At 39.7% G+C, this 143,520-nt stretch overlaps 7 protein-coding genes and 1 pseudogene across 9 annotated transcripts; 2 read left to right on the forward strand and 6 right to left on the reverse strand.

Moving 5' to 3' along the window:
• The first annotated feature begins 14,620 nt into the window (after positions 1-14,620).
• LOC149811470 (exocyst complex component EXO70A1-like) lies at positions 14,621-34,324 on the forward strand. 2 transcript variants are annotated; one of them, XM_089993706.1, is made up of 2 exons: positions 14,621-16,772; positions 33,848-34,324. In XM_089993706.1, the coding sequence occupies exon 1, from the start codon at positions 14,771-14,773 to the stop codon at positions 16,739-16,741; it is 1,971 nt and encodes a 656-aa protein (XP_089849832.1). In that variant the 5' UTR covers positions 14,621-14,770; the 3' UTR covers positions 16,742-16,772; positions 33,848-34,324. The 2 variants fall into 2 exon arrangements, with proteins under 2 accessions (XP_089849832.1, XP_089849833.1); XM_089993707.1 differs by lacking the exon at positions 33,848-34,324 and adding an exon at positions 20,664-21,033.
• Positions 34,325-37,211: 2,887 nt separating this feature from the next.
• Positions 37,212-38,468, reverse strand: LOC149811471 (F-box/kelch-repeat protein At5g15710-like). The gene is made up of 2 exons (XM_089993888.1): positions 38,435-38,468; positions 37,212-38,335 (listed from the first exon to the last, which is right to left on the reverse strand). Exons 1-2 carry the CDS (start codon positions 38,466-38,468, stop codon positions 37,212-37,214), a joined length of 1,158 nt encoding a protein of 385 aa, XP_089850014.1.
• A 434-nt stretch (positions 38,469-38,902) lies between these two features.
• LOC149811472 (uncharacterized) lies at positions 38,903-39,432 on the forward strand. Its single transcript, XM_089993889.1, has 2 exons — positions 38,903-39,091; positions 39,193-39,432. The coding sequence occupies exons 1-2, from the start codon at positions 38,903-38,905 to the stop codon at positions 39,430-39,432; spliced, it is 429 nt and encodes a 142-aa protein (XP_089850015.1).
• A 3,306-nt stretch (positions 39,433-42,738) lies between these two features.
• LOC149811473 (SNF1-related protein kinase regulatory subunit gamma-1-like) lies at positions 42,739-53,876 on the reverse strand. Its single transcript, XM_089993708.1, has 6 exons — positions 53,609-53,876; positions 53,147-53,319; positions 48,720-48,929; positions 48,360-48,635; positions 48,021-48,184; positions 42,739-43,266 (listed from the first exon to the last, which is right to left on the reverse strand). Exons 1-6 carry the CDS (start codon positions 53,832-53,834, stop codon positions 42,969-42,971), a joined length of 1,347 nt encoding a protein of 448 aa, XP_089849834.1. The 5' UTR covers positions 53,835-53,876; the 3' UTR covers positions 42,739-42,968.
• A 6,273-nt stretch (positions 53,877-60,149) lies between these two features.
• LOC149811474 (norbelladine 4'-O-methyltransferase-like) lies at positions 60,150-63,454 on the reverse strand. The gene is made up of 4 exons (XM_089993709.1): positions 63,264-63,454; positions 63,027-63,106; positions 61,717-61,861; positions 60,150-60,376 (listed from the first exon to the last, which is right to left on the reverse strand). The coding sequence occupies exons 1-4, from the start codon at positions 63,318-63,320 to the stop codon at positions 60,221-60,223; spliced, it is 438 nt and encodes a 145-aa protein (XP_089849835.1). The 5' UTR covers positions 63,321-63,454; the 3' UTR covers positions 60,150-60,220.
• Positions 63,455-75,918: 12,464 nt separating this feature from the next.
• LOC149811475 (putative caffeoyl-CoA O-methyltransferase At1g67980) lies at positions 75,919-101,355 on the reverse strand. Of its 2 annotated transcripts, none has more exons than XM_089993711.1 (6): positions 101,168-101,355; positions 79,388-79,455; positions 77,492-77,571; positions 76,947-77,091; positions 76,669-76,800; positions 75,919-76,497 (listed from the first exon to the last, which is right to left on the reverse strand). In XM_089993711.1, exons 1-6 carry the CDS (start codon positions 101,319-101,321, stop codon positions 76,198-76,200), a joined length of 879 nt encoding a protein of 292 aa, XP_089849837.1. In that variant the 5' UTR covers positions 101,322-101,355; the 3' UTR covers positions 75,919-76,197. The 2 variants fall into 2 exon arrangements, with proteins under 2 accessions (XP_089849837.1, XP_089849836.1); XM_089993710.1 differs by having other exon boundaries at positions 75,919-76,596.
• A 4,809-nt stretch (positions 101,356-106,164) lies between these two features.
• On the reverse strand, positions 106,165-107,759 carry LOC149811476 (cytochrome P450 94B1 pseudogene; annotated as a pseudogene).
• Positions 107,760-121,072: 13,313 nt separating this feature from the next.
• LOC149811477 (putative arabinosyltransferase ARAD1) lies at positions 121,073-127,155 on the reverse strand. Its single transcript, XM_089993600.1, has 4 exons — positions 126,620-127,155; positions 122,899-123,195; positions 122,718-122,813; positions 121,073-121,917 (listed from the first exon to the last, which is right to left on the reverse strand). Exons 1-4 carry the CDS (start codon positions 127,103-127,105, stop codon positions 121,498-121,500), a joined length of 1,299 nt encoding a protein of 432 aa, XP_089849726.1. The 5' UTR covers positions 127,106-127,155; the 3' UTR covers positions 121,073-121,497.
• Between the last annotated feature and the right edge of the window lie 16,365 nt (positions 127,156-143,520).

Raw genomic sequence — 143,520 nt, forward strand, 5'->3', positions numbered from 1 at the left:
AAATATCATGATATTTCCGAAATATCACCAGAACATATGGAGTGACATTTTTGCAAGAAGTTCGATTTTTTTCCTTATTTTACATATTTAACCATACATTTTCTGTTTTTGTTTCTTCTGTACCTTTAACAACTTTTCTAGCTAATTTTTTTATTTTGTCATATATAAGAAGAATGCTACAAAAACCTATTTTCTTTTATTAGTCTTTCTATTTTTAAAATTTTTAAAATCTTTGAGATTTTCCCAAGAAAAAACATACTTTTTGAAAAGAACTCCTGAGAAAAACCTCACAAAGAAACTGTCGACAGGCCAAAGGATGCTCTATCAATAAAACCAGCCTTCTTGTTAAATTCACATAATGTGATCCAAAAAAAAATGATGCATCAAAAGTAATAAGCAAAATGAACATACATAACAAGGGTTTTAGTGTCGTTCATTTGCAAAAGCCACTAATCACTCCAATATGGACAAAAAAAAATGAAGCAATATGAAAAAAAAAATAAAGAATAAATAATACCTCCTTCAACCTCCCTCTTTTGTGCTCATGATCATGAATGGTCAGATTCTGGAGCTCTTGAATTGGCACTGGTCTGTAATTCCACGTAGCAAGCTAGACAGGAGTAGTACCGTGTGACTTGGCTCTAAACTCAATTTCAAGAAGGTCATGAAAGTCCATATCGAGAAAACCAGCAAAAATTTTGTTTTCGGTACTGCATGTGCTTACAGATCCAGAACACTTCTCATTTTTCATATTTCCAGTCTTCTCTTCACTTTTCTTTCCTTCTGATACATTTGTTGACAAATCTATTCTCTCTCTCTCTCTCTATATATATATATATAAAATGTTTTCACAAAAGATAAATGGGTTTTTAGAGTTTTATGGTGTTTTTTTCTTTTGCATTTCTGATTATGCTTTTTTGATGAAAAAAGATATTTGCAGCCTCAAAAAATTACATTGTAAAAACGTAAGCATGTGTCAGAATTGAATGCTCCAAGCGCTCCCACTAAAAAATCAGGGATGTACAACGTATCTGTAGGGTCAAAGTTTAATTAAAAAAGCTCTAAAACCCCATGTAGCATGTTTTCATTACTCTCATGAAGCACCTACTCTTTCATCTATATCGTTGGATTATTTTCAATTGATGAGACTGAAATTTGTATAGCTTTCCATCTCCTCTAAAAGGTAAATGAGGGGGCGTTGGATGCATTAATTTCAATGATTTTCCTTTATTAATACCTTATGAAAACTAAACGAATGAGGGTTAGTAGTGGTGTGGGCAGATTCAAAAGTTATAAATTAAATAAGCTGTTGACTTATTGATTCTCTCCCTCTCATAATTATTAACTTGTCATCATGCATCAATGTCCATTATTGAGTGAGAGCGTTCATGCCAGCTTCCATCCTTGTGTACAATAGGCACGTGCATTCATGCCCAGGCATCCATTTATAAAACATGAGAGAGGGAGAGACAGAGAAAGAACATATTTTCTAGAAATTTAAGAAAAAGTGATCTGATCGACATGGATGCATGCCTATAAATGTAGATAAAATATGGGCTTAGCAAAGTGGACTGGTGCATGATAGTTTGGTAAATAATGAAGAATTCAAGGGATGAAAACTCGATGATGGTTGGATGCAATGAGGTCGCTATCACAGTCAACTATGTACAAGGATGGCAACGAGGGCATCTCTATGGCCATCTGCCTCCAGGGACCAGTCATGATCCAGGGTGATGCTTGTCGCCAAACTGTTTTTGTTTCTTGTTTCTTTCTTCCTTTTCATCCTTGCATCTCTACTTTTCTTTTTTCCTTTTTTGGGGCTCCTTGGCATGTCTTGGGCCCGTGCTTGGTTACCCGGTAGGTTCAATGTTGGTTGAACCTGTTTTCGTTTCGTAATGTTGATGGTTATAGTTCGTCTCTATGGCAAGTTTCATAAAAAAACTCACCATGTCTTAAATGGACTAGCGATGCAGGAGCTGAGCCGAGCGACATGGGATCCATCAGATCATTTTGGATCTATTTAGTTTAGTTTGGATTTTTGCATTTTTGGGTTTTGGATCATTATATTCGATCAACATTTTTAGGACAAATTTTTTTATTAAGTTAACAAAATAGGAATATTGTTTCTTTGGGATTAAAAAACTTAATCTACAAGTAATGGGGAGGTCTAGGGGTTTATGGAGACTTGTGTTGGATTTCACAAATTGTTATTTCCATTTTATTCAATTTCTTGTTTCTATTTAATGTCTATTTTTTTTTTCAAAATTTCTCTTTATTTCTTATTTCTAGTTAACATCCAAAAAGTTTTTAAAATTTTCTCTTTATTTCTTGATATTTCCATATTTATTTTCTGTCTCCCCTAGACAATTCATACTTGGTTAGATTTTCCTTATAAATCAAGCTTTCAATTTACATCAATTTGTATCAGAGCTAGAATCTTAATTATGTTTATGATGCCAAAAAGTGTACATGGAGAAAACACAGAAGAAATCAATCATGAACACAAAGATGCATTGGTGGAGTTGCCAATAGACATGACACCGTTGGCAGAGATTTTCCTTTGCATGAGCGATGATATAACATCTATGAAAATAACGATGAATGAGGCAAACAATAAACTTTGAACATGGATGGCGGTAGTGGAACACAACATCTCGATGGTTTCTCATGGTGCCTGGAGAAGCAACCAATTGAAGAAAATCCTATTTCAGACTCTCACAATGAAAAGCCTTTTCAAGAAAGTGACGATGCAACATCGGTGAACGTATGACAATCTGTCTTGCCACAACCATCGCCGGCATGCCTTGCACTATAGCCACCAGCCTACCTAGCATGACCCCTGACCGTGCCCCCCCTTCTCTCTCATTGAACAAGGGCAAGGACAGAGAGAAGGCCTAGATCGTCCCACCTCCTTCTTCGTCTCTTCTTTTCCCAGCATAACAAAATCCAACCATTGGTGTCGGTCTGTGGTTATAGATACGTCTCTTCTTTTATCAGGTTGCTTGGCTTCACTCCTACGTCAACTAGAGTCTCTATCTCTTTAATTTGTGTTGGTTGTGGGCACCATGTTATGTAGTTGTAGATATGTGAATCGACGTTCACCTTGTTGAATTGCTCCTTGTAATCGCTCCGAGAAGGTGAGATTCCTGTGTGCATCAACATAGATGAGATCAACTTGAATGCCAAGGTTGTCGATGTTAGAGAGAGTGTGAGTAAGAGAGAGATTGGTGATGAAGACAAGAAGGAAGATGAAGAATGATCAATTGTAGAATGTTTTGTCGATAGTCATGTTGAAAGATTACGTGTATCCCTTAATTTAAAAAGAGGATTACTTTTTTTTGTGATTGCTATCTTTCTAAAGGAATTAGAATAAGAGGTGCTCAGATTGTTAAATTAAGAGAGAAAGAGAGAGATACAAGGGTTCTATAACCCAATATTTTTAACAAAATCTCTCTTTTTATATGACGGTGAAGATGAGAGAGAGAGACAATTGAATATCTCTTTCTAACCGAATATCTCTTTGAGTGAGAGAGAAAGAGGGTACATTTTAAAAACAAGAAATTAGAAATTGAAGAGGACTTTAACTTCTATTCTAATGTGGGTTGTTTAATTCACTCTACATCCCTAAATGATAGAAAGAGAGCCTAACTAATTTTACATATATAATCTAATCATTTTTTTACTCTCTTGTGATTTGAACGATTGAACCCCATAACCCTTAGTTATGATAGTGTCACCTAATCATCCAACCGTCTCATTCGATCACTACTTAAGCTTAGCTTATGTATCTTTTTCTAATAGCATACTTCATAATAAACATACATTAAATTAGATATCTTTTTTTATGGATAAAAGTTCAACAATAAATGATGTATATATATATATATATTTCTTAGTTTGATTTATGAAAAGGACTCCTTAGGGTGAAAGAAAAATGTAGTATGTGACCGCCACTATGCTACTCTTTGGTCTAATATTGATGATTATAATAATTTAGCATGTAACAAAAAAAGAAAAAATTACATTTACAGGATTAAAGCTAGTGACAAGGTTTACACATTATTGGATATTAAAGGTACACTTCAGCCACTGACTATTTTTTTAACCTTAGCATTTCTTGTAACCTTTAATGTTTTCTTATAGTTTTAGTTACATGCATTGGTGTTTTAATTTTCTTTTATATAAAATATTGGATTATCATCATGCATTGATATTTTAGTTTTCTTTTGAATAAAATATTGGATTATCAAATATTGATAATTTTATACAGTGTACAATTTTGTGAATTTTAAGTGTTCAATGATATTTATGTGTGCATAAATTCTTTTTAAATATTTATATTTTCATTCTAAAAGATGATATTTTATTTAAAATAAATAATTAAAGCATAAATTTTGCTTTCTAATAATTGCCGCAACTATAACAAAATATGTCATATATTGCATAAATTCTCTCTCACAAAGTAACACTATTGGTAAACATTACAATTTTGGTGGAATACTAAAGATATTTTTTTTATTTGGTCATTTTTCTATTGATACGTTATCCTTTCTTACCTCTTTTCTTTTTGTTTTAGGAATGTAGTGAGGGGTCAACATGAATTCTTGGACAAACTATACAAGGAACTCCTATGTGCCTCAAACGGAAGAGTTACTAATATGGATGAAGATGCATTGAAAGCCCAAATCTCTCTCTCTCTCTCTCTCTCTCTCTCTCTATATATATATATATATATATATATATATATATATATATAAAAGGAAAATGATAGCTGTCTACCACATTTATAACTTACCACCAGCTTACCATGGTTAAAAATGTGTTTTCATGTTGTTTTTCAGATTTTGTTGGATTTGCCAGGAAATGTTATTTGAATACTATTTTTTTAATAAAAAAACATGCTTTTTAAGCTTTGATTTTTTAATATTATAAAAACCTACTTGTGTGTAGAATCTGACTATCCAAGAATCGATTATTACAAAATCAAGCATGTAGAACACATCATTATGGTTAGATTTAGGGGTAACATGAAAAACTCATCAAAATCTTAGTAGGTTAGAAACATGGTAGGCAACTGCCACCTTCTCTCTCTCTATATATATTTTCTGCTCTAAATATATATACCTTTTATTATTGTTTAGGTGAAAATTGGGCTGTCAAGCACACTAGTTGAGCAGACCTTGATATGACCACAACTATTTATATAGAAGATAATGTAATTGAAGGTAAAGAAAATATGTTTGCTTTGGCCAACACTGTTGAGAGTATTTACATGGCTAGGTTAGTTTTCATTTAAATCTTGTATATGATAGCTATTCTAATTTACCATAACTTTGACAAATAATTAATTGTGCTTTAGACGACATATAGAAGAGGTTCACTAAATTCTCTAATATAAAAAACATGGTCAAATAATTATTGCAGAAAGACAATATAAAAAAACTAGAAGCTATTCAAGTAATTTTTTTCCAATCATTCATATATATATATATATATATATAATACACAAAATATTATTAACTAATTGCTTATAAATGAGTTAATAACAATGTTTTCCACTTCCAGCACAAGTTACTATGCAAATAATTTTACCACAGACATCTCTACCAATAACAATTGAATGAAACTCTGTCTCTTTCTCTATCTCACACAAAATAAAAATTTAAAATTATTTTAATAAAAAATTTGTCTAATGTCAGTCATTATATGTGAAAGTTGCCTAACTTTTACTTACACATTTTTTTGCTTTATGGATATATTTTAATTATTTTTAGTTGAATTTTTTAAGTAAAATGCATTCCTATAATTACTCAAAGTTTATAGAAATTATTCATGCTATTATTAATCTTGTATACTTGTATATGTAATGATATTTTTTTATTTTGTTTGTATCATGTTCCTCATTGACTAAGTCAGCAGACAAGTGACTATAGTAATTCATTATTTTAGTATTTAATTGATCTATGCTTTAATGAACTACTCAAAGTTATATTTAATGCTTCAACTAGAATAATTTTAATCAAAGCAATTATTTGATTTGAAAATGGGAGGTTAATGAAAATACATTTTACAAATCTTCACTACAAAATAAAAAATCAAATACTCACCAAACTTTGAGTCTAATTCATATGCATGCCAAACTTTTGGTCATTTTCAGTTCCCCCGACAAAGGTTTGTCACCAGTTAAACAAATGTCCCTGTTCCACCATCAATTTAACGTTAAATTAATGCTAACTCATGATTTAATTTTACTATTTTATCCCTATAACAAACATAATTTTTCTGCATGGTTGGACAAACTCTTTTTGCCCTATAAAGTTTTAAACATGAAATTCTTGTGATATGTATCTTTTTGGAAATTAACCTTCACATTTGCTTCGACGAGGGGTTGGAGATTGGGTTTCTCTCTGATTAGTTCAACTTGGGATTTTTTTTCTTTTGTTAAAAAATCACAAAAATGGCTTGAAGTCATCAGAAAAAGGTGGGTTGTGGATGGAATGAGGTTTTCTGTTGAGTAGAAGGAAAAAAAAGAAATTAAGATTGTTCCTTTGGAAACGATTGAGTTTGGGAGGAGACAAGGAAAAGGAGTAAGCTGGTTTCAAATGCACCTCTAACAGTTTTTTATTTCTTTCATGAATTGCCATCCGGAATTACCTTGAATGCAACAGGAAATGCTGCAATGGCTTCTGAAGCAGTGAGGAACTCATTTCACTTTCATATAGTCAACTCATTTTTATTTTTAATAAGCAAGTTGGGGTTAGGGAGACCTCTACCCATTCAATAATTTAAATTGTTAATGTGATTTGTATACAAGATTCACCCTTCTGTTAGTGGGTGCCAATTCTTTCCATTATTTTGTCAACCCCGCTCTTGTTAATACAGCTAGAGTTTTCACAAAAAAATGAGATTTACAATAGTTATTACAGATGTCAATCCTATCAAAACTGTACAATCTGTCTAATAATTTCATAGGCATCTCCCTTCTTGATCTCCTTTCTTCCCTTACTTTGTAGTAGTCTATGAAAGATCCATTCAATCTGTTTCTATGATTACTTTCTCTATTACACCCATATTATTTTAGGATGTTCCAAGCAGTCCACTCCCTGACTTCCAACTTTCCATCATGAGAAAAAACAACCTGCCTACGCTATATGGCTTTCGTTGTTGCACACCGAGTACCCCATGTGTCACCTCTCTTGAAAGTTGCTTTGTATATTAACCTTTATCCATCCCATGGGAAGAGGGTCCCAGCCTCCATCTTACCACCATTGTTGTTTGATGCATTAGCAGTTTTCTAAAAAAATTACTTCCTTTCTCTTCTTCCATATCATCCATATCACTACATGAAAGACTATGTCCCAACTTGCTTAGATAGGTTTTTCCTTGAATTTCCTTCATGTCCACCTGACCAAGTCATTTTTTACATTAGTATATGATTTCTAATATCTGCCAAACAAGTTGAAAACCAATTTTCATATGTGGATTTCCCAAGGACATCTTAGGAAGAGGTGGTTGTCAGATTTTTCTTCCCTTTTACATAATTCACACCTATTTGGCATTTGAAATCCTAGGTTTTGTAGGCATTTTTGGGTGAGCAGCTTACCTCTCACTATAAATCTTAAAGTGATGGAGGCTTTTGGAGGGGCATTGTTGTTCCACACCTTTTTGAAGATTTTATCTTGCTGGCCTTTTTCTCTTATGGTTTTCCAAACACTTCTCATTCAACACTCGGTCCCTAGCAACCATTGAAGCTTATCTTCTCTCCCACGTTGTCATACTTGCCTCTCAACCTCCCTTATGGTTTTCGAGGAGAGATGCACCCTCACATCAATCAATTTAATATTTGACTAAGTACCTTTGTGTATGACTTCAGAGAGTTGAATATTGTAAAGGGTATGGTGCAATACCTGCTGAGAATTAAACGACAATTGTTGTATAAGCGAACCCCAAGGCAACCAAGGATCAAACCAAGCTTCAATAGGTTTTTATTCCTCAATTGCCCATCTCACTCTGTCTCTGTCAAAGCACCAGTGAAAACTCCCTTCCACCCATAGGACATAATCTAACATTTTTTTGGCACCCACATGTAGTCTTTCTTCATGAATTTGGCTTTGACTAATAAGGTCCATGGAGTGACTTGCTGTTGAGTTAGCATCCATGCTAATTTCAAGAGAGAAGCTATGTTAGATCCATCAACACTTTTGATATCCAAACCCCCTTCTAACCTTGGCTTGCAAACTTGATTCTAGTTTAGGAGGTGTGAATGCTTGCGAGACTCGTCTTTATGTCATAGAAACTTTCAAATGATTTTCTCAATTTTTTGGATGGTGGCATTAGGAAGTCAAAAACAAATCATCAAGTATAATCGGAAGAAGAGTAAGGCTGACTTGCAGGAAAATTATGGCTGACATCGATATGAGCTTCTTTTTCCATATTTTCAACTTTGCCAAAAATTTTGTCAATAAAATCTGACATCACCTTCTTTAAAGCTCCTTTTAAGAGAGGGAGACCCAAATACGACACTGAGAGAAATTTAGCTTGCCAACCACTCCACTGATGGATTTGATTAGCTCTTGTTTGAGAGAGGTTAAAAGTTATAAAGATGAATTAATTTCTCTTTACTAATCTCGAGTCCCGAAACTCTCAAAAATTTTCATCATAGTGAGAAAATTATTAATGGTGTTCCTATGATCTTATAGGAAGAAGAGTGTATCATTTGCATAGAAACTATGGTGCCACCTAAAACCTTTCACCTTGATTGGGGTAATCCTACCTTTTTTTTATTTATGATTCATTAACCATGATAATCCTTCTATTACCATTAGGATTAGATAAGGTGACATTGGATCCTCTTGTCTTATTCTCCTGCTGCTTGAAAATAGCTTGTTTGCTTTCCCATTAATGATAGTTGCAAATAGTGAAGTTTTAACACACTGCATGATGATTGCTATCCAGCTTTATGCAAAACCAAATAATCTTAGGGTGTTTTCCAAAAATTGCCACCCTACTCTATCATAAGATTTGGCTAGGTCTGTTTTGAACATTACACTCTTATGTCACCCGATTGCCATCGAGTCAATCATCTCATGAGCTAGAAGTATATCTTGGATAGACTGCCTTTTAGGAACACCCTTTGATTGCAACTTATTATTCTTTCTAATATGTCACACATTATATTCACCATAATTTTTGTTATTACTTTATACATGAAGTTGCACAAGCTGATTAGTCTGAATTGGTTGAACTTGTTGGCTCCCTTCACCTTTTGGATCTGAACTATATTTGTATGATTTATTATTTTGAGCAACTTTTTAGTTCTAAAAAAGTTCTTCACCACTTTGCATACAGCATCTCCTACTATGATACAAATTTTTTTGGAAGAAAATACCTAAGAATCCATTTAGGCTTGATGCACTCTCGGGATCAAGCTAAAAAATTGCTTGTTTTATTTCATCTTCTTTCACTTCTGTCATCATCAAGGTATTTTCCCTTTATGATACCTTTGGTTCAGTATGGCCCTCTAGCTCTTCTATGATAGGAGGCTCTACTTTAAAGAGATATATAAAGAATGCTATTTCTTATCTTTTAATGTCCCCATTCCCTTTTACTTCTTGCCCGTCTTCCCTGATAATGAGTGAGATGTTCTTCCCTATGTTCTTATTGACTAAGGCATGGAGGAAACATGTGTTATGATCTCCCTCCTTGAGCCATCTATATCTTGACTTCTACCTCCACATATCCTCGTCCATTTGATGGAGCAATTAGATTTCATATCTTAGATGTAGTTATTTCTTGACTTTTTTTGTATCCCCTGCTTCAACTTATGACAATTTTCTAGCTCTTCCCCGATTGCCTTGATCTTGGATGGAATGCGAGCAATATTTTCTTAGCCCATTTTCTAAGTCTTTTTTAACTGCCTTCGACTTAGCAATCAATTTGTACATTGGGCATCACATCACTCTCCTCTCCCAACATGCTTTCACAACTTCTTCACATCCAACCTTGAGGGTCCAAAACCTAATTTTTTTATAAGATAATTCCACTTGGTGTCTAGACAAGTTGCTTAGCAAGAGGCCATTATGATCTGATATCGTCTAGGGTATGATTCTCATCATTGTGTTTAGAAACCTATTGACCCAACAATCATTCACCAGGGCTCGATCCAAGAGTTTTGATACTTGGTCTCCTTCATGGTTTGGTTGGAGACCACAATTATCATGTAAGGAAACTAAATGGGGGCCAATACTAACCTAGTTGCCTTGGAAAATTTCCATGGTGACGTCAACAGTTGCCCTCCTTGTTGTATCTCTTGAAAAAATGCCTTTTCCATTGCCACATAGAGAGTCTGCTTTAAAAGCAACGACCCTCCTGCCATTTGATTGTACTATGTGCTACCACCCCTTTTGTCGGCTGCCAAGTGTCTGACCCATCTCATCAACTCACTGGTCATTCCCACCAATAGTTTGGATTCGTCCTCCTTATCTTTGGATCACTGTGTCCTCCACATCTAAGACACGACTGTTGTGCTTGTCTCTCATGGCCCTGTCACAACCAGTTTTTTACCAAGGATTATTTTTTTAAACCTTTCTGAAATACTTTCAGCTTTATTGAAAAATATAAAAGCCATATAAAGGTTCTTTCTAAACAATTTCAATCAAACAAAAAATTATCATATTTCATGCATTCACAAAATATATGAGTTTTTATATCACAACTCTAAAATCTCAAAATGTTTCCTAGAAGCTAAATCAAAAGTCCATTTGTTAAAGATCCTTAATTCTTAAAATATGAAGATTCGACCCCTCCCACAGGTGTTGACCTTCAGGTTTACTCAACACAAGCGAACAGCTCAAACGAGTTGACTCACAAACTAAAGAGCACACACTCAAATGAAGTCGACCTTGCAATCCCAAGAGTCGACCCAAAAAAGCAAGCCTAACATCAATAGACCCAAAAAGGAGTCGACCCTTCACACACATGGGTCGATCCTTGAAACACAAAACTATAACTATACAAGAGGAGTTGACCCTCCAAATAGAGGAGTCGACTCTCAGAATAGAAAGTCATAACTATAGTCAAAAGGAGTCAACTCTCCAAACATAGGAGTCGACCCTTAACTGTAACAGAACCTCAATCCAAAACAAATAGGGGTCAACCCTCCTAACTCGGGAGTTGACCCTCAGTGCCCAAGGTACCAACTCATGGACACATTCCATGTCTACTTTTATATGCATGAATACTTTATTAAATCTTTTATTTTTTTTTTGTTTTATATGCGATGCTTAACATACACATTTTTGTTACGATCCTACTTTCAATCTAATGAGCACCATTGTCGTGACCTCTGTGGGCGTCTTTTGGCCAGTACAAGGGTATTTATTCAACCAATGCTTTATATTCTTTAATTCTTGAAAAATACTGAGATACTTGTACCAGAGTTTAGGACCCTTCGTCAAGGCGTTCCTCTTCTCAAAACTTAGAATACAAGACCTTATCACTTTCTAAAGTCAACATAGTGCACTAGTAGGCATACTGCAACAATTTTACTTCTGCCTCGAGTATCAGAGTTCAATATCCCTTAATCCATGTGGCTAGGAATGGTCCACAGTTGACCAACACTGTGTTACACACTTTGCCACATGGTTGGTGTTAATGCTTATTTACATTTTACAAGCTCGCTTTAACCATATACTTTGGCAAGCACAAATCAATCCTTTAGTGTAACTTTTTTCTAATTAATTAATTATTTATGCATAATACTGTACCCCTCTTGGTACCTCAAGCCAATGCCCATAACATCATTCTTATGTTATGCATTCAGTTATGTATTGCACATTCTTGCAATACAAAAACTGAAATCCCGTACTCACATAAGTAGTATAACACATATTGCAACACTTGCAAATATGAACACAAGCAAAGTCATGCATGTGCAAATCACATAGTGCCACACACTATTGATGAAACAACACTCCTTACTAAAAAGGAAAGCATACACAAACATATGCATCTTATCATGCATGCATGCTCATGTACCTATGCATTTTAACATAACCCTAGTCATTTATTAGAGTACTAAACATTTTATGTAATAAACCCAAAAATATCATAAACATAAGCCTCTTAATCTGTTCTCAGAGTGATCCAACCCAAACTCAAAATACCAAGACAATAAATTTGGGAAACTTAGGAGTCGACTCTCTTTCAAAAATGGTTGACTCTTTCAGAAAGAGTCGACTCTCAGCATTCAGGGGTCGATTTTTTTTTTCAGAAAGGGTCAACTCTCTGAACACAAGGGTAGACCCTCATCTAGCTTTAGATAAAGAATAGCAAAGGGGTCGACTCTCTGAACATGAGGGTCAACTCCCGTGCTACAAAATAGACCAATCAAAGGTGAGAAATAACAAGAGTTGACTCTTGCCTTGTAAGGGTCAACTCTTAGGTTTGAATAGAGTTGAAAATAATAAAAAAAAATCTAAAAAAAAAATGAATGGTTCAAGCATGGGTTCATGCTTAGATTCCATTCTTTTGCATAGAGAATCAAAACTACACAATGTAAAGCTTAAGAAACATATGCTAAACATATTTCAAGTCATATATTATGCAAAAACATGAAGTTTCTCAAAAATCTCTCTTTTCAAACGTGATTCGTCAAAAACACATGCATACAAAACATACATGTTGCATACTTCCTAGAAATCACATGATGTACCTTCTTGAAATGTGCAAGAACACAAAAAATTGCTTAAAATCAGCCCAAATTTACACAAACTCCTCAAGGTATAAAAACTCCTCCAAATCGTGGGTTCAACTAATTCATTCCCTCCTCCTTGCAACAACTTTAGCAAGGGCTTGAGAGGAGATGAAGAATGAAGGTGAGGGTGAGGGATTAAAGGCTAATGTGTTTGCAATTTGATAATAAAGAAAAATTATTTTAGAAAGAGAGATGACGAGTTATGCATAAAGAGTTTCAGTTGACTCTAAAAATTCCTTCTTTATCTCTATAACGAAAATACCCTAAACCTTAGTCAGGAATTTCAAGCATGTTCCTTTTCCCAAAAAGCCCATTTTTTTTAAAAAAATGATGATTATGCCCTTGATTCTAAACAGGGTCAATCCAAACCCGAATTCGACCGATTTGAGATCTAAAACCATATAAACACATATCTAAAATGCACAGTTTAACTGAATTTCATTATTTAAAAAGTCAAGATCGATGTTTCAGGCCCTCCCATTGTTTGGCCATCTTCATGCTAAGGAGTCAGACCACCTCCCTTACCTGAACGACGTTGGAAAAAAAACTTTGGTGGCAGTTGTAAATTCCCAAAATGTTTGTATGAAGATTAATTTGAATCCAAAGTTTTGGTGGTATTTGAAAATTTTCCCATTTTTTTTTAAGGGATGCACACATTTTGTGAACTTTTTAAAACAGAACACAAAATATTATTGTTTTTTAATATCATTTAATTAAAATTATTGATGGGTAAACACTTACCCCTCTCCCTTTTTTTTAATTTTTTGCATGTCATATTTTTAATTTGTAACAATGAAAGATAAATATGTTTATTATAACAAAACAAATTTGCACGTCAGCTTGCTTTCAAACCTGCTCAGACTAAAATGTTAAAAAAGAAATAATTCAAAAAGCAATGTTCACACACTGGGTGGGCATCGGGCCAGGCTGCCCGGCCGGTTAATGAGCTTAATCGAGCTGAGCCCGACTTATATATATATATATACATATATACATATATACACACGGGTGGACATCAGGCCAGTCCGACCCACTAATGGATTAGGCCATTGACAGGGCTGGCCTGAACTGTTCCTAGTCAACGGATTCGGATTTGAAGAGAAGCCCATTGGCCCAATGGACCAATGTGAAGCGGGCCAGGTTCGGCTCAGCCTGGCCCATACCTATTTAGTTTTCTTTATTTCAATGATACAACATGAAAACCTAACTCTTATTTAATATAATTAATTAGGTAAATAGTAATAATTAACAAATGGTAAGTTTTCATGCAACTAATTAGGTAAATAGTAATAGTTATCCAAGTTATGATGTAATAATTAATTTTTAAAAAATTTATATTATTACAAAATTAATAAATAATTTAGGTCCATCGGATGGGATCGGTAGCTCACACGCTGGGCTTAGACCCAACTCACATATGTAACAGGCCGGGTTTCAACCCGGGCCCAGGTACACGAGTCGAGTCAGGCCATGGGATGACCCGTGGCTGGGTTTGAGCCTAGCTTTAGCCTAACGGGTTTTTTTCTGGTAATCCAAAATCAATGGCTACGAAGGCATCAAATATTTTTCTGGTACATACAAATACAATTTTTCATTTAGAAAACATGATCCGAAAGTGGATTCCTACTAAATAGAGTGTGCAAAACACATTCAACAGTTCAGCCTAACCAGATCTAACGAAAAAAGGTGGCCCAAATATGTTGAGTTCTCATAAATTTTTTTTTTTACTATGGCTTCAGTTATAATTTTTTAGGTTGTAACAAACAGATATTTTCTCTGGAAAAAAGGATAGGTGGGAAAAGGGGACTAGTGGGACCCACACGACTCATAGAAAATCAGACGTTTGGGTCCAGGCGATGCGGCGAAGGCGGAGATTGCAAAACCCCAGCAAGACGAAGAATAAGAAGCCGCAGCAGAAGAGGAGGAAGACGATTCGCTTCTTCCTGCACGAAGAATTAGGGTTAGGGTTTTGGTTTGTGATTTGGGGGTTTTAGGGTTTGCTGAGGAGGAGGAGGGATGGCGGCCGTGGAAGGGGACGAGAGGGTGATGGCCACGGCGCAGCAGATCGTGAAGAGCCTCGGGACGACGAAGAACGTGACGAAGGACATGATCATGATCCTCTCGAGCTTCGACAACCGCCTCTCCACCATGACGGAACTCCTCGTCGGAGGCGGCAGCGGTGGCGGAGAGATGGAGGAGCGCCTCGACGGGGCGGAGGCGAGGGTCGTGCGGTGGGACCTGAGCTCAGAGTTCGGCCGCCGCTCCTCCCTCTGGGGCGATTTCCCCGACGAGGCCTGGGACTTCCTCGACGCCGTCGACGAGGTCTCCGGGCTGACTGAGGGATTGGGGAAGCTCTCCCTCGCGAACGACGACGAGCGCGAGCTCCTCGAGCGGGCGCAATCCGTGCTTCAGATCGCCATGGACCGCCTTGAGGACGAGTTCCGGCACGTCCTAATCCGGAACACGGTGCCGCTCGAAGCCGATCGGCTCAACGGAAACCGTCGAGAGGATGAGGCCGGGTCGGAGTGCTCTGGGGGAGGCGGCGAGCAGGAGTTTGGCGGGAGCGAGGAGGGAGATGCAACTGATCGGGGTCAATGTGTCCCCGACGAGGGGCTGGTCGCTCTGGAACTGATCCGGCCGGAGGCGATTCCCGATCTCCGGGATATCACCCATCGGATGATCCGATCGGGCTATGGAGGAGAGTGCTGTCAGGTCTACAGCAGCATCCGGCGTGACGTCCTCGAGGAGTGCCTCTCCATCCTGGGCGTCGACAAGCTTAGCATCGACGACGTGCAGAGAATGGAGTGGAACGCCTTAGACGGGAAGATTCGGCGGTGGATCCAGGCGGTAAAGGTCGTCATCGGCGGCATCATCTCCGGCGAGCACCACCTCTGCGATCAGATCTTTGGGGAGCTCGGCGGGGATGTCCGAGATCTCTGCTTCGTGGAGACGGCGAAAGGAGCGGTGCTGCAGCTCCTAAACTTTGGTGAGGCCGTCGCGATCGTGCGCAGGTCGCCGGAGAAGCTCTTCCGGATCCTGGACATGTACGACGCGCTTTCGGAAGCCTTGCCTGATCTAGGGATTCTGTTCTCCGGAAAGGACGGGGAGTCTGTGGTCGAAGAGGCGAGGAGCTTGCTGGTGTGCCTTGGAGAGGCGGTAAAGGGGACGTTCGATGAGTTCGATAACGCAATCCAGAGGGAGACGTCGAGGACACCGATCCAGGGAGGGGCAATCCACCCACTGGTGAGGTACGTCTTGAATTATCTGAAGTTGCTGGTCGATTACAGTGACACTCTGAATGCACTCATGGAGGATGAGAGCGTCGATGCTTTGGAGGAGGACGAGGAGATCAAGTATTTGGGGAGCAAATCGCCGATGGGCAGGAGGCTGCTCTCCTTGATCTCCTTGCTCGAGGAGAATGTTAACGAAAAATCGAAGCTTTACAAAGACAAGGCAATGCAGTACATATTCTTGATGAACAACATTCTCTACATTGTGCAGAGGGTTAAGGATTCGGAGCTCAGTGCCCTCCTCGGCGACCACTGGATGAAGAAACGGAAGGGGCAGGTCAGGCAGTACGCAACTGGCTACCTGCGGGCAGCCTGGCATAAGGTTCTGTCTTGCCTAAAGGACGAAGGGATTGGGAGTGGTTCCGGGAGTTCGTTTTTGGGAGGCTCGGTCTCTAAGGTGGCTTTGAAGGAAAGATTCAAGAGTTTCAATATGGGGTTTGAAGAAATCTACAGGAACCAGACGGCTTGGAATGTGCCAGACCTGCAGCTTAGGGAGGAGCTCCGCTTATCGATCTCGGAGAAGGTTATTCCGGCATACAGATCGTTCATGGGGAGGTTCAGGAGTCATTTGGAGAGCGTGAGGCATGCAGATAAGTATATAAAGTATACACCAGAGGATTTGGAGATCTATGTGCTGGATTTATTTGAAGGGGTGCCTGGAACATTGAGTCACCCACGGAGGAAGCTGAGCTCGTGATGAATAAGAAGCCAGTTGTTGGATTTAACTGGTAACTCTTTCTCTTTGAGCTGCTCTGTTCGTTTTGAGAGTTTTACTCGGAGAATATGCTCAAGGTTCTCTGTTGTATGATGATACAATTGCACACCAGCGATTGTAGCTTTTATCAGTTTTTTAGTTTTTCATATGTGGTTGTAGTCTCATGCTATCTTGGTGCCTGTTGTTGTACCGTTTTAGGAGTGTACATATGTTCGTGATTTCTTTCTCTGTATATTGGATTGTTGGGTTCAATAATCTTGTGCTCTCACATGGAGCCTGATATGAACTTAATAACCCATGTTTATGCTGTTATGTCTGCTTAGTTATTCAATGAAGATGTCTCAAAATTTTCCTATGAAAGGAACACACATCCTTGATAAGATTCTTGTTTGTTTCTTAACCTCTTCCAGTTCTTGAGAAAGTAACTTTTACTTGGAAATTTCATGTGATTGTAGACAGCTGATAGTGTAGCCCATTGTGGAAGAGCTGGCCTATTCTATTGTACTACTTAAGTTGGGATAGTTACATGCATGATACCATCATCCCTTTTTTGTCAATACTGTTCTAATGCTATCCTTTGCATAGGGTGCAACTTAGAAGCTTTGAGTAATGGAATAAGTTGTAAAAGTATCATTGATGAAGTTTTTTGAGGGAGATCTCAGAAGGAAATAGAAGTTTGTATGGATCCTTACGGAAAACCTTGGACACCCAACACCAGAAATTATATGGCATCAAAACTCTTCCGAATGCTATTATTGCAGGTAGTCATATATTTCAATTCCTAAGGGTGATAAAAATGCTTTGCATACCTTCAACAATATACAAGGGTTGCGTATCTGTTGTGGATTAACATGTGCCTAGTATCTTCCTCTTTTTCATAGTATTAGATCGTCTATGGCCCATTCAATTTTGCTTCTTGATTATTCTTTGCATAAACCTCTTGCATGTCAGCCCTATTAACTTTTCCTATCAAAACTACCTACTTCCTCGTGACTCAGCAACACTTTTCCCTTCTCGTCCTTTTCTTGTTTACTTTCAAGTCTCCAATGCAGCCCATCCATTTTTTACACCCTTCACTCTAGAGATGCTGTGAAGTCCCTGGATTTTCGTTGGAGCCACATTGTTGCAAGATGTTTAATGTATCCTAATGTGCTAGGAAGAAGGTCAATTATGCTGCCTGCTGACATCACATGCTGGGAAAAAGAAATGAGAAAAACCACAAATAGATGTTTATCACATTATTTTTTAGAGCAATGCCGATTTACGCCAAGGATTGGCACTATCAGCTTGACAGTTTGCTTTTTAGCGCAAAAAACAATAAAACCCCTTTGCACAGTGAGAAACAAGAAGGATGCATTACTTTTGTCTGTATAATCGAGAAATATAAAAGATAATGTTAGCATTGTGCGCTTCTAATTCATAGAGAAAGTATATCTTGCTGGAAAAGTTTATTGGTAACTGAATGGGTAACCAGAAAAATGAAAAGGATCCCACAAAACTGATACAAGAACTGAAAAATTCTTCAAACGTTCATCTAGGAATTTTCATAGCTATATGCTAATAAATGTTAGTAGGAAATCTTAAAATCTGAATTATATAGAGAACCAAGAATCTGGTGCGTGTCAGACCGCTTTAACATTTTGAGCAAGAAAGATGGTCTTAAAGCTTGTTACCACTAAAACTTAGAATTTAAGGCAGCTTGCCAGTTTGGTGCAACTTGTTGGGGGACCCAGGTCACATGGATCAAGTGATTCCTAGGGGTTCTTGGATGCCTTGAAAACAGTCATAAATCAGATGACTGGGTCGTATTGGTACGAGTGTCGTCCCAGATTGTTGCAGGCATCCCTGGAGCCAGGTTCTTCTTCTTCAGGATAAAAGAAAAGGCATGTTGTTGGGTTGTGTTGGTATGATGTCAAAAACTTGGTTGGTTCGTGTTAAGGATTGGATAGGACATCATAAGAAATCCTACTTGATGGAGATTTCAATGTTTTATACGTAAAATCTAAGCATCCCAAAAGATCTGTGATACCGAGCTGCCTACCCTCATTTGTTGCTTATTCCTTGACATAACCAGGAATTCCTTTTACTCAAACATCTAGGCTATTTATAAAGTATTTTGTTTGGGAAAGATTTTTATCAAGGAGTAGCAGGAGATCCTGTGTGGATGGGCATGGTTGGAGAGGCTTTGCAGTTCTGGTGACAGAAAATTTGGAGTTGCAACAGCTTACATGCGGACATGTTAGGATGCAAATGGATTTGAGACTGCTTGCTTGCAAAGTATCTTGGTCTCTTGTGTGTGCGTGCTTACTTCGAAGAAACAAAGAGATGTTGCTCCCAGAACAACATGCACATGGACAGTCTGTACAGTGTTGCACCTATAAGCCATCATCTAATTACCTGCCAATGCAATAGGACATAACACAACTTTTGGTATGTTTCCCCCAATTTCTGATTGACAGAATGATTCTGCTCACAATTCATCACTTCTGCTTGTACTGCACATGCAAAGTACTAAACCATTGCTTGCAGCTGGCCTCATTGCCAACCATGCCGATATATTTCAAATGGTTTGAAGTCATTAAATCTAGCCGCTAGGCATGGTGATGGTTTACCAATTGAGGGCTTGGCCCATGATAATCAAAACTGGACATCAAGCACCTGTGTTCCCAATGCAAATATCATTACTTTGGAGGAAATTCTCGAAACAGATGTTTGGGCTGTTGGGCACTGAAATACCAGAAAGTTGGTTATCTAGTGGTGATGAACTGTATTCTAGAAGACAGATTTGGATGCTGCTTGGCTGTGCTTACATTCTTTGTCCCCCCCTCACCCCTCACCCCCAACCCAGGTGTTATTTTTATTAGAGCAGGGTTTCCTGTTTCGGATTATTGGGAACTAAAACTGTCTTTTCATATCTGGTAATGCTTTCAGTAGTTGCTATCAGGATTGATTTACGGAGAGGGGGGGGGGACCCATATATCATGTTTGGTTTAGCCACTTTTTCCAACCATGACGGCCTACTAATTGGTTCTTTTAGATACTACAGAATTAAGGCAAACCATCTTGGTCATTTACAAATCTTCAGGTATCCCTGCCTAAATCTGTAATTGCAACTAAGAGAGAGAGAGAGAGAGAGAGAGAGAGAGAGAGATGTGGAGAGAGAGAGAGAGAGAGAGAGAGAGAGAGAGAGAGAGAGAGAGAGAGAGAGAGAGAGAGATGTGGTACACACTTTTGTTTGCATATCCACCAAATATTGGACCTAACCATATAGATATGTTTGACATGATTTATTTACCACGTTAGTGGTTTTAATCATCTTCAATGCACCAAGAAGTTTTAATTTTCAAGATAGTGAAAAATCAATAGCTCACGATCCATGTAGTTGAGTGTAGAGTAACACATGAAAATGATTAACATGGCCAAAGTTTAGTTTTTCACTTTTGGAGACTGGATTTATGTAAATCAAGACTACCACCAAAAGTTATGTTTGTTGAGTACACCACAGTAGATGCTGGAGGTCTTGATTGTTTCTGTGTTGAACTTGATGTTGCTTTTGTCAGTACTCAGTAGCGTGGGTTGGAAGAAAAGGACAGTCTTGGACAAGGCAAAGATCTCGAACATTTCCCCGTGTGTCACGAAACAATAAAGTAATGAAATAATCAGAATGTTCTGGAGTGATAAATGGAAAAATCACAACAGTCACACAAAGTCGATACAGATCCTACTTTTGATTGCATTTGGTCACAGAAATGAACAATTTTCTGCATTTGTGTGATGGAAGCCAGTCTGTCTACTATTGCTACTATCTAACAAATTACAATTGATCAAGATGCTACTGTGGTGTCCCGCTGCACTAAAAGAACTCTGATATTTTTTGTCCTCTCTCACTTTTTTTTGGCGTCAGCATTCACAGCCTGTAAGGCTCCACCCTAGCTCTGTACCTTGTTTGCATGTAGCGACTCACTCATCGTGTGGTGAAATGAAAGGGACAAAAGAGATGCATGAAGGTCCCCATGTGAATGTTTGAGTGTCGTCCTTCAGCCTTGGAGAACAAGGAAAGGAATTGAACACAAAAGGAAGTACAGAAAGTCCGTGATACTGGCATTTCAATATAGTCCTATGGGGACTCGAAGTAACAGCATAAACGTCAATTCTTTTTCAATTGGGATGCTGCCAAGTGCCAGTTGTACTAGATCGATTGCAGTATTCCAACAACAGTAAAGCTGCGATGAACTTTCTGTCTTTCTTGCATGTTGCTTTTCTTTTGGCGTTTTTTTTTTGGCTTATGTGAGGATTTTTTTAAAGTAGCCCACAGTTTTTTTTTTTTTCCACATTGATCAATCAATCAGGATTTGAGGTTGAGTTGGTCTCTCTTGCCAATTCAAATGTCTCGTTGCCTTTATCAGGCTTGATTTTACATGCTTATTTGGTTTCTGTTGTCAAGCAAAATTAGGCTTCCTTTCTTGGATCTTGACCTCAGATTCTCAAATCAGAGTTGAAACGACACAACTGGATTTGGTGATCAGCCAGTGAGACCAGATCATGTCACGGGTATCACTAGGGATCCAGTTAGGGGTGGCCATCGGGCTGGCTTGAGTCCGGATCTGGTACAATCACATGCAACAAAATTTGTACATTAAGCACTTGATCGCCCTCCATCAGGCCTTGGCCCCACAACCCCAAGATGGAGGGTGATCAGGTGCTTAATGCACAAATATTTATATAATCATATTGCACCTGATATTTTCACCGTCAGCTCAGCCCGATAGGTCTGACTCAATTATACACGGGCTTATGTGGGCTCAGGCTGGGCCCTTTAGGCCTGATCCAATTAATGGGTTGGGCTTGTTGAGCCTCATCCTTAGGGGTGTCAATGGGTCAGGTTTGGTTCGGACTCACGTGAAACCAAACTCAGACCAGATTTGAGATGATGTTTCCGGGTCTTATCTTGGGTTCGATCTAACCCACCATATTAAAACCATACCCAGATCCTATAAGGATTACATGAAATAGACCTGGACCCTACCAGGTAAAATAATATTTTTATCTTTTTTACATTGAAAATTGTGGATCTTAGTCGGAACTCAGGTCGAGCCTGTGTTTGGTATGAAATTTTATAAACCTTATCTGGCTCTATATTAATTGAGCCCTTTAGGCCCGACTCAGATTTTAATCGGACCTTATTTATCACTAAACCCTGACCCTATAGGGTTTGGTATAGGTTGGGTCTGGGCCTGGGCCAAACCTGACCCATTGACCGATGGCCACCCCTAGATCCAGCATCCAACCACATAATTCTCTATACCGAAACATCTTCCACCAAAATAGCCCGAAACAGCTAGGAGGTGTTCGAAACATAGACAAAACCCGCTTTGGGACAAAGCAGTTCCCATCAACAGGAAGTCTCACGTTTGCAAAACATGTGTCCCAGCACAAAAAGTCCCCGCGTCCAAGGTTGCAAACTCCCCCTTGGATTCAGGATGTGCAACATCTCTGGCTACCACGTCACCATGTGTTAGACGTTGCAAGTTCAAATCCCAATGGTATCGTTGTTTAACCCCAGCTTGCCTTTCAAAAAAATGCCAGAAATAGAAAATATCCTTCACGGCAATCAATCAAGCACCTCAGGTGAAGCTTCTAGGAAGGTTTCATTCCTTTTGGCCCATGGAATTATGCAGCCTGGATTGACCTACTTATGCCACCAAAAAATTTAGTCAAGTCCAGCACAAAAGAAGAAAGGATAGCAAGTCACTAGCTGAGGGTAAAATTGGTGAGGTCACAAGTATTTTTTTTAATGACGGAGAAACCACCCCCAGAATTAGAGACCTGACTGCATTGGACTAAGCCTGCCAACCTATGGTTGCTTCTTTGATGGTATAAAACTGTGGCTTACCCCTCACCCCAGAAAGTCGACTTGAGTCATGGGAAAAGAAAGAACTCCTGCAAGGGAAAGGACATGTGGCTTCAGAAAGGGAGGGTGTTGTGTCTTCTCCTCCGAAGACGCAGGGTTTGCTACAATGCGTGTTCGGGGGTCCGAATGAGGGCCACATATATAAGCACGTGGGGTTCATATCCTCATGTGCATCGACATCACTTAGTGTCGGAGTCCGGTGCGGTTGCAAAGACTTAAGTACCCTTTCTCGCCATTCTCATCATGAAACAATGATTTGAGAAAAAGACAAAAATGTCCTCTATCTAGAAAATGGAGGATGATCTTAACTCTTCAAAAAGTCCAAATGTTTTATTTTTGCCCTAAGCAGTAAACTCCTATGCTGCCAACAGATCACCCTTTGACAATACACCATCTGCTGTAACATGAGCTACCTCTGACGCTACACCCTTTGCCGTCGTCTGCTGTCATTGAAGCACCCTTTGTCATCGTTTGCTATCGCCAGAGCACCATTTGCCATCGCCTGCTGCTGTTGGAGCATATTTTGTCATCGTCTATTGCCGACAGAGCATCCTTTGTCATCGTCTGCTCGTGAGAAATATTTGAACTACCAGAGAAATCAATATTTTGTCTATTATTCATCATGATATCAGGGTACAAGCATCGAACTTAATAGATAGAGAATAACGATTTACAACAGAGATAATGGTGGTGGCATCAACTGAGTAGACAAAGAACATCAATTTATAGCAGAGATCAGATCAAAGAGTAACGATTTACAATAGAAATCATATCAGAGAGTAGCGATTTACAGCAGAAATCACATCAGAGAGTAGCAATTTACAGTAGAAATCAGAGCACAGAGTAATGATTTACAGTAGAGATTAGATCAGAGAGTAACGATTTACAGTAGAAATCAGATCAGAGAGTAGCGATTTACAGTAAAAATCAGATTCGATCTTTGCTGTAAATCGCTACTCTCTGATAGGATTTCTACTGTAAATTGCTACTCTCTGATCTGATCTCTGTTGTAAATTGTTGCTCTCTGATATGATTTCTACTATAAATCGCTACTCTCTGATGTTATTTCTACTGTAAATCACTACTCTCTGATCTGATCTCTATTGTAAATCGTTACTCTCTGATGTGATTTCTACTGTAAATCGCTACTCTCTGATATGTTTTTTACTATAAATCGCTATTCTCTGATCTGATTTCTACTATAAATCACTACTTTCTGATATAATTTTTATTGTAAATCGTTGTTCTTAGTTCTCATCTCTACTATAAATCACTACTCTCTGATATGATTTTTACTATAAATTATTATTCTCTGATCTGATTTCTACTGTAAATCGCTACTCTCTGATTTAATCACTATTGTAAATTGTTACTCTCTGTCTACTCAGTTCGACGCTGCCACCATTATCTTTGTTGTAAATCACTATTCTCTGTTTACTCAGTTCGACGCTTGCACCCTGGTATCATACTCGTGTGGTCTTTACTGCCTTGAAAAGTAGGGTTGATAAATCAGCTGAATGAACCAAACACCGTATGCTCAGACTCAATTCATTTACCATAGGACCTAGCTCAGGCTCGGTTCATGTCTAGCTGAGCTTAAACTCGATCTGGCTTGCTAATAATTATGTAATTTTTACAAGAATATTACTAAGGTCATGGTGAACCGGATGTGGGGCATCATTCCGAGGATAATTTCTGAAAATCAATGAGCTTTTCTTAAAGCACGATCGATTCAAGAGAGTATTTTGATTGCACATGAGATGGTGCACTCTTTGGAGGCCAGTCATAAGAGGACGATTTTATTCAAGACAGACCTTGCCAAAGCTTATGACAAGATTGACTGGAGATTTCTTAGAAGCTCTTTGGACTTCTTCGGGTTTAGCCAGAAGTGGATTGATCATATTATGGCTTATGTTTCCACTGCATCATTTGTCGTGATGGTTAATGGTGAACCTAGTGAGGTGTTTTGGAGCATTAGAGGGTATTATGAGATATTTTAGGAAGTCATTTGAGAGGATAACAACCAAAATTGATTTAGGTGTCCACATTGGTGTTTTCCATTTTTTTTAACTGTTTCTCTCATCCTTTAGAAACTCCAAAGGAGAAACTCCAAAGGATGAGGTTGTTTTACTTCCTGATTTCCTCCCTTCATATCCTTTTGGATATCGTAGATTTGTATCTCTCCATGTATATTTGAATGAGTCATGGTGCAGTAATAAACATGACCCTACAGTCTAAGAGGATTTACCGTGGATGTAGGCTTAATGCCGAACCACGTAATCTTATGTTCTGTTGTATATTTGCTTTAACATGGTATCAGAGCTCGTGTGACTGCCTTCATCTTCGTCATGACCAACGTTTCAGAGGAGAGCTCTCAAGGATCCCAACTCAACAACTCATCTCGGGCTACTACGGATTTTGCAAGATTCGAGTCTGTTGCCAAGATGTTTGTTGCATAGCAAAACCCAATGCTTAAGGTAACCGTTGTTTTGCTGAATGTGTCGAACTACGTTGCATGGTCTAAGGCTGCAACATTGTTCCTTAGCGGCAAGTCTAAGTTGGGATATGTTAATGGCAAAATACAAACCCCTGATTCAGACGACCCTAAGTATGAGGAGTGGGAGTCCAAAAATCACCTTGTGATGTCCTGGTTACTCAACTCAATGGATCCACATATTGCTGAAAGTTTTCTTTTCCTTGAAACTGCTTGACAAATTTGGGAAACCCTTCAAGAAGTATATGGTGAGAAAAATCACTTGGCACAGATCTATCAGATCCAGAGAGATATTTCTTTTCTTCGTTGGAAGGATAAACTGTTTCATGAGTACTTAGGTACTCTCAGAGGATTATGGGATGAATTGTCACAACTGAGGCCGTTCACCCATGATCCCAGTGTATCGAGACAACGAGTGGACGAAGACAAGGTGTTTGGCCTACTTGCGGGTCTCAAAGAGGATTATGATGCCATTCAGAGTCAAATTCTTATGACAAATCCTCTTCCATCATTTAACACCGCCTGCTCCATTATCCAACGAGAAGAGGCTCGGAGGAAGGTCATGCTAACCAAAGCTAAGATCAACAATAATGATCAAGAGAAAATGGCATTCCAAGCCAATGTGGTCCCTGAACAAAAGCAATTTGTTGAGATTCATGAGAAGAAAGAGAAAAACAGTGATAAGCCAAAGAAAAATTGGCTAAGATGCATATACTGTAAGGAATTAGGTCACACACGTGACCGTTGCTGGGAGCTTACAGGGAAGCCGAGTACAGGGAGACCTAATAGGCATGCCAGTTCAAAAAAAGAGGCAGCTCAAACCATGGGTATGGCTAAACTTGCGAAGTTTTTTCAACACATGAGCAAGGCCAATCTTGCAAGTACTCAAGAATCAGAAACTCAGGAATCCAACAATCTCACAGGTAATCATATTGCCTACTTCTCTAGTAAATTGAATCAAGGATGGATTGTGGACATTGGGGCCATAAATCACATGACTGGAAAAAGTGATTATATCACTGACATTCAGACTCATACTGGCAAATCCGTATATATCACCGATGGAAGATCAATTTAGGTTCAAGGAGTCGAAACCTCCCTTTTTTTTAATAAGCAACCATCCGAAGTTTTATTTGTTCCTGATCTTTCCTCAAGTCTATTGTCTATCAACAAGATCACTGAAGAATTAAATTGCATTGCCATATTTTCTGCTAAAGAAGTTATTTTTCAGGATGTGATGAAGAAGGAGATTGGTAGAGGACATATCCATGATGGCCTCTACATTCTTGACACCCCGATGAAAGGAATGGTTGCTCAACAGCCTAAGGATACCATCACCGACCTTTGGCACTCTAGACTAGGACATCCTTCTAGTCGTATCATGCATAATATTTTTCCATCTTTACCTGTTATGCTACATGCCTGTGATGCATGTGAATTTGCTAAATCTACTAGACTTCCTTTTCAGAATTCTGAAACTGTAAGTGATAAGTGCTTTGATCTTGTTCATATTTATGTTTGGGGGCCGACTCCTATAGACTCGTACGTGGGATACAAATACTATATCACATTTATTGATGACAAATCTCGGGCTACTTGGATTTATTTTCTCAAAAGAAAAAAAGAAGTTTTTAAAGTTTTTCAAACCTTTTATAAGATGGTAGAAGTTCAATATGGGGTCAAAAATAAGAAACTTCATTCGGATAATGGCAGAGAGTATATCAACACTATAATGACAGAATTTATGGAAAGCCATGGCATTTTCTCTCAAAAATCATGTGTTGATACTCCACAACAGAATGAGATTGCTGAACAAAAAAACATGCATCTCTTGAATGTTGCTCGTGCTCTCATGTTTCACATGTAGGTACTGACCAACTATTGGAATGAGGCCATTGCTACTGCCTGTTATATTATAAACTGCCTCCAGAGTAGCATCATTAAGAATCAGATTTCAGTCGAAGTGCTCTTGAGTAAGCAATCATCCATGTCTGATATGTGTGTTTTTGGTTGCAAGTGTTATGTTCATGTTCAAAATAGACTTCGAAACAAGTTTGAAAAATGAGCCATGAAATGCATCTTTTTAGGATATTCCAACATAAAGAAAGGCTACAAACGCTTTGACCCTAAAGCCTCAAAAGTCTATGTCTCTCGTGATGTGCACTTTTTTTGAGAAAGAAGCTTACTTTGATGCGGGTTTTGGTGAGGGGGAATATAGACACCCATACCCTCAGGCCACCTTACCAAACGTCCAACCCCTTGATGACGTTCCCATCAAGCCAGCCAGCATACCAATCCAAGGAAACATACCGACCGAGCCTCCAGTTCAAGATAATGTGTCGACTAGTGACAACCTCAACACTGCTAATGAGGAGACTAACCAATCATCCCAGTTGTCCAATAAACTCAGGCGCTCCAGCCGAGTCTGCATACCGTCTACACGACTTAGAGATTTGTACACCTATCATGTGTTTGATTTAAGCCCATACCCCATAGAAAATTACTTGTCTTTCAATCATCTACCATAAAAATATATTGCTATGCTTAGTCGTATCTACTCCCTCCATGAACCAAATTTGTATCAAGAGGCAAAAGATGACCCCCATTGGAAAAAGGCCATGGCTGAAGAACTTGAGGCTCTAGAAAAGAACCAAACTTGGGAAGTTGTTTGCCTTCCTGAAGGAAAAAACTTGTCGGGTGTCGATGGGTTTATAAAATCAAGTATCACAGTGACAAAACTGTTGTGCGATATAAAGCCAGATTCGTGGCTAAAGGGTACACACAGGTCGAAGGCATAAACTATAATGAAACATTTGCCCCGATTGTTAAGATGAATTCTATAAGAGTTTTCTTGTCTGTTGCTACTAACAAAAATTGGCCAACATACCAACTTGATGTCAAGAATACGTTTTTGCATGGAAAATTAGAGGAAGAAGTATATATGGAACTCCCACCAGGGAATGAGGAAGAAAAAGGTATGGTGTGTAGATTAAAAAAGTCCCTATGCATGGTTTTCTAAACTTAGTAAAGCTCTTCAAGAAATTGGTTTTGAGAGAAGCACTGCAGATTACTCCATTTTCATAGCACACAAAAAAATAGGGATTACCATTTTGCTTGTGTATGTTGATGATATCATTCTTACAGGAGATGATGAATGCTTAATGAAACATGTCAAGGCTTGGGCAAGCTCTGTTACTTTCTCGAGATTGAGGCAACTCACTCCAAAGAAGGGATATTCATATGTCAAAGAAAGTATGCTCTCGACCTTCTAAAGGAGACCAACATGATGGGAAGTAAGCCAGTTGATGTGCCAATGGATCAAAATCACAAGATCCGAAAAGATGAAGGACAACCTATACAAGACAAAGCCAACTTCCAAAGGCTAGTAGGATGTCTCATCTACTTGACTGTTACTAGGCCTGATATCACCTATGCAATCAATGTTATCAGCCAATTTATGCACGAACCATATACTTCACATCTTGAAGTTGCTCAAAGAATTTTGAAATATATCAAGGGAACCCCTGATAGTGGCATACTGCTAAAAAGGAATCAGTCCCTTGAAATCGTTGGTTATGCCGATTTGGACTGGACATGTGATCCCAATGATCGAAGATCCACCTTAGGTCTATGTGTCACGATAGGAGGAAATTTTGTCAGATGGAGAAGCAAAAAATAACATGTTGTTGCGCAATCAAGCGCAGAAGCAGAGTATAGGGCTATGGCCCTATGTGCGTGTGAGCTAATATGGATCAGATCTCTCTTGGAAAACATGGGAATCAAAGTCAAACCGCCAATGGAGCTATCCTGCGATAATCAAGCCACCATATATATCGGAGCTAATCCAGTCTTTCATGAGTGTACAAAGCATATAGAAATTGATTGTCATTTTTTTCGGGAAAAGATTCAAAACCATGAAATTCAAACCCCCTATGTTCAAAGTGAAAATCAAGTGGTAGACGTGTTTACCAAGGTATTGGCTCGTGAAAAGCACCAGAAAAATATTGACAAATTGGGGCAAACCGACATTTGCCGCCCAATTTGAGGGGGAGTATTATGAGATATTTTAGGAAGTCGTTTGAGAGGATAACAACCAAAATCGACTTAGGTGTCGACAGTGGTGTCTTCCGTTTTTTCCTTTAACCGTTTCTCTCATCCTTTGGAAACTCCAAAGGATGAGGTTGTTTTACTTCCTGATTTTCCTCCCTTCATAACCTTTTTGGATATAGCAGATCTGTATCTCTCCATGTATATTTAAATGATTCATGGTACAGTAATAAACGTGACCCTACAGTCTGAGAGAATTTACGGTGGATGTAGGCTTAATGCCGAACTACGTAGTCTTGTGTTTTGTTGTATCTTTGCTTTGACAGAGGGTGACCCTCTTTCACCATATCTCTTTCTAATTGGCATGAAAAGACTTACTCGTCGATTAATCCACCCACATCAATTCGTTAGGCTTGGTGGTTGGAAACTATTGTCTATGTTCCTTTCCAATTTATTGGATGATGAGCTTCAAAATCCCGAAGAAGGTTCAATGTAAAATAGAACGCCTCAAGTAATTTTCTCCGGGCCGGAACTGATTCGAAACTGCATTCTCTTTTTATTATCTTGGAAGGATGCATGCTTACCTGTGAAGGATCTCAATATGGCTAAATCTGCCACCCCCATGAGCGGGCCTTAATCCTGTTACAGGAGATGAGGGTAGATTTAGTGGCGCTTCTTGGGGGTGGAAAGGGATTGCTGTGAGCATGAGGATTATTAAGAAAAATGTGAGATGGTGCAACGGTTGACTTCTGGTTTGATCATTAGGTGGGTCCATTTGACTTAATCGACGTATTGGATTGATCCTTGTCTAAGGAGGAGGTCCTGTCTCTTCGGGGTATCAAAGTACAGGACATGGTGGAGTTACAGGATGTGGTCGTGTGCAATCTCTTTCTGGCAGCTACACAATTTCCTTTGCTGCTGGAGTTCCCATAGATAGGTGATCCGGTTACAAACCAACGGGCTCCGCTTGTCTGGTAGGAGCAGCTAGTGCACGCCACTTTGTGTTGGGACGTTGCAAGTTCAAATCTCAATGGTATAGTTTTATAACTGGTAGTGGTAGGGGCCTGCCTAACCCTAAAAAAAAAGTGATTTGATTACAAACGTCCCTCAAAGACTTGGTGGTGGAGACAATTTGTTGCGGCTTGATGACTGAATTCTCGTCTAGAGCTGTGTGGGAGTTCATCCCAGCTAGGGGGTACTGCCCTTCCCATCGACAACCTTGTTTGGTGCCCACATGTTCCTCGTGCTGTGATCACGTTGCGATTTGGTTGGAGTGACAGACTCTTGAACCAAAACAGTCTTCAACCTCTGGGCTGAACGTTAGCAAGTAACCGGGCAAAAGAATCACTTATTTAGTTTTTGCAGCTTGGAGCAGTCAATTTGGAAAACTGTTGTGTTTTTTTTTTTCGACAAAGAAAGCTGGAGGACCCCTATCAGTTATACAACCATACCATTGGGATTCAAACATGCAACGTCCCAGCACAAGGTGAGGTGCCAAATAAGAGGAGCCCCCGTTGGTAAAACTGTTGTGTTCTACTTTGACAGACATACAATCCTTGGCTTGTGCTTGAGTTCGGCACTGGGCTGTGCAAGGGATGTGGCATGTGCAGGGACATGGTATAGCACAGAAGCAACAACGGATGCTTGGACGCATGCAATGGAATTGTCCTATGAGCGATGAATTGGCTGTCCATGGCGTGCATGGGACGGGCCAGCCCCGTAGCAAGCAGACCCGAATTGGGCCTGCCCGTATGTGCACAGGCCAGCAGCAGGTGTGCACAACTTGATGAGTGCACAAAGCAGTGGTGTCACGCATGGCGTGGGCCTTTGGTAGAACTGAAAAAAAGATGTTCAATGCACTTAGGCAAGCTTGGTTAGTTGCTTTCCAAGAATGATTAAAAAGATCTAGTGTTGTCGTTGGGTTACAAGTTCAAGGAACACCCGGCATTCGATGTGATGGTGGGAGACGGCTCTCACCTCAAATGCGAAAAGTTCTGCGCCGATGTGCCACTAAGACTGCAAGATAGTGGGTTAGTAGTGAACCTCTATGTGATCCCTATAAGAAGAGCGGACGTAGTTTTAGAGATGCAGTGGTTAAAAGGACTCGGGCAAGTTGTTTGGGATTTCTCCTCCATGAAGATGACATTAAAAAATAAAGGAAAGAAAATTAATTTGACGGGGGGCAAGGCCCCGACAGCTACTGCCATTAAGTCCACAATAGCACTGCAATTATTATGCGGCAGCCACTCAACGTACCTTCTCACTGCCCGATCCCTGAGCACGACCAAGGAAAAGAGTTCCACCAGACTTAGCAAGGTCATTGGAAAGCTTGGCAGATGTTTCAACAGAGATCGAAGAGCCCCGCGAATTACCCTCCTCCCGGTCCCAAGATCACTGGATTCCTCCAAACATGGGGAGCGGCCCCGTTCCGAAGGGATCTTAAAGTACAACCCCTCATTAGAAGTAGGCCGAGAGCCCCAGACACGTGATGAAATACGAGTCATCCTCAGGGCCAATGTCACAGAAGCACAACACCGGATGAGGCAGGTCTACGATAAAGGGCAGCTGAACCAGAACTTCAACGAAGGATAGTGGGCCTGCAAAAATGAGCTTCGACGAGACTACCCAGGATTCTTGTCTTGAGGGCAAGCCACGACGGAAGCATGGTGGGTTGTTACGAGCCCACACAATGCAGAACTGGTTCCCGGCGTGGCAGGAGGCCACACCCATCCTTTTGATACTCTGAAAGCTTCTAGGCGTGGCGGGAGGCTATGCCCAGCCGTTGGTACAACCACCACCCTGCGACAGGCGCATCGTAGAGGTCGTGGCCAACCTAGCGCACAATCTGGCACGGGCTTGTCAGGAAGCCATTTTTCTTTTTGTCCTTTTTGTAGAGTGTGCCCCGCCTGTTGGGATCACTCCATTGTAGGGCCTATAAAGCCCCCTTAGTGTAGCGCTTTTCTGGATTATGAATGAAATGAATTGAGTTCACTTTCTATCATTGGCTCTCCTTCTCTTTCTCTCTCGCCCCTCTCTGCTCCCCCTTGCCGGACCTACCGGTCTCGTCTTCTTCTCCGGCCTCCTCCCTTGGGTCGGCATCCCCTTCACAGCAAGACCGGCTGAAAGTCCCTTGGCTTGGGCGTGGTTCTCCCAGCCTCCTGTGGACGCAAGCCATCCCTGCATCATCACTTAGTTCCTGCTTCACGCAGGTCCTCCCTTAACCCGCACCTCTCCACGCGCCCCAGCGCACCTCCCCTGCACTCCCTGTGCAAAGCCCCTTGGTGCCCCGTAGACATCGCGGTTTGCTTCCTGCATCTGCTCACGGCCGTGAGCCTTCCCCTTGCCACCCGCGTGTCTTGCGCGTTCTGCTAAGCACCCTAGCCTTGCCTCCGCACCAGCATCCCATCACCCCAACGTCATGCTTCTCAACGCGTGACCTCCCTCTCTTGCTGCAGTCGACGCTCGCGCGCACCGCAACTCCACCCGCATGCCTCAAGGTTGTGCGCTTCACGCACGGCCACCCCAGCCGCACAACACGCACCCCGCGCACCTCAATGTCGCGCGCTTCACGCACGGCCATCCTGCTGCCGCGCACTCCACGTGCAGGCCGACTGTGCAAGACCCCTTGCGTCGCGCACCCCACTCGCCCCTGTGCCTCAACGCTGCGTGCCTATGCACACTGCAAGTTTAACACCAGCAAGAGCATTGTGCCTTGTACCACGCGCCTTCACGCCTCGCGCCACATCGCACAGATCAGCCGTGCTCCGCAAGACCGGCTGAAAGTCCCTTGGCTTGGGCGTGGTTCTCCCAGCCTCCCGTGGATGCAAGCCATCCCTGCATCATCACTTAGTTCCTGCTTCACGCAGGTCCTCCCTTAACCTGCACCTCTCCACGTGCCCCAATGCACTTCCCCTGCACTCCCTGTGCATATAGCCCCTTGGTGCCCCCACAGACATCGCGGTTTGCTTCCCGCATCTGCTCACGACAGTGAGCCTTCCCCTTGCCACCCGTGCACCTTGCACGTTCTGCTAAGCACCCCCACCTTGCCTCCGCACCAGCATCCCATCGCCCCAGCGCTGCGCTTCTCAATGCGTGGCCTCCCTCTCTTGCGGCAATCGACGTCCTTGCGCACCGCAGCTCCACCCCGCACCTTCATGCACGGCCACCCCAACCGCACAACGTGCACCCCACGCGCCTCAACGCCGTGCACTTGACGCATGGCCATCCTGCTGCTGAGCACTTCATGCGCAGGCCGACTGTGCAAGACCCCTTGCGTCGTGCACCCCACTCGCCCCTGTGCCGTGTGCCTACACACGTCGCCAGTTCAGCATCAACAAGAGCATCATGCCTTGTACCACACGCCTTCACGCCTCGCGCCGCATCGCACAAATCAGCCATGCTCTGGTAACTTCTCCTTTTAAATCCTGTTTGCGAACATTGCTCCCAAGGGAGGTTTTCTCCAGCGAGGCCGGGGCTCCCCTTTTGTACCAAGAGGGCACTGATCCGAAGCGTGCCCTGTTGAGGACCTACGACGGTTCGGTCTTGAACTGGTGCATCCCAGCTTGGCCCTTGCACCATTTAGCACATGAGATAATGAATGTTATTTAACTTGTAATTATTTCTTTCTATTTTGCAGGATGAGGCTAATGGAAATTGGTGGTTGCTATATGAAGACGAATTGGTGAGGTATTGGCCAAAGACGATTTTTACCGATCTTGCAGTTAATGCAAATACTGTACATTGGGGAGGAGAGAGAGATCACAAAACAAGAAAATGGAAGGCACACATCCACTGGTATGAGTTGTGGCCAATTTCCATTTTCATACGAAGGATTTGGAAGATCAAGCCATTTTAATAACATATGAAGGATTTGGAAGATCAAGCTATTTTAATAACATTAAGGTTGTTGTGGATGAGCACAACTCTTCAAGATCCGCAGAATCTTTAAGCTGCAATCAACCCCAGCTGCTATGATGGGAAAGACCTTGATGGTACCCTAAACTATGCATTTTTGTACGGTGGACCAGGTTTCAGTGAAAACTGCAAGTAAAACACTAAAATTTTCACTCTCCTGTGACTGGTGAGATCAATAAAGTTCCACGAGAGCAGATCAGGTGAACTGTCAAGCGATTTGACATCTTGACCGTCCATAGATTCATCCACAAGGACTCCTTGTGTACATTGTGGACGGTGAGGATGCATCATGCGGAGCCGCTGCATATAATGTGAATACATATTGCATAGATGGCATTTTTATGCAGTGACGCTACATGATGCAGGGCCGCTGACAGCCACCCATCTCAACATTGCTCGAGATGGATACCACACCCATCTCGAGAAAATGACAAGATGGGTGGCTGGCGGCGGCACTGCATATAATGTGAACACTATTGCATATGACCAAAAAAGTATGGGAATATTCCATTTCCAAAGAATTACCACCAAACACAGCAATTTTCTTGTGTTTTTCAATCATTTAAAGCCTTGGGTTTTAAAACCAAAATGTTCAGAATTTTAATTTCATATTTCTAAAATCATAATTGATTTTTTCAATCAAAACATACAAAAATTCTATCAATTTCTTTAAAAAACCCAGATTTTCTTATCAAAATGTCAAAGTATAAAGCTAAAAGAACCCAAGGATTTGCCCTCCTCAAATATGTCATGATTTTCTATGATCTTGATGATCTTTTGTAATTGTGTTCATATGAATCATCAAAGATCGATGAAGAAGTTACACAAATAAAAGAGTATTTGTCTATTGTACATTTCATATTTCACTAGTTCTCAACTATATATCAGTAACAATATGGTGAACCAGGTGCACATACACCCACCTAGCTGGAAATCATGGATGTAAGTTGCATCTGGACCCAAACATGTGTTTAGCATAGTCTATTTGTTAGAGATCATAACCTGGATCATGTTTTTTGGATGCCAAAATATGATTATTCAAGTCATGAAAGTTCGGTACACCATATATTCAAGTCATGAACCAGGCCATTGAGTTTTTGAAGCTCTTAAAAACCTATATATATGTCACAATCATATGATCTAAAACTCATTTCTACTAAGCAATGAATGCAGATAATTTTTCTAAGGTTTAATCATCAAAACAACTGGAACAGAAAGAGAAGTTATGGTCTCTACTAGATGAGTATACGTGCACCCTAACCCTATCATTAACCACCACACACACACAAACACACACGGCATCCACATATCTAAACTTTTAAGGCTCGTCATGTCCGACACCAATGGTGGTGTCAGTGTCCACGCAACATAGGTTATACACACGTTATCTCTCACTTAATGATATCCTTGATTTATTGAAAAACAGACTAACATTCACAAACAAGAGTAACCGCTTTAAGGGGTCCCTCAAAGACCATCATTCTCATCTACTCTAGTGGAGATTGTATCATTACTATCCCAAGATATGTTGAAGACTTGAACTCAAGTCCCCTTTGAACCTAAAGGGCAGTTATGGCCTACGGCCGCACAGTCTTTACCCCTTTTTCTCTTTTTATCTTTGAAAAACATAGTTAAATAGACTTAGGGTAAGTTTGGTTTGCTGGGCCACACGTGATTCCAAAATTTTGATTTGAAGTCATATGAATCAGAATCACATGAGGCTTGTTGCGGTTCTGATTCTCATTTAAATGAGAAAGCAACTCTCATTTGTAAAGGCAAATGAGATTCCATTTCTCACAACTCATTTTCTGATCTTCATTTAACCAATGCAAATGTGATTGATTCTCATTTGCATGAGAGTCCAAATCTCATGAGACTCAACCAAACATGCCCTTAGTCAAAAGATAATTAATCTCATGAACTCTCTTATTATGTGTCACGCGTGAGAATAGAAGAAAAAACAAAGAAACATCAATTGCTACATAACAATCTAACAGGGAATCTGATTCTTCACTGGGCGAAGCCCAACCAGTTGCCGCACAATCAAATTGAGTGAAAAAGATGGCATCATCCTCTGACAACAAAACCTATGGGATCTCATAAGAAGATAAACTGCTCATCATTGCACCCTCATTAATTCTTCATCCAGAGGGCCAGACAACTTGGCTACATAGCAAAGCTCTCAATAAGATGAATATGGTGATACTGAGAGAAAATGGTTTTAGATAACGTGCTGGAGAGGATTGATGGGGTTTCATGTTCAAGCATTGCTCTATACATGAAAAAAAATATCACAAGCGTTACACACACGCTTGATCAACCAATACGAGTTTCAAATTATTTTTCTAGAAAAAAAAACTCTCATTGAACTATCCCAAAATAAAAAGAGAAAACTATAAAAAAAGTACCCATTGAACAGCTAAAGAAGATTCTATATGTTTTAGTTTTTTATTTCCTCTTATTTGATGAATAGATCACAGTCTCTCCATTGTTGACACAATCACATAAAGATAACCATGCCCACATTTGCTGGACATATTTAGCAAACATTCTTTTTGAAAACAGAAGCATTGGAAATAAAAAGCAATTTCTCTCTTTTTTAAGCAACTTCATGAATTCAAATGGCTCTACCTATTTGATACTTTGTTTGCTTCTGATGCATTAGCATTTTCTGTGCACATTTTGGAAATCTTAATCAATTCTGAATTACAGGGAAAAAAAGACATTCTAAAGTAAACTGAAAAAGCAAGTGTCATTTTCATCATGCTCGCAGAAGCCACTCAAAGAAAAGAGCACAATGGTGTATGAAACATCTTCAGCTCATCATATCAACAAAGTATACAAAAAAAGGTACCATTTTGCATAATACAAAACAGAGATTAGAAATTCTCCCTGGGAAAAGAAAAAAGATGAAAAAAGAGAACAATCTGATTCCAGACTAGTGTTGTCTAAATCTGTGTACAACAAACAATTACATAATTCAGAAAAACAAGAAGAGGGAAAAAATGCAGTAAATTTTCACCTGGCGGGTGCAAACTGCAGGAGGAAAAAACGAGTGGAAGAATGAAGGAACCAACAAAACTGATTCAATCGATGATGGTTTGCAAGCTCGGACTAAATGGACAGCCGAAGAATTCAACGCCCGCCGAAGAAGAACTCGGCCCGATACCAGATGAGGGATGTCCCGGCAAGCAAACCCACTTCCTGGTCTTGACATCCATGGCCAGAATCTCAACCCTCTCATAGATGATCAAGCAAATCATCTTTCCGTGCCCCACTGCCCTGAAATTCAGCTCCACAATGCTGTCTTTCCCGCCAAAAAACCGCTCGAAAACCGCCTTCTTCATCTTTGCGAACCTCCTCCACAACCTATCCCCGCCGCAGAGCGCCCAAACCCTGACACCCACAATCCGGCCATCATCGTTCCCGACCCCTCCCACCATGAACATCCTCCCTGCGCTCTCGGCAAACCTGGGGCACACGACACCCGGCGGCATCTCCGCCCTTACCCTGCTCCAGACCCCCTCCCGGAGATTGAAGCAGAGCACGCCCTCTGGCGGACGGCACGTCGGAACGTAGAGATCCGAATCGAGGACGACGGTGCCGAATTCGAGCTCGGCGCCCCGGGGGATCGGCCCGGAGAGGGACCATCTATCGGAGGCGGAGTCGTAGACCTCGGAGGTGAGGTCGTCGACGGAGGGGCCGATGGGGGAGTAGTCGTCGCCGGCGACCACCACGGAGAAGAAGGGGGAGGGGTTGGGGACGAGGGCGACAACGGGGACGAGGCGGCGGCGGATGAGAGGGGGGAGGACGCGCAGGGAGCGGGTGACGGGGTTGCAGATGAGGAGGCGGAGGGAGGAGTCGATGGTGGCGCGGAGGCAAAGGAGGCCGGAGGGGGAGGAGGAGAGCACGTGGAGGGCGGGGAAGGGGAGGAAGGAGGAGAGGTGGATGGTGGACCAGAGGGCGGAGGAGGGGCTGAGAAAGGAGAAGGAAGGGGAGGGGCGTGAGGGGGAGAAGAGGGCGAGGCAAAGGTCGTCGGGAGGAGGGGAGGGGAGGAGGGAGCGGGAGAGGAGGAAGGGATGGGAGGAGAGGAGGTGGTTCCACTCGCGGCAGACTGAGCGGGAGCGGAGGAGGGAGAGGAGAGGAAGGTGGCGGAGCAGCCGGTGGAGGACGTCACGGGGGAGGCCCCGCCACACCTCCGGGATGATCTCTGGCGAATCTCCAGAAGATACGCCGGATCCTCCTGTTCCTCCGCCTTCTTCTGCTTCTTTTTTCTCTTCCTCTTCCTCTTCCTCTTCTTCTTCTTCGCCGGAGGAGAAGAAGTCCAGGGTTTCCATTTCCATTGCTCTAACACACACACAGACAGACAGAGAGAGAGAGAGAGAGATTGGACGCTAAAACGGGTCAGGTGGATTTGGGGTCACGTCGTGGCTTTGATCCATAAAAAAGTGGAGGAGCAGTGGAAATGGATACAGTTCCGCTACACTGGATCAGGCGATACAAGTGTATTTTGGGGGTCAGTCCGTATCCACGTTGTGGATTTGGTCCATATGATAACTGTGGATTGAAGCTAGGGGTGGCAATCGGGTTGGGTCGGCGGATTGGCGGGTTGGGTTCGCGGGTCAGCATACCTCAACACGAACATGACCCGTTTATTAAATGGGTCGGATGTGGCAAACACGAACACGACTCATTTATTAAATGAGTAACCCGACCCGACACGGTTAACCCGTTTAATAAACAGGTCTCGGCCGAAGATTCCGTCGTCGAGCTCTGCATGAGCCTCGCAACCGCCTTCGACTCCGATCCCTCCGTTTGCCTCTCGTACCGCCCCAACGACCCCTCCAACGCCTTCCGCCTCATCGTCAAGACCGGCATCACCCCCTTCGGCTCCCCCGTTGCCTCCCTGCTCTCCATGAGTGCCGAGTTCGACCTCCTCCGTGACGGCCGCGACCCCAAGTTCTTTGTCTGGTTCAGCCCCAGGCCGGCGATTTCTCCATCAAGAAGACGGCCAGATCGTCGTCGATTGGATTCTCTGATGATCCTGGTGCCTTCTTTGACCGGAAGACGGGCAAGGGTTTGGAGGTAAATGGCCTCTTGGAGGAGAACGACGGCGGAGGATCGGCTGATCGTCTCCAGCTAGGGTTATGCGAGAACGGAGGGGTGGTCGTGGCCGAGCAGCGTGATGGATCGACGGTGGCATCGGGATCGTTTGCCGGCGTGATCAACGACCTATTCTCTGGTGTCGAGATCCGCACGATGAGCGCCTTTTGGGTGAAGAATCACGCCGTTGTCAGCTTCGGGTGAGGGATTAGGGTTCCGGTGGGGCTATCACCGGCCGAAATCTCGCTCAGGAACCTGCCGGTATTGGTGATGGGACCCGATTACCATAATAAGATTCTTGTTCATGTATTTGGCAGGACTCATGTTGCGGGTTGACGGGTTGACCCGCCCGCCTAACCCGTTTATTAAACGGGTCAAACGGGTTGGCGGGTTGGCATACCCCTAACATGAACACGACCCGTTTAATAAACGGGTTAGACGGGTTGACCTGTTTACGACACGAACCCGTTTAAGTCAAACCCTAACCCTGCTAAGAAGAGGGTTGGCAGGTCGGGTCAGATTTTGCCACCCCTAATTGAAGGGGTGGAAATGGATATAGTTCTCCATATTTGTGGATCAGGTCATACAAGTGGATTTAATATCAGTTCATATCCCGTTGTGGATTTGGTCCATGAAAACTGTGGGTTGGAGCAGTGGAAATGGATACAGTTCCCCTATACTGGATCAAGCCATACCTTAACACCCACTGTCTCTCTCTCTCTCTCTCTCTCTCTCTCTCCAACTAAGCGTTTAACAAATATAGCCAGGAAAAATATCGCGATTTTTTGTTGCATACTTTCACAAAGAGATAAACTCCGTGAAAAAATCACAATGTTTTTAAAAAAATCACAATGTTTTTTAACATGTCAATTTAAAAGTAATGTGATTTTGTCACATTTTAACGATGTTGGATCAGGTGCAATCACATTGCACATTTTCTATATGCGGCTGCACCTGAGCACCCTCCATCTTTCTCATACAATCCTGTCAGCTGTGGGGTCAACAGCAGATGGTGGGTGCTGAAGTACATCAGCACATTTGAAATATGCAATGTGATTGCACCTGATATTTTTTCTCATTTTAACGTGATATTTACAGGTGTTTTAACTTGCTTATGTTTTCACATATATTCTATTATATATGCCACAGCGCCTGTCACCACACGCGCAATGCAGCGAATGCTGCCACAAGAAACTTACCCTGCACACACAATAGGGAGTCACATAACCTTGTGTTGCTTTTTAGGTGAGCTTAGGTGTATTCAATTAGGTCTAGGTTTAGTTAAAGTCAAAATTATGATTGGTTGATTCTAATAGCTTTTGATAAAAAAAATTAGTACATCAAACCATGTAGAAAAAATCTCAAATTTGAAAAAATATTTTTGATACTTTAAAGAAGGTACATATCAAATTTTAGAGTGACATAGGAATGATTTCTGAAATAAGACAGACAAACATGATATGATAGGGTGAGAATGGGTTTGGTGATAGACACACCCTATTTGTAAAATAGATATCTCAAAACTAAGATACGATAAAATCATGACTTTTGAAAGGTTAAAACTAGATATCTTAAAAAAAACTTTGGCCCAAATTTTAGAACAAAAAAATTTATGGTTTGAGTTGGGTGATTTTCGAAAATTAGGCTAATTTTAAGGTTTATCAATTTTTAGGTTTTTAGGTTTATGCAGGATTGAGTCCTGTGCGTTATGCTAAAGATTATAGTTCAAATCTGAAAGAACTTGGTTCAGGAGTTCTTGGATTACTTAAGGACATGAGTTAGGGTTTGTTATATATTCTAGGGCTTAGGGATATAAGGTAGGGTCGTGAAAAAGGCCGATGAGGTGGAACATACTAAACTACACGACCTAAACAAATTTTCTGAATCAGAGAAGTGCAGTTTTGGTGTTTTCGATCCTAAATGGTTTAAGAGTCTTGAGTAAAAGGTTAGAGACTAGTCTTAAAATATAATAAAGGTCTATAGAGTGGTATAAATACTCGAAATATGTAGAAACACAACTTCTAAATCAAATTTTAAGGTAGAAATCACTCCACAGTGAAGATATGAGTACGAGAAGGGCTTGACTCCTTAGAAGAATTGAAAGACCAGCCTAGATAGACCAGACCTTACGTGAATCAAAACATGAGAAAAAGAGAAAAAAGACATCCAAAGAGAGAGAGAGATTGAAAAACTTCAATTTCTTATTCTATAATGCATAAATGAGAATCCGAGACCTCTCTATTCATAGATGTGAAGCCTAAGATAGAGTCCTATCTAATCAACCTATCATAAAATATAAAATTCTTCTTTTGACAAGACTCATTCTCTAAAAGAAACTTCTTAAAAGAACAAATTAAAAAACTATTTTATAATTAATTAATTATCTAATTAACTTTAATCAGTTTCTAGACTGAGACAATCTTTAAGACTCTCTAGCATAACACATCTTCTTAGGTAGGCTTCGCTCTTTAATTAGCTTCCCTCATCTACTTAACATGTATTCTACTTGTTCTTCTCTTAGAGGACTTGTCACCCATTAAAGAAGCCCTTCCATGTCATCAACCTGCCCCACTTAGGCCTGGACGACTTCACTGCCTACAGAAAAAAGCATGTAGATCCTATGTCTGAAATTAGAACCCATACTGTGCATTGAAAAGTACGTTCAAAGGAGCTGGAGTTGGTCCTGTTTGCATACAGCAGAGGTGTATGTGAACTGGGGTCTGAAACCAGAGGAAAGAGAGCCCTGTAACCTAGCTTGAAAGGTTGCTGCATCCCTTGTCTAGACTTGGGTTGGGAGTTGTGTGTAATCTTGGAGCCTTTCCCACTTGTTCCAGGTAGGGATGGCAGTGGACGGGGGAATGCGGGGCCCCGCCCCGCCTCGCCCCGTTTGGACCGGGGATGAAGGGTATGAAATGGGGATGGAGGCGGGGGTGGAGGATAAAATCCATCCCCGCCGCAGAGGCGGGGCAGGGGTGGACGTGCACTTTTCCCCGCCCCCCCACGATCCCCGCCACGACCACTTTTCCCCGCAATATCCCCGCCCCGCCTCATCCCCGTTTGGACCGGGGATGAAGGGTATGAAACGGGGATGGAGGCGGGGGTGGAGGATAAAATCCATCCCCGCCGCGGAGGCGGGGCGGGGGTGGAGGATAAAATTTTGAGGCAGGGCGGGGGTGGAAACCTTGTCCCCCGCCCCGCCCCACTGCCATCCCTAGTTCCAGGAGCTCCTGGGAGTGTAGTTCAGTCTCCGGAGGTCCTAAGAAATTTCGGCCTTAGTTTGGTGCATAAGTCCTATTCCAAGCTAGAGAAGGATCCTATTCAGGAGAAGGATCTTGAGATCAAGAGAAGGATCAGCAACAGCAAGCTCAAGCACAGTCAATGGCTATGTCTAGTGGGGTCCCACCAGCTTCAAGGTGAGGTTTTATAATTGGGCTTCGATTAGATGGCCAAATTCGGTTCTCTCTCGGATTGTACGATTTTTTTACCAAAATAGCTATCACGTTGGATCCCAACAATTGTTTACCTTCCCAACTTGCATACCCTAATTCAGAAAATGGTTTACACCCAATAAGTTTGTTCCATCCCTAGTCTTTCCATTACTCCGTTTGATGGATATTTTGCTGACATTTCTACCAAAGAAGAAAAGATATTGTATCTACATAAAAGGGGAAAAGAAAAAAAAAAGAGAGAAAGGAAGAAAAGGCTACAAGTACACACAAAAAGTCACTAAATTGATACAGTCAGACTCTGCTGTTCTGTGGCAAAGGCACCACTCCATCAAAGAAGTCCCCAAAGTAGCCAGGAGGTTCCACGACAAGCTTGGAAATGATATCTCTTAATGTTATGACCCCCTCTAGATTACCCTCCTCATCAGCAACATATATCCTCTGGATCTTTTCTCCATCAAGTCTTAAAATAACATCTTCCAATGTGTCATCCCTTTTGCATGAAATTGTTCCCAGGAGTATGGGGGAAGGTTCATGGTGCTCTACCAGGTAGCCTTTAACTGCAGTGAGGAAGTTCTTGGCAGTGATTGATCTGCATACATACAACAGACTGTTACTAATAGCCACCGAAAATTCCACATTATCAATAGTTCACTTTTTCTTTGCCGAGTTAAACAAATCAAATGTTTAACAAACTGAGGCACACACAAGTTTCTATTTTAGAAGCTAATGTGAGATACAAACTTATCATGTGACCCCAAAGATGACACAGCAGGACCTAAACTGGGACATGCAAACTGACCAAACACCAACTGTCCGAAGCTTGCCGCTGCAATTGCAAGGACATTATCAAACAGATTCAGATATACTGAATGAGGTCACAAGACGCCAGGATGGAGCTTTATCCAACTCAAGGCCAATCATGGTCATAATTTACATACACATTTCAAAAGAGATTGGATTGCGACAACAAGCTTATCAATCAGTTGTATAAAGGTTTCTGTTCTGTGAGGTTCAGCTTTTTGAATGAGCGCATGTAACAAGAATGAAGAATTGTCTCACAGAAAACATGGACAACAAGAAGGCTCTGTTTGGGAGCTGGGTGTTGGAAGAGTTTGAGGGAAAAGTGAGTTTTGTTTTAGAGGGAAACAAAAAGTCCAAAAAAGTAACAAAGTATATTTTAGTAATTTGAATTTGAAAAATGAAAGTAACCTTTTTACCCTAAAAAGTAATGTATTCTTAAAAATAACAAAAATTTTAAGGGTGCTTTGATCATTTCAATCAATTGAACGTCGCTAATGTGAACTAATCAAAAGTTAGATAAGCTTCATATGAGAACTAGAAATATGGGCATTTTCAACACTTTTTGTGCAAATCCAACCATGTGGATGTACTTGGCATGGTGAATTTGCTAGGAATCAACCACTGGATCGTGTATTTTCGAAGAAAAAATGTGATTTTTGAATGCTTGAATATTTATGAAGATTATGAGTCATTGATTTTAAAGCCTTAAAAAATATCATCTATGCATCAAAATCGGGTGATTCAAGAGCAGGATCTTATAAAACCAAGCATGTAGATCACAACCGTATGGTCAGATTCAAGAGAAAAAAAATTAAAAAACCATGAAAATAGCAGTTCACACATTAGTTCTCATATCCTAATGACTCAGCCTATATATATATATATATATATAGTAACTAGAATATGAGAACTTATATAGAGTAACTAGAATATGAGAACTAGAAATATGAGCATTTCTGATGCAGGGCAGGATGGACCCAGACCCCACCCCAAGACCCGTGACCCGGATCCAGATCCATCAAGAAGAAGACCCGGATCTCGTCTCGGGTCCATGACTGGACCCGAGACCCGGATCCGCCAGCTGAATATTTAAAACCCTCTCCTAGGGTTTTACGAAGGCAGGGATTGATTTTTTTGGGCAGCAGCCTTTTTTTCGTTCCAGCATTTTTTTTTACTTTCTTTACCTATTGTCTCATTCCTTTGCATTGTTTGTTATTTCATTTATCGTTCAACACTGTACTTGTTCATTGGGGTTCTCTATTTCAATAAAAGGAGGGTTAACACAGTCACCATCATTTTGGGTGACTGTTTCTCTTATTTCTGCCCATTGTTGATCGTGAGAGTCGCACTGCCTCTTCCAGCCAGCAGAGCAGCCGGCCATCACCACTGCATCAGTTGGTATCAGAGCCAGCGCCTTTTCTCCCCGACAGCAAGATGAGTTCGGAGGTGAGGGGCGATCCGGTGACAGAGATCGAGCAGGAGGATGTCGGCAACACGGACCCAATACTACGGATGATGAAAATGATGACGAAGATGCAGGAAAGCGTATTGCGAGTCAGCCGGGACATGGCAAGTATATCACGGCGATTGGATGGGGTGGAGAGTCTAGTTGCAGCGACTGATTCACCAGCAGTACCACCCTCAGTGTCTACTCAGCAGGTTGGTGTCGTCCCTGTCGAATCTGTGGTTGTGACCCAACAACACTTCCCATTAGTCGTGCCATCTGGTGATACAGGGAAGGAGTTATGCAGGGACGTCGGCCAGCCGTTACCCCAAAGCCTGCCCATCAGCAACGTGGGTGCGCAAGTAGGGCAACGACCCACGCAGCAGGGGCAGCCAATCGGGCACGGTCTGCGTGGGCCGAACCTGATGCCGAGTCAAGCTGCAAACACACCCACCTCAACCCAGACTGGGGTGGGTCTGTCAGTTTTCCCAGCACCTGTGCGTGGGGGCGCTGTTGCAGCACATTTGCAGACCAAGGGGACTGAATCCCTATGGACCGGACCTGCTCCAACAGGGTCCGGTCGAGATCCCACTAGGATCGGACCCATACCCGATTTCCAGGGACCACCCTTTGGGTTCCCGGTGGCGGGTATGGATCCTGCAAACCCATATCCAGCCTACCCAGTTGGGTTTGGATTGCAGTTTACTACGAATCAGGCCCAACACGTTATTTTCGAACCCCAAATGGGACCCCATACCGACCCAAACCTGTATCGGACCCAGACGGAGCTCCAGTTTGATGTTGAGCCGGGTCAAAACCAGACCCATAATTGTAGGGATCGTGGATCGAGTTCAAACCAAACCTTTTACCCCCACAACTCGATCCCCGATCCAACCTATTCAAATTTGGGTCCGACGAATAGTCTAGGATTAGGCCCGATCCATATCCAGTCGGGCGAATCATCTCAGTCCAATACCAACCCAACCAAATACCCGAACCAGAACCAACCCAGTAACCCACCCCAGATCCAAAACCCAATACCATACCCTACCCTGACCCTGCGTCAAGGCACCAATACTGTGGCGGATTACACTGCGGAGTTCCATCGTCTTTCCCTACGAGTGCAGATCGAGGAGACCGCCCGCCAGCAGGTCACGAGGTATATTTCTGGTCTCCGTCCTGCTATTTCTGATGATTTCAGTTGTATCACAGTCGAGTCACTGGATCAGGCAAGTAGTTATGCTATGAATGTAGAGGAGGAACTGAAAAGGAGGCAGGAACATAGGACATCCCCTAGTGATCAGTCCAGTCAACCCAAGTCGAGTTTCCCAATCAGGGGAGCGAGCTCCCCTAGGAAAGAAGACTCAAAGTCCGCCCAAGGAGTCGACCCTAGCAAACCCGATCAGTCTGGACCTGCGTACCACACCAGATCCAAGGGTAAGCCCAATGAGTCCATTGTTCATTGTTTTAGGTGTCAAGAGTTAGGTCATATTGCATCCAAGTGTCCCACCATGAATAAGAACACTCATCTAGCAGAGGGCATTGTTGAGTCTGCGTCCGATAGTGAGAGCGAGGGTGAGTCGCTTGTTGAGGGGAATGACGAGGTGAAAGTCATAGAGTTCGATGGCAGCATCGAAAATTTGTTAACCATTCGTCATGTGTTGACCACATCACGAGAGTCGACCCCCACAAAATGGTTGCGAAATAATATTTTTAGAACTCGGTGTAACTGTGAGGGGCGTGCATGTGATGTTATCATTGATACTGGAGCGTGCGAGAATATGGTGTCTGAGAGTGTCGTGTCAACCTTGAACCTAAAAACAGAAAAATTGTCCCAACCTTATAAAATGGCATGGTTCAAGAAAGGCAACGAGGTGCCAATCACCCTGCGTTGTCTAGTTCGGTTCTCTATGGGGGAGCATTACCACGATGAAGTGTGGTGTGACGTGGCGCCCATGAGTGCGTGTCACATCTTATTGGGACGTCCCTGGCAGTTTGACCGTAAGACCATCCATGATGGCCGTAGGAATACATACACATTTGTCTTTCAGGGTCATAGGATAGTTCTCCTTCCCACCAAGGAGACCGGGTTGCCCCGGCTAGCGGGCCTAGTTGACCGATCTTCCCTCCTTGAGCTGCCTGAAACTTGGCACCTTTCTCCTACATCTAATGTGTATGATCTATATGCTTACTGTGGAGACAACAAGTCGTCAGAGCCGACTTTTTTCCCACCTGGGGAGAATGATGCAGGGCAGGATGGACCCAGACCCTACCCCAAGACCCGTGACCCGGATCCAGATCCATCAAGAAGAAGACCCGGATCTCGTCTTGGGTCCATGACTGGACCCGAGACCTGGATCCGCTAGTTGAATATTTAAAACCCTCTCCTAGGGTTTTACGAAGGCAGGGATTGATTTTTTTGGGCAGCAGCCTTTTTTCGTTCCAGCATTTTTTTTTTACTTTCTTTACCTATTGTCTCATTCCTTTGCATTGTTTGTTATTTCATTTATCGTTCAACACTGTACTTGTTCATTGGGGTTCTCTATTTCAATAAAAGGAGGGTTAACACAGTCACCATCATTTTGGGTGACTGTTTCTCTTATTTCTGCCCATTGTTGATCGTGAGAGTCGCACTGCCTCTTCCAGCCAGCAGATACGTTGCAGTCGACCATCACCACTGCATCAATTTCCAACACTTTATTTGCAAATACAACCATGTGGATGTGCTTGGCATGGTGAATTTGCTAGGAATCAAAGATTGGATCCTGTATTTTCGATGAAAAAATGTGATTTTTGAATGCTTGAATATTTATGAAGATTATGAGCCATTGAATTTAAAACCTTAAAAAGAAACATGTTTATGCATCAAAATCGGATGATTCAAGAGTGGGTTCTTATAAATCCAAGCATGTAGATCACATGATCACATCCATATGGTTAGATTCAAGAGAAAAAAACATAAAATCCAAGAAAATAACAGTTCACACATTAGTTCTCATATTTCCTGTTCTCATATTCTAGTGATTCTATATATATATATATATATATATATATATATATATATATATAGAGAGAGAGAGAGAGAGAGAGCATAATACTTGAAATCCTTGTAGAGCTCAGGTGCAGTAAGAAGATATTGAACATCTCGTATGCTAATATTCCCGATGGGTTTCCATCCACTATCATCAACAACAGGAAGTCCACCTATACCCTTTTCTCTCATTAGCTTGAAAGCCTGAAGAACAGGTTCCTCCTCATAAACCTGGTACAGTTCAACAACAGCCAAACAAGTTTCATTTGACGTTAAATCTCCAAAAACTTCAATGGCTTGCATTGGTATGCTGCTATCTGGTTTCTAACCATAATGATCATGGAGAAGATGTAGAAATTGGACGCTTCACAAAGTCATAAATGCAGAAAAGTACAAGGAGAAGCACCTTGACTAACTCATTTGGTTTCATAACTGGAAGGCCAAGTTCAAACAGTTTCTTAGTGCCCCAATTCTGAAACCAAGGTAGCCTTACACATTCAGTAAGTACATGGACAACAGAAGATTGGGTGATGATGTTATCAATCTTTCCTTCACCAAGGTCAACCACAGGAAGGCTTTTCATCCCATACTTCGATAGTAACAAGAGCATGGTTAGGAAAGAGTCTGAATTCTGCAGGGCAAGAAACGGGGCCCATCGGAACGATCCAGATATATCTCTCACCTGTTTAAGCACATGCACAGCTTAGATTTTTAGGTCTTTCTTAAGCAGAAATCCTAAAACCTGTGAAATCAATAAGAAAACAACCTTTGTATTCTTATAAAAATCTGAAGAAGTGAGGGCTTCAAAAAAATCTCCTCCCGTTGATGCAGCAGCTTCAGCATCTGAGTATCCTGATCTTGCTGCTATAGTCACACCAGCACCAGCGGCAGTTGCAACAGCAGCACCAACTAAATCACCATTAGCAAACCCAGCTACAGCTGATCCATCCATCATCCTATGTTCTGCAACTTCATACTGCAATAGAAGAAATGTGAGCATAGTTTGTTTCCCTCATCATCCTGGAGGAACTTCATATCAGCAGGAAAGGAAGACACTATCACAACAGCTATTGGATCATGTAGGCAGAAAAAATAGAACTTCTACATAAACTTTTCCATGATGCTTTCATTTAAGGCTACTGAAACTTGGTGGAATGTTGCACTTTCAGACTAATGCATGCTGGACATAAACATCAAAACATCCGTTACTAGATTAATAAGCCTTAAAAACAAATGACCTCAATAATGTGTATGTGCACCACATATGGGCATTCAAATGTGTTTAGACACCAAATGCTGGGATTTGTTGGCTTCAAGATTTGCATGTGATTGATCCAAAATAATGTGAGTGAGTAAAGCAGGAACTTGTTGGACCATCACCTCTTGACCTTCACATGCAGACAACCCAGAGGATTACATCCCCAAAGACATGCTCATACACATGCAAATAGTAGGCATGAACACACATGTATACAGGCACATGAACATTTTAAAATGAACTTATATATGCTTAAACAAACTCGACATACTTCACAATTTATACTCTAGAGAAAAGGACACTTCCTAATTTAAAATGTGAAATGCATCTGAACACCTGCAAAACATGTGAATGTGGTTCTGGAAATATGACCGTCTTCCACTTGACACAAATAATTCTGATCCAGGAGTATCAAATCTAAGATAGGAACATCTCAGAGCCCTGAGAATGCTGATGTACCGAAACTGATGATAGATCAAACTGCAGCGGAACTGTGGCTGTCTCACCAATTTGTTTAATAGCATAAGAAATAATCACAAATAAGTATAACTCAAATACCACTGCGATCTCGACTTTATTCTGTCAAAAATGGGCCTGAGATAATTGTCATTTGTCACAAAACTTACAGTCAATTTCTTATTTGAAAGTTCTATGCAGGAATTTTATCTAGAAAAAGCATTTATTCGTTCTCCCATAGCATTTGCCCAACTCATGCACATGAATGTAGCGAAATCCTATGATGGAACTTGTGGGCTATGCATATGGAAAGATATCTTTCATCAGGACAAAAAGTGAACACATTTTCACAGGCCACCAAAAATTAAAAGAAATGTAACAAGAAATAATAAATTTACTTACAAAACATGGAATGTATAACACCTAGTGATTTGGCAATATACATACCACTATGCATACAGGAGAGCAAGACCTTCCTAGAAAAAACAAGCGAAGGCAACAATGCAATGCTTTGTACTCTAATCATAAGAATAAACTTGATGCTACCAAATTGAACCAAGAACATAAGCAAGAAAAGAAGAAACAAAGAGTCATTATTGTCTACATAATTACCAGTAATGCTGATGATCCCAATAATATGATTATGAATAAATAAACACCTGCCTGCAACTCTAAACCTCACACAAAGACAGATAACTTTACATTTTTAAACAATCAAAACAACTACACAGAGACCAACAGAACATATCAAGAGAGCTTTTCAAGAAAGAACTAATATGCCTAGTGGAGTTCTATTCACAAGCAAGGTCCTCACCTGTTGGTTTTAATGGATAGAATCATATGTTAGCATGAGAAATCCAGGGTATGAGCTTCTCCCATGTCCCCAGTAAATGAGAATCAACTTCATTGAGTTTAGAATACAAAACAGGATTCTAGGTTGTCGCAATGTGCAGAACTTATATAATCAATGAAAAGAGGAGTCTAGGAGAGTCAAATGCAACTTTATATCTTGAGAAGGTTTCAATTCAAGAAGCTTCAGAATGACTGTTCCTAATGGTTATTATTTACATTCACGTCGTACTTAGAACTGGTGAGCTCCTAAAGTTATATAGCTAAGAGATATGCAACAGAAATTATAGAACACAATAGCAGACTTTCAAGAGTTACTGGACATCAGAGAACCTGGATATGCAAATGGATTAATAGCCTCAATGGCAGCCACAACACCATCCATAAGCAAATAGAAGATGTCAAACAACCATGTGAATTGTTGTGAATTGATGAGATAAAAATGTACAAACCAAGAAAACAAAGGTCAAATGCCACTTGGATAACACTGCCAATAATTTTTCTGTAACTGTAGTATAAGATAGGAAAAGTAAAAACTCTTACCAATTATATATTCCATATTCGGTGCAAGATGAATCTCTGCAATTTTACCATGCCAAAAAAAACACAAGGCAGGATCTTTAGCATATTGGCGTTGCACCAACAAATATTCTTCAGAAGACCAAGACCTAATTGAATATGTTTACCAAAAAAAGTGCTACAGGAAACACGGCTAGCACTTTCTTCCCTTTACATTTTATTGGAGATATAGGACTAAGAACGAGGAAATAGAAAATGTGAGATGAAGCTGCATCTTCAGAATGAATATGCAAATAGTACTACAACAATGACATGGGATATAGCACATATACATGATATCAAGATCATTAAAGGCACTAGTCATGGCCTTGGTGATGAGTATTGCCTGACATGGCCCAGTGTGGGTCATATCTGGTTATTTGTCAACAAAATCGATCATAAAATAAAAAATTTGTACATCATAATTATATTATGATTATTTCAATATAATTATAAGTTATATAATAATACAAGTCATATACCTGCACACATATGTTGTGCATATCAAACAATTTAGCCTATTAAGTGATGGTATCCATATGATCCGGGACCATAACCAGCCTTATTTTTTTGGAATAGGAAAGCTAAAGGATAACCCCTGCAGGATTCAAACCTGAGACCCCTTGGTTATGATAGTGCGACCTAATCATCCAGCTATCACATCCAACCCCTAGAACCAAACCCACATGTACATACATATCATCAAGTTCATCACAACACATACAATCAACCAATATGCACTAATTAAGCTGACAAAATCATACTAATATCAATTTATACAAAGCAACTTTATCAACATCACAGAAGTTAGCATAGTTGTGATTCCAAATGCAACAAATCAGTCTATATAGAACAGGGGAGGGAGGGTGATGATGCCCTAATATTCCCATCATATTTCCCAAGCCTAATAGGACCAAAATTACTTAAATGTCCCTTCAAGAATCAGAAGTTTTCACGGACTAAGCATGGTGGAGCACTAGGTAGGCCAAGCGATTGCCTGGCTTGTCTAGGCTATAGCTGCTCCCTGGCCCTGCCCAGGCACGCAGCCACACACTAATAGGATGCTGCACGGTGGGCCTCAGTGGGTGACAAGAACAGATGCTAAAGTTCAATAATCATGTATTGCACACATAAGGCAACCATGCTCACGTACATGAACACCCATGTAGGTGTCATATCTCCCTAATGTACTATGTCACAGGGACACACCATTTTGGCCTCATGCCCTTGGTGACATGAAGCAGACATGGTATGATATATGCTGACATGACCCGGACACGTATTGACATTATTTTCATATTTTAAAACTTTAATACATTTTCATAAAAATAAATTTTATATATTAAAATATTCAAAATTGTTTTTTGTTGATTAAAATTTAAGAAAATCCATGCTCCCTGTCCTATTTTTCAAAAAAATATATTATATATATGAACTCGCGTCTTGATCTCATGTCTTACATGTCAACAAAGGGCATGCACGTTGCTATAAGCTTCAGTTATATGACATGGTATGTACATAGCATTAACGTATCTATGTCAGTCCACAAAGGCCGGTGGACAAATATGCTAGACAGAGGAGTTCCATGATAACCAATTGTTCAAATCAAAATATTCCTTGTAATTGTAAAAGAGGTCTTTGCTGTTGCATCCTGGACAAAACCTCATTTACAAGTCTCCGTTTCCATGTAAAGACCATTCCGTTTTTTAGTTCTCGGTTTTTAGACCTTTCTCATGGTTTCTCCTCTGTCAAAATTACACACACACCCCATTAAATTGGTTATTCATAACGATGTGCACTATGCCATATAAAGTAGAGTCCATAGTTTGCTTCACCAGATTAGAAGAAAACAATTATTAGAGCTATTATCCATTTGATTTAGGTCTCTTCAAGACAGCCCACAGAAAAGGGGGGCACTTCGAGCTTCTTAGCCGCAACATTTGTTATTATTGGTATAGTTAAATTCACATTCTTCCATCATCCTTTCCACCAAACCAACTTCACTTTTTGGTCTAAAAGAAGAAGTGCGAATTACCAACTATGCGATGGAAACAGTTGAGGGGAGCTCTAACCTGATGCAGAAGCCAAACAGAGATGCCGGAAAACTCGAAAATGCCGATGTATTGGTCGATCCAACTCGCGCACTCATCGGCTCCGACGTTCCTCACAGGCGCACTCAGAATCTTGTGTTTCGACAGCACCTCCACTGCCTCCGCCAAGCTCGCGTCCGAATTGACCTCAATTACTGCAACCCCGTCGTAAGAAAACCTCAATTTCCCCAAGAAGGAACCATTTTCCACTAGAATTTGGAGCACCCACAACAAACTAAGCAACAAACCATGCAACCCCATCACAAGAAAACCTCAAGTTCCCGAAGAAGGAACCATTTCCCACAAGAATTTAAAGCACCCATAACAAACCAAAGCAAGAAATCAACAGAAAAAGGAACACCAACAAAAAATGTTCCAAAGAAAAAGCAAAAGAAAGATAAATGAAAAGGAGCAAGAGAGAGAAAGAGGGTTTGTGGAGGATACTCTGAGACATCGAGGAGGGTGGGAAAGAAGAGACGGGTATGATCTCAAAGCAGGAGTTGAGCTTCTCTGAAGGGGAGAGCAGTGGTTCCTGGACGTCCCACAATTCCTCCACGGTAATCCCAAGCTTTGCCTCTGGGCTCTTCAATTCCTCTACAAGACTCCCCAGACGCTTCAATCCCTCTACAGTGATCCCTAGCTTTCCCTCCGTACTCTCCACATGAGCCATCTCCCTCTCTCTCCTCTCTCTCTCTCTCTCTGTAACATGTGAAGATATACGTACAGACGCAGGCGACGATTGTCCTAAAGACAAAAGCGTAGCCCTCACGCGTGTAAAGCTCGTGTTGCCCGTATGATCAATCGCCCGTGCCAGCTGGATTTGATCTGGATCTTCAACTCAACGCCTTCACAACCACCCCGCTGATCATGCGAGCGACCCGTGGTGTTGATGATTTGCAGTAGACCTTCAACTTGGAGTCTTGAGGTATGACATTGTATGAATTGTATGAACCTTCTTTAAGTTAAAATTACCAATCCATCTCCTAGCATGATCTCATGCACAAACTTAAAAAGCTTTAAAGAGAGTCCCAAGATATTTTATCATTTTTTTTTTACCATTTTTACCGCTGTTAGTATGGTGATGATCAAACAATGCACATTTTTTTATAGTTCTTATGTTTTTAGAGGCATTTTCTTAAAAAAAAAAATCAAAATATGGTGGCAAGTAGGGCTGAGAAACGAGACAAGCAGTGGTCGTTCAGCTTGGCGAGCCGAGCTACAAGCAAGCTTGTTTAGGTAAAGGAACCGAGCACGAACATGGCAAACTCGTATAAGCATAGTTTTGCATATTATATATTTAAATATTATATATTTTATACATATTATATTATCAAAAATGTATATTATATATGTTGTATACATGTATTATATATATAATATTATCCAACTTTAGAAACCCACTTAAAAAACAAATATTTTAGAAAATGAGCCAGCTCGTGATTGACCCGTAACAAGCTCGATCTTGGCTTGGCTTGGCTTGGCTTGTGACAAGCTCGCGAGCCGATCCCGAGCATGGGTGTACCCTTAACGAGCCCAGCTCGAACAGCCCAAGCTCGGTTCATTTGCCAGCAAGCCTAATGGCAAGTGAAAAATGAACTTTAAAATAAAAATATTTTGTTAATATCTCATTAAGGTTCTATAAAGTTTATTACAATGCTATTGGTGTCGGGAAGATATTGGAGAGGGAAAGTCTCAAGATAAATTTTTTTTTTTTTAAATACCTTGAGAAAAACATTGGCATATATAAAAATTAAAATATATAAAACATATAATGTAATATTCGGTGTATTTTTAAAATTTTAAAAAGCATTTAAAAATATTTATGGCAGATTTAAAAAAAAATTATAAAGTTTTGGAACCTACCCTGGGCGTCCCTAGTGGACCCCTCTAGAGTTCGGGTCATAGAGAGAGAAAGCATTTCTCTTCTATTCCTCACTCAGCTGACACCCTCCTCTTCTTCCCATTTTATTGGTTAAAACCCCTCGCGCATCACCCATCCACCTGCATGTTGGTGGGACTTAACGCACCACCATCCTCTTCTCCACCACTGCCGATGCACCTCAGCCGACCCTGTGTTCGTGTGTTTTCCGTTGTGCCGCCTAAGCACATCCCCTCCTCCACTACGGCCGGCGCACATCCCCTCCTCCGCCTGTGTTGCTGTTGTGAAAGCCAAGACCGCCACCGCCGATTTTGGTGGTGGCCTCTGCCTCACCCGGTTTGTGAAAGACCTCTACCACGATTAGGTGGAGGCCTTCCCTTCGTTGCGCTTGGAGGACACCCCTACTCCGGAGGACGCCAGTATGTTTGAAGGGGGTGCTGCCAAAATTATATTTTATTTCTGACAAATATTTCTTACGCAAACTTGGTTCTAATGAGTTGACCACAAGTGAACCCAAAATGGTATTTCGTGTTTAACAGGGATCTTGTTCTTGGTGTCACTTTCTGGAATGTGGGTATTAGTAGATTAACATACGCTCGTGCTTGCACTCAGATGAATCTTTCAGTACTTAGCTTGGTTAGAAGAGGATCATGAATTAATACTAAGGTCATTCGTTTAAAAAAAACTTTTGCATATTTTTCATGCAAAATTTTGAATTGTTAAGTATAAAGTTATCAAGAAAATTATAAAAATATAAAAAGATAGTTTATTATCATTTATGATATTTTCAATATAAGTGATATAAGTATCACAATTTTTTCGTGGATTATGTTAGCTTTTGAAAAATGATATATATATATATATATATATATATATATATATATATATATATATATATATATATATATATATATATATATATATATATATATATTATTTATTGCATTGGACCATATCAGGTTTGCATTTATTGATTGTTGACATTGACTGAATTTTTTATTCTATTACTGTTCAAGTTTGATTGTGGAGTGGATTTATGTGCAAATTGTGGTTCCTGATGGACCTTTTATTCTTTCATTCCTGCTAATGCTTATCCCTGTCATCAACTTGGAAGAGTCCACACATGATATAAGGCATGGATGGGGAATTTTCAAATTGTTGAAGGGATAAGCCACACTGTTCCCCACATTTTGTTTTTTTAATTTCCCAAAAATCGGATGAAAGCATAAACTTTTCCCCACTTTATTTTTTTTTCAATTTCCCAAGAAGCAAGAATTGGATAAAAGCATAAAAAAGAGAAGAAAGAGAGAAAGAAACAAAATTTCTACAAGATTCAAGATAAGATCAAGAAGACTACAAAAGAAGTATCACTTAGATATGGATGCTTGTAGGCCCAACCAGATAGTAAAATGTTATATCTATGACTTTGGACGACCTCCCACCTCATTTTTAGAGAAAATTTCTTGGTATTGTTTAGCTTTTGTTTTTAGTATTTTTCCAAACAAACATGCTAACTTCATTTTTCTATGAAAAACTCACAAGCCATATTCATGCATCATGGGTTTCTTTTTCATGTTAACCATGCTTTTGCTAAGGAAATCCAGTCTTTTCTTATTGATAGGAATGAAGCAAACGACCCCTAAAATTTTTCTAAGTGGTACATTGCTTAGGATGAAAAAAAACCATGACACCTTCCCTTCAAAATTCAATACCCTCACAAATAAAAGACAATGATGATGATACCAATGGGGGGCGTGTTTGGTAGGAGCTGTCTGTGCACGTCTTTCTGGGAAATAGTACGATTAAATAATATCTGGTGGGGATCTGCCTAACCCTTGCTTTTAAAAAACAAAAGACAGTGATGATGCTGAGTTCAACCCTGGTCATGAACATAGTTGACAATATTTAAGATTTTATGGCTTACACTACCATTTTGATATTTAGCGATGGTCAAAACTGTTACTAAAATCACCAATGGGGGGCTCTATGTGGTTGGTAGGAGCTCAGTGCACGTCTCCTTGGGGTGGGACGTTACAGGTTCAAACCCCAATGGTATGCATGTTGAATAATAACTGGTGGGGTCTGCCTAACCCCAGCTTGCTTTAAAAAAAAAAAAAAAAGACAACGATGATGCTTAGTTTAACCCTGGTCATGAACATAGTTGACTATATTGAAGATTTTATGCATCTTGTGCTAACACTACAACAATTTTGATATTTAGCGATAGTCAAAACTGTTACTAAAGTCATAAACGGGGGCTCCATGTGGTTGGTAGGAGCTGTCAGTGCCACGTCTCCTTGGGGGTGGGACGTTACAGGTTCAAACCCGAGTGGTATGTTGAATAATAACTAATGGGGGGTGTACTTAACCCCCAACTCGCCTTTCAAAAGAAAACTGTCACTAAAATCCACAAATTAAAGCCATCGCTATAGCTCTAACGACCAGCACAATAGCTTTTGTCACTAAAGCATCTATCCACAATAATTGACTGTCAGTATTTTATAGCTTTAGTGACAGTATTTTCCATTGCTATTAGCTGTCACCATTAGCAACAACTTTAACCATCACAAGATCCCTTTATTCAATATTGACGGCTTAGACAGTTACTAAAGGTGTTTCATTAAAAAAAAGTAGAAATCATTAGTGATAACTTAAGCCATCGCTAATAGACATATGCTGACAAATATATAAAATATATTAATATAGGGGAATGAAAACCCTCCCAAACCTCTTCAATGATTTTTTTTTGGTATTTTTTTCAAATTTTTTACCATACAGATGTGTTCAACATGATTTACAATAAATCAATACCTAGATCATGATTTTTGGATAGAAAAAAATGGTACTTGGAGTCTAAAAATTTTATAAAAACTGTATGCCGTTGATTTTGAAACTTATAAAAACCAATCCAGAATCAAATGCTCCAAGAACTGATTCCTATAAAAACAATCTGAATGGTCAAAATTTTGAAAAAAAAAAACACCAAAAATCCAATAAAACGCCCATTGCAAAGGTTTTCCATTGGGGAGGTTTTCATTTCCCTATTAGTACATATATAATATGTGTGAGTTTAATTATAAACATAAATATGAATCTATTATTATAAATGCGTAAAATCAAAGCTAAGATAGAAAACACACAAAAGCAATAGGTTTTTCTAACTGGTAAACAGTGTGTACAATCCCATGTAATTCTTTAACATAAAATGCATCATCCTTGTAAGAAAGAATGAAGCTAAACAAGTCCTTGATATTCATTGCATGTAAACTAAACACAAAGTTGGCCAAATCTTCACAATGCCATGAAGTTGTATGCTTGATATCCAATGCTGAAATTCTCCGACACTACAAATCACCAAAGAAATCAGTATCAAAAGAATGAGTTCGAGTTAGCTTGTTTATAAAAAAAAAAACATTGTTTTAAAGCTGAAAGAAATAAGATTATAAAAAAAATACATGCAAAATATATTTCTTGCTATCCAACGAGGCTTATGTGTGCGTGCAAGAGAGAAAGAGAGAGAGAAAAAAACTCGAACCAGTTTTGAAGTGGATGGTTCTTCAACAGACGATCTTAACATGGAATCACCCATCAAAAAAGGCGCCGGCACATGGTGAAACCGTCGCCGACACAGATCTGCGAGATCTCGACTCGGCAATCAGAAGCCAAAAACTTGTTGAATTCCACTGTATGCCTCCGCACTCGATCGTAGAACTGCAGCACATCCGGATCTCCTCCCGAGTCCGATACGGAAAATATTTCGGGTTCGGCCACCGAACCGAACCACAGCGTGTTATCATAGCCAATCAAGCCTCCAACCTTGACCAGCTTCATCAGACGCTCATGGTAGTTTCCATAGTTGAACTTATCTGCATCCACAAACGCGAAATCATACGATCCTTCTTCTTCTCCCTGCAAAGTTCACCGGCACAAGATTTTGCATCAAATGAAACATGACCAAGTTCATGAACTTCTAGGTTTTTAGACCAACCAAAAGTGAGGTTGAACATGTTTGGTAGCAAGTGAAGTCCCAAACTTGACAAGTCCTGTGCCTGACCAGTTTGAAACCTTATCGGTTCAGGCTCGGGTTGGGGCAAGGAATTAGGGCTGCAAACGGATCGAATATGGGCCGAATCTTGTTAGAATCAAATCTGGATCCAAATCAGAACCAATAGAGTAGAAATGAGTCTAGATCGGATCGTCCGAAAATTTCATTTAGGGGCAAACCTTTTGCTCCTAATACGAAATATGAGGCCACAAGTTTTTGAAATTTCAAATATGGGCCAAACTATGTCTGAAAACTGTCAAATATAAACCTCAGGTCAACACCCAATAGATTCGAAAACGTTCCCTTAAAAACTGAAAAGTACTTACTTATCCTCATAAAAAAAAATGATGAAGGCCACTGTAGTAATTTGACTTATGATTTAACCTAAGTCGAAGGACAATAATAAATGCAAGCCCTTGTTTGACAGTTTTTATGAAAAATTTGGCCCATATTTGGAATTAGGGGCAAAAAGTTGGCCCTTAAATGAAATTGTACTTTGATCGGGTAAAAATGACACCAAACAAGCTATTTACATGTTAAAACAAAAAGAAAAGCCACTGAATCTGTTGTGATCCAAAACCAAACAATATCCAACCTAAAATACTGATCCAAGTCCAAAACAAATCTCATTTAGTAAATCAAAATCCCATCTAAATCCACTTGGGGAGCCTATAGTAAGGATCCAAATCCAGAAATGATGGGTCAAATTTGGATATCTGACTGTATCTGATCCGTTTGCAGCCCTAGGCAAGATCATTTTCAATGGGCCCAGCCCAGGGCGCAGGTCTGACCTGAGCACGAACCGATCCCACCCATTGTTAGGGATGCAAATCTTTAGAGACCCAACCTGGGTCCAAACAGAATCCAACCCATAATATAAAATCTGGATAGGTATATATCTGAATCTGGGACGGGATCTGAATATTTGTGGTTCGGCTCTGGTCAGACTTTAATAGTAATCGGGTCCAAAATTGGGTCTAACTCAAAACAAAATAGAGTTCCCGTTTATCAGCAAATCTAGTACCACATACATGGACTCGGATCATAGCCCGATTGGATAGAGACTCCACTATGATATCCAAATTGGATCCCAATCTGGAAAAGGACCCACTCTTCAAATCCGGATCCAGTGTTACATCCAAGTCCTGCTGCTTACCTCTTCCAAAATCTTATCCAGAAGTGGGAGTGCCTCGCCTTGAAGGAAGCTGATCTTGTGCTCCACCCCAGCCTCTTTGATGAACGGCAGCCCGATCTCATATGATTCCCTATTCAGATCAATCGCTGTTATCTACAACAATGTCAAAAATCTTGCTATCAGGATTTTATGATTTTTTGCAATAAATTCAGAATTAAGCGTTGAAAAAAATATTGGTCTATATGGAATTAAAGAGAGAAAAAAATCAAAGCATAAAGAAATATGAGCTGTTAGTGTAGGATGCACATTTGCTATTGCCTGATGCATGTAAACTCTAGTTGGAAAACCATAGGTGCAATTTGTATCGACTCAATCTGACATCATATGTGTTTATAATGGTTTATTTGAGAGTTATCAAAAGCTTCTTTGATAGGTGAGAAGCCTGCTTTCCAAAAATTCACTTTGGAAGGATGATACTTCTCGCTTTCGAAACTTGATGAGAATCTAAATTCTCCCATGCTTCTCCTATGCTTTTCATGTGCTTCATCTATTCTTCTTGTATATTCTCTCACTCTACTTTTTATATTTTTTGTGTTTTCTGCTACCCTTTCCATTCACTTTCATGTACTTTCTTAAAATTGGTAGTCATCATTTTTAGATTTTGTTAAAAATTTATTTTTTATAATAAAAAATTTATAAAATTTAAGAATAATTATTTTTTATTTTATTTTTATGTTTCATTTTGATTTTCATTGAATTCTTATATTTTTTTTTCATTTTTGGCTTCCTATACATTTTAAAATGCTTTGCTTCTCTCTTCGATTTCCCGTATAGTCTCCCACTTACACTTCCTATTCTGGCAATCTTGGTTTATTTGCTAAGAATTGCACTTTGGATCATCTTTGATCAATGTAAAGTTATGATTGTTTGAGTAATAAAATCTTACCTTTCATCCCCGCCCTCATCCTAGCACGGGTTTTGATTTTAACCTCCATCCTTGCCTCCATCCCCGTTTCATGTCCTTCATCCCCGATCCAAATGGGGTGAGCTGAGGCGGAACCGGTTTTCCCTCGGTTCACTTTCATCTCTAAAAAAGGATCCTAGACGGAACGGGACAGGACAGGACAAGGTGGGGATAGAGGACGGAGACGGGGCGGGACAGGATAAAGCATAAGTCCATCCCTGCCTCCATCCCCAGGTGGGTTGTGATTTTAACCTCCATCCCAGTTTCATGTCCTCCATCCCTGGTCCAAACCAGACCAAACAGGTCTGGGCTCAATTTCTCCCGGTCCACTGCTATCCCTAGGAATCCCTTGAAGGAACCTGTCCGGGGGCAGTCTTTTCACGATTTACACCTTTTGCTAAGGTAGGTAAGTATTTAGAGAGAAAATTGGAGTTACAACTTGGTTTTCTAACTGCACACCTCACAACATGGTTTGAAAAAAACGAAAAGAAAAAAAAAATTCTCTTCATATTATAAACCATGTTCATACCTTGCCATCCTCAGGCAATGCTAAAGCGGTGGTGAGAAGAGAATAGCCAGTGAAGACCCCAATCTCCATCGTCTTCTTTGCGTTGATGAGTTTCACCAACAGAGATATGAGCTGCCCCTCTTCTGGGGGAACACTAAGCAAACGCCTTCACCAAAAAGCAACAAATTTTAGTCTCCCCAAATATTGTTCTTGGAAATATCTTAGAAGCAAATACATTATCAGGAGATTTGGTCCTGTTTCCTAGATAAACTTCCCTTTGCAGGTCAGAATAATAGCAAAAGCAATAGAGATCACGAACTTGGTCATGCATCTTATGAATTCCAAACATATCTTGGCTTCTAACAGTCTAGCCACAATTGATAAACTTAAAACCTTTCTTAAGGATCCCTTTGAATATCACAGAAAGGAGTCACTGAGAACAAAAGTGTTAACCATGATTTTCATGAACTCTTTGTTTTTTTCTCTTAAATCTAACCATACAGATGTGACCAAGAGGCTTGGTTTTATAAGGACCAGCTCTTCAATCATTGATTCATAAACAAATTTTTTTAAAGCTTTAAAATCAACTCATAATCTTCATAAATATTTAAACATCCAAAAATAATATTTTTCATGAAAAATACATGTCAAGAGTTGGTTTCTAGCAAATTCACCATGTGGAACACATCTAAACGGTTGAATTTTGCAAAAAAAAAAAGGTGAAAATGCACATTTTCCTTCTCATCATGTAAAATTGTAAGATCATGAACCTTCAGACTAGCCCCAAGGGGGTTTGGGGTAGGGGGGGTGGGGGGTCCTACTTTCTGTGCAAGATCTTTTTGCCAGGTGCAGTTTCTTCAGGTTATAAATCCAAAAATATGAACCTTCAGACTCCAAACCACCACGCATCATTGAGAGCTGATCAGGTGAGAGGCAGCTCTGACAATTGGTGCTAGAACAACATGATCGGATAGCTTGTTTCTTAGATGAGTTCCACAAATTTTTTTTAAGCCATTCAAATTTTAGATAAGCAGCGCTGCTGAAGTGCAAGAAATGAACTGTGCTGACACAAAACAAACGTGATGGTGTTTGGCTGCCGATGAAAGGCATCATCATATGGAAGGGCATCCAAGGCAGCTCTGATGGTGAGTAGCCTGTGACGCTCTCCACATCATTAGGGTGTGAGATGCTTGAACCCAAAATTCTCCATTGATAATTTTGGAGAGAGAGAGAGAGTACTAGAACAGAAAATACTTTTCAGGGTAAAGTCACTAATGAGAGAGAGTTGGGAAAGATGAAGGGGAACCAAGTTTAGAGAGAGAGAAAGAGACATTTGATGTGACTTTGTAGCCTCTCTTAACTTCTTTAGCAGCTCATTTTCCCTTGGGAGGACGCTCGTCTTCAATATGTACTACACAAATCCAAAAATCAACAGATTCAATACCATAAATTCATCAAAAAAACAAAATCATAACCACCCACATACCCTAATTTACATGTTATCACAACTGAAGGCCAACAAGAACAAGAAAAGAAAAATCAAGAGCAGGAAATTAAGGAACGCATACCTCATGAAGGGCTTCGCTTCTGAAGAGGCTCTTCTTATCTCTTTGAACACTAGCCATATCTACCAAAAACACAGAAAAAGAAAAAGAGAAATATAAAACAATGGCAACCCCAATTCTCTTAGCAGCAGAAGAAGAAGAGATTGATGATGATGATGGAATTTGGCAGAAAGCAAAAAGGAGAAACAATAAAAAAAAAAAAGGAAAGTTGCAAGCAGGAAATTCCTCAGAGGGTGTCTTTTATAGTATTGCAATCAGACAGACTTGACCAAGAAGGCAAGGGACTGAGCTGTGCACAATGAAGAAAATAGCGTCATGGCACTACACTTGGATCTTCCGGGTCGGGTCCAATATGGTCCGTATTACGCTCATTAAAATCTGGATTTATAATTTAAGTATTTCTAACAGTGTTGATTATGGATTTATATAGAGGCCATGAACTTGCAATACACAGAGCATAGTTTCCAATGCATTATATAATTTATTAAATTCTTATATGCTGATGTTTTCTCAACATTTTTCTGAGGATTAATATTCTTCCAAATTGATCTCATCTCTCCACTTTGAGACAATCCAACATATAATGTAACACCAGAATCGATTATTGAAATATTTAACCTAAAATTTTCATTAATTTTTTTTTCTCAATTTCTCTTTTTTAAAAACACAAGTTCTTATTTTAAAATTTTTTTTTTTTAACTCAGGTTTTCGAACCATGATCTAAATTTACGTGACAAAATATTTATCTTTATGTATATCTACGTACAAAGTTCTCAAAAACTATAGAAGCAATTATATGTCCATGTCTATGAATGTCTGTCCATGTGTCCTTCAGACGCCTACTGCTAGGCACCTGAAAATAGCATCAAACGATACGTGAGACAACACCGTATCATAATGATCCAGCTACTCAACACGAGTGTCACAAGAAATTAGTTGAAACACCGCTAGGCCAAAAATTCATTCCCCAAACAAGAAGAGTTGATCCTGAACTCATCACGTGTTGACCTTCAAATAAAGTCGCACTGAAAAAGAAATACCGAAAAGTTCATCCTGTTGAAGCAAGGATCAACCCTTAGAACAGAAAATAACACAAAACTAGAAAAAGATTTGACTCATCCAACTTAAGAGTCGACTCTCAACCCAACCGAACCATCGAACAGGAACAAAAAAGAGTCGACCCACTCAACTTAGAGGTCGACCTTTAGGCATGGATCACTATGCTTACCTATATTGCATGAGTATTTTATTCATCTCTTTATTTAGTTGTTTTTGCATTACATGTCATGCTCATACACAATTTTTTATTACAATCCTATTTACAACCAAGAGGAGTATCGCTCTCTTGGCACTACGGGCATCATGATTCTTGAACCAGAGTCAGAGACCCTTTATCAAAGTGTTTCTCTCCTTGAAATCTAGAGTTTGAAATACTATCCTTCGTAGCCAATGTAATGGACTATTATGCATATTGTAGCAGTTTTACCTTTGCCTCGAGTATCGAAGTCTTGTGTTCTGCAAGCCACTGTGGTAGAAAACAAATTCTTACGATCCAAAAAACAAGAGAAAAAAATATCCGTATACTTATTGCCTATATGGTAGGGTTGGTTCTACAATTTAAAGTCTTTCACACGGCAAGAGTATGGATGGCAGTGGACCGGGACGAGAGTAGAGACAAGGTCTCTACCCCTGCCCCGTCTCAAAATTTTGCCCTCAATCCTTGCATGGGTTTTGATTTTAACCTTCATTCCTGTTTTATATTTTTTATACTTGGTCCAAATGAGGCGAGGCAGAGCGGGACCTTGTTTCTCCTTGATCCACTGCCATCCTTAAAGAAAGAGAGAAAGGTTTACTAACAAGATTAAGGACAGGGCAGGGCGGGAGAAAGCATAAGTCCATCCCTGCCTTCATCCTCACACAGGTTTTGATTTTAACCTCCATCCCCATTTCATGTCCTCCATCCACGGTTCAAACAGGGCGAGACGGGCCGGTTTTCTCCTGGTCCACTGCCATCCCTTCGCATAAATGTTCAACAAAACTTTAATACACACATAGGGATGGGCATCAGGAACGGGCCATTGCCCAGATCGGGCAAAGCCAAAGGCTCAGTTTAGACTGGCTCGTTGGGAAAACCCTGGCACATGGCCCACCTGTTAGTGTGGTGGGTCTAATAAGGTGGGGTCGGGTTGGGTTAGGTCGGGCCTATTATATATAAAAATAATATATATTATTTATATTTTGTATTATATTATATATTATATATATTATGTCATATATAAAATATTATAATAAATCTTGTGTCATATATATTGTATTATATATAAATTATGTTATATATGTATAATGTATATAATATATATATATAGAGACCGAGTCAGGCTGGCCCGCCGGCTGCTAGACCGCATGCCCACTTCTACACACACAAAGAGAGAGAGTGTAAAAACTTACTACACTTTACTAAAAAAAAAAAGAACTTATTACTCAACAACTCAGGTCCCATCTTTTTTAGCTGATTGCCCACCCTCACCGAATCTCTACTTTGGTGAATTTTTGGCCTACCCTCACCTGATATTATATTAATACAAACACCGATTCATATAAAAAAAAAATTGTGCGTTGAGGTGGGAAGTAAGAGCCAAACATTGTCCATAGTTGTAAAGAATAGGTTTTGTAGTGGGACAGAAAATAATACCACATCGAAGAGCAGAGAGAATACTCATAATGCTAAAAAGTCTTCACGTGCAGTTGCCACGTCAGCAGCAATTAACAAGGCAGAAATCCATAAATACCCCTGCCTTTAAGTAATTGTTGCTTGGATGTTTTGGTGGGTTGGCAGCTGCTTTAAATAGCGCATTTATCGTGAGATATAAAACCGAAGCGAGATTTTCAGAATCTCGCAATGTTCTCGGATTTATAACGTTTTATGATTATTTTGCGAAAATATCGTTAGATTTTCAAAATCTTAGCGATATTAATCGAATCCCAAGGGTTATTTACCACTAACTTGTTTATAAAGAACCAAAAAAAAAGAAAAAGAAAAATCGTCTGTTATGACAGTTGGGCTGGTTAGAATAGCACTATTTCAACTGAGGGGTTTCATTCGTAAGTCTCATTGGAGATCGCTCTTAGCTTGATTTTAACTAAACCAAAAACAATCAAAAGAACTTATGGGCGAATTTAAAAAAAAATTGCCTAACTTATCACATATTTATGCAAAGCCCATCTAATATTTGATTGTTATTAGGCTTATTGAAAACTCAACTTACATGTGGGAACTCTACTTTTAAGATGCCCATCTTGATGATTGTTAAGTTGGAATGGGTTTTTACAGAGTTTTTGTGGAATGGGAATGATGGTTCTTCTCATTTTTCATTTGGTTAAGTGGGATAGAATTTGTCATCCTTGTTTGGAAAGGAGGGGTTGAAGTTAGAGGTTTAGAAGATGTTAAAAAGTCGAGCCTTGATTTTATTTTATTTTTTAAATAATCAAGTGGGTAAGATTGTTCATATCTGATAATGAATATGGGTAAATTATTTATATATGACAGTAACTCATTTAAACACATAATGCATATGGGTAAGCTTTTCACATATAACACCAACCCATTTAAGCACAAAATGCACATGGGAAAGTTGTTCACTACATGGTAACAATCAATTAAAAAATCAGAATAAAACAGGGGCAGTCTCATGCTTGATAGAATCTCAAATTGAACAAGACAATAAAATTCATGTTCATACATTGTTATTATCTTGTTTAATTTGCAGTTTGAGTTTGATTTGAGATTCTATCAAACATATGACGGATCTGTTCTATTTTTTTAATGGGTTGGTGTCACGTATGAATAACATTTTGTTTTTAAATGGGTTGCTGTCATAAATGAACAACTTGTTGGTATGTATTGTTTGCTTAAATGGGTTGCTGTCATATATGAACAGCTTACCCACATGCATTTTGTGTTTTAGTAAGGTGCTCCTCACGTGATTATTTAATAAAATAAAATTTTGGATATGCATAAGTTATGCATATCCAAAATTTTATTTTATTTTATTTTTTAAATAATCAAGTAGGTAAAGTTGTTCATGTCTCGTGGCACCCTATTAAAACATATGGGTAAGCTGTTCATATATGACAGCAACTCATTTAAGCACAAAATGCATATGGGTAAGTTGTTCATACGTGACAACAACTTGTAAACTCGCCCCTAGATCACAAAAAGTTGAGCCAATTTTTTCAGATGTTCGTCACCTGGGATGCTATAGGTTCGAATCCCAATGGCATATTGTTGTATAACTGGTAAGGGTCTGCCTAACCCCAGCTTTCTCCGTTGAAAAATGGGCTAGCGTTGCCTATTGGGGTGGTCTGCGTTGTGCGCTTCTTCCTAATGGGCTGAATTTTCTCAAGCTAAATGTTTGAGTGTTAAAGAGCCTTTGGACTATCAAGAACCAAGTTAGGAGATCATGGGGAGGAATTTTACGGGGTTATAAATTTATTAGATTTTTGGACAGAATTACGGAGACCTACTTTACAAATCCATGATGTTAGGGTAGGATGGCAGTGGACCGAGGCTGGGGCGGGGGACAAGGTCTCCAACCCCGACCCATCTCAAAATCCGAACCTCCACCCCCGCCTCCATCCCCGTTTCAAGAACTCCATCCTCAGTCCAAACAGGGGTGAGGCGGGGCGGGGCCCCGTTTTCCCTCGATCTATAGTCATCTCTTAAAGGATTGGGGGTGGGGCAAGGCGGGGATTGCAACGGGAACAGGCTGGGCGGGAGAAAGTGTAAGTCCATCCCTGCCTCCATTCTCGCACGTGGATAGATTTTAACCTTCAACCCTGCCTCCATCCCCGTTTCATGCCCTTCATCCCCGGTCCAAACGGGACAAGGCGGGGCAGGGCCCCATTGTCACCCGGTCCACTGCCATCCCTAGGTTAGGGGGTCTGAATATGGTGTTATTGAACCTTTCCTCAAGCATCAAGTGGCCTAAGGCCTTTGTATGAAACCAATCAATGTGATTCGCGATTTGCTGCCGCCTTGGGTTGGTTATGTTGGGGCTCTTCAGTATAAAAAAGACAAGAAATAATTCTACCATGGTAACTAGAAAACTTATTTGGCAGGAAATCAGAGCCAAAGTTACAGCAGAAAAGTGGAGGAGGTTCATATACGAGTCCAAGTGTTTGCCTAAGGCCAAGTGAACAGTCTACTTGACATGTGAAAATAGAGTGGAAACTACAAAGATGGTTTTCTGTATCTTTTGGAGTGGATTGGTTTGACGAATTTTAGCATCAAACTTTCCAATCATTTGGAAAATCTAGTTTATTCGTAATCAGTTGTGTCATGAGAATTTGAATCTCACTTTGAAATAAATCAAACACATTGCTTGGGCAGTAATGTGCAGAGAATTACTGGCGCTAGGCAGACTTTTACAGGAGTAAAAGTCCGATTTCTTTTAGTGATTATTGTAAATTGGATTGGTCACAGGAGGAAAGTATTATAGTCCGCAGCTGGATTAAATCCGGTATAATTCCTAGTAAGTTTTGAAGGAGAAAATCCATCTATGCTTTTCTTCCTCCTTGCTTCATGCTCAGTTGGGAAAGTCAGACGTGTTGCTTATACTTTAAGATGTGCAGATGTCGCTTTATTAATGGCCTGTGTATGCCAAGACAATACTCCTATTTCGCTCCTTGAAATTTGCATTTTTTACTCTGTTCTTTGATGAGTATCCTATGATGGGAGTCTGATTTATATAGCCGGCAATAATTTGCTTTGGCTGTCCTGGATTAAGGCTATTATTGAGGGTAGATGTCACTTTTTTTTCGACAGAGAAATCTGGGGATAGGGAGATGTTATACAACCAAACCATTGGGATTCAAACTTGCAACGTCCCAACACAAGAACTGCTCCTGCCAGACAAGCAGAGCCCCTGGTGAGGGTAGATGTGCAGAGAAACTTGCATTGCAGGTTTTCTGGTATCTGTGAGCATATTGGTACTGTGGAGACTTGCGCTCTGCTATTGAAATCAATGAGTAATGGAGGGGAGTTCAGTTGGGCCAATAAACCTATGGTTTGGGACTTGGTTCGGGAGTGCAATCTGTCTTTGTAATTTTCTAAAATATTGTTCATAATTTGGTGTTTTCTGTATATACTTTTGTACATATTCCTTTTCCTTAAGTTGGAGATGAAGGGCTTGTTGGGATGGGCCCTAGGCCATTAAAAAGATGGTCTAAGTTCAAATCTCATGGGCATCACCCCTTGAACAAGCCGAAGGGTGGCGACTCCCTGAGGTCAAAGGGAGTGATCGTATGTACTGCAGACAGAGCCAGTGCAACTAGACCTCTGATCCTAAGGGCTGTTTCTCTATGTAAATATCAAAAAAGTGGCATAGATATTCAGGCACTGTTTGAGAGCAGGGGAAGAGAAGGGAGATTGAGAGAAGATAGGTGAAATGGGAAATTCTTAAACTGTACTTAAGGAGGTTGAAATGGAGATGATAGGGTAGATGGTCATTGGCAGACTCGCCGGTTTGAACCGGTCAACTCGCCCACTCGTACCGAGCAGGATCCCGACCTAGTGGCGATCTTGGTTCTGCTCGTTTTAAGCCAAAACCCGGCTACCATTCGGTTGGAACTGGTCAACTCGGTCCGGTTCATGACCAATGTTTCAAAAAATAGTTTTTAGAGGTTTTTTTTTTTTTGGCACAAGGAAACCTGCAGTGTGGGTGGGATAAGATTCTCAGAAGTTTTCCCAAAAAATCCAACCTCCTTCTGTGCTCCAATCTCATCTTCTCTCTACGCTCTAGTCTCCCACTTGCATCTTTCGAAAGGAAGAAACCAGAAACATGAAACATAGAAACATTGGACCTCTCTCTCTCTCTCGGTGGCTAACCAGATTTTTTCAGACTCTCAGTTCTCCTTTATCCGTAATAAGAGGGTCCAACACTCATTCATCATGGCGTCCGAGGTGGTCCATTCTTTGCAGCATAGCGGTCAACCTTACTTTGTCCTTAAATTAGACTTTCATAAAGCTTTTGACTTTGTGCATTGGCCATTCTTATTTCAAATGTTAGCAAATTTCGGTATTGGTCGTCATTTTTTTGGTTGGGTGACAGAGCTGGTCTCAAATGCCCATGCCATGTTAAATATCAATGGTATTAGAGGAGACCGGTTCAAGCTAGGGCGGGGTTTGCGGCAAGGGTGCCTCCTATCACCTTTGTTGTTCAATGCAGTTGCTGAGGGTCTTGTGGTCTTGCTTAAGCGAGATGTTGTATTGGGTTTCATTGATCCTTTGCAGGTTTCCAACTTCCTGGGTCATATTCTTACTTATGCTGATGATATGATCATTTTTTGTAGTGCAAATGTTCAATAGATGCTTAGGTTCAAGCTTATCATTCAGTTCTTTCTCTCCATGTTCGGGCTTTCTCTAAATGAGACCAAATGTTCTATTACCATGTTCAATGTTAATGCCAATATGCTTGCAGCTGGAAAGAGAATTTTTAATTTCACTACTTCTGACATGTCTATTATGTACCTTGGCTTGCCGTTACAAGTGAAGCCTCTCTCTTCAGCGGCTTGGGCTCCGACACTTCAAAAAGTGAAGCGCAAATTGCTTTCGTGGCAGTCGTCTTATCTCTCTAGCGCTGGACGTCTAACCTTAGTCAAACATGTTCTTTCAACTATTCCAGAATTTTTCATGTCTCTGTTTGTGATGCCTATGGGAGTAGAGAAGCAGCTGACGCGCTTGCTGGCAGGCTTTCTATGGTCTGGGTGTAAACTCAAAGGTAAGCGTCACTTGATTGGTTGGCGTTCAGTGATACTACCTCGGCGTATGGATGGTTTAGGCATTCTGGTGCCCAGACTGCGAAGCATTGTTCTTGTCGCCAAGCAATGTTGGTTGGCCCACCAACTGGATAACCCTTGTGCTAGTTTTCTTCTTGCTAAATATGGGGATCCAACTCTTATTTTGGTTCGTCTGGGAACCCGAGGTTTGGCGCTCTCGCACTTGCGTAAATCGTGGTTGAGGGCTTTAGCCTGCTTTAGAGACCATTTTGAGGTCTCCGGAAATTTTGGTCAGTGGTTGCAGTGGGCGTTGGCACCAAGCGAAGAGTTTCTCACCAAAAAAGTCTATAGATCGTTGCTACCGCCAGGGGCTGATTGGTTGCCCGAGGATGTGCTTTGGGCGAAGGGTCCTTCCCCCCGTTCTCGAGTCCTGGCTTGGTTAATTTTGCATGATAGGATCCAAACCCACAGTAATTTAAAGAAGTGGGGCATTCAACTACCGAGTTGGTGTGTGCTTTGTCAAACTGCAGAAGAATCTACGTTTCACTTGTTCTGGTCTTGCCCAATATTTATGGAAATCTTTAGCAGGACCTAGAGGCATCCGAAAGTATTTGTTAAGGAGGAGTCCTTTGCGCTAGATCTAATCTTGGGGCCGGTTTGTATTAGGCGCAGCAAGAGGTGGAGGTTCATCTGGCGGACGTGGTTGCTTACTTCTTGGTGGTTTGTTTGGATGGCGCGTAACGATGCTCATTTTCGTCATATTCGAGTTAACATTCAAAACCTGGTGCATAAAATCTTGGTAGATGTTTATGCGATCTTGCGTATGCATCTTAGTGATCTTCCACTCCCTCCTGCTGATGCTACCTATCCTTTGTCGCAGTCTGGGCAAGCGGCTCCGGCATGAGCCCATTTTATCTGTCTAATGTTCTTTTCTCTTGTGCTTTCTTTATTTGTTTTGGCTTTTGTTCTTGTTCAGTTCATGGGTTCAACATTTTGTTGATCCTCATGAGTGGTAATGTTGAATTACTTTCGTCTCTCTCTCTCTCTCTCTCTCTCTCTCTGAGTTTTTGAGTTCAGGTTTAAGCAGTGAATGAAGGACGATGCATAAATTCTTTTAATCAGCTCTCTTTGGTTCTATCAAACTGAAAGGCCATTCAATGAGTTCAAATTTTATTTTGATCCATTGCATCTGCCTTCATTCCATAGGAAAATAACTTCCTGTTGTCAAATAGCAGCAAATGCTCTCTTCAAATTCGAATTATGGATTTCTTATTCCTAGCAACTTTCTGCATACTATTCTTGAATCTATGCATTGGGCTTTCAATGGTATGAACCCAGATGGTTAATGTTGGGGTTTCATTTGTTTGTGTCATGTCTTAGTATTTTTTTACATTTTCTTGTATTCTTTTATTTTTCTAAAAAATTAATATTATTTTAAATTTTTAATGATTTTTTTTAATTATAAAAAAAAAAGAGTCATCTATGTTGACACCGAGTAGCGAGTTAGACCCCAAACGATTTTAGCCCGAGTCACCGAGCAAGCCAACCATGGCTTTCATCTCCCATTTTCAATTATATCCTAAAAAGGATGCAGTGACAAATCCACTATCATCTATCATTTCCACCTCTGCTCCCATCTTCAGTTTTCCTCGTCTCATCTCACAAACCCAGTCTTATGGTTTTTAATGTCCCAAGGAAAATATTGTTGTTCCAACCTTGTGATAAAATGGATTTCAAAAAAGAGATCTCAAGCCTAGTGACACGTTCTTAAGATCGTTATCTTTAGAACTTCAATTGCCCCATTCTGGGAATTCCGAAGATGCAAAAAAGGGTTTTTTTATGACTGAGTTCCCAGGATACAACTAGGCTTGAACCTCAAGAGTGTCACTGCTTCGGAAGAACAGATGACCTCCCCCACACATGAACTCTGCAAGCCAAAACCAGGAAGAAAGAAAGGAGAAAATTAGAGAGTCAGAAATTCTGATGATCCAAAAGACGGAAAAGGAAGAGATTTATAGACTAACCAGGCTAAAACGTTTTGAGATAAATGAGATTAATGGCCATAATCCTGGCGGTTTGAAAATAGGATGAAAAGGTCCTTGAACGGTCACCCACCTGTGACTGTCAATCAAAGGCCTCCAAAACCGTCCAACAGTCACAAAGCGCCATAAACTCAATATAAATGCTATTAAAACCTTTCAAACGGCTAGATATCTCAAAACCGAAACATCAAAACGGATATTTGTGCCTCATATGCACCTCGCACCGCTGCAAAGTGCAAAGTGTGCCATCAAAATGCCACATTGCGCCTCAAGCGCCCTTGTGCGTGCGCGCTTGTTGCACGATGCGCAACAACATTCGCAAACCACCTAAAGACTCAAGGCTTACCAAAGTAAATAATAGATAACAAACTCTCTATTTAAACCTCTTGAAAAAAATTGCTCTCTTAGATATGGGACTAAACTTTTTCAAGGCACTTTTGGTAGTAAACAAAATCACCAAGATATTAATTTTAAAACTTTTCTAACAAATACTTACAATAATTTTTGAGGTTGGGTCTAAGGTCTGGCCCATAGCTTGCCTGTTAGGCCCACTTGAGCCTAGTGGCCTGTGTCGGCCCTTCAAAATCTTGCCTGATTTAGGTCAGGCCTAGAACCGAGCACGGTCTTCTCCCAAATCAAGCCAATAAATTTTTTTACTTGGAGAAACAGCTCCAGGCAGAGACCTAGCCATACTGGCTCAGCCTGCCGTAATTACGGTCTTTGTCCATGTTAGCATAAAACTTTGAAGGCTTACCTCTCGATCCCAGGGAGCTGCCAAGCTTCGACATATGCAAGGGGGTGACCCCCATGGGATTTAAACCTAGACAGACCGTCAAAAGGTCTAGGCCCCATCCCACTGCGCCAAACCCCTTGGGTCTCAAATCAAGCCAATAATGCATGATAGATCATCTATGCAATTGGGGCATTGCTAGCCCAAGAGTGATGGTGTAGATTTCACGACATCATATAAATGGTAAGTGCATGAGCACCATATGACAAGGCAACCCCATGAATAAAAATTCACCTTTTTTGACAAAAATAGCAGACAAAAACGTAAAGAATGTGATAAAATCATGATACTAATTATGCTCTAAAGTAAACATTGTACTATTTTGAAATTATTTTGCATTTAAAACGTGACTTGAAATATCGCATTTGTTCATAATATTTTTCGCTGGAATTTGTCAAACTTGTTACAATACCCTGGGTTTATCAATTTTCATATGATATGTGATTGCATGAAATGCAAGTTCCATCGTCACAAACACAATCAACTTTGTTTAAGGATTATAGTTAACTGATATGAATCGTGTTCTTCGACAACATGCACCAAGAATTTCAAACAAAAGAAAATTATTTTTAGTAAATAACTAAAAAAAAATCTCACTAATATCGATCGTATTCCTTGAAAGTGATCGTATTCCTTACAAACGAAATCCGATCCATTTACATCCCCGGGTCTTGCCAATGCCCAAAGACTATGCAGTCCATGATGACGAATCTTCATGGTAGTTTTTGCATAAAATGAGATATGACAAAGTTCATAAACTTCTCAGTTTCTAGTACCATTTCTTGGGTACCCCAAGAACCGTGTTGACGAGATCAGGTGATCTGCCAAATCACTGTGGGGAAATGCTCCAACATCTCCACCGTCCACTGATCCCATGTAACACCCTTTCCCTCTTTTTTCAAGTTGGGGGGCACACCAAAAAGTTGCTTATGATACCAACTGGGGCTCAGCATGGTTGGTTCAAAACTCAGTGGTGCGTTGAATAATAACTGGTGAGGGTCTGCCTAAACCCAGCTTACCTTTCAAAAAAAAGGTGCTGATAACATCATCCTTGGCAGCCATTCTGGCAGGCGTTGATCTCCATGATGGACGGTAGGGATGTTATAGCATTTCCCCACCGTGATTTGGCAATATCATCTGACCTGCCATCGTGTTTAAGACACTCATATTTTCACTATATTAAACATTTCAAAACACTTAAAACACCATGAGTCTCACAGCTAGCAGGCTACATGGAAAAGATAGAAGGTGGTCAGGTGCAGCAGCACATTTTAATGTGCTGTACTTGATTCAGACTCCTTCCCATGACCTAACCACAAAAAAAAAGAAAAAGAGAAAAAAAAGGTTAAAGTGGTCATAACGGTCAGCAGCCATTATGGAGATGAGATCAAAGGAGCGGCTAAGTAGCCAATCACATGACAGCATTGTATGGGACCCACAGCGGCCCACATGAAATGCTATCATGTGATTGGCTGTGTCTAATAGTCATGGCACTTAGACGGATTCTACCACTGCATAGTCATCAGCAGTGTTGCCAAGGTTCCATTCTCATGGGTGTCACCCCACTGCGTAAGCCAATGAGTGGCATAGGCCCTTGAGGCAGGGGTCCTAGCCTCAGAGTTTTCCGGCACGACCGATATAGATATGGCAGGCTGAGCCAGCACGACCAGGTCTTTGGGTCAGGTGCAGTTTCTTCGGGTAATAATTTTTTTTTTAAAAAAAAGCTGCAGGCTTGTCTTATTTCCTTGCACTCTCAAGTTCATAAATCAGGCCAAGCTTGGCATGACTGTGAGCTTGAGCACGTCTAAAAATGGTTCAACCTGGTTTGCAAATGCCACACGCACACACGTGTGTGTGTGTATGTGTGTGTGTGTGTGTGTGAGAGAGAGAGAGAGAGAGAGAGGTTTGCAATCCTTCACCAAAAGAGTTTTTTGAACGATGAACAACACTGCCTTCTCAAAAAAAAGAAAGAACAAACACTGCCCAAGGATGTCTGAAACGACAAACAATGGAAAAAAGGCATCCCCATGAATGCTGCTGCTCAAGATTAGGTGTTGAAGAGCTAGGCTCAGGCTAAGCCCAATCTTGAGCATGTTCAGAAGCCTGTCAAAACAAGTCTGCACAGATGATCCTCAGCTCAGCTTGTCTTATTACAGCTCTACAAGGATGGATGACTCTGAACTTACCATGACAAAGGGCTCCAAGCCTCTTGTAGATACAATCTTCGTTATCATGCGCATTTCAGGTAGCAGGAAAGAGTAGTCACTTCTGAAAATTTAAGCAGCATAGAATTGAGGAAGAACAACTTCCACACTCCCAAAAGGAGAGATCACGAAACGCGCAGACACAGGGTAAGACCATCACCAATGCAGAGTTGTGACATCTCCACTCTGTGATCCAAAGCCAATGATTTATTGAATGCCATAATGCACTCTCGCACACGATGGAAGAACTCAGGCATACCCTCGTAACTGCATTCTGATTCAGCTACACTACCATACCATAGCGTGTTATCATAAGCAATCAGGCCACCAACCTTCACCAATTTCATTATACGCTCATGGTAATTGATGTAATTCTCTTTATCTGCATCAACAAACACAAAATCGAAAGAGCCCACTTCCTGGTCCTGCAATACAGTTTCCATGCCAAATGAACAAGGACTTTGGAGTGGACATAAGCTGGATGTGGGCAATGCCTGACTGGTCTGGATCCTGTCAAATAAGATCTGGAACCAGGTATGCAAGCCCTTTTACAGTCATAAGAAGACAAAATGATATCATGCATGTAACATCTGTACCTCTTCCAGCATCTTATCAAGAACAGGGAGGGCCTCAGCCTGAACAAAGTTGATCTTGTGCTCCACCCCAGCCTCTTTAATGTATGGTAACCCTATGTCATAAGCTTCGCTATCTGGATCAATTGCAATTATCTGCAAAACCATACTTATGATACAAAGTTTGATGGAAGAATAAGGTTAAGTGAACAACTGGGACTTAGCCTTATCTCAATCCATGCTGTAGCACCCTAGTTGTCCAATTCACAGGTATATGAATGTGGCTATTTCCCAGTTTCTACCTTGCCATCTTCTGGCAATGCAAGAGCGGTAACAAGAAGCGAGTAGCCTGTAAACACCCCAATCTCCATTGTCTTCTTTGCCTTCATGAGCTTCAGAACTGTAGTCAACAGCTGCCCTTCCTCTGGTGGTACACCATGTGCAGAACTTGACCATCAAAGAAGAAAAAAATATAAAATTACATTCCCATCAAAATATGCAACCGATTCACCTCATGAAGGAATCATCCATGATTCTTAGATATGATTGCCACCTGTTGGATCCTTGATGGTTGATTCAGTAGTTTTCAGCTTAAAAATTTTCCAGGGAAAAACCATTATCACGAGGTGTAATTTCATCATTTTATCCATCTAAATGAGAAAGGAACCTTAAATATCATGAATGGATAAAGAGAGAGAGGCAACATCAGTGAACATGAAGTATCAGTTTTCAATACAAAAGATTGATTTCCTGGCAAATTCAGGAGAGTCGGCCAATCCTGGTTCCCTTCCCACTGTAGCTAATCATGATTGATTTCCAGGACAAAGAGGAGAAAAGGAAGACTCACCTTGGGTGCATCTTTGAAGCTTCTCTTAATTTCTTCAGAAACTTACTCTCACGAGGATAAACATTTGTCTCCAATATATACTACACAAGAGTACAACAGAATTTAAGAACATGGTAGAAAAATAGTTCCATTATTTAAAATAATTCTCCTCTTTGACACGATTTTCATGAAAGGTAATTTTTCCTTGTTTGTTCCCATTATTTATGAAAGCATTTTTGACATTATCAAGAAGCAAAATTTGAACTCATTTTGTGTCTCTCCTTTTATTTACCTCACTTCTAGTTTTAAAATTCTACCATGTATCTTGTTCTCTTTCTTAAAATGTTGAAAATGAAATTCAAAGATAAAACAAATGCAAACAAAATATGATACTATTGTCAAGAGAATCTCTGAGAGTAACCACTAGAGGCAATCCTGTATAAATCATTAAGTTTAGGTTTTGAAATAACTGAAAGTTTAGAACTGGGATACTAATAAGTAGAAAGAATTTATATTAGGTTTCAATGTAACTGAAAATTTATTATCTGGTATACTACGAAGTAGAAAGAATTTATAAAAACCCAGTACCAGAAGGCATCTGTCTTCATGTTTGACATAAAAGGACTTGCAAAAGTGATGTATCGCATTAAATTAATTCCAGAAGCGGAACTACATTTGTCAAACTTACTTGCAGAAAATAGAGTTTATATATGTTTCAAATTATATGTAGAAATGGATTTCTCCCATCTGCGTCATGGTTACTTCAATAGTGGAATTTGCAGTCATTTCTTCCTAAGCTTGTCCTGCATAAATAGACAGAACCATTCTCTCTTTCTTTAAATATGTATTTTTTAAGCCCCATAATGATAGATTTGAAAATTCCTCGCCCCTTTACACGTAGCAAGCAAAGGATAGGATCCTTTGGTAGAAGGGAGCTTCCATACTTGATTTGCTTTGAGATTAGCTTCTAAGTGGCCATTCCCTGCACGTCCACCTCTGTAGCACAAAAAGCTGGTCTTTGCTTTAGGTTGCTGGATATCACTGTTGAATGCTTGACTATACGCTTGGTTTTTATAAAATATTATGTTGGGTTTTTTCTTTTACATGCACACTGCTCCTTAATTTTCTGATAAATTTTCCTGTTACCACCTGTTCTGCTTATGTTTGGTTGATTTGGGTGAACTCAGGTGAAAACATTGTCAACCAAACTATGTGTTGGAAGAGTGTGGAGCTTAATATAAATTCATAATTTTTACAGCATTCTTTTAGGATAGTTTTGTAATTTTACCCTAGACTTTTTGCTATATTCAACAAAACTAGTAGACTCCTTGTAAAACTCATACACTCCTATTTAAAGGAGAAAATCCGGCTCTTGTATTGCATCTCAATCAATAAAGAAGAAGGCTCAGTGCAGTCATGGATGTAGGCAACTCTTGCCGAACCACGTAAAATCTTTGTTCTTTGTGTGTGGCTGTTTCTTCGATCCATCTTCAGTTTGAAGAGTCGTTCCCTAACACTATGATCCTTATTTTAGATGAGCCTGATCTTGGTTTTATCCAAGAAAAGAACTGCAAACAGCCCATTGCACCAACAAAAGAATCTTAGTTTGAAAACTTTCATTTTGCAATGGTTTGAGCAAGAAGGGATTCATTGTGCAACAAAACAGTTGATAGAATTTGTTCCATCCTCCATAATGTTATTTGTTTACCATCCAAACTGTATTTTAAAAATGAATACACTTCATACTGGAAGCAATTATATGTATGATTTTTCACTTAATTATCCTGGAAAGTGTCCACTAAATGCATCAAGAGCTGGATCCTAGTTCTTTTTCCCATTAAAATCCTCCAAGAGACAATCTCATTTAAATTAGTCCACATAAACAGCAGAAAATGAAGAAACCAAAAGCAACTTTACCTCTTGAAGGGCCTCACTTTGCAAAAGAGTCTTCTTGGGTGCTGGTGGTCCTGAATTGACTTTAAAATCTGGAAAAGAAAAGAAGTATAACAAAATCAAACTTTAGTAAAAAAATGTTGTTTCATATATTTGTGTTTGTGTCCATGGGTTGTACCGAATAATAACTATCTCAAAACTGCAAGTGTAAGTGCTGTTTTTTGCATAGCCCCACCATGCTTCCTAATTTGGAAAAAGTATAAATTTCAAATGAATTGAACTTCGCATAATTTTTTTTTATAGGCATTCAATTTTATGTTAAGATCCAGATCGAGAGTATGTACAGGATTCAGACCCAAGTCATCCAAAACTGTATCTCCTGTTAAAATGTAAAGTGTAATGTAACACACACACACACACACACACACACACATATATATATATATATATATATATATATATATATATATATATATAATTATTATAATTATTATTTTTATTTAAATTATTTTTTCCTTCTTTTTATATCTAGTTCACATTGAACTAGATATGTAACTTAGTCAAGTTCTATTTAGAACTTGACTAAGGGTCTAGCCAACGACTTTTTTGGGAGAGCTCAAACCTCTCTCCTAACCTCATTCTCTTTGTATAAATAGGAGTGAACCCCTCCATTGTACATACTTTAATGTTTCTTAAGCATTTTCATTATTAATAAAGATTTATTATTTCTTTGTTGTGTTCTTCCTTTTATACCCTTTTATGGGTTTGCTTGAAGTTGAAAAAGGTACAAAGGACCCCGATCCCATGTAAAGATTATGTACCGTCTGGGTACTGGGTTTGTACCCAAGCCATGTAAATGTAGTCTTGTATTTACTAATCGGGTCTGGATACACTAGACCCGGATCCATTTCCCTGTAATGCAAAATATAGATATATTGTTTAGGTCACGATTTCTTTTTAGAAATCGTGACAGCCGCAGTCGACCTTTGGATACCCCTTCTCGTCTCTCTCTCTCTCCCTCTTTTTCTCTGTTTTCTCTTTCTCAATGCAGGTACAGATGAAAATCTAACATGGTATCAGTGCATAGATCCATCTAGAGGCAAAAATTCTGGCACGTGACAACGATCAGGAATTTGAGGTTTTTGTTTCTCTCTCTCTTTTTGTTCTCCTTCGTCCCTTTTTCTGTCCCTCTCTCTGAAACTTCCTGTGTACTCACACCTCACGTGAGTTTTACCTTTGTGAATCTGTGATTCACGTGAACCCAGATCGTGGATTGATAGCATTTCACGTGAACTGGTTCACGTGAAGCATCAATTTTTTCCCAGATCATGGATTGACAGCATTTCACGTGAACTTGTGAACTGATTCACGTGAAACATCAAATTTATCTTTATTAATTATTTGATTCTCTTTTATTCTACCTTCTCCAAAGTTTATCTCTGCATATTCGAATGCTATAGTGTTTCCCTTGATTCCTTGTGTTTTGATGTGCATTCTAATCCTTGATTATTCTTTACTGTACCAGTCAAAAAAAAAGGAAAGGAATACTTAACGTGTGAATTTTTTATTTATTTATCACGTAAGCCTCCTTTTTGGTGCATAGAAAAGTTTCAGTTCCTTCATTCTCTGAATTTAACAGTCTGTGATCCTCTGACAGTCGCAAAAAAGGGGGGGTTGGACGAGGGTTGAACATTTCTGTTGATTCTTATTCTCTATGGATCCCTATCACTCTCAATCAAATCTTTCTTCAAGTTTTCTCAACCAGCTTGTTTACGAGAAGTTGAATACCTCAAATTTCTTGATCTGGAAGAGGCAAATTATTCCTTTCATAAGGAGTCAAGGTCTCTTAGGTCACCTGGATGGAACCACTCCAGTTCCACCAGAATTTATTCCGAGAGAAGAAAAAGATGATCAAGGGGCGAGTTCAATCGTGTATGTCAAAAATGTTGAATTTTTCAATTGAGAAAGAAAAGACCAATCAGTTGTTGCATACATCACATCAACCCTGTCTCAAGAGATTCTTCTTGCCATTCCTGACAATTGTACAGCTCTACAACTCTGGGAACGACTGGTTCAGACGTATTCGCAGGTTTATCAAGCAAAAGTAGTTTTTCTAAAAAGAGAATTTCAGTTATTAAGAAAAGATTCCATGACCATCATGGAATATTTGAACAAGATAAAGGGCATCATAGATCAGCTTGCAGTTATAGGGTGTGCCGTTAGAGACAATGACATGGTGCAACAAACCTTGAGTGGATTGGGATCTGACTACAATATGATAGTCACTTCACTATTGTGCCTCCCTGTTCTTCCTACCTTTGATGAGCTACGAGCCAAATTGATCCAGTACGAAATGACTCTGAAGGGATTCTCTGAAGAAACTCATAATCATCCAAATTCTCAAGAAGTTTTTGCTACAAGAGTGACTAGTTGAGTGGACACATATTCTTGAGAATAGCCTTTGGCGACTAGTTGAGCTTTAAATCGTTCAAGAGTGCCATCACTCTTAGTTTTAACTTTGTATACCCATCCACATCCTATGAGCTTTTTTCCAGGTGGAATATCTTGAATAGTCCACGTGTTTGCCTTTTTCAAGGCATTTAACTCGGTTGTCATAGCTTTGACCCATTCTGAATGTTCTTTTGTTGTATTATAGTTTGAAGGTTCTATATAGGAGTGTAATAGGGAAATATATGCATGATGTTTTGGTGAAAAAGATTCATAGGATACAAATTTTCAGGCACCTTTGACACCCTAGATGATTTTCTGGTTTCTATTTGATACTGTGCTTTAATATATTTTTCTAGAGCACAAGGTTGCTCTAGATTTCCTCGCCTGAAGTATTGAATGTAGTCTGGATGAGATGTTTCAACGTTTATTATACTATTTTGATCTTCTTGATCAACTTCTTTTTCATTAATTTCTGGAACTAAGTCCAACAAGGAGTATTCATCAACCTCTCTAGGGTTTTTAGTTTCAAAAAAACTTTCATTTTCTAAAAAAGATACATTTCGTGGCACATATAACTTCCTAGTTTTGAGATCAAGGCATCTATAGCCGTTTTGATTGCTTGCATAACCAAGGAATGGCCCGGGGGGAAAGCTTGTCATTTTTGTTGGAGAAAGCAAAACATTTGCAACCAAATACTCTTAATCGCGAATAATCTGGAATTTTTTTGAAAAGTTTTTCAACAGGTGATACATTTTTTAACAAAGACGATGGCATTTTATTAATGAGATATACTGTGATTAGAGTAGCTTTGGCCCAAAAAAAATTTGGAACTTGATGAATAATGAGCAGAGTTCTTGTTGTTTTTATAATGTGTCTATGTTTTCGTTCTGCTAAACCATTCTGTTGTGGGGTACATGGGCATGACTTTTGACGTAAAATACCATGTAGATTTAAGTAATCGCTAAATTCTTTTGATAAATACATCGTAGATCTGCGAGAACTGAGGAGAAAGTACTACTCAGTAAGTGGTCTCCCCAACTCGTCCAAGAACCTTAAAGGGTTCGACATACCAAGTACTCAGCTTTCCCTTCTTCTCGAACTGAAAGACACTCTTCGTAGGAGAAATTCGTATGAACATATAATCGCCAACCTCAAAACTGAGCTCTCTACGCCACTGATCAGCATAGCTCTTCTGTCGGCTCTGTGCTGCAACCAATCTCTGCTGGATTAAATGCATCTGGTCTGCGTAATGCTGAATGATATCTGCAGACTCTCTAACTCCAACCTCATACTAGCACATCGGTGATCGGCATGGTCGGCCATACAGAGCTTCGTACAGAGCCATACCAATACTGGCATGGAAAATGTTGTTGTACGAAAACTCTGTAAGCTTCACATGCTTGGCCCAATCTCTCACCCAATCCAAAGCGCACACTCTCAACATATCCTAAGGGTCCTTATCGTACACTCTGACTGTCCGTCTGTTTATGAATGGAACATCGTGTTGAACTTCAACGTAGTGTCAAGGGCCTTCTACAACTGACACCAAAATCGAGACATGAAACAAGGGTCTCGATCTGACACGATCGATCATGGCACCCCGTGAAGTCGAACCACCTCATCCACATAAAGATCAGCCAAACTTTCCAAGCTCTAACTAATCTTGATCGGTAGAAAGTGAATGTTCTTCATCAAACGATCCACTATCACCCAAATGGCATCGCGCTGCCATCGGGTCTTCGGCAACCCTACGATGAAATCCATAGAGATATCATCCCACTTCCACTCTGGGATATTGAGTTGCTGCAGAAGTTCGTCAGGTCTCTGGTGTTCGATCTTTGCCTGCTGACAGGTGAGACACCGGGACACGAACTCAGTGACATCATGTTTCATCCCGTTCCACCAATAAGTCCTTTGAAGAACTTTGAACATCTTAGTGGAACTAGGGTGAACGAAATATCTAGTCCTGTGGGCCTCACTTATTAGCTCCTCCCGCAACGCCTTCGGAACCCATTATGTGTCTCCGAACATGATGGTCCCGTCCTCCACTTGACGGAACTGCGCCTTTGGCTTCTGGGCACTCACGCATAACTTTTCAAAAACTAGATCGGCTGACTGAAGCTCCTCGGTCCGATTTATAATCTCCGGTCACACCTGTGATCGTTGTAAAAATTTTCTCTTTCTTCTTCCTTTTGAGGAGAAAAAAAGAAGAGAAACTCTTTGCAAGGTCTCACTTGATCTTTTTGAAAGAAAGATAAATTTTGAAATAACTCGCCTCCGTTTTGAAATTTTGCGAGAAAATGGAAAGACGGGATTCGCTCGTCGGTACGAGGTTCAACCCTTCCTGGCGCCTTTACCAGAGGTAATTGAACTCATGGTTGCCAGTTGAGGAAGCGGGAGCGGGAAGCGATACGGGAAGCGGGAGCGGGAAGCGAGGCACTTTCAAAATTTTAGGAAGCGGGGAAGCGTGGGACCACTTAGGACCGATTCGGGAAGCGTCTCGGAAGCGACCTAGGAAGCGTCTCGGAAGCGAGGGGGAAGCGAAAAAAATAAAAATAAAAAACAAAAAATACAAAAAATTTGGAAAAAACAGGGGAAGCGTGATGGGAAGCGTGCTTCCCATTAAAGGGAAGCGTATCCCCCATTAAAGGAAAACGCGTCCCCCATTAAAGAGAAGTGCACTTCCCAAAAAAGGGGGACGCTTCCCCCCACGCTTCGGAAGCGCGACGTTTCGCGCTTCCCCTTTTAGCTAGGCGCTTCCGGTAACCCTGATTGAACCAATGATCGAATCAATGTCTTTTGCTTTGCCTAAATCTGTCTAAGTGATTATTCTGAAATCCTAGATGCACATGGAATCATACTTGTGCTGTAATGTATGCATTTTGAAAATATTTCAGAAATTTGGATTTTCCAAATGATTTTAAAATAGGTTTGAAAATATCCTTGAAGAAATGGTTCAGAAATTGAACTTGTTTTGGAAAATTTGAACATTGAATCCAAGTTTGAAGTGGATTTGAGATTGAAAATGAAGTTGGGAATTCGAAATTTTGAAGTTTGAAATTGATGAATTAGAGTTTTGAAATTTAAGTTCACTTCTGAAATGGAACTTGAAATTGAATCAAAATTTGAAATTGAGACTTTGAATTGATTTTGAAATTTGATTTGATGTTTGAAATCGGAATTGAAATTTGAATTAGAAATTCAAAGTGAATTCCAATATTAAATTGAGAATTGGAATAAAATTCAGAATTTGAAATTGAGTTTGTAATGAAAATAGAATTCCAAATTTGGAATTTTGAAAAGAAATAAAGAATTTGAACTTAACATTTGAATTTAAAATAAAATTCAAAGTTAAAATGTGAAGTTCAGAAATAAGGATTGAAAATTGGAATTTGAAATAAGATTTAAAACTGAGTAGAATAAAAGGCAAATCTGAATTTGTGAAAATAACTTTGAATTTAGAAGTGAAAACTTTATTTCAAAATCACTTGGAATTTTGAAAATAACCTGAAAGAATTTGAAAAGGATGGCAAATCATGATGCAACTCTACCTTAAATGATGAATGCATTAAAAGAATTTGTTTAAAAGTTGGAATTTAAAAGCAAATTTCATTCTTTAATAAAATTGAAATAATATTAAATTTTAATATATTCATGTCTATGGTCACAAATATATTTTAATTTAATGTTCATTTAAATTCCAAGAAAGAATAAAATATTTTTTTTTGCTTTTATAGAATTAAAGCAAGATTAGATTTTCATATATTCATGACTATGGTCACAAATATATATCGATTTGATCTTTACTTTGAATTCTGATAAAAGAAGAAAAAAAACATTTTTGAAAATATGATGATTTTCAGAAAGAACTTAAAGTGGAGGTCCAGTTTTATTCTATAAAAGATAAAAAAATTTAAGTATTCGCATTTTGACTATAGCCATAAATGCAAATCATTTACTTAGGGTTATTTACCTTTTATTAGAATGGTGCACGTGCTATTCGTGTCATACCATAGTGCTTTTTGAAGAATAAAATAAAATGAAAGACCACAAGCAATTATGAGAACTATATGCTCATACATTCTATTCTAAACAGAAAAGTAGAAATTCTCATTAATATGAATTTATTACAATCTTGAATTGAATATTAAAAACTCCCTAATCTAGAAAAGAAAATCAGGATCGCACATGCTTCCTTGCAAATACAAAATAGCACAAGGCAACAGAAATGCAAAATATAAAAGGAAACTGAAAATGCTATGTTAAAACTAACATATATATGATTATGCTTGTACTATAATGGAAATTTGCATGCATATATGAAGATGCAATGTCTAAGCTAAATGAAGAAATGCATATGCATTTGCCTAAGTACAATGCTTATGTTCATGAAGAAATGCATATGCATTTGCCTAAGTGCAATGCTTATGTTCATGAAGAAATGCATATGCATTTGCCTAAGTGCAATGCCTATGCTTATGAAGAAATGCATATGCATTTGCCTAAGTGCAATGCTTATACTAATAAAGAAATGCATATGCATATACCTAAGTACAATGCTTATGAAGAAATGCATATGCATTTGCCTAAGTGCAATTCTTATGCTTATGAAGAAATGCATATGCATTTGCCTAAGTGCAATGCTTATGCTAACGAAGAAATGCAAATGCATTTGCCTAAGTGCAATGCTTATGCTTATGCTTATGAAGAAATGTATAGAGATATATTTGAATGGAAATGCATACGCTATATTATGGTGCTACAACAAATATAAAATTCAAACCAGAGATTAGAAATATCAATGAAGATGACACAGAAAATGAAGTGATGATAATGCAAATTCAGCAAATGAGAGTGTGACAGATGAAAAGAAAGAAAAAATACAAATCACAATTGTAGATCAAGGCAACATCGGTGATAACCAGTATTACTATTTGATGTTACAGCGTGGTCCATGGATGAATGATAACACACACGCTACTTGCATTCCATTTACTTCTTTTCTTATAAAACGAAGTAAGCCTCTTTCTCATTCACAACCCAATAACAAATTCAAATGCCCTATGATACCATAGCTGAGAATGTATGGTTTATCTTTCTCTTAATAAACAAGAGTTCTAGATCAACCATCAGTCATTACACATTAATCATAAAGGAATTGAAAAGAAGACATTATTATCTTCATTGTATATCTGACCCGATCCATTAGTATAATGGATCGGGTCCAGATCCAGTTCATGTATTGTAAATTATCATTTTGTAAAAGGGTATTTTCGTACCCTAATGTTTATACTTTATTTTAAATAGAATGAGAGGGCAGTCACGATGGACGGAACCCTCCTTTCATCTGGAATTTCTCTCTCCCTCTCTTCTCTTCTCTCACTGTAGATTAGGCTTTCATTCTTTTATGGTATCAGAGCAGGGCGTGGATCTGCGTGAATCTGCGTGAAGAAAGCACAGCGTGCATCTGCGTGAGTCTGTGTGAAGAGAACCCAGCGTGGATCTGCATCAGCGTGGATCTGCATCAGCTATCTGCGTGAATCTGGGTGTGAATACCCAGCGTGAATAGCGTGGATCTGCATCAGCGTGGATCTGCATCAGCTATCTGCGTGAATCTGGGTGTGAATACCCAGCGTGAATACCCAGTGGAGAATGTCTGGTCGTGAATCAGCGTGATTCTGGAAGTTTCATCAGTATATCAGCCGTGAATCTGCGTGATTCTGGAACCTTCATCTGTGTGTTTCTGTCAACAAAATCTGTGTCTAATAAAATCAGGTTCCCTCTTTCCTTTGTGAAAATTCGATCATCTCTCTATCCGCAATTAATTTCTGCTAATCATTGCCAATCTACCTCTCTTGATCTGTGATTTCCTCCTGCTGTTTTTCTTGTTGATTTTCCCTGCATTGAATATGTGTTTTCTTGCTACCTGCTAATCCCTGTCAATCTGTAATTTTCTTTCTTCTACTTTGTATCTTTTGTTGATTCTAAAGAGAACTGTCTGCTAGTAGCCATCTGTCTTTCTTAATCTGAAGAAGTTAGTCGAGTTCTTTGTTTTACCTAAGTGTCAGTTCAATCATATTCATCAAATGGAATTTACTCACGGGCAATCATGCTTGTCCTCAAGTTTTCTTGGTCAACTAGTTTCTGAAAAATTGAATAACTGCAATTTCTTAACCTGGAAAAGACAGATTATTCCGTTTATAAAGAGTCAGGATCTCTCTGGTCACTTAGATGGATCGGTCCCACCGCCTCCAGAATTCCTTTCGCAAGAAAAGGCGGACGATAAAGGAGAACAATCTGTTGTTCTTCACAGGAATCCAGAATATGTTGCTTTGATGAAGAGAGATCAATCGCTAGTGGCATACATCACTTCAACTCTTTCACAGGAGGTCCTTATTGCTCTTCCTGATGATTGTTCGGCAAAGGAACTGTGGGATATGTTAGTTCAAACATATTTCCAAATTTCTGAGGCAAGAATCATGTTTCTTAAGCGAGAATTTCAAATGCTGAAGAAAGATTCCATGTCTATTATGGAATACCTGAATAAAATGAAAGGCATCACAGATCAGTTGGCGGTTGTTGGGTGTCTTGTCAGTGAAAAAGATAAAGTACAACAAACCTTGAGTGGATTGGGGCCAGACTATCATGTTATGACGACAACCTTACTATGTCTACCAGAACTTCCAAAGTTTGAAGATCTTCGTGCAAAATTATTGCAATATGAGATGAATCTGAAAGGTTCCTCTGAAACCTCCCATGGGAATTCCGGGACACAAGATGTACTGGCTATGGGAATGAGTTATGGTCGAGGTAGAGGAAGTTCCTTTCGAGGAAAAGGAGGTCAAGGGAGAAATAACTATGGAGGTCGTGGCATTCTTTCAACACCCAATGTCCAGGGACAACGACCCATTCCCACCTGTTTCCTATGCAACAAGAAAGGGCACATTAAAGCGAATTGTTGGTTTAATCCCCAAAACAAAGGGAAAGCTCCACAAGCAGAGACTAAAAGGGATGGAGAAGTAAAAGAGTTACTGTTGGCAGCTTTGGCAGGATTAAATATGAAGCAAAATGACAAAGGAATTTGGTATGTCGACTCTGGAGCAGCTACTCATGTTACAGGTGATGAAGGTAAGCTCTTGACTCTTACACCTTATGTTGGAAAGAATAGCATAGTCACAGGAGATGGATCCCATCATGCCATCTCACACACTGGAAATGCCATTATACACATGTCAAAATCCTCTCTTAAACTTCCAAGTGTCATCCATGCTCCTAATATTCAAAAGAACATTGTTTCTGTCTCAAAACTTGTTGATGATGCTAATGCTTCAATCGAATTTACTCCCTCTTCTGTTTATGTCAAGGATCTTCGCACGAGGAGGATATTCGCTGAAGGACAACGATGGGGCAACATGTACATCTTCCAAGAAGATCCTTCCTTCATTCATTCCAACTATTCATCCTTGAAGCCTCACCAACGTCAATTCTTTGATTCTGATTTTATATTTAATGTTTCTGAAAGTAATAAGCCAAGACTTTGGCATAGTCGTCTTGGCCATTGTGGTCGTCATTTCATTGAAAAACTTGTCATGAATAATCTTATTCCTAAGTCCAGTCTGAGTTCAGAAGTCGTTGATACAAAATGTTCTAGCTGTCATCTATGTAAGAGTCATGTTTTACCTTTTGCTTCCATTAATAAAAGAGCTTCAAGGCCATTTGAGGTCATTTGTTCAGATGTCTGGGGTCCTGCTCCAATTACTTCTTTTTCTGGCAGTAAATACTATCTTATTTTCATTGATAGTTACTCACGTTACACTTGGATATTCTTTATGAAGCACAAATCAGAAGTTTTTGGATTGTTCCAGAAATTTCACTCTTTTGTTCAAAATCATTTCTCTATCAACATTCTTAATTTCCAGTGTGATGGAGGAGGTGAATTCTCCTCGAGTGAATTTGTTAATTTTCTTCAACATAATGGGATAAAGAGAAGAGTGTCTTGTCCTCATACACCTCAACAAAATGGGATTGCTGAGAGGAAGCATCGACATATTGTTGAGACTGCGATGAGCATGATGCACGGGAGCAATCTCCCATTATCATTATGGACTGAGGCTTTCCACTCCACAGTTCATGTGATAAATCGCTTGCCCATGAATATCTTAGAAAATAAGTCACCATACTTCTCGCTTTTTGGCATACAACCTGATTATCATGAATTACGTGTGTTTGGGTCCGTTTGTTATGTGCACATTGATAGCTCTCTCAGGCACAAGTTCCAAGATAAGGCTTTGAAATGCAGGTTTATAGGATATGCAGAAGATTACAAAGGGTACATGTGCTATGATCCCCTGAGTAAGCGTGTCAAAATATCAAGGAATGTTATTTTCGATGAAATGAACTTTGCTGATCAGGATACTAATTCAACTATGGTAGATACTGATAACTCAAGCTCCAGCATTGAGGTATACTATCCATGGTTAAATTCAGAACTCTTCTCCAACGGTATAGTAGACTGTCCAGAAAATTACAGTCAAAATGAGCCACATGAGGATTCAGCCAATGAGACTCAAACGAAGGAAACTGTTACATATGACTTGGAGCCAACAAGGTATAAGGGAATGGTGTACACTCGGCGAGAGAAAGAGCCCTCATTCATTCCTTGTACGAACACGGATCCATCTGGATCATCCGTTTCGCAGCCAATGGATATCAGAAGATCTTCACGGATTCGACATCCGCTTGACAGGTGGGTAAGTTATAAAAAAATTTCAATGGATTTTCAGTTATTCTTGACATCCATAAGTAAAGAGGATGAGCCTCTTATGTTCTATCAAGCTGCGAGCTCTAGAAGATGGGTAGAAGCAATGAATGAAGAAATGGAGGCCTTACATGAATGTGGCACATGGGAGATTGTGCCTAGACCACTGAACAGAAATGTCGTTGGGTCAAAATGGGTGTACAAGATAAAATATAAACCAAATGGGAGCATCGAAAGGTACAAGGCTCGACTTGTAGCCAAGGGATTCACACAAGAGGAAGGTCAAGACTTTGATGAAACTTTTAGTCCTGTTGTTAAGATGGGGACTATTCGTATTGTGTTGAGTCTAGCCATTAAACATGGATGGACATTGAGTCAGCTGGATGTAAAAAATGCTTTTCTGCACGGGGATTTAAAAGAAGAGGTCTACATGGAACAACCCACTGGGTATGCAGAACGAGACGTCAAAAAATATGTATGCAAATTAAAGAGAGCACTCTATGGTTTGAAACAAGCTTCTCGTTCCTGGTTCGACAGTTTTTCTCTAGAAATACAACGACATGGCTTTTCTAGGTCTCTTCTGGATTACTCATTATTCATTCACAATGAACAAGGAGTTACTACTCTTCTGTTGATATATGTAGATGATATCATCATCACAAGGAATTGTAAAAGCCACATTGAGCAGGTGAAGAAGTTATTAAATCAGAGATTTAAGATGAAAGATTTGGGAGAGCTGCGATATTTTCTTGGGGTAGAAGTTGATAACAAGAATGATACACTTACCCTTACTCAACACAAATATACGCTGGACATTCTCGGCAGAGCAGGCATGACAGATTGTAAGCCGTTAACAACTCCAAGTGTCATTCATCAGAAATTGAGTTCGCAAGAAGGGGATATATATGGAGATCCCACTAAGTATCGCAGTTTAGTTGGCATGTTGCAATACCTGACTTTTACTAGACCTGACATAGTATATTCGGTTAATCAGGTATCCCAGTTTATGCATGAACCTCGTGTGTCACATATGGAGGCAGTCAAACGTATACTTCGCTACCTAAAGGGTACAGTGGGTGATGGGCTGGTATACAAAGGCAAGGAAGAATTAGATCCAGGTGGGGGCCATGAGATTATTACTTATGCTGATGCTGATTGGGCGGGGGATCCAGACGAACGACGATCAGTATCCGGTTATTGCAGCTTCATTGGGCCAAACTTGGTATCCTGGAGCAGTAGAAAACAAAAGGCGGTTGCTAGATCAAGCACTGAGGCCGAATACAGATCGATGGCCACTGCTACGGCCGAGGGTACATGGATAAGACATCTTCTGACTGAAATGGGAGAGCCGATTGCTCGATCACTATTGCTGTGTGACAATCAAAGTGCCATCAACATGTCATTCAATCCCATTCACCATAGTCGAGCGAAGCACATTGAAATAGATCAACATTTTATTAGGAAAAAGGTTGAAGACAAAGAGATTGAGCCCATGTATGTGTCAACAAAAGAACAAGTTGCTGATATCCTCACTAAAGGGTTAACAAAGGATAGATTTTGGTTTTTGAAGAACAAGTTGTTCATGGTCCAACACCATGCACAACTTGAGGGAGGCTGAAAAGAAGATATTATTATCTTCATTGTATGGATCGGGTCCAGATCCAGTTCATGTATTGTAAATTATCATTTTGTAAAAGGGTATTTTCGTACCCTAATGTTTATACTTTATTTTAAATAGAATGAGAGGGCAGTCACGATGGACGGAACCCTCCTTTCATCTGGAATTTCTCTCTCCCTCTCTTCTCTTCTCTCACTGTAGATTAGGGTTTCATTCTTTTAGGAATGACATCGAGAAGCATGAATAACAAACACCATCAAAAGCAACAGTACGCCATTAAATTGTGGGAATCCATGAATGCTAATAACACATCCTCCCCCTCGCCCACTCCCATCTTTCTATTTACTTATCAACACAAGAAGGATATGCTCTCTGACTATGTTTACAATATCCTACATGTTCATGCATGGGGGACCATGAGGTCCCTAAGCTTTTCAGAGGCGGTCTTCTTGAACAAAGCTCTATAATAGGAAAACAATATTTTTACTCAGCAGGCTTCCTCCACTATCTTGGAAACTATCAATTTTTCAATAGCATCCAAAAATTAAGCCCAGCTATACTGCGTGATAATATACCAGTTAAGTGTGGTCAACTTTAAAATTATGTAATCCTAAACCAAACCTAAATGAATAGACCTGAACCAAGCTAAACATGTAAAGAACTAAAAATACCACAACTTGTATTCTCGTAAATTCATCTGCTCTACAAAAGCATCAGGGCCTAATACAATAAAATTAATCCCTCTAACAACTTTAGAAGCATTCAGGATTCTGAAAAGGATCCACAAACACAAAAGAATCAACAAAGTCTTGTTTTGACCATGAAGGAGACCATCTGTTATCGACTTCTGATTCATGCCCAACATTAAGAAGCACAGGAACATATATGTAAATATAAAACCACCAGGTTTACAGATTGACTTTAAGAAGGAACTTTACAGAGTATAACACATGGTCAGTGCAGTAATCACAGATGTTAGCTTAGCCATGACGATCCAATATTAACAAGCCAAAAACTACCTAACAACAACCATGTCACAATGGCAGATGAATAGTATGTCGTTGCAGGAAATGTACAGGGAATGGCATGAGTGCATATTGGGATTTCTCATATCAATTTGCTTAAAGGACAGCTAACTAGCCAAGTGATTAGCAAGTAATGTCCACAAAAGCAACAATCAGATCCTGCACCCTACCCCTATCAGGCATTTTTTTTTATCTTCTGCAGCACCATATATTGGAGCAAGATGATGATGCAGAGACAATTCAACTACAATGCAGATTCAACAGAAACACTAGACACACAGCAAATGATCGATGCAATTGGCGCAGCAAATGAAAATCAAAATGTAAGTGCCATGAAACTAAACAACTGACATACTGAGAAAATGTAAATGCCCAAAAAAATTCAAATGCTGTGAGCATTAAGTGAAGTGTTATGAAAATGGAATTCATGGCATTTAAAACTGAAGAACCGATTTCACTTTCACAGTGAAATATGATTTTCACGGTGACTCAGCAACAGAAATTTGATTTTTGTGAAGTATACTTTCAGCTGCTGTGACTAAACACAATTCGAAATGAACAGCAGAAATTGAAGTGTAACAGCAGAAATTCGAAAATCACTTCCGTGAGAATGTGAATTATCATGAATTGCAAAATTGAAATGCTGTGACTAAACACAATTGAAATAATGTGCTATTCAACTGCTGAACAGATCCTATGATAAAAATCTCACGGCAAATGCAGAAGAAATATTTCACCGGGAAGTGAATGCTGAAATTGACGGTGAAATCAATTGATTCTTCCAAAACAACCGCAAAAGCATAGCAGTATCAATGGACATCACTGTATTGTATCGGGATTCTGGCAGATGCAACAGAGGAATTCCGGCATGACAGAGTTCACGATTTCATGGTAAGATGCGCAACAGTTTTCCCGATGAATTAGCTATGTGAAATGCTAATGATGCAGATTATGGGATGTGATATTGGATGCTATGAGTTGCTGTTAATGAGATGCAGCGTGGATGATGAGGAGATGAACAGAAAAACAGAGGGGGCGATGAGAAGGTAACGAAGTAGATGTTGTTGCTGCAACCAGAATGGTGTAAATGATGAGATGCAACAGATAAGAATGCAAATGCTAAGCAGAGAAAAGGAAATGACAGATGACATTAGCAGAACGTAATATGCTATGCAAATGATGAGAGAATGCATTGCACAGATGCTGCGGCGCTGAATCAGAACACACAGATGTAAGGATTGTGAGTTGCAATGTATAAAAAAAAATGATGAAACAGGAAGGAATGCGCTGGATCAAAAGCACGGATTCAAACAAAATCGAAACAAGTGCGGCAGGTAGATCAAAACAAAATACAGAAGTAAAAGAAAAGAAAACCATGAAATGAAAATGAACAATCAGAAATGCAATGAATTAGGGAATATCGATGCAGTGTGCTGAAATATGAAGATGTAGAATGGTGCCAATAACAACTACAGATGATGACACGATGTTGTACCTAAATGAAATGCAATGGATGAGTTGCCATGCCCGGTGCAGGTGATATGCTGGTGTAAACAAGCAAAATAGGATGATGCGATGAACTAAAAGATAAGAAGTGATGCCTAGATCATGAAGATGATGATGCATATGCTAAAAACAGGGAATGGAAAGGGAGCACGACATCGTGCGGTGATGATATAGCAGATTCCATAGCAAATCCAGATTAGACGCTGGATTTCATAGTGGATTAACTCTGCCCTTAGATACTAATTACAGACCTTATGCTGTGCTTATGCGAAACAGAAGGAACAAATGCTAATGCTATGCAATGAAAACGATATAAGGTAATGAGATGTTAGTCAATAGCTACTGTAAAGCATGCTGAAACTAGAAAGAAGAAAGAAAAGCAATGCAGTAAACAAATCAATGCATAAAATGAAGCGATGCAACAAATAGCAAATACATTTGAAATGTATTCTGGGAAAAGAAATCAACCGAAACAGAATGAATAAACATTGTCAGAATGAAGAAATTCGAAGTTGCAGAAATAAAAATAAAAGAAGGAAAGAAAGAGAGAGAAGTTCTTACTGTGGATTCAGAAGAAAGGGAGTCTCTGCCTTTGTGTCAACGTTGGGTCGACCTCCTTCACTGGTGAGGGAAGAAGAGGGAACGAGAGATAGAGACGAGGAGAAGGAAGAGGGAGAGCTCGTTGTGAAGACTCGATGCCTCCCCCCTACCCTTCGATGGTGATTATAAAACGGATGGCAATTACAATTTTTTTCAAAACAATCTATTAAACTTTTAAAAATTTTCAAAGAGGGGGTTTTATTTACCAAGATTTTCAAAACCCTAAAGGTTATTTTTTTGAAATTCCGCCCCTCTTCATATGATTTCTGAAAGAAAACCTAAAATGTAAAGAAAATACGAGGAACTTAAAAGATGGGATCCAGACAAAAAATTTAAGAAAGATATTGAATTTGAAAATTTGAGAATTTTACAAAAGGAGAGTTTTTGAAATAACAGAGTTAATTTTAAAAATTGGATTTTCAAAATAGATCTGAATCTGAGATTTTTGAGTAAATATCGAGTTTGGATCTCGAACTGAGGAAAAATGAAAAGAGTGGATCCAAATGGAGATTGGACCTGGACGAAATATCTGAGCCATATAGAGAATTGATTTTGGATTTTAGATTTTGAATTGAAAATAGGAGAATCGGGCTCAGAATTGGATTTGGATAACTAATCTGGATCCGAGATTAGGTCAAATATAGAAAATGAGATTGGACTTCGGACCTTCAACCAGAAAGTGAATTCGAGAAATGATTAGAAATTGACCCAATTGCTCAGAAGGTGGGTGCTAGGGGCAAAAAGGGAAATTTTTAAGATTTTGAAAAATTTGGGGTGTTTACAGCACCTGCATCCCAACACAAAGGATGTGTCTTGACTCATCCGCGAACGGCCTAGCAACCCTTGCCCATTTATCACTGCCTTCGGGCCTATAGAGTACAGCGCGTCGCTCAATAGAGAACCCCCCAACTAAAATATCTAAAATTATAAATAAATAAAAAAATCTTTATTGATGAAGCAACAGCCAACAAGAAATAAAAAATCTCAAATAAATACTGAAAAAATATGAGATTAACATGTAAAAATAACATTAATGCAACAACTTGATCTATGTAAGTATCTAAGAAATAAAACATCAGCATTCATTAAATAAAAAATTAACATTAACAACGAAATGCATATTAGCATTAACAATATCATGTCATAATTAGAAAATGCATATTAGCATTAACAACCAAATGTTAATATATATATATATATATATTAGAAAATGCATGTTTTCATTTCCATATATATATATATATATATATATATATATATAGGGTTGTGACTGCATGTAATTGCATGACTTGATTTTGCTACTAAAAGGGTTTAACGTCACATTCTAGAAGAGATTATTGCTCCTACGAAATTGAATACATTGAACAAGTTGACAAAGTGATATTAATTTTCTGTGAAACGAAGCAACTAATCTCAATGACTTCATTAACGTGGTTGCTTTGAGTGTCTATTAGACTGCAAATTGGTGAACCTATTACTAAGGGTGTTAATGGATTGGGTATGACCCGATCCTGACACATATTGGATCTTATAGGGCCAGGGTTTGGTTGCAAAGAAGGGATTCTGATTAATTATTCAGGTTGGACCCACGAGGTTTGATTATCATATGGGTTGGGTATGGTTTATAAAATTTTATACCAAACCAGGTCTGACCGGAATTCCGGTTAAGATTCTCAAATTTTCAATGTAAAATAATTAAAAATATTATTTTGCCAGGTATGGACTGGGTCTAGTTTATGTAATTTTTATCAGATCTGGGTGTAGTTTTTCTTATAAAAATCCAGTTAAACCTGAATCTTGATCTGATACCTACATTACTTAGTAGAATTCAGGTTTGGACCCACTCATTTTAACATAGGTCCAACTGATGAGTTGTGGATCCTGATTCAGAGTTTTTGCCCTTGTAGTAGGGGGGGGGGGTCTTAGGGGGACAACGCCGCCCGAAAGAAATTTTTTTTTCTTGGGCTTATGTTTGAGACCCGGTGTCTTATGGATCAGACCCGATTTGTTTAGGTTTAGGGTTGCCGCCCTTGCCTTGTATACATTTTTTCTTTTCTTTCTCTCTTGTATCTGTCGAGAAAGAGCAATAAAGTTTTTTCTCTAGGCGGTCGTGGTTTTTTACTCCCTCTCGGATTTGAGGGGAGGTTTTTCCACGTAAATCTGTGTTCTTGCTGTGTTTTGTTTCCTTCGGTTGTTTCTTGCTCGTGGTTTTCGTAACACCAACCCATTGACACCCCTACCTGACACTTCATGTGCATTTATCATGCCCTTTTTTTTATATTTACACAGAAACCACCCCTAAGATCAGAGACCTAGTCGTGTTGGCTTTGTTGGATGTACTTACGGTCAGCGGGCTTGAACAGGGTAGTAAATGTCCTTTTTACTAGCAGCTTAGTTAAAATTGCGTAAAAAAAACCCTATTTTTTGGTCAAATGAGGGCTTTGACCCTCATTTGACTAAAAAATTCAAGGCGTGTATGCCTCGGCTTGAGGCGTGCCTCGCCTCGAGGCGTGCGCCTCAAGGCATATGAGGCGTACGCCTCGGGGCTTTTGCGCTTTGTATATGCGCCTCAAGGCATAAATAACACTGGTTGGGACTGAACTATCTCACTTCAGTCCAGCCAACTCAGTCCCCTGCCCAACCAAGCCCACTCAGCTGGGCCCAGCAGACTTGGCAGGCCTGGCAAGCCGGGCCTATCAGCCTGCTGGCTAGCTTGGCCAGCCGAGCCAAACTCGGCTGGTTTGTTGTCCAGACCGCTGGCCCAATTTTTTTTTTATAAACTACACCTAGCCGACTGGCTAGGGTTCTGCTCCAGCCCAGACGACTCAGTCGGTTGGGCCTGGCAGCCACTACACAGGCCCAACCGGGCCTGTGGGCATTCAACCAAGGACTGGCAACCAGCCGAGTGCGGCTGGGCTGCCAGTCAGCTCAGACCATAAAAAAAATTTATATATATATATATATATATTTTACACACCTGCCCAAATACATGCTTCAGTCATGAGTCTTTCAATTGAACATGTAGCTAAGAACAGATTCTAAATCAAGCGTGCATACACATATGCATTCCTTATGCATGTCTGCATATTATACTTAGATGAATTTGTGCATTCAACATATGCATATTATACTTAGATGAATATATGCATGTCTACATGTACAAATTTATATTTAAAAAGATAAAGAGAATCAAGAACCGATCCATAGAAATCAATTTTTTTTATCGAAAGCAAAAACTAAATCATGCTTTTATTACCAATGAAAATTTTGTTTTCGCATATACAGAAATTTACTCTTTTGAAAAGGTGGAGAGGATAAAAAACACACACATGGAAGAGGATCCATGGATCCTCATCCATGTTTTGTAGAGTGAGTATATAGATTCACTCTTTAACCATGGATTCTCACCAAAATATTACATGGAAATCCAATCGGTATTTGTTTTCTCACTTGATTCAAAAGAGGAGACCCATACCTTTTCGTAAATCGAAAGAAAATATGGGTTGATGTGAAGAATGTGGGTGGTTTTGGAGAAGATAGCTTTTTCTCTCCCTCTTCTTCCTCTCTTTTCCTCTTCTCTCTCCTCTTCCTTTCTTTTCTCTCTCTTTTCTCTTTTCTTTCTTTCCTCTTTTTCTTTTTTTTTTGATCTTAAGTAGGCTAAAGTGAGGATGAGCCCCCCCCCCCCTCCCTTTCTAGATGGGCTGGAGAAGGGAGTTTCTTCATTTGAGGACTCTCTCTTTCCCTTTCTAAAATTTTTCAACTCTTTAAAAAATTGACTTTTTCAAAGTTTCCAACTTTTAAAAGTCTCTTCTCTAGCTTTTCTTAAGTATGTTTAAGGACTCCATTTTGAAGTCCTAAACAACCATAAAAATAAAAAATTGGAGTATAATTTATTAATTATTTAGTATTAAATAATTAATAATTATTTAAAAGTTTTCAAAAATAGCCAAATTAACTAGGGAGGCTTTTTAACCTTTAATTAACTCCAATTTAAAGCTCCTAACTGGATTTAAAGCTATAAAATCATTGGGCATGAATTTGGATCTGGATCCAAGATCCAAATCTATTTTCAAAAATCTAAATAAATTTTGGACTGGACCAAATCTAGATTAATATGGGTCTTGGATAGAGTCCAGATCCATATTAATTTGGATCAAATCCATCGAATTTAGTCTGATCCAACTCCGGATCCAAACGGACAAATTGCTTCTTTTTAAAAAGAAAAATGATTTCTGGGTCAACCGAAACTCAAATTTGAAAAAGTAACATATCGTTGCGCTCGGCATTTCGAGACGCATCCAACGACATATTACACGAATATCAAATTCTGAATTTTGCCCAAAAATAACCCAAATTTCGCTCGAATTTAAAAGTCGAAAATTAAACTTTTATCTCACGTTTTAAGTGGCTCGTTTAGACCTGAGTCAAACCCAGATTCAAAAGCATCAGTCTAATATCGAGGTTCAAACAATTTTTCTCTTAGAGTTAGCCAAATTTTCGAAAAATATGAAAATGACTAAATGTGAAAATACGTGAAAATATCGCTGACCCCAATTGTTTTGGGATGAAGGTGTAGTAGTAGTAGTAGTAGTAGTTGTTGTTGTTGTTGTTGTTGTTGTTGTTGTTGTTGTTGTTGTTGTTGTGAAAATACGTGATATTACAAAATACAAGGTCGTAGCAGGAGCGTTTTCATAATTAATATGGCTTAAGCAGTTCTTAAAGGACCTGAGTTTCAAGTGTCTTCAAGTCCCAATACTTTGGTGCGACAATCTAGGAGCTACATATTTAACAGCCAATCATGTCTTTCATGTCAAAACAAAGGACATAGAAATTGGCTTCCACTTTGTCAAGAAAAAGGTGGCCCGCGGTGACGTTGAAGTCGATCTCATCCCATTGGAGAATCAATTAGCAGATATTCTTACAAAAGCCTTGTCTGGCCCAACCCAAAATTTCAGAGACAAGTTGAATCTTAGAGAGATCCGCTTGAGAAGGCGTGCTAAGAAAGATCCAAATCCAGAGTGCATATAGGATCCGGAGCCAGGTCGTCCTGCACAGTATCGCCAGCAGTCTGATCCACATGCTGAAGCAGTATGTGGATTCAAACACTAAAATCAAGAGTCCGAGTCTGCCCTCTCATATGAGTGATTGTTCCAAACAGGAACTCCTCGTAATTAAGGAGACTGAAGTAAAGGAGTCCTGTAAACAAGAATATTATAACAAAGGAGACTTTTGTTGGAATTGGGTCTTCCAAAATAAGAAGAGACCCCCAAAACGTGTATACCTTGGTATTGAGAATACCAAAACAGAGAGAGAGAGGCCCTATAGTGGATTCAGGTCTAGGTAGGTCACGTTTACCGAACCACTCTAAAATTATTTATTGTGTGTGTTTGCGTGAAGACCCAAAACTGTTCAAAGTTTTACATTTTGCATAATTGTGAACAATTAAAACATGTACATACTGTTATTGGCCAAAACAAAAAAAAAGCTACCACAGCATTTGAAATGTCTAATTGGCTATAAAAAACTAGTGACCTTGTTAGCATCCACTATAAGCTGTGGACATGAGCAACACAGCACATGCGTGTACATTTGCACTTAGAGAGAGAGAGAGAGGTCTTGAAATAGTATCCACAAAGTTTTTCCTCGAAAGAACTTTTAATAGATAGCAATTCTTAGGAATATGTTTGAGAAACAGAACATGACCAACTATTTGATTATCAATGAATCAAATCACCAAGCATTTGGCATGCACAATAAAACAAGCAACTAATCATTTCTGGGTTCCCCCTCCCAAAAAACAAAGCACATTCGTGGGGAAAAAGAAGAGGGTAAGGGAGAGCATTTACCAGGAAGATTTGGCCAATTTTCTGCCACCTTCCTTTCCCATCTTGGCAGATCGATCGACAAGCAACGTGTATAAGAAGAAAAGGAGGTTTGTGGGCAACCCTTCGTGGGAATCCATTTCTTGGGCACCCCAGAAACCGTGCTCACAACGCTCATTTTCAGTATACTGGACAGTAGCGATGAACCAATTTAGAAGGTGCTTAACAATCATCTTGGGTTCCATGATGTGGGTGGGCGTGCAAATAGATCGGATACTGTCCGGATTTTGTCAGATCTGGATCCAAATCTGAGATGCATCGAAATCTAAGTCGGGTCAGAATTAAATCTGACGAGGAAAAGTTGAATCTGGATCCAAGATATATGTAATAATACCCCATCCAATAAAAACAAGTTGTTTATATGTAAAATAGGCAACGTGAACATATTTTTTATCTGAATCCAAACTAGATCCTACCTAAAATACTGACCTGAATCCAATCTTAGTTGGAAAAAGTTTCTATTTAGCTGATTTGAATCTGATCTGAATACACGTTTGGATCTTACTTTAAATATACAAATCCTAAAATAATATTTTGAATTAGGAACAGATATCTAACCACATTTGATCTGTTTGGAACTAAGGATGTAAAGGGTTTGGGTGCAACCCGATACCCAACCCGAATCCGAGTTTATTAAGTGGGTTTGGTAGTCACATCTCACTTGGGATCCTTAGAATATAAGGATACAAATATGTCTGATTCTAAACAGCTCAGTACATGGAGAAGTTGAATCCAGTCATATCCAGAACAGCCAAAACCTTTATCTTGGGTTTGACCCACTTGCAACCTTATTAAAATATATTGTGGGCAAGAGAAGCATGTAAACACATGATGCAATGAAAAATAAAAGCACACAAATACACCAATTTACTCAGTTTGGCAAAACCCTCCAACATCCACAGAAAGTATCAGGGAATCTTTATTATGTTGACAAATATAAGAGATTATAGAACACTTGAAAACAATATAGAAGTTGATTACCTTTATTCGATAAAGTTTATACCTTCAACCCGACAAACCGAAACCCTTTGAATGATAGCCATCCTCCTTAAGCCCCGACAAATTGCCCTTTTACACATAAGAACCCTCAAAGTCTCTTTCTCTCAATTCTCATTAAAGATCTAAGATCTGTAAAGTGAGATGTGCACTGTTCTCGTTGAAAATTCAGGGATCATTTTTTTTAGGGATGGCAGTGGACAGGAGAGAAATGCAGCTCCGCCCTACCTTGCCCCCGTTTGGACTGGGGATGGAAGACATGAAACGGGGATGGAGGCAGGGATGAAGGTTAAAATCAAAACCCGTGCGGGACGGACTTACGCTTTCCCCCGCCCTGCCCCATCCTGATCCCCGCCCCGTTCTCAATCCTTCTTTAGGGATGGCAATCGACCAAGGGGAAATGGGGCCTCACCCTGCCTAGGGATGGCAGTGGACCGGGGGAAAGCGGAGCCCCGCCCTGCCCCGCCCCGCCCCGCCTCGCCCCGTTTGGACCGGGGATGGAGGCGGGGACGAAGGTTAAAATCCATCCCCGTTCGGGGATGGACTGACACTTTCTCCCGCCCAGCCCCATCCCCGCCTCGCCCCCGCTCCGCCCTTCCCTCTCCCAGATAAACCCTAACGCAAACCCCCTTTCCCTATTTTTATTCACCTCCCCTCTCACACAGCCCAATTTTTTCCCCCTTCTACCTCCCCGCCTAAGCTCCTCCTTCCTTCGGATCCTTCCCTGTTTGCAGATCTGTTGGAGCTGCGCCATCGTCGTGACCAGTCGAAAGCCAACCGTTGCGCCACCGTCACTGACCACCATAGCCTCCTCCATCACCGCACCACCGTTGGAAGCCAACCGTTGTTGCAAGCCCGATGTTGCTGCCACTTATGTCGGGAACCTCGACTATCGCCAGGTAACCTTCTTTCTCTCTCCCTTCTCTTCTCTGCAACCTCCATTTTTGGGTTGTCGGGGGTGCTAAGAGCCACCATTACCCCATCCCCGCCTCATCTCCGTCCCCGCCACTTTTTCCCGCAATATCCCCATCCCGCCCCGCCTCGCCACATCCCCGTTTGAACCGGGGATGAAGGCGGGAGTGGAGGTTAAAATCCATCCCCGTGCGGGGATGAAGGTTCTAATCTTGAGGCGGGGCGGGGGTGGAGACCTTGATCCCCACCCCCATCCCTAACCCTGCCTCGCCCCATTTGGACGAGGGATGAAGGACATAAAACGGGGATGGTGGGGATGAATGTTAAAATTCAAACCCCTGTGGGGATGGAGGTGGGAATAGAGGTCAGGATTTTGAGACGGGGTGATGGTGGATATCTTGTCTCTTGCCCCCCACCCACTGCTATCGCTATTTTTTTTTTATGCCTTGAAGAGAATCCAACTAAGACAAAAGGAATTGAGAGGAATCTACTGGTTTGTTAGCAATGACTAGGGATCAAGTTAGACACACCTACCTCATGGTTGGCAAACTCACAGATTCAAACCAGTTGACTCGATGACTTGGTTCGAGTGGAGACAAACCGAGTATGGATTTGAGTTTTGCTCTATTTTGTCCAAAACTTGGTTTTGACTAGGTTAGATGCCAAAACTTGGTTGTGATTTGATGTAAGTTTGGTATGGCCCGTATTACAATATATATTTTGGATTTGGATTTAACCTTACCTCCTCGGATCTGATTCAGACTCAGGTATACTATTTATATTTTATATTTCGATTCAGATCTGACAAAATCCAGCATGAGACTAGCCAGTTTATGCTTATAGGGCTATGCCAAGGGAAAATCCCATTACCAACTAGGCATTGGCTAGACATTGTTTGCAGAAATCTTAGTGATTCCACTTGCCCATCCAAGAGTGAACCCATCTTGAACCTTGTGGCAAGGGATGCCCTTTTGGGGTTTCAAACCCATGAGGTCCCCATAGTGGTCAACATATGGGTTGGGTCAGGGTTGACCTCAACCCGCTCATATAACTAATAACTGGTTTAGGGTTTGGGTTCTAATCGTGTAACGAAAATAAAATCTCAATCCCAGACTCGCATATATATATAGTTAAAAGAGGTCAGGGTAGGCCTAGGAAGACATGGATGGAGATGATAGGAAAGGATATGAATGCTTTGAACCTCACCTAGGACATGGCATTGGATAGAAATGATTAGAGGAGAAGGATTCATGTGAAAGACCCAAAATGATTTTCTTTTTTGGTTCATATCGCTGACCCCAATTGTTTTGGGATGAAGGCGTAGTTGTTGTTGTTGTTATATATATATATATATATATATATATATATATATATATATATATATATATATATATATATATATAACATCATGACCCAACCCCAGCCGGCATATTGCTCGGGTTGGATTTAGGTCAACCTGAATATTTGCTTGGGTTGGCAGTTTTCATGGTGATACCCGATAATTCAGGTTCCGGTCAGATCATCAGGTACCGGATACAAACGGGACCATTGAGAGCTCTATGTCCCCTCAACTCTGTGAAGAGACGCCCCTACCAGTTGAGAGAAGCCCTCCTCCCTCTTTGGTGCTAGAGACAATCTATTTTTGTTTGAAACATAAATAAGTGTTTGTTACCTTCCTTGTTGTCCTAAATTTCGTACTAAATGCACAAATATTAAATCCATAGTATTCAAATGTACTTTTAGGGGGTGTTTGTGTGCAGTGGAAGAAGACTCGGCTCAAGGTTTCTGCGAAGTCTTCTTCTGCTGAAACAGAATTGGATCCCCCAAAACGAAAAATCTTTCCACGGAAAGTGGGGGATCACGTTGAAAACAGCTCTCTTTTCATGGGGAAAGAGAGTACACTGTTTGTGTAGCTACGGTGGAGCCCGCGAAAATGCTTGGTGAGTTTCTGCGGAAACTCCCTTTAATGAGGGCTAGTGTACCAAAGAATCCCATCTATATCCAAACATTTTTATTTACCAACAGTATGAAATTGCAGGACTTTTCCACACATATTTAAAGGACCTTATATAAAATGAGAGGGGATCGTGTCACGGGTCCCTTAGACGGGGTTCGTTTTCTTAAAAACTATTTTTTTCTAGTTCATTTAGGGATGTAAACGGGTGGGATTCGGGTTAAATTTAGCCATTACTGAGACCGCGCTAATCAGATCTGACATAATCTGATTCAGAGTCAGATTGGATCAGACAAAACCAAATCGGGATCCGACTAGCTTAAAATCCAATATTAAGATATAATCGGATTTGGATTTTATCGGATTCTGATCTTAATCAGATTCAGATTCTGACTCGGCTGCAAAATCAATACCAAATCCGGATCCGATTATTAATCAGATTCAAATTAGGCTACAAAATTCCACTAATCGGATTCAGAATCAGGTCGGATGTCGGATTGCATCCGACCGATCAACATCGCTAAATCCATTCTATATGGCATAGTGACAAATATCGGGAGATTTATGAAAACCTCGCCATAAATTACCTGAAAGTTAAAAACAGAAATTTATTGAGATATATTCAAAATATCATAATTTTTTTGGCAAAACATCAATATCATGATTTAAATGCGATATTTACGTTCTTAACAGCTTTTTATTGTGAAAAATCTGTGTGGTTTTTATTTTTAAATTCTTTTTTATATTTTCTTATAAAAATTAGTTATATATTATTAATTTATGTTTTTATTGCCGAGATTTTGCCAAAAAATATGAGATTTAAAAAAAAAAATCAAAATCTCAAGACTTTTTTATTTCCGAAAAAAACATGGTGTTTGGAATGCCGTTAATCACATAGAAGAATATAGAGAACCAAAGGATCCAAACGGATTGGTTTGAGGGAAGCTTTTCATGTATAAAAATAAAAAATTGATTCATGTATTCACCTCATTGAGTCTTAATCAAAGAACCCTTTATATCAAAAAGATTTTACGCATTAAACAAAAAAAAAATCTTGCTTTCAATATGTTTGTCTATTTTCATTTTATTGTTTCAATCATTTATTATTGTAATGCCAATATCAGTTCTTTAACAAATTTACATAAAAAACAAACCGGAAAAACTAAAAACTAATCGATTAAACTACCTCTCCTCAACTAGCACTGGGAACCCACCAGCCATTCGACCAGTTAAGAGCGGTACGAACCGGGGCATGTGCGTATGGACCGGTTTAAGTACGAACCTACTCAAAATGAAAGCTGCAATGTACTTCATCTCCATGTAGGCCAGGTCCTTCCCTAGGCACTGTCTCGGCCCAGCTTGGAAAACCGGAAACTTGTAAACAGAAACCGGTTCTTCTTCTTCACTTCCTTCTGGAGTGGTTGAGAGCCATCTTTGTGGCCTGAATTCCAAGCAATCCTTTCCCCACAAATTTTTCATTCTTCCCATCCCATACGGAAAATAAGTCACCCTGCTTCCCTTGGAGACAAATGTCCCATCCGGGAGGATATCATCATTTTCTGCGTGTTTCGAATCCCAAGCCACTGGAGGGTACAATCTCATGCTTTCGTCGAGGCAAGCTTTTAAGAATTTCATTTCTTTTAAAGCTTTAAAATCTAAATGTTCAACCTTATCACCCACTTCTTTTATTACTTCTTCTTGCGCATCAGGATGATGTGCTAAGAGCCAAAAGAACCATGTGAGCGCGGATGAAGTGGTTTCTTTTCCTGCCATTAAGAAGCTTATAACCATATCTCTGACTAAATCTTCATCGTAGTTATTGCCACTTGTCAACGATATAAACCTGGATAAAAGATCATCGCCGCCACCAGCCATCTTCTTCTTTTGAACCATCTCCGAGACCAAGTTGTGAACCGTCTCGACCGCTTCCTTGAGCTGTTTCTCCGATCCGATATGCAGTGCCCGCTTCACCTTCCATACCAAAGGCAGCGGAGCAGCTCCCCTCCTGGCGCAGATCGCCGCTGCTGTGTCGAATGCAAGTGCCAAGTGGCATGTCGGCATAGAGGGAAGCAAGCATTGTGGGTCCACGTCGAACGAGAGCTTACAAACTGTGTCGAAAGTGAACCGGTTCAGAACCTCTTGCAGGTCAATGCATCTCTTGGCAACACATGCTGATTGCAAGAGAGGCAACAAACGTTGGTTGGCTTCATCATCTACTGTTTTAAATGCATAGTCTCGGAGGGACCGAGTCGAGAACTCATAACTCACCGCCTTCCGCTGCTGTTGCCAGAGCTCGCCGTCGACATTGAAGATCCCTCGGCCCAACAGGTCACCGAGAATATCGGTGAATGGCTTCCCCTTGGGATAGTTTTGGAACCGGGTCTTGAGTATGTGTTCGACGTTGGCCGGGTTGGCTGTGATTATGATGGGAATCGAACCAAGTCGGTTTACACGGATGGTCCGAGTCGGAGACCGAGACAGCAGGTCAGTGTACCAATCAAGCAAACGGTGACGGTTGTTATAGAATGAGATGAAACAACCCAAGATTGGGTAAGAGGGAGGTTGGTAGGCATTGTCCTTCTTCTTGTTAGTAACACCAAGTAGAGCAGAACACAAGAGAAGGGATGCAAGAACCACAAGTATTGCAACACCAACACCGACCATTTTCTCACAATTAATGTAAGCTTCTCTCTCTTTATCTCTCTATCTCTCTCTGGGCGGAAGGTGGTGGAAGAGAATGACAAGTTGCTTTCTAAGGGATGAAGGTGGTGGAGGAGGGTTCTCTCTTGAATTGCCTTTCCCTCCCTTGCAAATCTTAAACAGGGGATGAAGGTGGTGGAGAACTCTCTCTCTCTCTCTCTCTCTCTCTCTCTCTGGGCAGAAGGTGGTGGAAGAGAATGACAAGTTGCTCTTTAGGGGATGAAGGTGGTGAAGGAGGGTTCTCTCTTGAATTGGCTTTCCCTCTCCCTTGCAAATTTATTCAGAACTCTCTCTCTCTCTCTCTCTCTCTCTCTCTCTCTCTCTCTCTCTCTCTCTCTCTCTCTCTCTCTCTCTCTCTCTAGGTGGTGAAAGAGAATGACAAGTTGCTCTCTAGGGGATGAAGGTGGTGGAGGAGGGTTTTCTCTTGAATTGCCTTTACCTCTCCCTTGCAAATCTTATCTAGGGGATGAAGGTGGTGGATCTCTCTCTCTCTCTCTCTCTCTCTCTCTCTCTCTGGGCAGAAGGTGATGGAAGAGAATGACAAGTTGCTTTTTAGGGGATGAAGGTGGTGGAGGAGGGTTCTCTCTTGAATTGCCTTTCCCTCTCCCTTGCAAATTTATCCAGGGATGAAGGTGGTGGAGGAGAACCTTCTCTCTCTCTCTCTCTATATATATATATATATAGAAGGTGGTGAAGGAGAATGACAAGTTGCTCTCTAGGGGATGAAGATGGTGGAGGAGGGTTCTCTTGAATTGCCTTTTCCTTTCCCTTGTAAATCTTATCTAGGGGATGAAGTTGGTGGAGAACTCTCTCTCTCTCTCTCTCTCGGCGGAAGGTAGTGGAAGAGAATTACGAGTTGCTCAATAGGGGATGAAGGTGGGGGGAAACCATCTCTCTCTTAGATCGGAAGGTGGTGGAAGAGAATTTGAGTAGGGGATGAAGGTGGTGGATGAGGTCTCTCTCTCTCTCTCAACGGAAGAGATGGGAGATGGTGTGGTGAACTTGGAGATATTTATAAATGAGAGAGAGAGAGAATCACATGATTTTAAAAGATGGAAGTTGCACGATGTATTTCCATGAGAATCCAAACCGTCTAAACCCCAATCGAGAGGGAGGGGCTCAAGAATTTGACAGTGACATCTACCGATGAGGATGTGAATCATCTAGAAAAGCCTTCGTTTGTTGGACCAGGTGTCTTTCTTTCTTTTCTTCCCTTTCAAGTCTTGGTGTTCATACGCGTAGGCACAATTTGACGTGGTAATGGGTGGTGTGGGCTCTCTCTCCCTCTCCGAGAGCAGATTCAGTGAGAGGGGCCCAACACATTATGCTCCCAATCAGTGTACGCCACGTGGTGCACTTCTGGTGGGATTTGGGGCCCTAGAGGCGAGGCGAGGGTCCTAGCCGTGGCGTTTTACTTCGCCGGGACGGCAACATTGTCTCCAGTCTCAAACGTGGTTTCCTCAGGCAAAATATATGAAAAACAAAAGTAGGGGCGCATGGCAGACAAGCCACCCCCATCCTTACCAAGGAGCCTGTTGCTTCTGCCTAAAGAAAAGAAACATGTACCTCGAGTTTGAACTCTTGACATCATTCAACTTAATGTCTTCAATCGACTCACCTAACCAGGTGTGAGGAGCCCTCGTGAGCCTAGGGCCTTCTTTCTTTCTTTCTTTCTTTTTGAAAGGCAAGTTGGGGTTAAGCAGACCCTAACCGGTTATTATTCAACTTACCAATGGGGTTTGAACCTGCAACCTCCCATCCACCAGGAGACTGCACTGACAGCTCCTACGACCCACACACGTAAGTCCTCATTTCTTGCTTAGGCAAAAATCAAGTATTAGCTTAGACTAAATGCCAAGGGGTTTGATTTAGTGGCATGGGGCCTAGACTGTTAGATGGGCAGTCTAGGTTCAAATCTCATGGACATCATCCTCTGTGTAAGCTGAAGCTTGGCGACTTTTTCCGGTAGAGGGTAAGTCCTCGAAGTTTTATGCCGACATAGATATAGACTGTTTGGCAGGCTGAGCTAGGGTGACTAGGTCTCAGCGCGCGCCTGGAGTGGTTTCTCCGGGCAAAACTCAAAAAAAAGTTATGTAAAAACGATTCTGACATATGGGGAAAAAAAAGTTGATAAAGATAAACCTGGTTCACATCTAGGGGTTGTGAAGCATGAGTGGAGGATTTTTTTTAGGAGATTCTCTTGCACGTTTTTTTGGGCATGTGTTTCTTCTATTTCTATAGGTAAAGCATGGTGTTTGGGTTGCCGTTCATCACATGGATGAACAGCATCCAAGGCACCTCTGACAGTGACATGATCCTGTCTTATTTCTATGTACCTTGCATTTGCATGACATGACCCAAATGGGAGGCAGATTTTGAAAACGAAAAACTGACTCGACCCACCCGAATACACAGTGCTGACAAATCTAGGTCAAGGTGAGAGTGCACCGAACTTAACTGATCAATACCATCCACACATCTCACTTGAAAGCCATGAAAGTTGGGCTCATACGCATCTCGATCAAGTGAGATGTGTGGTGGGGATTGACAAATCACCAATGAAATGGTTACATACAATACGAACTGATCTGCCCTTGGTTAAGATCCGGGATCCCTGTCAGGACAAGGGTCCATGACCCAAATTTGGATAGCCAGGACTAGAAAGCAACCTACACCCTCCAGCCCTACGATTGACTTTAAACACATAGATTAACCACTAAGAAATCTATTGGAATATGTGGACCACATTAAAAGCGAAACCAGCACATAAAAAAAAATGTGTCCACATTATTTGCAGCGTCGCTGCATGGTGGGCATGCAGCAATCTGCCTGTCCATCTTGACATTTCACGAGATGGGTAACTACAGCATAATTAGCCTTTAGCTACGGCTATAAGCAGTCACTAAAAAGGGTGATGGCCATCACCAATACTAGCTAAATACCCATAAGTAGTCCCACAATGAAAAATCTGCAAACCATCAACATTGTCCTTGCATATTTTGGATGAGCCCCATCAACTATTAATCTTAAAACTCATAAATACCCAAGAACAATAAAAGATCAATATCCATAAACACCCTAAAAGATCAGCACATATATATATACCATTATCCCCCAAATAAGGGGTTAAAGTCAGGTGGGCAGTGTCTAGGGATGTCAGTGGACCGGGGCCGGGGGACAAGGTCTCCACCCCTGCCCCGTTTCAAAATCCGAACCTCTATCCCCACCTCCACCCCCGCCTCCATCCCTGTTTCATGTTCTCCATCCCCGGTCCAAACGGGGGTGAGGCAGGATGGGGCCCGTTTCTCCTTGGTCTATAGTCATCCCTTGAAGGATTGGGGACGGGGTGGGGCGGGGCGGGGCTAGACGGGGCGGGGAAAAGCGTAAGTCCATCCCCGCCTCCATCCCCCGCATGGGGATATATTTTAACCTCCATTCCCCTTTCATGCCCTTCATCCCCGGTTCAAACGGGGTGAGGCAGGGCAGGGCCCCGTTGTCCCCCGGTCCACTGCCATCCCTAGCAGTGCCCACCCTGATCTTTTTAGGTCTCTCTCTCTCTCTCTCTCTCTCTCTCTCTCTCTCTCTCTCTCTCTCTCTCTCTCTCTCTCTCTCTCCGGCAGTGAATACTATTAGTAAGCTTGGACCTGGTTTGAGTATTCATAACCTTGCACTTGGCCCATAGTTTGTTAAACTTGGACCCAGACTGTAAATATAGCTGTCAAAGTTGCACCCTGTTTAGGCTCTAGCCACATCTTGTAGGGGTGCTTTAAATTGGACATTGTTTTGGACCTCTAAGTTTGGTTGTCTGTCATCCATTTTCATCACCAAATTGAGAATAAGGTTGAGACATGATTATTACTGGTTCAGTATCAAGTTTAGTTGGATAAAAAACAACTTGTTGGCAGTTAATTTTCTGTTTCCCTGTATCCCAAAGTTGGGATGAAATGAGTCAAATTTGAGTAAGATGAGAATGACTCCAAACTATGTCAGAAGTTTGACGAGTTGGTCCGGTTTCATAATGAGATCCAAATTGAATATCACATTGAGGCCTATACTAGATTTGGTTTTGAGTTGTGTTCTTGTGGTACAGGATGTACTGAAATTGAGTAAAATCTATTGTCATCATGTGTAAAATATAAAAGATGGACAAGATTTTACTGAATCATGCGTATCTGTTTACACCAATTGATATATGAATTCCAAGCATTATGCACTTCATGACCCAAAATTCCTCCCAATAGAGGGGTTTGTGCCTACCCTAGTCTAGATTCCTGGCCCGGCCCCTGTTACCACATGTTAATGACTAGGGATGGCAGTGGACCAAAGGAAAATGGGGCCCTGTCCCGCCTTGGCCCGTTTGGACCGAGGATGGAAGACATGAAACGGGGATGGAGGCGTGGATGAAGGTTAAAATCAAAAGCCGTGCGGGGATGGACTTAAGCTTTCCTCGTTAGTAAAATAACTAAAATGACTTTAGGGATGACAGTGGACCAGAAAGAAACCAGGCCCCACCTCGCCTCGCTCCTTTTGGACCGGGGTTGGAGGACATGAAACTAGGATGGAGGTTAAAATCAAAACCCGTGCGGGGATGGAGGGTGGTGGAAACCTTGTCCCCGCCCCTGCCCCGGTCCACTGCCATCCTTATTAATGACAAAATTTATCATCAATGCTGCGTCTGGCCCGTCCTCTAGGCACCTTTGGAAGGCAGGGAGTGTGCCAACGTACACGCTTTGCCAAAATAGAGTTTTGGCGATCGCGCGAAAAAGTCAAATGTCAAAAATGCCACTTGACTGTTGAATATGAGATGCAGGTCAAGGTGTATCTTTGAGAATTTTCTTCACCAAAAAAGGGTTGGTGAGCCCATAGTGATGTCTTCCCCCCCACATTCACTACTTATTTGATTTACCCTCAACATATCTTCACATCCACATCCATAGATGTCCTTTTATACAGTACGTGTCCCAAAAGAACATGTCCTGGAGAGTAGCTTGACTTCCCTATGGCTTTCCACCATCAAAATTGAAACTCTCTATCAAGCTAGAGACAGAAAGCACCCATCAGAATCACAAATATATTGTAGAACGACTTTTCAAATGATTCCCAACAAGTTCTTCCAAACGCATGGAGAGGTCAGCTGCAAGATGAGCGTGATTGTAGAACGACCATGGTGGGTTGGCCAGACTTGAACCACAAAAAGTAGGTGAGGTTGAAGTTCGACCGAGTCCTAGCATGACAAGCACAAGTTGTCCTACCTATACAGCTATGGGTTGAATGTTTTATACAATTTAAATTTTGAACAAAGAAAATTGGCAAGGGACTCACACACACAAAGAATATATATATATATATATATATATATATATATATAGAGAGAGAGAGAGAGAGAGAATTGAATATATTAGGCACTATTTTCTCATTCTGCCCTGATAAGCCCTGTAGTTTTATACAATTTAAATTTTGAACAAAGAAAATTGGCAAGGAACTCACACACACAAAGAATATATATATATATATATATATATATATATATATATATATATATATATATATATATATATATATAGAGAGAGAGAGAGAGAGAGAGAGAGAATTGAATATATTAGGCACTATTTTCTCGTTTTGCCCTGATAGGCCCTGTAGTTTGAAGTGTTTTATGATAGATTTGAACCGTTAGATCTGTTTATCATGCTCGACTTAGTGGGAATCAACTCTTGGATCATAGCCCGGAAAATTTGATGTATTCATAGCCATTGATTTTAGATCACCGGAAAAACTACTATACAGGTCAGATTCCGGTGATCAAAAAGTCAGTTCCCACTAAGCAAAACCTTAGATCACATCCATGGTATTAAATGCAAGAAAAAAATATCAAAACTATGATTTTTGAATGGGCCTAACTGGCAGAAGAGCGCATTACTCATATATATGAAAATTTGTGTATAACAATGATGATCACTAGCATTTTCTGACCACATTCCAGCATGACATTGGCTACAACCGTGAGGGTCACACCATACAACATGAAAGATGCAACCCTTATTGTTACTGGCCAATCTGATGATGAAAGAATGCAAGTCCATGAGCAGATTGTTCCAAGTAAACCTGGGTCCAAAATTGTGTCAACTATATTAGTAAAAGCCATTCATGAGACTAAACAATTTTATGACCATTTAAGGGCTGTGATAAGACCGAATATGGGTAGAGGGCATCACACCCTTTAAGATGGCAAGAAAATGGTAGATTATATAGGGATGCGTATATACATGAGTGTACAAAATCACCTCGTGTGTGTGTGTGTGTATAAACATTTTGTAATTGTATCATTACGAACAAATACCTCTGGATCTCCATGCACAAGCTGTTTTAATCTAATCTTACTTCATGGATGGATTCTGCATGTTCAAAATAGTGGAAATCAGCTTTTTATCATGTTTTTCGACTAAAAATATGATTTTATGACCCAAAAAAGTATCACACATTGTAGGTTATCAATTTTTAAGTCTTATAAAACCCTGTCTGCATGTCTTAATTGGATTATTCAAGAGCCAATTCTCAGTAAGTAAAGCATGTAGATTATATCTGAACACCTATATGGTTAGCTTTATGAAAAACAACAAAATAAATAAATAATGAAAAAAAATGAGTTGTTTGTATGTGATGTTATTACCAAATGTTTCCCCTATATGTGTGAGAGATACCCTCATGGATAAAAAAACCCTGCAAAATCTTATACAGTAGGAAGTAACATGATCCCAGCACCTATTAGAGAGAGAAACAAACCAACTAGGACTTGGCTAGAGGTAACAGAATCATGTGTTTTTTACTGGACTCATCCAGTCAAATAAGCGCCTGAACTCAATCCAACCAGAAAACAAAGTCCCATTCTCCAAACTGAGTGTTGTCATGTTATCTCTAAGGCAACTAAGAGGGTTTATGTTCATCAGATGGTTGCAGTTCTTTGCAATGTTGTCAAAATCGGTTTCTGAACTGAACCTATTTTCAAAAAGTTTGAGTGAATCTGCCGATTAAGGCTTGAATCAAATCAGACTGATTCAGTCAATTTAATCTTTTTAAAATTGAAAAAAAATCAATAAAATAACAAATAAAAAATAAAAAATAGACCGACTTTGAAGTAGGGTCCTATTCAGCCTGAAGTGAATCAATTTGGGGCAGATCCGGACAGAAATAGCTGATTCAATATGATTTGATTCGATTATGATAACATTGGTTCTCTTACCCTACTATTTTCTTTTATAGGCAAGCTGGGGTTAGGCAGACCCCCACCAGTAACATGCACTAGCTACTCCTACCAAACAAAAGGAGCCCTAGTTGGTTTATTACACTACTCTTGAATGCCCTTACCCTTAACTTTTTCAACAAAATAATACTTTTTCATTTAGATGGCACAAAATAACAAGAAGGCTCATCATGTTGCCTAAATTATTGGCCATTCTCATTTTTTTCTACAGAGAAAGCTGAGGTTAGGTAGACCCCTACCAGTTATACAACTGTACCATAGGGATTGGAACTTGCAACTTCCCAACACAAGATGACGTGCACTAACTGCTCCTGCCACACAAGCGAAGCCCCATTGGTAATTATTAACCATTCTCATGACTAGGGATGTAAACAGTTGGGATTCAAGTCAGATATCTGATCAGAATCCGAATTCATTTAGTCACATTTGTTAGCAGAACTCAGATAAGACTGATAACCTTGTTGATTTCCAAATTTTCCTAATTTGATTTCCAAAATCATCCTTGCATTTCAAAATGTTAGGACAAATGCACTTTCATTTCCATCATGTGACTCTAGTTAACTTAAGGGGGTGTTTGGGTGCACCCACTTATCCAAATAAATGGGATAAGCTGGGAAATCGCATTATCATCTATAATAGAAGATCCCACATTCTTACATTCATCCGGGTTAAGTGGTGTGCATCCAAACGCTGTGTAAGGACGGTTTTGAACATAGTTACCAGAAGTGCCTCCCTAAGGGGGGAAGCGCACTTCCGTGGAAGTGCGCTTCCGAAGCACAAAATGTGGCGGAAACTCGTTTCCCCTGCAATTCGATTTCGTTTCCCACTCGTTTTCCTTTCGCTTCTCTTTTGTTTTTTGTATTTTTCATTTTATTGTTTTTTTTTTAGCTTCTCCTCTGCTTCTCACTCATTTTTCCCTCATTTCTTTTTTCACTTCTCATATACTTCCACAATCGCATTAAAAAAGAATCCTTGCTTCACGCTTCATACTACTTTTTAACACTTGCTTCCCTGCTTCCGCTTCCTGCATAGCTGCTCATATCTATTTCGCTTCCTACTAACTATGGTTTTGACATAGTTGGCAAAAAGGAGATGATTTTCAGAAAAAGGGAAAAAAAGGAAAGGATGGTTTTGGATTTGCCTTGTAAGAGGGACAATTATAGAAGATCTAAAAGATAATATATACCCAATAGCAGGGAAAGTATGCTTCATGAGTTCCATGAGACTGAACTATTTTTAATTTTTTAAATCAATTAAAATCTGTGTTTAATCATTCTCATGCAAATATATAAGGTTGTACATAGACATGTGTCTACTTCAAAAATTCTTAACCACATGCAAAAGTTCATATTCTGTTGTACAACTTTTACTATTGCTTGTTGGCTTGCCTTTTAACTCTTTTAAGCATGTCATGTAGGCACATCAACTTTTGTTACTTCATATATATAAGACCACCACGTGCTGCATTTTTCTTATGGTTATTGACTCCAAACTAGCTTTCTCCTCCTAGGAAGGTGTTTGGATGCACTGCCTACTTATCCAAGTAAGCTAGGACAAGCTAAGAAATTGCATTGCAAAGCAGAATGCAATATCCCATTTTATCAAACTTATCTTGATAAGTAGATTTTTCTTTTATGTTTATCAAGGGAAAACCACGATTGAGGTGGTGGGGCTGGGAAGAGAATGACACTTGCTGTGTGTCTCACCTGTAAGTAGGGGTTTCAACAAATCGGATTTCCATACCAAACCCTATAGGGTCCGGGTATGGTGATAAATAATAAGATCTGATTAAGACCCAGATCTGGACCTGAAGGTCCAATTAATACATAGAGCCTAGTATAGTTTGTAAAGTTTTATACCAGACCTGGGCCAGATCGGATTTCGATTAAAACCTGCAATTTTCAATGTAAAAATAATAAAAAATATTATTTTACCAGGTATGGCCGGGGTCTAGTTCATGTAGTTCTTATCAGGTCCGGGTATGGTTTCTCTTATGGTGGGTCTGATTACACCCGAGTCTGGACCGGATATCATACCTAAAAATTGGGGCCAAGACTGGTTCCACCTGAGTATGAACCGAACCCGACCTGATAAAACCCCTAGGCTTTGTCACATGGAGTGGATCAAGTGCTGGCCCCATGAACAACTTTTGTAAAACCCTACCAACGTGGGCTTCACTTGTCTGGTAGGAGAAGCTAGTGCACGTCACCTTGTGTTGGGAAGTTGCAGGTTCAAAACCCAGTGATATAGGTGTATAACTGGTAGGGTCTGCCTAACCCCAGCTAAACTTAAAAAAAAATAACTTTTCTAAAATCCTAGGGGACAGTGATGTCAATAGTTTGGGTATTTCCTAAATCTGTCCATCTAATACTTAGTCAGGTTCGGGTTCGGGTTCAGGTTATCTCAGGTTGATAAAACGAGTTCCAGTGAGGATCGAGAAGGACACATCTCTGGTGTATATCCAACAAAAGTCGTAGCACGAACCCAAACCAAGCCAGACCAAATCCAATCCAAATAATGTTAGGGTTCTCTACTTTTATGATCGCATCCGGCTATTCGGATTCCGGTACGGTAGGCCTACTTCCAGGTAAAAAACCATAATAAAACATGTAAAATGGTGGACGAATCGGGTCATACGATCCAAAATAAAGTAGTTTGACCCATTATCTATGACCGTCCAAGTTGTTCGCACATCGTCATCAAACAATGAACATTTGGAATATAGCATCTGAGTACGGTCCAGACAAACATTGGACTTGGAACAGTTGTTACGAAATGAACAGAACCAATGTTTTGTTCCGTCTTTTTTTTTCATTTTGTCCAACCCTGGACAAGCCATCAAGCATACCCTTAGGGTACATTGTCGTGGTTGTGGAAAGCAAATTCTCATCCCCCGTTCCCCTAGAAAAGGATATTCTATTTTCTCACAGAAAGAGAGCACCATGTTTGTGTTGTGGTGGTGGAGCATGCAAAAACGTCTAGTACTGAGTATGTTTATGATGAAAAGGTGCAGACAAACAAAGAAGGCAACTAGCAATGGCACAATAGAACTTAACAAGCTAAACAACACAGGGTAACATGAAAGTGACATTCATTTCATTAACAATATGGATAACCAGCAACACTAAGAACGCATCCTGTGAAAAGGCACACCCTCATATGCTAAACCAACCAACACATTTTGTGATTTGTCAGGGGGGGGGGGAGGACTTAATCCCCTAGTATGTGATAAAAAAAATGACAACCAGTTGTTAGGTTATTTAGATCGAGTGTGCGCATTGAGGGAGGAGAAAAAACTAGAGGGAAGAGGGAAAGAGTTTCGATTGGTGAACAGCCTACTTTAGGGAGATAGAACTCATTTTTTTCTATATTGTCTACCTGCTAAACGCAGAGGCTGGGTATAAGTAACCTTCCTTGGGTAGTCGCTTCCCAATCTTACCTTAAAACCACTAGATGGTTATGCAACCACCACGTTCTGTCTCTTTGGATTCCAATTGTAGGACCCTATGACCACACCCATATCTAACATCTCTTATTTGGCCATACGAGATTAACAAACAAATTATATTACAATTGGTGCATCATACATCATATAAAATACTTCGTGACAAAACATTGCACTTAATAAACTTGCATGATTCTTTAGGTCATATCAATGATATTTTTCTCATATGTTATAGGTTATTTCTCATATAATCATTTAAACTTTTTCATCATTCAATCAGTATGAGGTTTTTAAACATGCTATGGGTTATTTCCCACATAGTCATGTGCACTTTCCTTCATTTTCAATTATGATACTTTTGACACATGCTATGGGTTATTTAATAGATAATCATGTGGTATTTCTATCATCATATGGATCAGGATTTTTTCTACATATGGTAGACATCATCTTTTCATGCACTCATTTCATATAATCATATAAGTTTATCATCATGTCACAATTTAAATTATAATCCTTATTGTGCAATACAATATTAAAATAAATACATCATATTATGGATCTCACTTTCTTAGTTAGTCATGAGGTTTTTATAGTTCTTCCATGACCATACCATAGGATATCATCATGTTCACATACATAATAATGGAGTACTATGAATTTTTATCAACTCATGAATTCATTGGTTTTTCGACAATTTTTTTGTTTTTCGGTGTTTGCATCTCCACTGAGAACGATCGTCTGGCGAGGATGGCTTTCTAAAAGGGGCCCTCTCTCCTCTACAACTGATTTCCTCATGCAGCACCGTCGAGTACAATTGGTGGTTCCTGAGTTTTTTGGCACGGGTAGTGTTTGCACAGATCTTTGAGCGACGATCGACGATGAATCTCTGCGCACAACGGAACTTGGCTATGATATCATTGTTGGGTTATTAAGATTGAGTGCGCACATCGAGGAAGGAGAAAAAAAACTAGAGAGAAGAGTGAAAGAGTTTGGATTTGTGAAGGACCTGTTTGAGGGGAGATGAAACCTAGTTTTATCTATGTTATCTACCTGCTAAACGCAGGGGCGGGGTATAGGTAACCTCCACTGAGTAGTCATTTCCCATCCTTATGGGGGTGTAACCACCACGTATTTGGTCGTTATACTTAAAACCACTAGTTGGTTATGCAACTACCACGTTGTGTCTCTTTGGATTCACGTTGTGAGACCTTATGGCCACACTAGATCCATTATTCAGATCCAACACCAACAACATTACAACCCACATTGCATGCACAATATGTCTTAGTATTGCAATGCATAGTTAAGTTAGTAAAAGCTTTTAAAAACCTTGGAAGCTTGCTTCTTAAAAAGCCCACTTTGAAACGGAAAAAACCATGTGTTTCTTTCATACTTTCATTATGATATGAAACCTTTGTTGTTTCTCTTTCTTTTTTTTCTTTGCAAAAACTATGCACGATGGATATTTTTTGAGAAAACATATAAAAATATATATTTAAGTTAAAAAGCATATTTTAATTGTCTTTATTCCATTGTTTTCTCAAAAACACACTTAAAAATTTTCACATTATCAAAAACTGACAATGAGGTAGATGACACTATTTTTTCACACATTACCATAACGGACTGTGAACTAGAAAATATTATAAACATAACCAACTTACTGTTTTCTTGATAGTTTTGTTATTTTGTTTGATCGAAATCATGGTGCCTAGTTTTTTCATGTGGCAACTTACATGGTGTTTGATTTTTTCAGGCGACAACTTACATGATGCCTGTTCGACAACTTAGACAAGTGGTTTGACCAAGGCGTTTACTTTTCAAGCCACAAAAGGGTAAAACTGTTAAAAGGAAAAAAAAATCAATTGAATAGATGTGTCATATTTTTGTCATGATTTGACCATGTTTATCATATTTTTTGCTCTCAGTCAAAAGCGAGTGCCATCTAGGTCTTGGACAATAATAAAACACACACAAGTTATTGTTAAAATTACTGGACAATATACTAATTGAATCATATGGATCTGACCTGGATTCTTAACCATAACTCCTTATTCAATAGCAAAACTAAATCCCACTCGATCCAATACACAGGTCATACTCGACAAGTTGACACCCCTAACTGTATGTAACTCATGCCAGCCCTATGCCTAGTCAAATGACTCAAGTTCCTACCAGGATCTGAATCTTGATCCAACTTAGCCAAACTCAATTATTAATATACTATAGATAGAGGTCATTATCTATGCAGCATGGCATGGAGCCGTGCATCTGCCAAACATTCTCAGCATTTTTAGAAATAGACATCCAACACATCTTGAGAAATGTCAAGATGAAGATAGACTGGTCCCTCCATGCTGTGCCACATATAATGTGGTCATAATAAGAATGTCTGGTTAGGAAGCGACCATCCTACAGTAGGACTGAAAATTTTCCAAGGTGTGTTTGGATGGTCCGAAAAAAGAGAGAAAACTAGAAAGAGTAAATAATCGAATGAGGCCCATGAGAATAACATTTCCCCCAACCGCACCCCCAACTTATTCAGGGCCACTGGTAAACTGAAGTTAAGGTAAGGAAGTATAAATTTACATACAGATACCCCATTTCTCGTTTGAGAATGCATCTATAAAAAAGTTTCCCCAAGTAGAATGATGGGGAAGATTATCATAATTTACAACCCTCTCAAAATTTATGACCATGAACAGGAGGCATGAGAATTCAAAACCAAGATGCCACACAAAAAAAAAAAAAAAACTGAATTGGATGCAAAAACCCAAAGGCCTTTACAATGAACTGTCAATTTATTTTACTTTACACATCTGCGAAGATCGTCATAGTCATCATCATCATCATGAAGCTTCTAACCCAACAAACATGGAGAGCTATCTCGGACAACATTAATGAATACACGATTCATGGCTACAAACTGAACCCACAGAAACACCGATGAGAGCATGGAGTGCTTCCCTCTCAAAAGGGTTCAAGTCAATGAATAATGTACACCAGGCCACAAGTCGCAACAAGCATCATCTTCTCCACCAGTCTTTTATTTTCAATCTCCTGCTGCGATGTATCGCAAGCTTGACAGCAGGCAACTTACGCCTCACCTCTTTCCACAACATATTCACAGCATCATCCTTTTTCGGAGGGTACTGAAACTCGAAATGATGCGAGATCTCCTTCAACCTACTCCACATCTCAGTCCATCTTTCTTTTGAGATCTTATTGAGCTCTTGCAGTAAGTAGTTGGGCTGCAATGCCTCTTTGACAGAGAAAAAGAGTGAGAACTCTCGGTAATCAAGTTCATCTTCGAACGGGAGCTCAATGCGGTTGCTGATGATAACAGGGACACAGTGGCTGACAATGGCATCAAAAAGCCGACAAGATGAAGGAGTGTCGCCGGCAGGGTGCAGACAAAACTTTGATGAACGCATCCCTTGCGTGGACTGGTGCAAGAAAAGCAAAAGCAAAAGCAAATGAGAGTCTGTCTACAAAATGCCCAAAGACTGAAAAAAGATAAGGATACTAATATTCAAATTTCAACGGATATCAAACAATCTCTAGCAAGCGATTAGCAACTTATGCATTGTATGATGCACAAAAACAGAGATTTAATACTCATAGTTAAAAACTTCAACAAGAATGAGAGGTGCAAATTGATCAACTCACTAAGTCAGCCACAACTGTTCACGAGAAAATCATTGATACTAAACAATCAATCATGCAATTAACAATGAATTTCAGATGCTAAATTTCTTCCAACTCAACTTTTATAACATGAATTCCAATTCCAACAATGAACTGGGGTACGTGAATTCCAATTCCAACAATGAACAATCAATATTTGTATACATCCATGTGTGCAGGCGGGTGTGTGTGTGTCTGTGTAAGAGTGCACGAGTGAAACCAGTTTCCTGCAACCAAGATACATCATCCCTATGATGAACTGGTGTACTTTGAGGCAGCATTCCAGCACCAGCAGGGGCTGTGCCAACCAGATTCCAGCTGTCAGTACCACACTCGTGAAAGAACAGTGACAGAATTGGAAGATTAACCTGAAGCTTCCTTCCTAACCAGTTTTATACTGCAGCAACCAGAAACCATCAAAGCGGTGCCATCTTTGCTGGATGACACCATCGCCACCAGTTTCCAGCCCCCATCAGCTCAGAAAATAATTAACTAAACAGATGCCCTAGTGTGCAGGGACATACAACCAGGTGTGCACTATATGGGAAATATTACTTACTGCTTTGATTCCTTCTTCTGATGCAATGCTCTCTTCAAAATGCACCCCCTCACGACCAATCAAAATCTTTGCTAATTTTGAACGAACAATTCCTTCCTGCAGTTTTAAGTCTGGGTTATTAACTAAATCTGCTATAAGTCCTCTATATGTAATTTCATGATGAACAATTAGATAACCATACATCTTTTCTAACTGTTTTTCCTCGGAAAAAAAGAAGCGTCGGCCGAGACTCAAATGGATCAGGAGCATCGTCATCAGTAAATGACTCAACAATATGTACATATGGTGCTACCACATCTTTGCGCAGAAAGGACATGCTTTTGGGAAAACGTCCAAAATCCGCAACAATAAGAATAGATGCATTCACCCATTCTCTCAGAAATCTAAAGGCATTTGGATGATGCAGGGGGATTACATGGTCGCGGCCACCAGATTGTTGCCAAAATTTGGATTCACCCAAAATCCTTAGTACTTTAACCTGATCTATGCCCAAAAAACAAAAAAAGAGTAAAATGAGAAGCAGGAAGCATAGCAGCATAAACTTGGATTATGAGATCAATTATCCCAAAAAAGTAGGAATCATAAGAAAATAGAGGTTATCAATGTCAAAAAGATTCCTGAAATAAACAAAAGATAAAGATGCATGAAGCACAAAACAAGCATGGTGCTTTTGTTAAGAATAGTTGTATCTAACCAAATCCTGTTACATGAGATTAATGTCAAAACAAAAAACCAAAACAGATAAAAGAGTTTGGTTCAAAACTGTTAAGGGAAAAATGCCATCCCTGTGACAAATTTTTCATGGCAACATCCGAGAACAAGGACATCCATCCAGCATATATACCTAAAAGAGTGCATGTGATAAACATCTTGGCAACAACAAAATCCATAAGTATGCGCTTCAAGGTAATTCCAGCCAAAGAAAGAAAGAAAATTGTAGGAGGCCAGGCAATAAGATATACAATGCATTGGAGAATAATAGTGTTGCTATAGCAACAGCAATGAGCAGTCATGGCCAGCAGAAGCAAGCAAATGAACATATTTCTTTTGTGGTTAACAAATAGAATTCATAGCAAGTACAACTTAAGCAATTGTCTTCAGTCAAAAATAGACCATGATGAATTTAATTATTCACGAGTCACCCATGCAGAGAAACTGGTGAATGCTTATTTGTAGCATGCCACCCATTATTTCTCTGGGTCCGGCTTAACTTAGCCAAACTGAGGCCAGAAACAAGAATATGTTCTATCTGGTTGCTCACAAGACCTTGGTTCCTTGCTCATTGTTAGAACTTAGTGGATGACAAGTGGCATCTGCTTTGGCATTTGCGGCCCTCATCTACTTCATAGTGTCTTCGCTCAAAAGGAAAAAGGCCATTTCTAAAGAAAATACCCCTTGATACGCCAGCACTCAATGGCCAAAGACCTACTTTCTATGCTTGAGGCAGGTATGGTGCAGTTCTTGCTTTCTTCACTGAGAGATGTCTATACAGCTGGCTATCTCGCATCCTTCTATGTTCTTATTTTCAATAAAATCTTTCCCTTTTTTCAAAAATATTAGCCAAACTTCGCCTCCTAACATGGGGCTGAGATTAAAGAAGGATTGCTAGGCCTTTTTGTGTGTGTCTATATATATAGGAAAATCGGTTCCTCCTAACCGTCCATATGCTGTGGGCAGTGCTGATTTTTATGTTTCAAGTCATGTTTGCCAAATTTGGCCCCACAGATGTGTTCAGCATGTTCCATTTGGTAGGAATTGACTGCTGGGTCATATTTTTTCATTGAAAAAATATGATTTTATGAGTCTTTAAATATATGAAAATTATAAGCCATCGATTTTTAAAGCCTTATAGGAATCTGCACACATGTCATAATCAGATGATCCAAATGCCTATTTCTTTCTACTAAATAGACTATGCAGATCACATCCATATGGTTAGATTCCAAAAAATAATAATTAAATGGTTGAAAATTAAGACCATCCACACCTTCTCTCTCTGTATATATATATATGACCATGCATAGTGTTGGCCAGAACCAACAGGGTGGCACCAGACATCTATGGATTTCCAGTAAATATGATGCTGAAAAGTGCTAACCTTTTGTTTTTTACAGTCAAGCAAGACCTACAATTGACTCATACGCTGTTACAAAGGTATCCACATAGATGTGATGCTAACCCCACTGCAACCTATCAACACAATGCCAAATATATAGAAGATATGACACCTTCAAGATGGTGGCAAGTGCCAACCCCAATGGTTTTCAGCATCACAATCACTGGAAACTGTTTAGAGTGATTAGATGAGCATATAAAAATCAGCCCGAAATGTGTGCATGATGGAGTATTTAGGTAAGTCAAGGTTTCTTTTCAGTCTAAAAAGATGTCTCAGATACATAGGGAAAAAAGGAAATAAAAAGATAAAAGAGAATCAAATAGAAGGAAGAACCTAACTCTCAAAGATTAGGATAAAAATAGATAGATAATTTCATGCTCTTTATACTGTGTTTTACATCCTTAAAAATCATGAAAGGACATGTGTAGGTAAGGTGAAATAGCAGTGGTGGTAATAGTAGTAGTACTGCTGGTGGTGTTAGTAATGTTAGTAGATGTGGCATCTTAGCTTGGGAGACAGTTTTCTAGGAGGCAGAAAAATAGCATGCATTATTCTAGTATAAATAACTAAATTAAAACAAAAATGATGACTAAGATAATACCAGGTGACAAGGAAAAAGACGCATATTAGATAAGATCATGGGCAACCTAATAAAAAACAAGAATGAAGGTGTGCCGTTTGAGATGGGTGAAGCATGTCTTTTGAACAATTGAGAATTTAACAAGTTCCATAAGGCCTATGCAATGGGAGATGAAGTCAATGTGGATTAACAAAACTAGAATAACGGGAGAGCCAAACACCATAAAGATAGCTAAGGAAACAGATAAAGTAGCAAGAACGCTGGAATGTGAAGTGATTCCGAGGAATATACACACAAAGAGAATTGGGTCCTACCAACTGTGTGTAGATTACAAAACTCTCCATCACGAACATATTAATAAAACTACAATCCGTCGAGTTAATTCTTAATTAACAGAATAAAACGTCTCCTCCAAATCAAACGTCCCCATCCAATTAATTCTGAATCAACAGAATAAGCGTCTCCTCCAAATCAAAAACCTGTCCATCCAGTGAATTAACAGAATAAATGACTTCCTCAAATCAAAACGCATCCATCCAGTTAATTCTTAATTAATACAATAAAGGTCTCCTCCAAATCAAAACGTATGGCCCTTCTCCTTTCTATGTCCACTTCCCCAGTTCCAAGTAAACACAAATCACGTTAACATCTGTCCAATTTCCAATAACATACAAACCAAATCTCATCTCCAATTTCAGACACCTTTCATTGCATTTGCAATGCCCTGAGATTCTCAGATTTTCTCAAGATCTAGTGATTGTATATCACAATCACAACACTTTCTCAAGGTCAGTAAAACATGAGAAAAGCACAAGGTTGTGATCGTGATTGCCAGGTGTGATTGTCTTCGCATTGAATCTTGAGAAAGTTGATTACAAGATTGACCTTGTGACCAACAATCACAGCTTCTACTTTCTCAGCTGTGATTGCTCATCCCCACCAATTACTAAAACAAACACGCCCAAAAATTCACCCAAATTCCCCATAATTAGCACTAATCAATCGCATCCTAAGTCACACAAGAATCACAAATTCACCAAAAATCCTCAGAGTTGGCACTAATCAAACGCATCCAAAGTCACACAAGCATCACACATTCACCCAAAATCCTCAGAGTTAGCACTAATCAAACGCATCCAAAGTCCCGCAAGAATCGCCACTAACATCGACATCTTCCCGCGCCGAAAAGAAAAAAAGAACACAGACCTGCAGGCTCCGGTCGACCTCCGTCTCCGGGTCGGTCATGTTATGCCCGTGGGTGTTGAAGCTAAGCGACGAGAAGAAGGGCACGAAGAACACGTCGGCCGATTCCGGGTCCGAGACCCTGACCAACGCGCGTTCGTCCGCTCCGCCGTCTCCCTCGCCGTCGCCGGGCATGAGGGAGGCCATCATCCAGTACTCGACGCTGTGCTGCTTCTTGAGGCCGGAGCTCTGGGGCCATGCAGGCAGGGCAGGGGATGTCCAGGGGAGGTCCTGGTCGGGATCGGAGCGGCGGAGCATGCCGACATTGAACCGGCGGGGGAGGTCGTACATGAAGACCCTGAGAGGGGGGTCGAGGCAGGATGAGAAGAGGCGGAGGGCGGGGACGGAGTCCGGGAAGAAGCGGGATCTGAGGTCTAGGGTTCCGAGGGCGAGGTAGAGGAAGACCAAGAAGAGGGCGAAGATGAAGAGGGAGATCGCCTTCACTGCCATCTCCCTATCGCTTCTCTCTGCAAAGAAGAAAAAAGAATAAGACGAAGGAGAGAAATAGAATAAGGGGGAGCTGGTATTTATAGTGTTCGGAGGAGGGGAATCACTGGTGCCTTGGCTGGTTGGGTGGGAAAGTTTGGTATATTGGGATCGTCTTTATCTTCTCCCGTGCAAATATGTTTTGAAGGGAAAAAAAAAATTCAAAGTCTAAAGTGCAAATTGGCAAGCCAAAAAAACAAACTCAAAAACTCTGAAAGATTTACCTATACAAGCATGGTAGCAAAATCTGACACAACCGGTCAACCCACTTCTTAGCCGGGTTCCAGCTTGGCTCAAACAGGTTCATGTCGTAAACGGGTTGACCTGCCTAACCCATTTATTAAACAGGTCGGGTTCGTGTTAGGGGTATGCCAACTCATTTGACCCGTTTAATAAACGGGTTAGGTGGGCGGGTTAACCCGTTTACATGAACCCGTCAACCCAAAACCCGTTTATATTTAAAATGATTCTTTAGGATGATTAAATATGCAACCCATTTATAATCCAAACTGATAATGGTGTTGATCTGTTTTAAATATACAAGACACTTTTAAATATTTAAAACCTGCCCTAGAGAGGTGATAAGACTTGAGAGCAATAACATTAAATGTGAAAGATAGAAAGATGTGAAAAGTTAATCAGTGGAGTCTCACTACAGAGGTAACAAGACTTGAGAGCAATAACATTAAATGTGAAAGATAGAAAGATGTGAAAAGTTAATCAGTAGAGTTTCACTATACAGGTAACAAGACTTGAGAGCAATAGCATTAAATGTTCTCATCTGAAAAAAAATGTTGTTTTTTTTTTACATCAAATCAAGCTAAAAGTATAACTTTTTTTAATTTCTTCTTACTTAAAATAACCCCCCTCCTTATTTTCTTCTTGCAACATCTTTTAACGGAGAAATATAATTGTGTCGGGTCGAACCTGACCCGTTTATTGAACATATTAACCATGTCGGGTGAGGTTACCCGTTTAATAAATAGGTTGTGTTCGTGTCAACCAGCCCGTTTAATAAATGGGTCAGGTTCGTGTTGAGGTGTTCTGACCCGCCGACCCGACATGATTGCCACCCCTACCTATAAGGGCTTTTTATTTCATAAGATTAAAAAAAAAAGTTTTGTATTTGTTTATGTAACATGAGAAAAACTGGAAAAATAAAAGAGAGGAGGAGGAAGATGACGGGTGGTGGCGGTGAGATTGGTGAGTGAGGAGTGTAAAAATAAATTTTCTTGGTAAGAACTATTCTTCTACCTCTCCATAGAAATGTTTTCTATTTGACATCACTTTTTCTACATATATTTCTCACTTTCAAACATGCGCTTAGGCTCATGTGAAACAGAAAAAATGGGTATACATACATATAAGTCACTACTTTTTTATACAAAATATTTTCCTATTAAATGAAATGTATAAAAACACCTTGTGTTGGAAGATTGCAAGTTCAAAACCTAGTGGTATGGTTGTATAGCTGGTGGGGGCTTGCTTACAAAAAAAAAAAAAGACATACAAAATGTGTTTAGAATAAAGTAGGATTCTCAAGTGATGAAAACATGTTTCATGTACATGAAATTTGTGTTTTTCATTAGTTTTCCATGAATTTTTCCAATTTGTGGGTTTTAAATTTCTGAAACGAGTTTATCGCATGTAAGTAGAGTTTCCAATAACATTGGAAACATATGTATTGAGCCAACACAGTAAAGTCTTTTATCCTGAAAGCAGTTTCTCCATTAATAAATCCAAACAAATTTGTATGTTGTAGATCAAAACATGAGTTGTGAGCCAATGAGATTCGATCAAATAGGGATGAATATGGATCTAAAATCTATATCCATAAGATGGATCCAAAATCTGTATTGATACTAAATCTCATTCTTGAGAAATTTTGGCAAGAAAAATATCATGATATATCAAAAGCTTTAAATAAATTGGAAACAAAGATATTGGCAACTACAAACATAACAAAATTGTATCCCTAAAATCATAAATAAAATTTAAAAAGTATTAGAAAGATGTTAAAAAAATGGTTTATATTACTTTCTTTTTTTTCAAAGTTATATCAACCTTTGAAAAATTATTATAATATTTTCAAATTACCAGTCATTGTTAGAGAGTATCAACAAGAAGCCTTTGTAGGATTAGTTGATTTGAGCTCACAAGGGCTCTACTAGTGTGGTATGTGCAACTAGTGAACATTACCAAGTTGATTGGACGTCATGAGTTTGAAACCCACGAAGGAGGTCTCTTGCTGCAAGGTTGAAACTGGGTGTACTCCTCAATTCGCATTGAGAACCCTAAGAGTTGAACCATAGGCATAGTTGGCCAGCTCTATAACTCAGTCGAAAACCGTTTGGGGCCGGTTGGTGACTCGTTGTAACTCAGTTAATTAACTCAAAGGACTCGGATTATTCAAGAAATTAAATATATTTTAAAAATTAAAATCCTTTAAAAAAAGTTTAAAATATAAAAATACATAAAAATGAATATAATTAGCATGTACTTGCAAGGCTTTCATGGCATCCTTCCTCTCAGAGACCACACAAAGGACATGTTTTGAAGAAAGAAAAACTCTCATAGAAAAAGAAAGTTTTGCCTATGAGAGTCGGTTTTACCTGGACCCTGCCCTGACCAAACCCTATAGGTTCCGGGTATGGTGACAATTAAGAATACCCGATGAAGACCTAGGTCAAGACTCGAAAGTCTGATTAATACATGGGCCTGTGTATAGTTTGTGAAATTTTATACCAGACCTAGGCCTGACCCGAGTTCCAGTTAAGATCCACAAATTTTTAATATAAAAATGATAAAAAAAAATATTATTTTACTGTGTATGGTCTAGGTCTGGTTCATGTAGTTCTTATCAGGTCTGGGTATGGTTTCTCTAGTAGACACAATTAGACCAGATCCAGACCCGATACCATACCCAAAAATCTGATCAAAGTATGGTTACACCTCGGTCTGAACCAAACCCGACCCATTGACACCCCCTAGGTTGGAAACCCAACACACAACTGGTTTGGGTTAAAGTTAAGTACTTTCCTTTACAAAACAAAGTTAAAAACAAACAATAAAAGGAGACCTAAATCTCGGTTCAGACTGAGTTTCAGTCGAATGAACCGATTCTCCACCGAGTTTGGGTTAAAAACCAGCAAAACATCAACCGTGACTCGGTTGAGTCTTCACTTGATCCGAATCACTGAGTTTGCCAACTATGACCCGAAACCCGCCAAAGTGCAACCATTGATGGAAGGGTTTTCCCTTGACCTAGCTAAATATGAAAAAGGGTTATGCCTATTTGAATCTAAGTCAGAATTAGATGATAAGGGCTTGCCTGGGATAGGTAGTTTATGCATTTGAGAAAGTTGCAGCTGCATTGCCAACTATCACCTCTAGGATAGGAGGTGGTAGCTGCCAAATCCATCCTTTAGTGTAAATACAAAGGAGAAAGGGCCTCACTTCCCATCCCAAATGCATAAACGTTCATCCTAGCGCCGAGATTCCAAACGGGACCACCGTGGCCGTTTGACCAAGATTTTGCCTTGGGAACACCAAATGCATAAACACCCATCTCAACGCCGAGATTCCAAACAGGCCCTAAATCAAGTCTAAAATTGATTGAAATGCACAATTGGAACTTATTTTAATAGTCTATATCTGAAAAATAATGCCCTGGATTTGGGTTGGGGATTCTATTGAACACAATCCAATTGCACCTCTAGGGTGTTCTGGATTCCGGAAATTGGGATAAATTAATTCCAGAAATTGAATTCTCAAAGGCACTAATTCTTTTTTGTTTTTTTTTTCAAAAATAAAAATGGAATCAAATTCTAATTTCAGCCTCCCCTTATATGTATATACAATGTAGATTAATTTTTTTATCAAGCAGCTCCTGACCTACCAATTGTGTAACCCGATCAGTGAACTTGGAATGCACCCATGGTCCATCTCTTCTTTTGTTGTTTGGACCAGAAAACCATGAATAGGACCATGGTTCAGCTACTGTTTTGATGTTTGAACCAAAACAAACTCATGATCAGTACAAGTGTAAAAGGGTTGGACTAGGTTCAGATCCAAGCTTGACTGAATATGACCTTATTGGATCTAGCCTATTCGGATTTGGATTCAAATTGAGAGTCAAGTGGGAAATAAGCTGATAGTGAATCTGAATCTGATTATATATATATATATATATATATATATTGAAAGGCAAGCTAGGTTAGGCCGACCCCTACCAGTTATACAACTATACCATTGGGTTTTGAACCTACAACGTCCCAACACAAGCTGACGTGCAGTAGCTGCTCCTATGAGACAAGCGGAGCCCCCATTGGTACTAATTGGATATATTATATATGTATTCTGGTCGGATAATGTGTTATCTGAATTCGGTTCTATCTCAGATTTGGAATTGGATGTAATCATGTAAATAAGGGTACTGAATCCAAACCCGATCAAATTGGATTTGATTGATTCTCTTTACTGTATCCAATTGATCGGATAGGGGATTCAAATTCTTTGACATCCATGGATGAGTCCATGACTCCAGTTGTGGGAGATGGCATAGGTGGCACCAATGACAATCCGGCGATCGGACCCCCTGGATCTTTGCTCCGGTGAACATAATCAAAACCCCACCTTACATGGATCGGGCCCACCAGGCCACCAAGGTGCTTACTGAAGCCATCCTTTGAATGGCTGACGGGTTAGATTCCCTCCATCGTGCCGATCAAACGGCAGCCAACGGGCCGCACCCTTACACAACTTTGCTCAGTCAAAACTTTGTTGGTAATTCAACGTTAGGGGTGGGAAACACCTTGTTGATAAACTCGTTTTGGATCTAATCCAGAATCCGAATCATAAACATGTTGGTATCATGGGCGGGCTCAACTATTTATAAACTGATTTTTGGATCTAATTCGGATCATAAACATGTTCGTTCAACATTGTTCCTCGATCCGACCTAGAGGACACCATGCACACCTGGTGGAGCCCCTAGCTCTGATGATGCATGAGTAAGAACGGGATATCACTGGATTACAGGATTCATTTGAATTCATTTTATTTTGAGTTTTCTTTCATTGGGATCTTGGTTTTGGATTGTAGTATCAAATCTATTCCAAATCCATAGTAGGATTAGAATTTATTATATAACAACAGCAACTACGCCTTCATTCCAAAACAATTGAGGTCAGCGATATGAACCAAAAAAGAAAATCATTCTGGGTCTTTCACATGAATCTTTCTCCTCCAATCATTTCTATCTAATGCCATGTCCTCAGTGAGGTTCAAAGCATTCATATCCTTTCCTATCATCCCCATCCAAGTCTTCTTAGGCCTATCCCGACCTCTTTTAAATAATATATATTTTTATTTCTCATCCTTCTAACTGGAGCATCATTAGGCCTTCGCCGAATATGTCCAAATAAACGATTCTCTCTCATCTTATTTTCAATGGATGCAACGCCTACCTTCTTAGGTATCTCATCATTTCGAATCTTATCTTTTATTGTATTTTCACACACTCATCTAAGCATAAGCATTAGAATTTATTATAATTATATTTAAATATTAATTCTAGTAAGGGAGAGAAAGCCATCAATGATGAACTATTGATGTTTTTTAGTTAACATTTTACTTCTCATTATTATTATTTTCTTAGTTTGTTAGTTGATCGTTGTGCTATAGTACAGATTTTTGAGGGATTTAGAAACGTTCCACCTGTCCATTTCATCACGTGGCTTGTCCGCAAATGATGCACCATCTAGGTATTGAACTTGTGACATCTCTTAAACTAGAGACATATGAGCCCACACATAAACTAAGAGTAGCTGAGGTAACTAAATGACATTTAGTTTGTTTCCCATACACTATGTGGGCTTAGGAACCGACGGAGCCATTGATTGGACCGGACCTGAGGTTTTGGCCCGGTTCTTAACTGGCTTGGGTTTGAAAACAAGCCTATGGCCTGGCCCATTGGCTCAATCGGCCATTGTGAAGTGGGTTGGATCCAGCTTGCCCAGCCCAAAACCATTTATTTCCCTTTATTTCTATGTTACGACACCAAAACCTAATTCTTAATTAGAGCAACTAATTAGATAAATAATAATAATTAACATAGCAACTTTTCATGCAATTAATTAGGCAAATAGTAATAGTTATTCAAGTTACTATGTAATATTTACATTTTTAATTTTTTATATTATTAAAAAACTAATAAACAATTCAGGCCCATCGGGTGGGCCGGCCCGAGCTCGGCCCACGTATGTAATGGGCTGGGTTTTGGCTCGGTACCTAATGGGCCCGGGCCTAAAATCATAGCCCAAACTCGGCCCATGGTGGGCTGGGTGGGCTTGGCCCATGGGGCTGCCCGACCCGTTGCCCACCTCCTATGTGGGATTCTTATTTGCAAATTTGTGTTTAATTTGATAAGATGCATTTGGCGAGTCTAGCCAACTCCCTCTTAAACCATGCAATAAGCTAAACATTATGTCAAATAGACATAGTCTAATATGAAGGCTAAACTAACTAGTAGAGCAGCATTCGATTTTCACCATCCATCTACACTTCAAAGTAATGTGTTGGACTCCGGTTGGGGATCTGGCAATCTCGATCCACTTAACGTGTTGGATTTGGATTGCAGCTTTATCAAGCATTTGCACCTCTAGTAGGGCAGCAAATGGATCGGATATAGTTGGATATCCGATCCGAGCCTGACATGTTTTTTTCAGATATGAATCCTTTAAGTAAAATCCGAATGTGGATTTAGATTAGATATGGACCTGTTTAATCGGATCACTTTCAGAATCGGATTGGATTGGATCAGCATTTAGGTTGGATCTAGAGTTTATCTGAATCAAAATCCAACCTGAATACATTTTTTACATATAAATAGTAGACATGGGAAATGAGCCAGGCCTTGGCCTGAACTGGGATTTTGGCTTTACCCGGCCCAAAGCAGGCTGACACAGATCGGCCTGAATACACACACACACACACACAGCCCGAACAGGGCCTTAGGCCCTGCCCGTCAATCAACGAGATTGGGCTTTAACCGAGCTGACCCGATCCATTAGCGGGCCGGGCCTCCCCGTTGCCACCCTTACTAATTAGCTTGTTTTGTTCTTCTTCTTCTTCTTCTTCTTCTTTTCGATATAGTATTACCACATGTATTTCTGATTCAGATTTAATCTAACCTCCTCGTGTCCGATTTGGATCTGGATTCATATTCAGATCTACTATTTTCATTTTGGATTCGGATTCGGATCTGAAAGGATCCAGACCAAATCTGACCTGTTTAAACCCCTAACTTCCAGCACTAAATAGGGATGCAAACTGATCAAATATTGTCAGATATCTGGTCCAAAACTGACATGTTATTTCTGGATATGGATCCTTGACTTTGAATCTTAATGTGCATTTGGATTGGCATTTTAAGTAAGATTAGGAGTTGTTTCAAATCAAAATCCGACCCAATCGTATTTTTTAACACGTAAATAGCTTGACTTTATTTTATTTTTTCCAGATCCAGTATTAGCACATGGGGTTTTTATTTAGACCTGGATCTAAACTCAAGTCTACTGTTTATATTTCATATTCTGGCAAGTTCTGGTTTAAACCCGACCCATTTATACCCCCATTACCAAATGATTGTATTTTGAAGCTTTGAAACTTTGAAGTAGGGATGGCAATGGACCGGGGTGGGGTCGGGGGCAGGGGCAGGGGACAAGGTCTCCACCCCCGCCCCGTCTCAAAATCTGGACCTCCATCCCCACACGGGTTTGAATTTTAACCTCCACCCCTGCCTCCATCCGAGTTTCATGTCCTCCATCCCCAGTCCAAACAGGGGTGAGGGGGGGGGGGGGGGGGCGTTTTTCCTCAGTTCTTTGCCATCCCTTAGAAGGATTGGGGATGGGGCGAGGTGGGGGAAAGCGTAAGTCCATCCCTGCCTCCATCCCCACACGGGTTTTGATTTTAACCTTCATTTCCTTCTCCATCCCTATTTCATGTCCTTCATCCCCGGTCCAAATGGGGCGGGGCCCCGTTTCCCCCCGGTGCACTGCCATCCCTACTTTGAAGGGTAGTTTGGGTTGTGGACTCTTTTCAATGATCCACTTGCCAGTTGCCCCATGTGCAAGTCAACATATACAAGAAGCTCTCATGACCAAGGGTGCAAATGAAATGTAGTAGTAGGTCGGATCCTGATCCAATATTATATCACAGAATTATTAAAATAAGATCACAACATATATTGAATCAGATTCATATTTACCATGCCCGACCTCTTCAGAGTTGGATTTGGATTTGGGTTTGAATTTGAATATATGCTTTCTGTTAGATCGTATTGGAGTCCGGATCAATGCTATTTTTTTGCACTTCTTGCACGTAAAGCCCCTGTTTAAACCCATTGTAATGGATGTGGCACTATAATGCCTCCACTGTCCGCTAGGAAGTAGGATTTCATATGATATCCAACGGAAACCGACCCAAATAATTGGATTTGGTATGCACAAACCATGTCAATTATAATTGGATGCAGATATGGTTTTGATTTTTTATTAACAAATCTGACATATATCTGGATTTGATGGATATCCAAATCCAATTGCATGTAGCATACTGAACTTGCCCCACGAGCGGTTGGCGTAGTAGGGTGGGGCCTTGGCTGCTAGACTAGCAGTCAAGGTTCGATTCCTATGGACGTCACCCCTCTGCAAGGGACCTAGCCTCGGAGTTTTATGCTGCTGGCATGACGACCATAGGTATGGTAGGTTGAGACAGCATGACCAGGTCTTCTTGCCGGGTGCAGTTTCTTCGGGTTATAAATCTGCGAGGTATATTTACAAAACATGAAAAGCACAAAAAAAAAATTCATTACATATGGCGATAATATGATGATCTGGTTGGTTGTCTTTAAGTTTTCTACAAAATTTAAATATTTATATATCTTCATTATGTTTCATATGTACATATCTTCTTTTTTTTTGACATTGTATTGGTGAGAACCAATTTATAACTCAATCTGTGAAAAATGCACTATGGTAGGCAAACTCAGTTGAATTTGGATTCAGCATTCCACTTTCTTTAATATTGTAAAGTTTATATATCTATATGATTTAATTAAAATATGTAATGTTAGAAATATAAGCGGACAATATGATCGTTGACCCAAGTTACAACTCTATAAATGAAGGAATATGCTGGAATCGGATGATCCGAGTTTCATTCATATAAAATCAAGCATACAGCACATCAGTACAATTAAATTTGAGAAAAAACTAGAAAGCACTCCAAATGTCTCATCAGATGGCACTGATCAAAGTATATATATATATATATATATATATATATATATATATATATATATATATATATATAGAGAGAGAGAGAGAGAGAGAGAGAGAGATGCCTCCTCAAAAATCATCATTTTTTGCATTTTTCTCATGGCTTTTGCATCATCAGAATCTCACTTGTATACATGTTTTTCGGGTGATCCAAAATCAATGGCTATGAGGGTACCCATTTTTTCCAGCTCATAAAAACATGTTTTTTTCATCAAAAAACATGATTCAAGAGGCGATTCTCACTAAATTGATCATGTTAAACATATATAATGGTTCAGATCTATCATAAAACGGTTCAGAACAATGAGGCATAACGAGAAATGAGACTTAATACGTTCAATTTTCGTAAATATATAATCTTTGGAATATGAGAACCAGATATTGTGAGAATCAGTCCAAACTCGTCTCCACCATTCAATCATATTTGATGGAACAGTAGAGAGACTGGTCTCTACTTTTTTTTTCTGCAAAAGATGTTTGATGGATCCTTTTTACAAAATTGCAAAACCTGCAAAAGTTGCATGTTTCTTGGTGTGATTTTTGCAAACGCTTATTTTAAAACAAGAATTGCACACCAAATAATAAATTCAAAACCAGTCCTTGCACTCACATAGAATGGTAAGTTGGATCGTCTTCTCAGGAAACGAGAAATTTTACTATTTCACTTAAAAACCTCACTTTATTAATATTTCAAAAGAAAATAAAAGAATTATACTATCTCTTTAATTACAATGCGACAAAAGTAAACACGATTAAAAATGAAAGTAAATCCTAAACTAAGCTCGGGACTTTCTCTCTTCGGGCTCAATTAAAAAGGCAATGATAGATATCTTTCTCCCAAAGTAAGAACCTCTAAGAGAAAATACATGCAAAACAAAATAACACAACTATACCTATACTAACAAGACTATTATCAAAATAATAAACAGCCCACGAGACTAACAGTTAAAAACTCAAACAAATTAATTATAACTAAATTCGAGAACAACTGAAAGGAAATCAACAACTAATCAAATAATCAACAATAAATTAATTTAATTTAACACTACTTAAAAACAAAAACAATAAGATTATATTAATGGTCAACATAAAAATCTCTATTTTTTTGACGAAAAACAACGCACACACACGTACCAGACCTAACTAGCACTAATATATCAAATAACACAAAGCAACACCGGAAAACAATAAAAAAACTAAACTATTCTACCTGATTTGTAAATAAAGAAGGCCCGAATTTGGCAGGACCTGTCAACTTTGGACCAAGGATGGGCAAGGTCAAAATAGATCAAAATCTCCTCAAATTCGGCATGGATCTCACCAATATCCTTTAGTTATGTGTCTGCCTTGTCCCTGAATGAAACTCTACACAAATTTACATAAAATGATGCACTAAGATACGAAATTCACTTTACCAATTTCTAATTCTAACGATAATGCAATTAAAAATTTATTAAAACAACACAAATCAATCTAATTAAATACTAATCAGAATGAAGACTATTCTAAAATCAATTCTAAACAAAAAAATAATCACTAACATGATGACGCAATGCTAAAAATTAATTAAAAATACAAGAAAAAACTAAACTGCATGTTAAATGATCTACAACTAACTCAAGCAAACATCGACTAAAATCAACTAATTTAATCCTATAAATATAGATGAAAATATAATTTGATGCAAGCAATAAGATGAAAATAAATTTAATCTAACTACTATTGAACTAAAATTAATAAACAGTCAAAATTAACTAGGACACACTATACTGATTGACACTATTCAAGTAAATCTAATTTATCTAATTCTAATTAATCTAATCTAAATAACATTTTTAAACTATGAGAAAATAAGTTAATTAATAAATTAATTTAACAATTAACAATAAACTATATGTCTAATTGAATTAAATATATTTTATGCCTAACTACAAGCAGTGGGTGAGAAGACTTACCTCAAGGGTTGTCCGACGAATTTTAGGTAGAAGAGAGTGGTTCACCTTTCTTGAAAACACGTACCTACATTCTTTTCCTTGCTGCACATTGATATCCTCTTGATATACACATTCTAAAGCCAAATCTACAAAGAAAGAGATCGATGGAGAATAAAAGATGGTTGGTGGTTGCTAGATGGGATTCTCAATCGTTGGTCAATGAAGGTAATTGGTGTTTTTATGTCAAAACTGATTTAAAGCTCTCAAGCTGTATACCTGTAGAGATTAGACACAAAATACAACAAGAAGAATAGAGAGAACGCAAAGAACACAAAGATTTACAAGAAAATCACGGAGAAAAATGAAAAAGAAAAAGAAAACAAGAAGAGAAACACATAAATAAGAAAAAGATGAAGAAGAAAATGTGAAGAAGAAGATGAGAGAAGAAAGACATGACTTTCAAGGCTATTGAACAAGTTTAGGGTTGTTGTAGCATTATTTTTATATGCAAATTTTATCATATTTCTTAAAACAACCCTTTGTTCAATTTGTTTTCAAGAATCACCTTCAAATTATTAAAATTTACAATTTACCTCTAGGTGCCATCTTTGAGGGTGAATCAGACTTTCTCACCTTAGATCTTCGGATCTTGGATGGGTTTGACTATGGATCTGATTCAAGGTCCATGGTGAAGGCTTTGGCTCAGATTTGCTTCCAAATCTTCTCAAAAATCATTCTCATGACCATGAAATAGCTCTATCTCTCTCATTTTAACTCAGTTTCAAAAGAAATTTGAATTGAAGCCTCTTTGTACCTAAAATATCAAAAGCATGGATACTTAAGCTATAAAACCACATATAAATACATGAATGCGTGATAAAATGATATGCATTTTATGCATTATCAAATGTCCTCATGCTTGATTATTTGTCAGTCCCTAAGCAAACCAATCCTAAGCAACATCTAATTAGATACAATAAAAGACTGAAAATAGCAATGCATAAATTCAAAAGCAATACAAGTACAAGTCCTAGTTAGCCTAACTCACTTTTATAGGAATCACGATTGCATTTACCATATGCAACAAGCCCTTCAAACCTTTGAGTTACCCCAGTGGTCGAGTTTGGTCTCGCGAGGGTTTACAGTGATGGTACCCTCAAATATCTCTATCATTAATATATATAGTTTTTTCCAAAAAGCATTAGGCATTCGAGAAAATAAGTTTGAATATATATATTTCATGCAAATGCATTCTCATAACATGTTTAGAGTCTAACATGTTTCCACAGTAATAAAAATTTTCTTTCTACCTTTATATAGTTTGCAATTATCTATGCTTTTCTTTTAGAAAATCAAGCACATTCATATTATTGTCCATCTATCCTCACATGTATGTTTTCTAAACAATTTTCAAAATTCTTTCTAAGCAATAAATTTTCATTAAGCTCTTTTTTTTTCTTTTTTCAATTCAAGCACTATGTCAATTTTCAAGCTTTCACAACCTATGTAGCGAGCTTTGGGTCAATGACTCACAGACCAAACGACCTTAGGGCACCAAATACAAAGTATCCCTCAGACTTAATCACTCTTGTCACTAAGCTCTAGATTTTCATAGTTATACATACTTTTCTTCCTGTCATGTGCAATGCCTACACCTCTTAGGCATTCTAATAGGTCCATGTAACGAGTGTTGGGTCAGTGACTCCCAAACTAGATGGCTTTAGGGCACCAAGTGTAGAACACCCCTGGGACTTACTTGCTCAAACCCACCAGGCTATAAGTGTTGACTAGACAAAGAAGTTTGAGCCTCTTAGTTGCCCTATTCGCGTGAATGCAAGCAATTTGCATTGTGCTTGAACCCAGTTACTAAGGAACAACTACGAATTTCAAGACAAACTATACATATGCTCTTTTCTTTCTATTACTTTATATTTTCACTACTTAGTTTTTCAGAAAATAACTATTCATATTCATTCATACAATTCAGAACGAACTCTAACAAGTATATCCTATCTTTTCTTTGAAATCCACCTAAATAACCATTCCTTTTATATTGTAATCAGAAAAAACTTTTCATATGGGGCTTAAAAATCCTCCAAATTGTCAGATCATATAAAAACATTCATATAATGCTAAAACTTGTTTCTCAAAAGCCTAACTTCATGAATTTTTATCAAAAATTGATATATGGATAGAAAAAAATTTGGAGTGTGCATCTCATACCCTCTCCCATACTTGAATGATATTGTCCTCAGTGTCATAATACAATACAAGAATACAAATATTTGTACACACCTAAGAAACATAAAAGTAAGATGGGAGAAAGGAAGAATACAACTTGTTTCTGCGCAGAACTTGATGAGTTGAATGTTGTCTCATCCATGCCCTACCGCCATGAAAGTGTTGTAGGATCGAGGCAACGAGCACTAGAGAGGGGGTGAATAGTGCTTTTAAATAACGTCTTTGGAATTTTAAAGGATTTTGAGATTCACAAAGCAATCATTGAAAGAACACAAGAATTTATCCTGGTTCGATCTTCCAGACCTATATCCAATCCCCAAGCAAAACCCGCTTGAGATTTTCACTATCAACCTCATGTAACCACAAGAGCATACAGATCAAATTTGATCCCACTTTTAGTAATAAACCTACTGAAAGCAAACAACTCCTTTAAACTAAGGAGTCTTTTTCTTTTACAAAAAAATGAAATAATCAACTTACAATCAACCTACGAGCCCTTCTTATGAATGCAAATGGAATGCAATTGGCTTTTGAGGTTGTTGAAATACTTAACTCACAAATCCACTGTCTCTCAAAGAAATTTGAGTGAAAAACTGGAGTGAAAATATCAAGTGAGTGATAAAATGAATACTTGAATGAATATGAGTGAAAAGCAAAGAATTTGATCTTTGTAATTCAATGTAATTCGATTGGATTTGATGTTTTTGAGTGTGAAATACACTCATATTTATAGTTGAAAGATTCTATATGTTGAGGGTATGAAAGGGTGTCAAAACAGTCACTTTTGAACGGTCAATTTGTTTAAAAAAATGAAGACACACATTTTAAAAGTTACAGAAAAATGACAAAATTAGTCGATTAAAATAGTAGTTAGTCAACTGAAATCAAATCTTAGCAGACTGACAGTTATCGTCGGTCGACTAATGTATTTAACAGAGCCGTTTGAAAATATGAAGTTTGAAACTTAGTCAGCTAAAGAAAAGTTAGTCGACTGATGAAAATCATCAGTAGACTGAAAAACCTTTCAGTCCACTGCTACTAAATTTTTCTGAAAACAAATATTATGTCCGGTCGACTAAGAAAACCTTCAGTCGACTGCTGCTAAATTTTTCAAAAATCAAACATTCTGTTCGGTCGACTAAGAAAACCTTCAGTCGATTACTGCTAAATTTTCCAGAAAATAGACATTTTGTTCGGTCGACTAAGAGTCGATTAGTCGACTAATTCAGAAAATTGACATTTTAGCTTAGAAAAATTTGGCGTGAAAAAGTTGGTCGACTGGTGAGTTTGTTGGTCGACTAATAAACATGAAAAATTAAGTAAAGAGTTTTCTAAAATAATTTTTATGAAGGGTTCTTTTAGAAAAAAATTTCTAAAGACTTTTTAGATGAAATGCAATTAAAATATGACTTTAAGTAAGGCTCTTACAAGAATCTAAGACATTTAATAAAATTTACATTTGCACATTTGTCTTCAAAAATTCTTCATTGAATTCATTAATTCTTGTCATCTTTCTTCATTGCCTTAGCTGAAATGCATTTGATTCACTTGTTTATCATCAAAACCTTGTACTTGAAATATCGTGTATGGCTTTATTGTCGTAACAATGCACATGATGATGCACGATTTTCTATTGGTTTGGCATATGAATTGTTTCTTTAAAGGTTTCATGCTATCCTGTAACCTGTAACTCATAAATACTATAAGCGCAAAAGATTAAATCAACTATTCATGACAGTTTATTCAAAAACTAACTAACAATGAAACGAAAATAAAGCAATCTAATATATTCCTAATCTATGATTATGATACAAAATCCCTGTTCAGTCCTACTTCTCGGCAAGATCCAAGACCTCACACTCTCCTACTTGTGAGTCATTTAAAATATAGAGCTTGAGTATTTGCCCATTGACCTTGAAAGTACCTCATGTGCGAGGATTATACATGGTCACTGCACCATCCAGAAAGACCTCATACACTACGTATGGATCATCCCATCTTGATATGAGCTTCCTTGGGAAGAGATGAAGACGAGAATTGAACCACCACACTTTTTGCTCAGGCTGAAACACTTTTCTAACAATGTGTTTATCATGAAATGCCTTGGTTTGAGCTTCATAGATCTTCGCACTCTCGTATGCATCATTTCTAAGTTCTTAGAGCTCACTCAACTGCAATCGTCGCTTCTTGCCATCCTAAGTCATATAAAATTTTAAACTCTTTGATTGCCCAGTAGGCCCTATGTTCTAACTCGACGGGGAGGTGACATGCTTTCCCGAAGACTAAACGATAAGACGACATGCCAATAGGGTTTTTAAAAACAGTTTGGTAGGCCCACAATGCATCATCAAGGTGCTAAGACCAATCTTTCTTGTTTGGCCTAACTGTCTTCTTAAGAATCCTCTTAATCTCTCTATTCAAAACCTCATGTCCATTGGTCTAAGAATGATAAGGGGTGACAAACTTATGGTGCACATAGTATATTCTCAGAAGAAAGGCAACATGCACATTCTTGAAGTGTTTGCCACCATCACTAATCATCACTCGGAGCACACCAAACCGACTAAAGATATTATGCTTAATGAACTTAAGCACTACTTTATAACCATTGGTCTTGGTTGTCACAGCCTCAACCCACTTGGAAACATAATCAACCGCCACAAGAATATACACATTTCCGAACGATGGCAGGAACGAGCCCATAAAATCAATGCCTCAAACATCAAAAATCTCTACTACAAGTATGAAAAACAAGGACATCGTGTCCCTCTTAGACATGTTCCCTAACTGCTGGTAACAAACAAAGCATTTGGCGAACTCATGAGCATCCTTGTGGAGGGTGAGCCAATAAAATAAAGACTGC

Source organism: Nuphar pumila, chromosome 17 (genome assembly GCF_984573655.1).
Source record: "Nuphar pumila chromosome 17, dmNupPumi1.hap1.1, whole genome shotgun sequence".
NCBI lineage: Eukaryota > Viridiplantae > Streptophyta > Magnoliopsida > Nymphaeales > Nymphaeaceae > Nuphar > Nuphar pumila.

Excerpts from the sequence above, each read along its gene's own strand:
- LOC149811471 (XM_089993888.1), bottom strand. The coding sequence starts at position 38,468 with ATGGAAATGGAAACCCTGGACTTCTTCTCCTCCG. Across the intron at positions 38,336-38,434 it reads CCTGGACTTCTTCTCCTCCG|AGATCATCCCGGAGGTGTGG; the intron begins GCGAAGAAGAAG and ends GAGATTCGCCAG.
- LOC149811472 (XM_089993889.1), top strand. The coding sequence starts at position 38,903 with ATGAGCCTCGCAACCGCCTTCGACTCCGATCCCTCCGTTTGCCTCTCG. Across the intron at positions 39,092-39,192 it reads GCCGCGACCCCAAGTTCTTT|ACGGGCAAGGGTTTGGAGGT; the intron begins GTCTGGTTCAGC and ends TTTGACCGGAAG.
- LOC149811474 (XM_089993709.1), bottom strand. The coding sequence starts at position 63,320 with ATGGCTAGTGTTCAAAGAGATAAGAAGAGCCTCTTCAGAAGCGAAGCC. Across the intron at positions 61,862-63,026 it reads GCTACAAAGTCACATCAAAT|GCGTTTGCTTAGTGTTCCCC; the intron begins GTCTCTTTCTCT and ends TTTTTGGTGAAG. Across the intron at positions 60,377-61,716 it reads CATTGCCTGAGGATGGCAAG|ATAACAGCGATTGATCTGAA; the intron begins GTATGAACATGG and ends ACATTGTTGTAG.
- LOC149811473 (XM_089993708.1), bottom strand. The coding sequence starts at position 53,834 with ATGGCTCATGTGGAGAGTACGGAGGGAAAGCTAGGGATCACTGTAGAG. Across the intron at positions 48,930-53,146 it reads CTGTTTGGCTTCTGCATCAG|TATGAAGTTGCAGAACATAG; the intron begins GTTAGAGCTCCC and ends CTTCTATTGCAG. Across the intron at positions 48,185-48,359 it reads AACCAAATGAGTTAGTCAAG|GTTTATGAGGAGGAACCTGT; the intron begins GTGCTTCTCCTT and ends GAACTGTACCAG.
- LOC149811477 (XM_089993600.1), bottom strand. The coding sequence starts at position 127,105 with ATGGCAGTGAAGGCGATCTCCCTCTTCATCTTCGCCCTCTTCTTGGTC. Across the intron at positions 123,196-126,619 it reads AGGTCGACCGGAGCCTGCAG|GTTAAAGTACTAAGGATTTT; the intron begins GTCTGTGTTCTT and ends GGCATAGATCAG. Across the intron at positions 121,918-122,717 it reads CAGAAGAAGGAATCAAAGCA|TCCACGCAAGGGATGCGTTC; the intron begins GTAAGTAATATT and ends TTCTTGCACCAG.
- LOC149811470 (XM_089993706.1), top strand. The coding sequence starts at position 14,771 with ATGGCGGCCGTGGAAGGGGACGAGAGGGTGATGGCCACGGCGCAGCAG.
- LOC149811475 (XM_089993710.1), bottom strand. The coding sequence starts at position 101,321 with ATGAGCGTTGTGAGCACGGTTTCTGGGGTGCCCAAGAAATGGATTCCC. Across the intron at positions 77,092-77,491 it reads GCTTCAAAGATGCACCCAAG|TTCTGCACATGGTGTACCAC; the intron begins GTGAGTCTTCCT and ends TTGATGGTCAAG. Across the intron at positions 76,801-76,946 it reads CATTGCCAGAAGATGGCAAG|ATAATTGCAATTGATCCAGA; the intron begins GTAGAAACTGGG and ends ATGGTTTTGCAG.